General features: G+C 37.2%; 5 protein-coding genes across 13 annotated transcripts in view; 2 read left to right on the top strand and 3 right to left on the bottom strand.

Moving 5' to 3' along the window:
- Positions 1-4,596: 4,596 nt before the first annotated feature.
- On the bottom strand, positions 4,597-21,307 carry LOC140333650 (uncharacterized). The gene is made up of 13 exons (XM_072415467.1): positions 20,753-21,307; positions 18,101-18,257; positions 16,638-16,780; positions 15,385-15,517; positions 14,440-14,646; positions 12,313-12,422; positions 9,954-10,069; positions 9,259-9,337; positions 8,435-8,530; positions 7,563-7,679; positions 6,830-6,952; positions 5,800-5,885; positions 4,597-5,058 (listed from the first exon to the last, which is right to left on the bottom strand). The coding sequence occupies exons 1-13, from the start codon at positions 20,921-20,923 to the stop codon at positions 5,031-5,033; spliced, it is 1,566 nt and encodes a 521-aa protein (XP_072271568.1). The 5' UTR covers positions 20,924-21,307; the 3' UTR covers positions 4,597-5,030.
- A 3,919-nt stretch (positions 21,308-25,226) lies between these two features.
- Positions 25,227-30,507, bottom strand: HSCB (HscB mitochondrial iron-sulfur cluster cochaperone). Its single transcript, XM_072415466.1, has 6 exons — positions 30,145-30,507; positions 29,006-29,102; positions 27,927-28,016; positions 26,846-26,990; positions 26,324-26,371; positions 25,227-25,716 (listed from the first exon to the last, which is right to left on the bottom strand). Exons 1-6 carry the CDS (start codon positions 30,498-30,500, stop codon positions 25,628-25,630), a joined length of 825 nt encoding a protein of 274 aa, XP_072271567.1. The 5' UTR covers positions 30,501-30,507; the 3' UTR covers positions 25,227-25,627.
- CHEK2 (checkpoint kinase 2) lies at positions 29,428-49,435 on the top strand. Of its 6 annotated transcripts, none has more exons than XM_072415462.1 (15): positions 29,428-29,576; positions 32,528-32,778; positions 33,906-34,030; positions 34,193-34,340; positions 36,313-36,403; positions 38,267-38,372; positions 38,624-38,677; positions 39,016-39,080; positions 40,263-40,362; positions 45,351-45,437; positions 46,106-46,269; positions 46,903-47,018; positions 47,205-47,290; positions 47,491-47,562; positions 48,828-49,435. In XM_072415462.1, exons 2-15 carry the CDS (start codon positions 32,535-32,537, stop codon positions 48,927-48,929), a joined length of 1,560 nt encoding a protein of 519 aa, XP_072271563.1. In that variant the 5' UTR covers positions 29,428-29,576; positions 32,528-32,534; the 3' UTR covers positions 48,930-49,435. The 6 variants fall into 6 exon arrangements, 5 of the variants coding, with proteins under 5 accessions (XP_072271563.1, XP_072271566.1, XP_072271561.1 ...); XR_011921407.1 differs by lacking the exon at positions 29,428-29,576 and adding an exon at positions 30,607-30,746 and having other exon boundaries at positions 47,439-47,562; positions 48,828-48,929; XM_072415460.1 differs by lacking the exon at positions 29,428-29,576 and adding an exon at positions 30,610-30,746.
- Positions 49,436-50,820: 1,385 nt separating this feature from the next.
- Positions 50,821-87,115, bottom strand: LOC140333647 (solute carrier family 2, facilitated glucose transporter member 11-like). 3 transcript variants are annotated; one of them, XM_072415459.1, is made up of 13 exons: positions 86,720-86,843; positions 72,135-72,233; positions 70,968-71,128; positions 68,273-68,397; positions 66,353-66,482; positions 62,792-62,940; positions 62,339-62,526; positions 61,384-61,494; positions 60,505-60,606; positions 55,999-56,074; positions 55,722-55,849; positions 54,752-54,851; positions 54,301-54,415 (listed from the first exon to the last, which is right to left on the bottom strand). In XM_072415459.1, exons 1-12 carry the CDS (start codon positions 86,759-86,761, stop codon positions 54,756-54,758), a joined length of 1,407 nt encoding a protein of 468 aa, XP_072271560.1. In that variant the 5' UTR covers positions 86,762-86,843; the 3' UTR covers positions 54,301-54,415; positions 54,752-54,755. The 3 variants fall into 3 exon arrangements, with proteins under 3 accessions (XP_072271559.1, XP_072271558.1, XP_072271560.1); XM_072415458.1 differs by lacking the exons at positions 54,752-54,851; positions 86,720-86,843 and adding an exon at positions 87,038-87,115 and having other exon boundaries at positions 50,821-54,415; XM_072415457.1 differs by lacking the exon at positions 54,752-54,851 and having other exon boundaries at positions 50,821-54,415; positions 86,720-86,842.
- Positions 87,116-105,178: 18,063 nt separating this feature from the next.
- Positions 105,179-144,179, top strand: part of TTC28 (tetratricopeptide repeat domain 28) — a 333,992-nt gene continuing 294,991 nt past the window's right edge. For both annotated transcript variants that reach the window (XM_072415453.1, XM_072415452.1), the window contains exons 1-2: positions 105,179-105,360; positions 139,504-139,782. In XM_072415453.1, the coding sequence (XP_072271554.1) occupies positions 105,328-105,360; positions 139,504-139,782 (312 nt within the window). In that variant the 5' untranslated portion in view covers positions 105,179-105,327. The remainder of the gene's footprint in view (positions 105,361-139,503; positions 139,783-144,179) is intronic.

Below are 144,179 nucleotides of genomic sequence, written 5' to 3'. Positions count from 1 at the left end.
AATAAAGTAATTAAAACATAAAAGTAAATACTAAAGACAATGAAATAAAAAATATTTTCTTCAAATGTGGAAGTGATGTCTTTATTTTTGGGACAAAGGGGTTTGAATGAATAACAACGATAAAATCAAAAATACTTTTTTTAATACAAGTATGCGCCCCCACACATGCCACTATTTCTATGTACGCTAGTAAGATGTACATAGTCAGACAGACAAATTAGCATAGAGTAGGTCACACACACATATACACACAATAAAAAAAACATATACACACATAAACACACACAAACCTATTTACTAGATGAGGTCTAACACACATCCAACATTAAAGGAACGATGATTAGCATCAAGTAGTGTAGCGCAGTGTAGATTAGAGTAGGTCCTGCCCCAAAGAGTCTACCTTGTCGTGGTGGGCAGGCTTGTAATCATTTGGCTGAAAATGTGTCACAGAATGGGAGATACAATCATTTCCCTCCAGTGAGTTTCATTTTTGGCCAGATGATTAAACCAAAGGACTCTTAATCAGTGATAAACCACAGTGCAATATAGTTATATGTTAAACATCCAATAATAAATTCTCAATATAAAAGTAAATTAAAAAAACACAAAATTGTATTCCAGTTTGCCATCTTTTTACTTTGTTCTTTATTTTTTATTTGATAAACTGCAAGCAATTATTAAATTTAATAATACATCATAGAAGCACGTGTCAACCCAACTCTGCTTTTTAAAAACTATGCATCGCACATCATAATTTGGGGCCCATTTAGATTGTTGGCTTATGATAATCACATAACACACCGTAACACACATATGTTGTAGTGCACATGGTACACGGGCCCTAAATATTATGAGAGCATATATACTAAAATGATTGGCAATTTCTTTTCCACGAACAATTTCTGGACAATCATGTTAGTGCTACAAGTCCTCTGTTACTTATCACTAAGATTGGAACTCCTAGTACAATGACCTTTGGATAAAGCAGTGGTGCCCAGCCTTTTTTCATCTGGGGGCCGCTGTTGACATTGATATAAATCTTGCGGGCCACAATGCAATCAAATATTAGACATACTTAAAACTAGAAAAGTTTTAATTTAAAATTAAATTAAATTGAAATCTTTATAGGTACCGTATGTCCATGCACCAAATAAAAAAATGACAAAACAAGAATTTCTGCACTCACCATTTGATGCTCATTTTATTATTGCAACATTTTAATAATGAAAGATAGAAAACTAAAGCTATCATACAGGGCTGGCCGGTCATAAATTGGTCCCCGCTCACCATTCCTGTACCAAAGAGCAGAAACTAGCAGCTATGTGTAACAGGCACCCCAGCAGCCACTCAGTCTGTCACTCCACAGCGTCTGTAGATTTGACTCCAGGCAGCAGTACTAAGCGTCTCCCCCTAGCCAGGGTTCTATGGTATGAGGAAGAGCAAACCGCAGTACAACCTCACCAACAACCTGAATGCAGCTTTAAAATTTGTGGGCTCCAATGCACAGAGTGAACTGGCATTACCCTAATCTTCATTGCTATGGAAGTGGCTCCCGGAGGATTCTGACTTGTGAACTCAGTTTGTGGACCCCTTAACATGAAAATATCCCTGATTGTTATTAGGATTTTTATGCACCCCATATCTTGCTACTTGTTATGTTTAGGGGACTGAAATTTAATTTAGTAACAGCTCTCAGGATCCCCCGTGTAACCGGAAAATTCCACATTTCTATGACACTCAGTGTAGAAGACTGCATGGACACAGACACAGCTCTCATGCTGCTGCTGGGATTATCTCACAGTATAAGGTGGGCTGATTGCTGAGATCTATAGTACACCTCCACTCCCAGGGAGCTAACACACTTTACTAATTTTATTGCTGTATCCTTGGAGGAATAGTAAAACTGTGTAGAGATTAGGGCCCTCAAAAGCCATAGTTGGACAGCCCTAATCTACAATTAGCAAAAATTCCAGAAGGCAAAGTTAATAATATACCTGACAATAATAAAATAGTGTTAAAACAGCTAGTATGTGAATGGGAAGAGTAGGATTGTGGATGTACAATTATATATTTTCCACCCATTTAAAAAATTGTAATGTGGCACAAAAAAGACAAAAGGGTAGATTAATAGGCTTCCCCCCAAAACTGAACTTCAGCTATGATAATTACATATGGCTATGGTAAGGACTTTTGTCTTTGAGCCCATTTGACTAACAGAACCACTGCACTTCACCAAATCACAGGTGAAAGTGGTAATACACACTGCTTTGGTTATTTTGAAAATTGGAAAGTGATTTCTATTTAAAAGCTGATCTTTGTTTTTAGCTACATGCACAGTGTTGGTTGCCAGTTTACCTGGCACATCCCAGTTTCCCCTGCAGATGAAGGAATGAAATGAACTCCTGCACAGGGGCTATGTCACCCCAGCCAGACCAATCAGGATGGCCAGAAGGAAGAAGACGGAGCAATGGAATGAGGACTGGTGAGTTTCACTATTGAAAATTATTTTAGGAAAATTGCAGTATTTTTCCATTTCTTTAAGTTTAATTTGTTGTTACCTAGAAAGCTAACACTACAGAACAATTATCAGAATTAGTCAGGATACCCATGTTTCACAGATATATCAAGACACCAGCTCTGGATTCACCTTAGATTTAGGGATGGTCTCTAAAGAGTTTGACGGCATTGCCTGAGTTTTGAGGTTCTGAGTACAGGAACACCGACTGATTGTCAGCAACTAGAGCCGCAGTTATGCAAAACACAAACATTCATTCTTTCATATATCCCAGGGCTCCTGTATCCCAAATGTCATTGCTTTGTCTATCTGGAACAGCAGCAGCAAAGCTCCAGCAGAATGAAGAGAGCAGTGAAACTCCTGTCATAGCAGGACCCATAATTTACCAGCCAAGTGGGTAGAGTGAGTTATATGATACACTGAGATCCAATGTCACACTGCAAGCTGACAATAAAGCCTAAATGTATGATTCCCCCAAGCAAGTGAATGAACAGGCTGACAGAAGCTAGGGGTACCCTGGACCTGTTTCATCATTTGCTTATCTAATATCAGTTTCTAACTTTCTCCTGCAGACATGGCTGAATTGAGAGAAAGGGCAGAAGAGACATTTGAGCAGAATTAGGATGTAAAAATATATCCATGGTGTCTAAATTGTTCTATACTTGGGCATTGTAGATAAGTACATTGTTCTATACTTGGGCATTGTAGAGAGCTGTGTTTTTTGAGCCAGCATACAGAAGGCACGTCTCTTGACGTAACTAATAGATGGAGTTTTCCAAACTATACACTGCTAGGTGGATTTGGGGATATGTTACATGAGATGGAATTAAATGGAGATAACTGAGATTTGTGATTAGGCAAGGCAATCAAACAGTCCCTGGGTATGGGCTAACACAAATGTATCAAAATTAAAGGGAGTACTATAGTTCCAAAAAAGAGTAGGCCACCTTTCCTAGATTCCAGAGCTGGACAGTAACGAATTAAATTTTCTTAAATTTCTGTAATTGAATACATGTACGTTAAAGTCTATAGTTTTACTTTTACTTAGAAATATATTTATGAATGATTCCTCTGTCAATATGACCTACATTTGTCCCTAAATTCCCTTGAAGATAGTGTTTGATCATTTGATAATTGGCCACTAGGTGGCAAAATGAGTCTTGGTTTTAATATGTTTGAAATGAAGCACAATGCAAATGGATTCGATCATCTGTAGACAATTTGTGTATAATTTATTGACAAGGGAAAAATGTAAAAATACACCACCTAGTGGTGTATTTATAACTTATTCCCCCTCGATTCGATCTAGATTCGCCAAAGTTTTCCTATTGTGACTGCTGTGCACTTTTGACAATTGGCCACTAGGTGGCAAAACGAGTCTTTGTTTAACCTCCCCAGTAGTAACCTCAGCAGTGTGACTCGGGGTAAAAAAAACAAGCTGAAAGCGGTAACCATGAGTCACACTCGGAGTAGTTAAAAAAGTAAAAATAAAGGCTTACCTGGTCCCATCGATGTTCTCCGGCGTCCTCCAGGCTCCTGCCATCCTCTGGCGGCATCCTCCTCGTAAGATCTGTCCCCCGGCGAGTGCGCTGACGTTCCCCCAGGGGTTCCTGGTGACGACGGCACGTACAGCCGCCACTAGGGGCGCGGTGGGAAATTCAAATTATTTTGTATTTCATTCAAAACAAAATAACTATTGAATGCAATACACTGCATTCATATATCTAAAAGCATTGTCTTTCATTAAATTTTATTTTACAGTATAGTTTAATAGCATGAGTAATACAGTTTGAAACAAAACATGTCAAAGTTTATTGTTAAATTTATTATTAATTTTTATTTATTAAATTTATTATTTTGGCATGATTTTGTGTTTCAAACTTTATTATACTATTATATTATACTATAATAAATTTTCATAAAAACAATGAACCGCTTTTAGACAGAAATGAACCGCCCAGGAGATTAACAGAGGTTTTAATTTATTTCTGTTCTTACAAAATATACATTTATGATTATTATATCTTTGATGTTAAAAAATGCTTTGTATGTATTTGTTCTAATGAAGGTGAAGTAAAAGTATTATTAGTATGTATTTATATAGCAACAACATATTACACAGCGCTTTACAGAGTCCATAGTCACAGTCTGTACATTCAAAGCAGAGTTACATGTGGATAGCATAGAGATTTGTTGAGTCATATTGTGTTATTACTTTTCACAACTATAGCTCTTCTGCTTTTATTTCTTACTTATAGTGATATCCTATATGGATATATCGATGTATCATGTAATTTGCATTTCATAGGGAAGTCTAGAGGAAGATCCTTCCGACAACATAATTACCATTCAGTGTTTGTATTATTTAGTGTTTGGTTTTAGTTACTACATAAGCAACTGAATTAAAAAAATTCACAGAGGCAACATAATATATTTTAAAAAATACATATTGCAAGAAGAACAAAATGTTGTCAGGAAGAATATTTAGTGGATACAATTTCGCTGTCTTTTCAGATCAAGAAGAAAGAGCTTTCTGAAAAGCACTGCAAACAAAAAGAGACAATTAATTGCATTATAATATAATGGTAAAGTTAGGGCATGTTTTCTGTATGCTATGCTGAAGCTATAATACAAGAGTATTGAACAGACAGTCACATCACACTGTATATCATTGTAAAATTGTACATAAAAAAAGAGAATAGAAAATAATAAACTCAGGATTCATATTCTTTATTAAAATGTTGATTTACCTTCACAGTTCCACATACCTTTTACACCCTGACCCAGCTTACCTATTGGTCAAGGCAGTTGCCTTTCTAAGCTATGACCAGTAGAGGATCTTAGAAGGTAGGAATAGGTTAATGGTTGTACATATCTTCAGTTATTTATATCTCTTATGATCTAGTAACTAACTAGTTTTAATTGAAGTTGCTGTTGGCTACAGTGGTTATAACTAACCTTACGCCTTCAGAATTTTATTACATGCTAAAGCTGAAATAACCAGTTGCTTCTAGCTTTGTGACAGGTTAATTGTGGGATAAAAATGTTCAATTGAAAGTTGAAATAAGACACTAATATATTATTTTATTGCTCTCAGAGATCTTCCCTATTGCTTTGTTTGACATCTTCTACACCTGATTCTGTACAATAACAATGTGCTGAGCCTCCTAGGCCTAATTCAGTGCAAGCAAAAAAAAACCACTATAAACATTCTACCTAGCTACTATCTCTATATAATCTGTTTAGTCCATTTAGAAAATGACTGCTTGTGATTTTTAAGTTACCTGAAATCAACCATGCCGCTTTTGTCCTTGTCCAGAAAGACTACTAATTGCTGTATTTCTTCTTTTGGCATTATGATACCAGCAACCTCCATTTAAAGAAAAAATACATAAACATAATATCAAATGCGGTAACAAATGGTCATAAAATAAATAATTCAAAGGATTACTACAAAATGATGTATTTGAAAAATATAAATGTTTGCTGTCATCTTCTGGAATTTGACTGTTACACTTACCTCTTCCTTGCTTCCTTTCTCTGCGGATGCAGGCAGTTCTGACCCCGGACACGCCTGCTCTTCCAAGTTTCTCCCATCCCGCCGGCCAATCAAAAAATAGCCTCCTAATCAGTTCTGGATGTTCAGCTAGCTCAAACACAGGACTCTGCATCCATGCAACGGGTCTCCACTAGTGCCCAGCCCCCTAGCTCTGCTGAGCACTCCATATATACCTGTTGTTTAATTCAGTACTTTCTCTGTCCAGCTCCTTGTTGTCCTGTTTGGTGTTTCTCTGCCTGCTCCCTTGAGCTGTTCCAGTGTTTCTCTGTGTCTGCAGTGATCCCTGTGTCTCCTGTGCTTCCTGTTGCTTCCAGTGTTCCCTGTGTCTGCGGTGGCCCCCCTATGCATCGGTGTCTATTTCCTGGATTTCTGGTTCTTGACCCCTGACTTTTCCCTGACCTCTCTTGCTTCTCTTGCTGCCTGCCTCGACCCTGGCCTTCCTTGACAATTCTTTCACCTAGTAATTTGCCGTGCATCATCCTGCCCAACCTGGTGTGCCCAAGGACCGCAACCTGGCAATACCCAGCAGTGCAACATCCTCACCACTAGAGGCTCTGGAGAAGACCTGGTTACTGCTTAAATTCTGTGCCTTGGTCCTTTTCAGAGCTCACACCACTTTTGCGTAAGCAGCGCCCCTCTAGACGCACCATCTTCCCAAGCATGACATTGACAATATTTGTGATGAAACAAGAAAAAACTTTACAAAAAACTTTACCCAATAAATCAGTTATAGCTACACATACAGAAGAACTTACTGTTAATTTCTCTTTGAAGTCTTCATGAGTCATCTGAACCTGCTCATCAGTTATAGGAAATAATTCAGACAGCTGCAGGTTGTTCTCCTTTGCATATTGTTTAACTTTTTGAATTGGTTCTACCTAATGGAGAGGATGCAGATCATACATTACAGAGTAAAGTCATGTATCATACTGAGGAGCTGAGAACACAATTATATTTTCCTTGTTTCAGCATTCAGTTTTCAGATAGCCATATACATGAGATGAAGTTAAAGATCAGACCAACAAGTTTTTATGTATGAAAATGGTCAATACATCATGTTTTAGCACCTTGCAGATACTAAACACTGGCCTTACCTTTGGAGATGTAAAGCTGAGTGACTCACAGGGGGGTATATCAGGCCCCAGCAGAAGGGGGTGCTATTTACACACAGATTAGAGTAGTCTGTGTTGGAAAATAGAGGGCAGAGGGTTGCTTTACCATCTGAATGAACTGTAGGACCCTTATTATACAAGGATACTATTATTACAGTTTTATTCTAGGGTTCAGCTGGGCGCTCTTGTTTCTTTCTCCTAGCATTTTATGCTTACCTTTATAAGTTTTCCATTAAACTTTTTCTTCATATGATGATTAAAGTGGTAAAATTGGGAATCTTGTATGTTTTAAATCACAGTAAATAAAAGTGAACATTTCTCTGTAAACCAATATGTCAAATGTTTGTAAAGGATTGTCATATTATTAAATGCTCACCTTTGGGAAGGTTCTTTTAAACATGTCAGAATTTCCTCCAAGCTTGACTGTCAAATTTGGCAAAGTTGTTTTTACAACAGTGTGCAGGTCATCAAACTGTTTATTTACTACAATATCCTACAACGTAAAAAATAAAGAAAAAAACAAAATAAAGGCAGCACATACATACACTATGATTTATATTACATATAGGCACAGTGTGTTCATCTCAAACTCCTCAAACTGGACTGGTTTATACTCAAGTCCTGAATGCAGCCTCCTCAACTTGTTGGTCAAAGTCAATTGTTTCTTTTTGTTTCTGTCATACTGGTATTTCCATTTTGAAAACTAGATCAAACACCCTTTTTGGTGTGATCACCCTACAATGATTTCTTGAATATGAAAGGTGATCGGGGGCAAACCTGGGGAACAATTGTGCAGTATTGAGAACAATTGTTGAGTGCTGTGTTGAGAACAAATATTGGAAATGCAGTAAAATTAAATATAACTTAGTGTTCCAGGACCCCCTTTGTCCATGAATATGAAGTCTGTATTATCCATTAAGTGAGAAGCACATTAACATAGCTGAATTGATTGAACTGTGGAAAAGGAAATGATGCTAAGCAAAGTAGTTTTTCCATTTGTTGACCAAACGTTGGTTTCCATTTTTCATTAAAGATCTAAGGAAAATAATTATATGAATAGTAATTGATTGGTGAATGATGTAAATGTATGGTGTTATGGACCAGAATCAACTGCCTTGAGGAATCAAACATCCAAAGTATTGATTACAATAGATAATGATAATAAATGATAATGCTGATGAATAGATATTCACACAGGCATATGACCATATGAAATGGTGACTATAATAAAGTATTGTTGATACTTACAGAGAAATCCAATGATTCCATAGCTGACTCTGAATTTGCTTGGATAGACTTTAGAATGGCAAAACAACCTTCACTCTGCATTGGATTTCTGCCCATCTGTAAATATTAGTTATTATAAAAATTGTAGTATCATCTTCTAGTAATACAGAATATACCCTTAGATATCAGTCCAATCACTATCAAATATTCTTCTATCAGTGAATACTGTAAACATAAAAAAGCCTCCAGCCAAAAAAAAAAAACACAGGACAAAATGAAGATATCACTAAAAAATAAAATAACAAAACTGTCTTTGCTGAAACGTTTGTCATAAAATTTAAAGATTTCCCTTGCAGTACTTTATTTCAACTGCAGCCTTATGCCCAATATCATTCAAAAACATTTATTTAAGTCCCAGCTCCGCCTGTAAATTGTTAAGCCTGAGACTGGACAGTAAAGGGGAAGCAGCACAGAGATAATGTCTGTTATTTTGCTTCCTCCTCCTATCAGAATGCTTCTTGTCAGCACGTGGCTCCTTGTACCGCTCCTTTACATATCATCTTTGCTATACGGGGATTGAAAAATCATATACTGGAGCCTACACTGTTAGAATTTAAAAAAACATTATGGTATAATGATTACAGAGTTGCATTCATTTGTGATTTTTGTTTCATCTTGAACCATATTTAAATACTAAATTCAAAATCCTCTAAATGTGTCTTTTAGCACTTTGAAGAATAAAATGCTTTTGATAGATTTTTCAATGTTATTATTATTCAAATCTCAGATTTGTATTTGAAATTAACGTGCGATTTGTCACTATACATAGTACAAACTTTACTTACCTTTAATATTCTCAAAGTTTTATTTTCTTTAAGACACAAGGCAAAACGTACAGCTCCTTGTACAGAAATACGGTTGTTGCTACAAAGATACAGAGTCATGCAAAACTTGTGAATACAAACAGACCAAACCACATCAAACATTTGTGTCAATACAAGGAAATGTCCTGATAACTCTAAACTGAAAGAAATGTAAGTGTAAATGACAGCTTGTTTTTTGTTTTTTAATGGTAATCTGCCCCGCAGAGAAGAGTACTGAGAGCACATACTATTATAGATTAATACTAAAATCAGGCACATTTTTTACCTAGACAATGCACAAATCACTCGTTGGGTAGCACATGACATCCTCAAATTAGCATTATTGGGTAACATATTCTTAGAACTGCTTTCCCAGTCTTCAGAATGGTCTGCACACAGTTCTCATTTCCCATTCTATTGCATTCAGAGGGTATGTTTATTTGTCTATAGTGCACTTGTTTAGGTGAAAAACTGATCAAAAATGTATCAAACAGAGATGATTAAAAAATGTACACAAACTGGTTTCAATGGCAAGCTTTGCAAATTCATGGTCTCCCCATTTGGTGGGGTTTTGTTCTCATAAAATTTAATACAGAATACTTGCTTATGTTTAATTTGGCCTAATCAGGAAGCCTGTGACCCTAAATCTTGTACAGATATTTATGCATATTGATTACCTTATATTTAGCTCTTCTAATACATTATTAACCTTCAGAGCTTCTCCTAAAGCAGCCGCTCCATCATTGCCAAAACCATTATATGAAAGATCCAGCACTCTGAGAAAAATATTTGCCTGTAAGGAAAACATTGGAAGCAATGAATACTGTATGTATATAGAATGTAGGAAAGAAACTATAAAAAGAGGCAAACTACCTGGATGGAAAACATCCAATCTAGCTGGAATACAATTTCTTATGTATGTGGCCAATATGACACCTGCAGGTCATTGGTTCCTGGGAGAACTACAATCAGGCTGGAAAACGTTCATTCCAAAAGCTCTATGTACTAGATAGATGGTGTGGGCACTAGGTGACAATGGTGCCAGGTGTTATAAGATTGTTCCACACCAGTATATGGGTTCAGCAATATATACTTACCCTAACATCAGTATGTGTCATAGCTTGTACAAAGCTACGTTTTATATGTAGAAACCTTCAGCCCCCAACAGATATGAAACAGATGACCACTAGCAGACTGACATACACTGTGTGCTATTTTGGATAGGTTAGATGTTACATTTGATTAAAAGATCAAATCCAATGAAAATCTATTAGAAATGAGAGGATTCCTGATTGATGTTTAATCGATATACAACGAAAAATGTTAACTGGGAATGCCTGGCATTTGTTGATCATGCACTGTTCCACTAGGCATCCTTCCCCCAGGTTCCCTAACAATGGAATCCACAGGGACCACTTCCACTTCTCCACTGGGGGGAGAATGAAGAAACAAAGGAAGGCAAAATATTAGCAGCTTTAAATTTGGGACTAAGAAGATGTCTTCTGGAATGGACATCATTTACGGTGTATGACTTTATTATTGGTGCAATTATATACATGCTTCACATTATTTTGGAATTGCAGAGTACATTTGGCTCTTCAGCCAAAAAGCTTCAGGCAGAATATGAGGGTCATAAATTAAGTAGCTGCCACCTACAAGGAAAGTTATTAAGTATCCCTCTAAAGCAAATACTTACAAGCACAAATGATGATAAATACGTTTAATCTTCCTGGGTAAAAAAAAGGAACACAGCTAGTGGCTTTGTTGTTAGCATTAGATAAAATGTTATCAATGGGATAATGCAGCAAAGTCAAGGGGAGGTTTTGTTTTACTCTAAACCCTGCTAATACATCATTACAGTCAGCTATTTAGTCTGCTAATGAATAAAATAACTGTTACCCTGGCGTGAACATAAATCTCCATCGTAATTAATGTAATCAAGAAGGCCATATATTGTGGGTATTTATTTACTTTAGCTATTTATAGAACTAAAAGTTATACATTTAAATAAAAAGCTTATTCACTATGGTTAACCTACCCTTTCCTGAAGAATGTGCTGGATTCTAAAGCCTTGTACAGATATCAGATTTCTCTCATTGGAAATGATCTTTAATGATCGTTTCCAGTGACAGAAGAATAATTAAGTGTTGTTAACACAATGTTGTTCTGTGCTATGTAAAGGGAGAGAAGAGGATGAACAAGCAGCACCCCACTGTGCTCCATAGGAATGCACATTGGTTGTTCCCAGTCAGTCATTCATCAGTCCACCATGATGGATTGATAAATAACATCAGGGCCATCTGTAAACATGCTATCTTTTTAGGGGTGGAAGGTACACAGTGGCTGATAAATGTTAGGCTTGTATCAGCAGGCTAGGCAGCTAATAGGAAGGTATGTTGTTTAAAAGTACTCTTTAATAATACAGATATTGGAAATGGGGACAAAATGTGAATTTTAAAGGGCACCCACATTGCACTGGCACATCATTAAAGATCATTTTCAGTGACAGCAATATGATGTCTTTGATAGTGTGTAACAGGTTGCAATAAAGCATAGTATTTAACATATTTAAAGCAATTTTCCATTATTTAATAAGTGCAGAATTCTGTTAACTGACTAAAATGTATTCAGTAATATATATCTGGGTAAAAACTAGCTAGGGGTTACTGCACTGGGCAAATCTTAATTGCAGTCTTTGCATGGCCTCCCTGTATAGGTTAGTGCAGTGCTCATTAGATTCATTATAATGGTAATTTAGAATGAACGTTTCTGCAGATTAATCACATTCACCTTTAAAGGAATCAAGAGGCTGAAATGAGCTGAATAAATCTACAAGGAGCCACATTACGTCTACTGAGGTCTATGTTATTTCGGAAAAACAACACTTGGGTAATTAACATGCTGGACAGCAAATAACAGTAACTTATAAAATGTTATTACTTTAAAAAATATTTTATCAGATAATCAGTATTTATTAATATTACAAGTACGCTGCAGCAGCTGCTGATTGGACAGCCACATGATATGTACACTTACCCCTAAGCCTTTGGCAATGGCAACAGCTCCCTTCCCACGGAAGTGATTCCAACTAAGATTCATCTCCAGCATTCCTGTATTTTCAGCAATGGCACCCCCTAAAATTTCACCTGAATGTCAAGAAAAGGATCACTATTATCATCATTTAGACTGACAATGAGTTCAAATACAACTTTCCAGATAGAGAAATACAGGTTTGCTTTTACAGACTGAAAATACTAGTTTAATGGCTGTTATATTAACCTTCAGCAGATAAGCAAAGTCATCGAGAAATAAGAAGTTCTTTGCAGAAGTTCTATGACAGAAGAACAACCAAGGTTTCCAAAAAGAGAAGCCAGCAGTGGAGTTCCATGTCTGTTCCATGCCTGGTAACCTTCAAATAAAACCTCACACAAACCTAGGGAACCCAAACAAAGTGTACTATGGCTGCTGAGAATGAATGAACTCCCATGTACGTATATTCATTCAAGCCTGGCCAATGGGCAAAAATCCTGAACCTGGTGGAGGACAAGGTGAAGGTGCCAATGCTGATAAAAGCAAGAACAGGTAAATTTATATAAAAAATGTCAACCGGTTTGTTTATTGTATAGCGGAAGACACATTGCCTGTCCCTTCTGCAATAAAGAATGTTCTGGGGCTGCTGACATCACATTCAAGATGATGGAACCAAGCAACAGTCTCCAGACTTTTGTATGTCTACACAAGGGAGGTTACAGGTAAATAACATGCCTAAAAAAGAAAAACTCACATTTCTGAAATGACTGATCTGGTGACAGACTCCCTTTAATTATAAATTGAATTGGGATAAAAGAAGTAGAATTATGTTTGGCTTCTAATTGCAGAAATGTAAATGTGAAAATGTTCATCTCTGTCCTCCAGTATTCATAGAAGACATCTAGTGGTGAAAATATATATTATACACTGCTTAGATATGATGGGCTGATCTAAAATATTCTTTCGATGGGGAAAACAAGCTGCAATGAAGAAATTATGAACAAAAACACAACACAATGTATTTAAACACACACCAATGCATATTACCTGGCTACCACAATTTATGTTCATGTCAGCACTCGATAGGTCAATTAGCTTCCCCAGAACCAACATTGGTGTGTGTGAAGAACTAGAAGCATGCCAATTTTGCATGCTGTAACAGGATTACATGATGTTAATTTAAAAAAAATCAGAGTCTGTAATGTATTGTGCAAAACAGTACTTTACCATCCAAATTATTCTCTATGATTAAAGCTGATCTATAAATAAAAAAATGCAAGAAGGCAGGTTGTGTATTGCAGAAGGGACAGCCAATGTCTGTTTGCAATCTTTTATGAAATGGAATTGCAAAGCTCAGTGTACCATGCTGGGTATCCCAGCATACCCCAGGCTGCCAGGAATGAATAAACTTGCATGTGCAGGAGTTACATAATTACGGAAACTCACCTATATTAAACAACCTGCTTGCTTGCATATTTAATGTTTAGTTCAGCTGACACACAAGTTAGAGACTTTGTAATCTCTGAATTTTACTATAAATAATATTAAATTTAAAGGTTGGGTTTTCTGCCTATGGTACATGAAACCATGGTGTGGTACCTGTATTTTTCAGGACAGTAAAGCTAAGCATTGCACAGTTTTTTTGTAATGTTTATTATGAAACCAGTGACCATGTAGCCTACATAATTTAGGAAGTTTTGATCTTAATTGTTTAAAGGACACGCAGTCAGATATTTTCCATTTAAATTTCCTTAATGACTATGCTATGCTGAACCTACCTACTAAATGTCTCTCATTTTCATTTTGTTAGCTAAAAGAATCCATTCATACAAGTAAGCCTGATGTATATAAATAAATTAAAAGAAATAAATGATAATAAGTGTTGGTATAAAATTCATAGTACTACTACCTACTCATGGAAATTGCTGCATTCAGTTACTAAATAAAAGTATTCATCATGAATAAGTACAATGGTAAGGTATTTTTGAAAATCAGATACACATTTTAAAAGCCATTCAAGCTGAAACCCAGGTTATTCTAAATTGTTTTTAAATTTGCATTGGATATGCAGCTTACAAGTACAGATTTAAACAAACACAATGATTAAATCAGTAGCTACACGAATAGTATTACCTGAACTTTCTCCAAACATGTTTTGGCTGAGGTCCATACATTCCACCTTCTGATTGTTCATTAGAGCATCAGAAAAATAAGGTGCTGCTTGGTCATCAAAGTCATTCCCAGACAGGTACACCTTCTGTAGTGTAATGTTCTCTAGGAGCATTGCTGACAAGGCTTTGGCACCTTTCAACCCAAGTCTGTTATCACACAGGTGAAGCTCTGAAAAATAGTTAAAAAGGCATTACTGTAACTTTGTACACTGTTATAGTTTTTTACACGATTGTTATCACTGTAACTCGATATTCTAGCTCCTATTGATTTTGAGTCCCTCTTTTTAAACGTATTTTATATTGTATATATTTTTTCTTGTTGCTGTTTGTTGTCCCTATTTTTGGAAAAACGTAAAAACACTGAGTGCAGTCAGTGTATATAAACCCATACAATGAACTCCAAAGATACTTAAGACAGGAAATGAATTGTAATGACTGATAAGCTGCAGTATACATTACATTTTCATTCTTACAGTAGGTTAAGATTCACTTTTATTGCAACCTCATGATATGATATGTACCCAACATTTCACACAACCCCACATGATCTAAAATTTCAGGCTAACAATGGGAGGCCAGCACTTTCCTGAAGTTTTAAAGAAGGCATGTAACAGTGCGGCTTACACTGATTTAAGTCTATAGTGTCTTCTATTTGTAGCTAAATCTAGCTTCTGAAATCAAGTAGAGGACATGCTCAGGCAGCCACGCAGTTCATACACAGGTCGGAATGTTTTCAAGAAACTAATGTCAAGAGAAATAAATGCAGCTTCAGAAATAGAAATCAAAGACTTTTGTAAAACAGTCAAGAACTGAGAAGAAGAAGAGGGATACAATACTACAGCCACAGGTTATTTGGATACCTAGAAATATTTTTTAACTAGAGTGTCCTTTAAAGTTGACTACTTACCTGAAATGTAACAGTTTTCCTTTAGCATGTCTGCAATGGCAGCTGCACCATCTCCCTCCAGCCAGTTATCACTGAGGTTTAGATTGACAATTGACGTGTTGGTTACTAAAGAGAGGGCAATTGCTTTTGCAGCCTGAAACAAACCAGAAAGTAAGGGTTTTTTAATTTATAATTCATGTAGCACCAGAATACTTAAAGTACAACATAGAGGGAATAGGTTTGTCTACATCAATGTAGAAAATGACACCGACTCACTCTGTAGAGTTTATAGTGTCCATAGAAAACATTACATTCTGATACATGATAATTACAGTATATGTCCCTGGCTGGATTATAAATTTCCTTTTTTCTTACCTGTTCTGGTGACCACTGAGACAGTTTTCAGGTTATATCTCCCCAACAGTTATGTAGACAGCAATTGTAAAACCTATACAGTACTGAATTCTGTATTATATAGGTTATCAAATGTAGATTTCATTATGAGTGTCATGAATGTAACCAGGCTTAGATAAGACCTGTAACCGCCATTATGTGGGCACCATCACATTGAAGGACAACCACAGCTCAAGGAACCTTGGTTGAATATGGCTGTTCTATACAATGTATGCAATTCCCACAAATAGCACACACATATGTATCTAATGAACTTTTATTCTGAATTACAATATTTTTACAAACATCTCATGTCATTGTTCTATAGAAGGCACATCTGCATTGTGTTCATCCATGCACTTTAACATTTTTGTGACATTCCACAACTATGCAATGTTATAAATGGAATGGAATGGAATGTACAGGGCCACCTAAGCTGCATTGTACACAGTCATGCACTATACTGCTTTTTCCTATGCTGTATTTTCTGCTTGACTTATACTTTTGAAGCCAGACTATAATATTTGTGTCCAGACTTTTGACAAGTACAGGTTACTTAGCCATATTCAAGATGAAATGCAGTAAATGAATCAGATCTCAGCTGATTTACCAGTCCTTCCAGGGGGCATTAAGCCCACCAGGATTCATTAGTAACTAAAATGTTTTTTGTGTGAAGGCTGGTTCTGTAACAGTCATAAAGTAGTATAACACTTCCAGCAATGTATTCCCCCAGTGATGTCAGGGTGTAAACAGAATTCCTCTCCTTTTGTCCTCTTTGTTCTTCATATTCTCTGGTGGGTTTTTTATACGATGGAAATGTACAAACAATATCCATAGCAGCCCCTGTTTACCCCCATGGGTTGGAATAGTATTATCCTCACCTGTGCACCTAGCCCATGGTGCCTCATCACAAGTTTAGAATCACCCATGTGACGTAGGTAGTATGACACTGGCACAACACCAAATATTTTGCATGCAGATAGGTATCTGGCTTTACCAGATGGATCATAGGCTTCCTTGGCTTCTACAATGGAAATTGACAAGTTAATGCAAATATATGAGATTCCTAGAAAAGAAATGATGTCAACATTTGTATAGGATGTTCATTTATCAGGTGCAGATAGCTGATGATGTGAACAAATAATATTATTATACAGGATTTTTATAGAGCCAACATATTATGTACATTAAATAGGGGTTGCAAATGACAGAAGAATACAGACAGTGACACAGGAGGAGGCGAGGAACCTGCCCAGAAGAGCTTACAATCTAGGCGGTAGGGAAGTAGCAGCTCAGCTTTGTTCCAATGGGTCTTTTTATCAAAAAGCAAAGAACAGAATTTATTTTCCTGTTTAGAAACCTGTTCACTTTATTACCAATGTCAGGTTTATCACAGGGGACAGTATTCTTTCCCTAACAACTGGGGTCCTGAAAGTGTAGAACAGAGGAACCCTGATAACCTAAATTGTCATTTGCTAACTTTATTCACCTAAATGCTGATCAGCCCTTAGTAAATACAGTGATCAAGACTTCTAATAATAAAAGTGTTGATCACCTTAAAATGTGGCAATCACACTAAAAAAATGACTATCTTTTCAGGTTATCGTCTCTTTAAAAATAGGTTGTGCAGAAAAAGGACCAATATCATAATAACTTTTTTACTAAACTAATTTACTAAGGATCTGTAAGATTGTTTGCAGATTTTCTATGATTATCTAATTGTGAAGGTAAAACAAGTAAAAAATGGATTTTTATCTCACATAATCAGACCATACAAGTGAATCTTCACACATTTTAGTATGGACACCATAGTAAATCAGCCTCACTATGGGAGGTGATAAGGAATGTTGTGCAGGGAAGGGATAATACCTGTGTGTGGTGATTTTCCATGACAAACTGTTCTGTCACTGGGATGGAAACTGATGATCAATCGCGCCAGCAAGGATACTGATAACAATAAAGAATCTGCCATTGCTGCTTTCCCTCAAAACTAAATTCAGAATACGTATGGATTTGTAAGTTTATTGCTTTCGTACCTGTATATTGAGTCAGTGACTGCAAAATATTGCAACCAGGTCATCAAAACAGCCAGACAACAAGTATTTTCTGGTAGTCAGCACCTGCAGCCACCCTACTGACGCTATTTGCTGCATTGATAACCATAACCAGAGCAGGTAGGTTACTAATCAGTAGGTAAAACCAAGGAATACAGTAATTATAGAGAAAATCTGCAGATAATACAACAAGCTGCATACAGAATTCTTGTAATACCAGCTTTAGTTAAGGTTGTACAGAGTTTGCATTTTCAACAAAGAATAAGACATTAATAAATTCATCTACAGACCTTCTATTTCTAAATCTGTGTCACAGTCTTCCTCGCTTTCTTTTGATTTTGCAAAGTCTTCTAAATGTTGCTCTGGTTCCGCCTTTATGTCCTCTTCTTTCGATTCAGAGACCTCTTCTTCATTCACAGGTTTAACTGAAGTTGGCCTTTGTACAATCTATACAAACATACTGTGTATATTAAACCAGTAAAAATGTAACTTTTCGCCTTAAGGTTTCTAAGTATCTAACATTACATACCAATGAGTAAGTACAGTATTAAGTTCACACAGGCTTTGAAATTGAAGCGTAGTTATGGTTCCTTACATCTTAGAACAGTACTGCATGAACTTAGAACCGCAGCTACATGTAGCGTCTCACCAACGGCTGCCCATGGGAATTGAATAGGGGTAATAGTGAGCGGTAAGTACTGCCTGCTATCCAATGTTAAAATGCGGGTTCATTAAGAACAAGAATAGCACTCGGGGTCATTGGAAAATCAAAGACCAATTTTTTAGGGTTCATCTTTATGTAGCAATCAAGTAAACAATTTAAGGGAGTTTCAACTGTTCACTTAGCAAAATGAATTATGACTTTTCATTGGGTGTTTTTCTCTTTAAAGACACTGCAAGTAAAAAAGAAAATACCTGTTGACCTGACAGACAACAAGACTGGGTGCATACTCAGTCTTGTTAGCTGAGAACATGGATCAAGGATAACAATGTAAAAATAAAATGCTTCCACGGGTATATTATATTTTAATCTTTTTTATTAAATATTGTCAAAATATCATAAAACAAGGATAAGGACAAAAAAAGGGGGGTAACGAAATCCAGAAAAAAACATTTGTACAAAAAAAAAACAAATGATCCAACAGTATAGTAAATAGGTGATGATTATGAAAATTAAATAATTCTCCCATATGAACAGGATGTATATCTATTCCACGCGTATATAATAAAACAATCAAAAAGGAGCAAAAACAAAAGAAGTTGATTGTTAGGATTTACATACACTTTAGGGTCATTTGAGGTCAGGGGGAACCATGCTGTCTGGCCCTGCATCATTTAAAACCAATTTTTGGTTAAGCTAAGACCCTGTTTCTGCTCACAGCCCCACTCCTAATTCATTAAACTGTTAGAGACTGAAGATATAGAATTCCCAGTATTTGGAAGACACATGACTAATGAGTCTAATGAAAGGATTGGAGTTATTTCAGCTTGGCCAGAAGTCAAGGCACCATGTCTAGCTTGGATCAATCATCCAAGGAGGGCTCATCAGAGTACACATAGTTTAAAGGTCAATGCAAGTGTCTGCACAAGACATTTTAATGGCTAACAAAGGTAAATACAGTTCTTTTAGGACTACTACCTTCATCAGGATTACTGGAAAACAAATCTGTTTTTTTCCTTGTAGCAACATCATTCTTAGTGGGAAAGTCTACTGGGTTTACTTCATGTTCTTAGTATAGAAATTGTACATGGATAATTTTAAATGAAATACAAACAGGTTATCTGACCTGCTTGTAGGAAAGAAGAAGAGTTATGGTCAAAGAGAAATTATAAAGTCTCTAAAAAATTTCAGTTTTTTGTTAAACTTCAGGGATATGTTTATTGAAAAAAATTATCCTTTTAATAAAATATAAATCTAATTTATGTGCAGTATACAGGTTACAGGATCTATTTTTTTATGTTTCACTTATTATTTAGGATTCATTTTTCTGTTTGTGATATGGAAATGTGAGATTCTTGGGTAAAACCATGAATGAACAGTTCTTGTGTATTTATATGTTTTCATATACTATATGTATGACTGTATTTATATGTATGATTGGCTGTTATGGTCTAATAACTATATGAATTATTATTATATATGCATTATATATGCAAACATTGTACATACCGTGTTTCCCTGATGATAAGGCAGGGCCATCAAATAAGACAGCCCCCCCTTTTTAGAGAAAAATGTAAAATAAGGCTCCCCCCTGCAAATTAGCCACCCACCGATACCTGCGCTTACCCGAATCGGGTGGTACGGTGGGTGACTCCGTGTGGTTCCTCCGTCTGCCTCCATGGCTGCGTGCCGCGCCTCGTCATGAAGAGGAAGTGACAGGACTGCAGTGCGCGCACGTGACTCCGCCCAAGCAAACACAGGCAGCTTCCCTCATCCCTCCCTAACGGAGACTGCAGGAGTTTGTTCACGGCCAGAACATCCAAAAGTGAGACACAGACAGGTTTCTTTTGCAGTGAGCAATACCACTTACTGTATATAAGCTTTAGAATGGGCCATTAAATGGTACAGTATATGATGAATTACAATGGGACATTTAATGGTACGGTATATTATTGATTACAGTAGAAGGGGACAATGAATGGATCAGATTAATCAGAAGGGGCCAATGAATGGATCAGATTAATCAGAAGGGGACAATGATTGGCACAGATTGATCAGAAGTGGACATGAATGGCACATGAACAATAACTGTGTACTGTAGTCTTCTTCATGGGTAAATAAGGCATCCCCCTGAAAATAAGCCCTAGAGCATATTTTGGCCTTCCAAAAAAAATAAGACAGTGTCTTATCATCGGGGAAACAGGGTAATATTTATTTGAGGAGATTATGGTGTGACACTTTGACAGGCAGCCCCATGAAGTTACATAAACATGCACATTACCTTATTGTCTCCACTTTCTCTGCTCAGGGATTGGAGGGGTCTGCTGGGTGGTCTGCTAGAGATGCCCCCAATATTAGGAGGGCTGCCCTCCTCCTCCTCTGCATCCTTGGCTTCCTCTACTGAAGGCAGCATGGAGCCGATGTCCTTGGAAAACCTCTTGCTGAGCACCATAGTGAAGTGATCTTGGTTATATTGTACTGGCTAGAAAATCAGGACAGCACATGTAATCCCTGCGATCAGTGTGGAGATCAGTACTGGGGATATACCCCTTGTACCCAGGGTTCACTGTACTACAACCCGGGATCTGCGATTAGATGATTTGTTTCTCTTCTTTGCATGCACGTTGTAACTTAACTAATATGATTACTGAGCGACAAGCCAAGAGACCAATCAAAGGACTGGAAACACGAAGCCAGCCAATCCGAATTCACGGGCGGAACTTAACACCAAGGCTTCTTTGAAGATTGTTGTAGTGTTGTCATGGAGACCGTCACTGCTGTGCAGTGATTCACAAACAGTGAACGTTCAGAGCTAAATGGCAGGGTTGTAATTGTAATGTCATTATATATAAATATATATAGTATGCCGTCATTACTGACACTTTATTTATGTGGCTGTCATGTTGATCCTCTAGTTTAAGCATATAAAATTCATGTTGTAAAATATTATATTAAATAAAGACTTCTGGTTTTCTTCTGAAATCTCAGTTCTACATAACTGTTTATAATTGAATGTAAACATAGTGTAATAAACTGTTTGGTGCTCAGCAGTACTTTCCATGTATGATCGCCCACTATTTAGCCCTTAGATGTGCAGAGTCAGGGATTGTACAAACACCTTCCACACTGGCCCTGGTAAGCCCCCATGCCTCTCAGCCAAATTCAAGCTGTACAGTGCAAATTGAGGGTCTCATCACAGCCATGTGGTCTGATAGGGTGCAGATCTGCAAGATTTTTATCAATGCCACAATACACGGTCGTGCAATACTCTGCCTTGTGCTGAACAACTAAACTCAAGCACATTGTGAATGCCATTAAAATCCAGAATGCCATTAAAAATGAACGCCATCACAATGAACCACAGTAGTTCTATTACAGTAATACATATGTGTGAAGCCGGACTTATATTCACACCTGTGCAATGCAGAAATACATGCCTAAAATGCATTGCACTGCTGTTCATTGTCATTGGCACCCCAACACGTTAATCAGCTCAAATGGGTTCCAGGGCACCACAGCACATGGTAGAACACTGCAGAAATCTAAGTGTTACATCTGATTTTTTTGTTTGTTCTGGTGCATTGAATGGGCAACTTAAACCCAACACATAGTAATGCTTTAGTAGTTTTTCTCAATTAGGGTTCTGTGTAACCCTAGGGTTCTTCTAAAGGTTGCTAGGAGTTCTTTGAGCAATGAGCAGTTTGTGCCTCTCAGGATTTTAACTGACACCAATGATCTTTTGGCTATCTGTAAGGGTGACATTCTTCCCACTGACCAGCAGCAGGGGTTTGCTGAAGACCTAAAAGTTATTTGTGGGGTTCATTGCAATCATTTGGAAGAGAGAAAAAAAAGAGCAGGCTTTTTTTGGCAGGATACAGTTAAAATGTATGACTTTTATTTTTATCCAAGAAAACTGTTAAAACCTAAATATAACATAGACCTACTATGCTAGTTTTGTCTGTTTTCCAGACTCGTTTTGCCTAGGGGCTTCTACAGGGAATTTTTGAGACCAAAACTAGAGAGTGATATACAGAGTAGTCACGTTACAACCATCCACATTATACATTCAGTCCTTTATCGTGATTCAGAACAGGATGCAATGGGGAAACTCATAACACATACTAATTGTTGTTACTGGTCTTAGCATAAGTATATAATGCTCATTTTTAGCAAAAGGAGAATAAATATTATTACTTACTCAATTTCCAGTAAACAAATTGTTTAAAGGAAACGGATAGATTGAAGAGTCAATCAGTTAAGGAGAGACTCTGATCATAGGAAAACTATGTTTAGCATAGAAACTAGCATAGTAGGTCTATGTTATATTTAAGTTTTAACAATTTTCTTGGATAAAAAAAAATTGATTCATTTTAACTGTACTCTGCCAAAATAAAGCGTGCTCTTTTTTCTCACTTCCAAATTACTGCAATTATCCCCAGGCTTCGCTACCAGATTGGATGACAAGCCTTTAGGTAAATGCTCCACTTTCTATATTCATGGGGTTCATTAAAAAGGTTGGGAAACACTGCCTTAAACAATGCAAAACCTTTTACTCCATGCACCAATTGTGAATGAGCTCCGATAATACCCATGCCATAGATTTTGAAAGGGTTACCATAACACACAGATGTAACTGGGCCCTGAGTGAAATACTTTGTTGCCTTGTACCCCTCTTGACCTTTGCATCTAGTTTAAGGTGTCAGCTGTGGATGAGAGGATCCCAGATGGTTTAGCCAGTGTGAGCCCTCCTGGTGTATGCCCCAGCCACATGCCGCTATTGTCGAGTGACTATCAGTGTGAATGGAATTGTAGTTCTTTAACCTCAGCTAAGTGCTCTTTGTCGTGATTTATTCAACCCACATCTTTTATAGCTAGCTTGTGAGTGTGTGACTTTTACTTGCATTTTTTCCACATTTTCATGCAGACCATGCAGTTACTGTAGTTGGTATTTTTGATAATCAACTTCTATTCATTTGATGTAACTGTGCATCTGAAATTCACTAAAACATTCCCTGGTGGAGTATCAATAACTGAAACACAAAGACCTGGAAGATTCTCCACTAGGGAAAGTTTCAGTGAATATCAGATTTACTGCCTAATAAATAAACCTGTGTTTAAAAAGTTTGAACCACAGTTGGGCTTTATTGTGTGTGTGACCCTGCTCTGGTTCAAGACATATAGTGTATATGTGAGCTAAAAAAGATAAAGCGACATGGTCACTGCAAATTGTAAATTCACATTTACCTGTTTAAAACTTGCTGCATATATTGCACTTTTCATGGTGTGTTGAATTACTGCAGCTCCTTTACCACATCAGCTATAAAGGGGAACCAGTTTACTGACCATTTTTTCATTTCTGCTATGATTGATTGGATATTTTGGGGAAAGAGTAAACATTTGTGTTTTTTTTAATTATGAAAAAATTGTGTTACACTACTTGAACCTTACTTATTTGTAAGGAATGAAGGACATAATGCAACACTAGGCAAACCGGACAATATTACTGACCACAGGGGCACTTGGTACTGGCTTTACTTCTTTTTGCACTTTTTGGAACACTATCAATGGTAGATATATTAATATTAATAATTCATGCCGTGTTTATCTATGGTGGTTTGTGATATATTTTGTATATAAGACTTCTTTCACTGAACATTTCATTTATGTGTGAATACATTTGGGTTTGGACTTTTAAAATGAGGTGTGTTGGTTTTATTGGACGTGTATTTTTTAAAAAGATCTGCAGGACCAGAAATGGTCATTATTTGTTTTGCAAGATCAAAATTTGGGGGATTGTAAAACATCTTATGAATACGAGCAAACAGGTATTTTGGTGGAGGTTTACTGGTAGTCTGACATTACCTGAAAGTGTTGGGACTTTCCTTCAGAACATTTTATGTAGACTGTTAAAGACTGATGCACTTCATATAACAGTTTTCTTTTACCAGTGTTTGGTTTTGGAGGCAGAAGGCTAAATTTACAAAGCTAACACCTTAAGATAAAAAAAAAAGTGAAATTGTCACCCGAATCCACTAATCAGCGTTGTACAAGCAACCACAATCCATGTCATTCCATGAGCAAGTAAAGTTTTGATAGTTTTCCAAATAATTAGTTCATTTCAGTCCAAAAAGATTTAAGCATGACAGTTATATTGATGAAAAAAGAGAACCTTATTCTTGCATTGTGTTAAAACTTAGTGAATATACCCAACTATGTGCTGTTTTGCCATATACTGTGCTGCCGAGGAGTTATGTTTTAGTTTAGTTTTAGTTTTGCTCATAGTTTAGTTTATTAAACCAGTGGGGTGTAGACAAATCTAAGGTTACAGACAATATGGACACATACCGGTAGCACCTAACATCCTTCCATTTCCTTCATTATTGGTTCATCTATTTTAAATTGCCAAACAAAACTATTACACTCGTCATTCAGCTGATGGTACTATGTATTTCATCCATGTTTTCAGCGGTCATACCCAGATAGGGACTACTCTTTCTAGGTTTGGCATTGTGCTCCTACAAATTCCTATTTGTCAGCAATTGCAGCCATACCGGGGGTTAATTGCCATTTGCGAAAAGGCAACCAGAAGTAATAAACAACAAGTCTAAAATTAAATGATCAAGATCTGGATAGATGGGCCCAGGGTCCTACAATATATGCTGTGAGCTTAACCTAATAATAAAATTTGACAAAAGCAGACACAGGGACTTCAGGAAGTGACAAAGATAGTGAGAGATTTTTAGTGCAGCCACAAAACTTTTTAAAATATAATTTATTTGATATTATTGCACAACATAGGATTATTCAGACACAATAAAAAGGCAACTGTTGTGTAGTGGATATCATTTTCTATTATACCATTGCCCATGATATTGGGGTACCCTGTAATAAATAAAAACTTAAACATTTCTTAAAAGTAGTTACATAGGTTCATCTGCTCCCAAAACCACAATGGTTTCCATAAACCTTTAAAACTTGGCTAAACAATAGTACCAAAATCTGTCATGAACAGAGATCAAAGTACCCAAATATCAAAATATACGACACAGGCAGTGTTATGGGCTACAAAATAATCTCCATGAGATTTCAATGAGTGCACAATGAGGCACTTGTCAAACGTGTCAACTTTCTGAGCAGCTAGTGGTGGTGAAAAAAGTTACGGAAGTATTTTCTTTTTTACTTGTTCAAGAATATTTGTATAGTATTTCATTTTTGTCAAGAACGTTTTGGCACCTTCAAGATCATCTAAAACAGAAAAAAGACATTATCACAATGACTGCAAACGAACCATAAATATGTTTTATACAGTGGTCTGAAAGGAGAACTATTCTTTCCCTGGACATAGAAAGTGACAGGGTCCCATTTAAATGTATGGCAAGTAACCACTGTTCAGACATCAAAAAACAAATATTATAACGTAATCAGCATGGTTTGAGTATAGTTAGAATATAAAATCCTTGAGAAATATTCAAACTTTTTGAAAGGCTTATCCCATCAGCTCCATGTTAAGAAAACCCTTGCAGTGGGGCTACCACTACACTGCAGGGATTAGATACTCTATTAGGTCCATGGGGACCTTACTTTCCCCTCACACTCGTCTTTCATTTGACCATTCTAGACAAGACTTGGCATCCTCACTGTATTGTAGGTGATGACATCCAAGTCTGTGGCAGCAGCCTGGTCTGGTATACAGAGGAGACTGCAGATTTCACAGAGGAGGAGTTTTTGGGAGTGAGAAAAAAAAAAAGGTAAAAGTACTTCTTATTTTACCATTGAACCTACTTAACCCTTGCAGTGATGAGGTAACCCCAGTTAAACTTTAAAGATACACTTACAATTAAATCAACATTACCTTTTTGAAAGGCTTCTCTGACATTTTCAATCAACTCCTGACATTTTTCTAGAAATAAAAAGAAGATAATTCACTTAATTATGGCAGTGTTTAGGAAAAATAATAATTAGCATTGTTTGGCTTTTATGATTTTTTTACAAATCAACCAACATACTCTGAGCAGCTCTTTTGAAGAGTTTAATGTAAAGTTCAGCTGCCATGTGAGGAAGGTCGACATATGTTGTGTTTATGTGAAGATAGGTGGAAATCCCCTATAATAAGGTTGGGAGCCTTTGTGTTTTTTCTGTCTATATCACATTCTGGTCCCACTAGAAAGTCATCTTGATTCACCGTCTTTGTCAACTCAATGTGCTTTCAATAGCAGTGACTGATTCCCCACTGGAGAATGTTTCTGTAAATGTCAGATTCACTGCTTTATAAAAAGATCCCCAGGTCCACCATTAGAAAAATTTGGATGTAGCTAAAGTTTTTTTTATATTTATTTTTATTATTAGCAGCAATACATATGGATTAGATGATTACCTTGTATAACATTTCCAATTTCTTCAATTTCAACGTCACTATTCGCATCAATAAGTTGTTCATTGACTTCTAGGATTTCAGTCAGAAATGGTACATCCATATCTCCCTCTGTCCCTTCTGGTAAAGTAATGCCATGAATACCTAACTGTGCCAAGCAAAGGGGCAAAGAAAGATTGCACATAAAGTATTTTTTCTGCTATGACCGTTGAGCATTAAAGCATAATCAAACACCACAGACACGGGAAGATATTTGTCATGATCTGACCATCCTCCCAGCACTGCGACAAACAAGAATATCTGACTTGACTGAGATTTTGCTTCAAGCTGATACAAAAAAAAAAAAAAAAAAAAAAAAAACAGACTAATAAGAGTTTATTTATTCTTCCGAAAATAGCTAGATCTAGTGACAATTTCTTCATGTTTTTGGTCAAATATAGGTGCAGCACCCAGTTAGGTATTCTTTTAACAGCTGCGTGCTATTGGCTATTGCACTTTAAACTTCTAAAGGAGCTAGAAGGTGGTAAGAAAAAGCAAAACATAAAATAACTTTTTAGTAAAAAACTCTGCACCAAAGCTTTTTGTTATACAGTCTATAAAGAAGACGAAAAGATACCCTACCACTCTAATTCAGTTAATAGCTGGTTGTCTGGCAGTTATGATAAACCTCTGGAATTCCGTCACAGACATAAAAACAGCATGCAGACTAGAAACTGCTGCCACCTTAAATTGTCCCTTTATAATAGATGAGTTTTTTTTAGTATATATTATTTATTGTGAATGGACGTAACACCTATTGATGTGCACAAGCTTTCATAATAATGCAGTTAATATGTAATAGAATAATACGAAAAGAAAAAAAACCTTTGCTATATTCAGAGGGCACTCCCCATAGACAGTGAATCACAGGGCGCGGCATGTTTTGCCTAAGGAAATTATTTTATATGTCTACTAAAACTTAATGCAGATGCTTTATCTACTGTTCTTCTGCTAGGGGAGAACATTAGCTCAGACCTATTGTCAATGAGTTCTATACCTTTAGAATAAGAATTATTGCAACTGAGATCTACTGCAATAAACTTACCAAATATATTCCTCTGCTTAATGGAGACAGCAACGTATCATATGCTTTGTTAACTAATGAAGACTGTTGATCAGAAATATCCCGCTCCAACTAAAACAAGAAGCAGAAACAAACTTTATTTAATTAAATGTAAAATAAATAAACATTAGAAGTAGAAAAATGAAGGTCTAACATCTTTTCATAGACCACAGGGCACCTGGGATTGGGCTTAGTATTGCTATTGTACTAGGACAGTTTGTATGATTCTCAGATTACCATAACCATTAAACAGGCCAAGGCCTTAGGTTTTATTAACAGTCACTAGAAATAATTGATTGATAAAGTGAACATTTTGGTTGTTTTTGTAACAATTGCCACTGAATAGCCTGCTGTCTTCTATAGAAAGGAGAGGATAAAGTAGAAGCTCCCTGATTTGAGCACCAAGCTGTTCAGTAATACAGATATTGTGGGATACCTGTACTAAAGTTAGTTTATGTTCGGACAATGAAAATTAAATTAATGGAGGAACCAGCGGGAATAAATTGTCACTTTTAGGAACAACTAGTCTACTGGCTGTTGTGTGCCTCCAATATCTTACTGCTGTGACCTGTCAGACATGACTCTGGATCGAGGGATCCCACAATGGCTAGCACCTTACCAACTATTCGGTCACTCACTTTTTAAAGAACCAGCAACTGCACATGTGAGAGCAGTACCAGTACCACTTACAGCCACCCCCATTAATTCTCTACAGGGCTGCCGCAGGGAGAAGTTACCTGTGGGGTTTCCCCCAAGGCGGTGGGTCAATGACACGAGGAAGCGGTTAACACACTGAACTGAGCCTAAGGCTTTCTGAGTTAACAACCTCAATAATCCTTTAGTTCAGAAAATCAGTGTTTCAGATCTATTTCTTTCTAGTTTAGTTCCTCTGACTTTTTTAAGTTAGTGCAATTAGCATTAGGCTAGATAACCTAGAGTCTGCAAAGTCAGCCTCCATGATTGTCAGTTTCTTTTAAAAATCAACTGCAAACATTGGCATGTTAACTATGGTTTTTTCAAAAAGGATTGTAAAGTATTTATTGTCGAATACGGACACAAACCTGTGACTTTTGACTAAAGTAGTCTGGATGAAGTGATCTCTGTAAATTCCTGTATTTCCTTTGCAGCTCCTGGATATTAATCTCATACGATCTGTCACTGCAAGAATGAGAGGAAAAAAACAAAGTTAATGCATCAATAGAATTGTTACACAAGATAAAACCTCTGTTAAGTGACAATAACGTCATTAATAAGTCATAAGGCATTGAATGCCTTTGTAGTGACAGCTGCAATGAGAGACTGGTGAATATATCCTTGTGACGTATCTGGTATGATGACTTGTATGCAGATCACATGGTCAGAAAGAATTAGGACAAACAGAAGTGCTATACGCAGCAATTTATTATAACATTTACTGGACTGAGATTGCCATCTTCTTCCAGGTTTAAAGAATAAAATCATGGGATTTTATAAAGGGAACAAACGCACTTGCTGATTTTTTTTCTTTTCAGATAAAGCAAGGGTAACTTGGTCTTGATTTGTTTGGTATTGTAAAAGACTCAGAACTGACTAGAATGTGGGCACAATGTGGACTACAATGAGAGTGCACCATCAATTATTTCACTGATAAAGGTAAGGCTAAAGCTTGGGTCTTGGCCGGGGTACAGATGCCTGATAACCACTGCTAGAACCGCTTGGATGATTAATATCTAGGGGAAGAAGGAATGCTGAGCTCGGACGGTGGCTCAGTACCGGCTCACCTTAGCTGGCGGCAGTGACGCTGCCATAGAAGTACCGTTACTTCTCTCTGCAGGAACCCTGGATTAGAAATGCTGCTCCAGGGGTACATAGATCTGCCAAATGATGATGCCGGCATAGTCCTGGGGCCACCACCATGGATAATGCCATCTGCATGTCTCTAATGTTTGGTATCACTGTCCAGGAAAGGCGGTATTATAGGCACCACTATAAGAGGGCAGACTTGTTACCCTCTGACTCCCAATAATCTGGCTTTAGAAAGGCTGTTCTAAGGCATTTGTATTCTTCCTGGATCACTATACAGAGGAGTTATTTCTCATGAATACTGGCAGATATATATTTGTAATTACAGACACATGTATCAGGGGGTCAGGATTACAGGTGGTGAGATATTTAGTAAAATGCACCAGGCAGGGTACTGATCACACAATAACATTCTTACCAGTGCAGAATCTGGAAGTAATCCTGGCTGTGATCAGGTGGTTGCAGGGATCTGCAGGAGGGACAGAAGAGCTCGGATCTGCTGACCACATTGTGACAGCTCCAGCAGAGGCGGCTCTGGCCGGTCACACTCAGCTTCCTGCTCCCACCCAGCCATGCGCTGCCCACAGCCGGGGAGCACACCGTGCTGGATGACGGGCAATGCAGAGCTCGGACGGTGGCCGGGTGGCTCGGTACTGCCTGACATGTTACCCGGGTCACCTTAGCTGGAGGCGGTGACGCTGTCATGGAAGTCCCCGTACCCCTCCTCCAGTGACTGGCACAGCGCCTCCATATTGCCCGGCAGCCCAGCTCCATGGCTGGGGGAACGAAGTGTCAGAGCCGGAGGTGCGGGTCCTGTGCGGGGTCCCCTATCAGTCAGCTGTGCGGGGAGATTCTGCCCATAACATGCCAGCCATGCCGCACTGTTGAATGCTGAGGTGAAAGGTGAGGGTGAACCGCCCACTGCGTGACGTCAGACGCGGCGATTGGTCAGCTCGGCTTAACTGTGAATGGCGGCAAAGGAGGAGAGGCTCATCTTCCTGTTTATGTGGCTGCAGCGAGGTGAGACGGTGTCACTGTGCTGGCCGGGCGTTGTCATGGCGCTCCGTCCTTCCCCTCTTCCTTCCTCTATCCTTCCCTATCTTCCACTATCCTCCATGGGTGGCGTGTGTGTCACATTCCCCAGTCACTGCCTGAGGTGACAATATCCGGGGGATTCCCATAGACGGCATAATAGACCTGGAGGCCGGTTGTACAGATGTCAGGGGGCCACACACACTGCAATCACATCGTACAACCTGCTCCACATTGTATAATGCCAGACCTGCCTGTATATATATGTATATGGGTTGTAGGTATGGGAGACCTATAGCTGGCACTGTGTGTCACTATGTCCTCCTGTCAGTATAGTGTCAGTATGTGTCAGTATATTCTCCTTCAGTCAGTCTTTACATGATAGATGTATAGAGGGTTGTACAATCATATTGGGGGTCTGCATTGATGAGGTCAGTGTGAGATGATTTCCCATCCATTGCTGAGTATAGGGGATCTCCTTATTATCTTCCCTATAGAGGGGAATACCAAACCCCATCACTAAGACCCCACATTATGCCAATGCTGCCAGGAGAGACGCAGATTCCATGGAAAACGACCGCATTGTTTGGGAAGACCGATCACATGATTGGTAAAGATTTGGTGTAGACAGTCAGGTTAGTATTTGTTGTGTCTGCATTATATTCTGTAATGGGAGGGAAATGATTTGATGGATATTTAAAAGCACAAAGTTTAATTATCAGACGTGGCATCAGCCTCTCCCCTGTATGATAGTATTCAGAATGAGAGGGAGAAGCATCGGGAGCTATGATAAGCTCATCAGGCTGCTTCTTCTTTCACCTCCCACTCATCCTATAGATGTCAGGGGAATGTTGTGATCATTTCCAATGACAGATGAATAAAGCAGCGTTGTTGTGTTCTATGGAGAGAGAGGAGGAGTAAGCAGCACCCCACTCTCCTCTCCTCCATAGGAGGAGACAGCTGCTGTTCCCAATCAGTCTTTCATCAATCCAAATTGATAGATTGATGACCAGCATTGAGGCACCACTGTACACATGACAGATGAATGTTTGTGCTTGTCTCAGGTGACAATGGTGTGTTCATATTGGGTCTGATTTATTAAAGTTCTCCAAGGCTGGAGAGGATACACTTTCATCAGTGAAGCTGCGTGGTCCAGCAAACCTGGAATGGATTTCTTCAAAGTAATTGCTTTTTGCTAGCAAATGTTTTGAACCCCGGATCAAATTCATTCCAGGTTTGCTGGATCACACAGCTTCACTGATGAAAGTGTATCCTCTCCAGCCTTGGAGAGCTTTAATAAATCAGGTTCAATATGTATTGTCTTACTGCGGTAAGAAATGTCGGGTCACCAAGCTGTGGCTGTGTAAGTCTGCTGACCGGTTAATCGGATTCACAAATACTAACATGGCTGATATTTTTGGTATAAATTGGGTCGGTTGCTGTTGATCATCCAGCCAGAAATCAGTGAGCTGACATCTCTGCCTCAGCTGCTCTGTGATCAACAGCAATCACTTATCAGGCAGATTCCAGAGATTTCTAAACCAAGATCTATTCTTCTGGTACATAGGTTACAATCTGATGGGGATCAACATACTGTTCAATTTCTTTTTATATGTGGCACAAAATCTACAAACATTTGGGCAACAGTTGTGATAGCTCAGAGCAGTAACTAAAAGTACACATCCATCATCATCATCATCATCAATTCTATATACCACATCTAGAATCTCACATATATGGTTGTCAGCTTTTTCTTTATTTTCTTTTAGTTTCACTATGTCCCGTGATACAAAGGGTGAATCTCAACATTCACAGCAATCTCAAGGCACATCTAGTTCATCATCCAGTGCCGCTCAGTCCTATAGCCAGTCTTCCTCTTCGGGTTCTGGGACGTTAAGCTCTTTGGATACGGTTCCGGTACAAGATCTTGCTTCTATTCCTGAAGATGTGGAAATGGATGAGCAAGCTCCACAGCCCTGGGGTCGTCTCTGGGCCTTAGGAAAAGGGTTTGTAAACCACGGTATGTATTTTATGCTGCAGACACAAATAATTCTCTATCTCTCTGTATAATAGATGCAGGAACCTAATGGACAGCTTAGCAATGAAGTAAAGATGAAACCCAGCCGGACCTCCAGCCTTGCACATTTGTGTACTGACATTGCTTGCTCTGAATATACTCTGCAACAATTCATTAGAAGCTGCAGTAAGTCAGAGCCTCCATCATTTTCCTGGTTGGAGGTTGTTTAGCATTCCAGCCTTAGCCTACGTACACATGTTAGACTATTGTTGTTGGAAAGGTTCTTTCATGATCCTTGCCAACGACAAAAGACTACCGGTAAGAGATACATGATTGAGTGCTGTACATACAGCACCAATCTGCTCTATGAACAGGGGAGGGGGAGAAGGACGGAGCAGCACCCCGTTGCTCTCTCTCCCCTTGACTTGTATTGCAGTTGTTCGTCATTCATGGATCTGCCAGGATACGACGACGTCAGACAGCCAGTTTAAACACGTTGGATTCTCATCCGATATTGGCCCTGAAGCGATAATCGGACGAGAATCATCTGACGTATGTACGTGGCCTTACTGTTCCTGGCCTGCCACTTTCAGTTTTCAGTTCTAGTAATCCTAAAGGCTCACCATGTAGTAGTTGCTGAGGGTAGCCTGCATAGGAACACCCACTCCTCCAGACTAACATCCTCCTGCCAAGCCATTTTGATATTTGTGTAAATTCTCCTTAGATACAGCCTGCTGCTTGCTTTGGGGTTGAGGGCTCTTGACAGGAGTGCTGTGGTATTTTCAGGAAACTATGTACAGCACTTTGGTGGCCCTTCACACCAGCCATGCTCTACCTGCATAGAGAAGCACAGAAATCCAACAATGACATCACTGTGTCCAAACTAAAGCATGTAATGAAAATGTTTTATTTATTATTTAAAAATCCCAAATTTGACACGTCTGCTGGACAAGTGTATCTATTGGGATGATTCCTTCCATCGAGAGCTTTGTAACATCTCTGGACTTTGTGCTCATTTCTGGAGTATGGCTTTCAGTAAAATATGGAAAATACCAATGACCATGATCCATAAAAGCCTGACTGAAAATTTCCCTAACAAAGTCCTTTTTAAATATTTTGTTTTACAACAGACTGTATTAATGAACAATATGAATTTGGAAGGGACAAGCACTGTGATTACACTTTTGATAGACCAATAATAAATCAGATGGAGAGGTACAAGACATACAGCAAAAAGCACTTTCGGATTTTTAGAGTGAGTACTAGAATCATGTTCATTATATTGTACAAATGTATATTTTATAATTTGTCCAAATATATTGTATGGGGATTGGGCAAAATGTATTAGATATATGGGAGCTGGTAATCATCTGTAACAAAAATGTTTTACCTATTTCTTTTAATTTTTTTTAACTAGGAAGCTGTGTCTGGGTTGTCGATTGTTGCTTACATCGAGGATTTGAGTGGGAACGGAACTTTTCTTAACAAGCAGCTTATTGGTCGAGGGAACAAAATGCCATTGACGAATAATGCTGAAATTGCGCTTTCGTTACCAAGCAATAAAGGTATTTTATGTTTGTGTGTGTTTTTTTTTTTGGTTAAACTCTGTCTGCAAGGTTTAACACCACATTCCGTATGGAGACAGAAGTGTGTGTTTGTGTGTTGGGGGGTGGCATCTGCATATATATAAATATTTATACATCTTTTATAATATTTTTTTCCAGTATATATTTCTATTGCTTATTGTGTCAAAATAATTGTTTTCACATTTTATTGTTAGAGCAAATCTTTAGTGTTTCACAAATTACAGTGTACACACCTTTGCCCCACTCCATAGATCTTTACTATGTATTCTTGCTTGGTGCCTTACAGTGTCTGAATAACAAAGAAGAAAACAAAACTCCCAGCCAAGCTGAGTACCATAGCCTCATTCATTCCCATAGCTAAGTGTTACTCAAACATTTCTACATGGAGTAAGCCTTTAAATAACTTTCAGTTCTTAGGGAACCTACTATATTTGCTATATCCACAGCTTATAGTTTATTTTTCTGGTGATCATTAGGGGAAATAATCTTTTCCTTTGCTGGGCATTGGGAAGAATGCCACCCTTACAGATGGATAAAAAGATCATTGGTGTCACCTAAACTGACCTGAGATGAACAAACTGCTCATTGCTCATGGAACACCTAGCAACCTCTGGAGGAACAATGATTGAGAAACACTGCTATGGCTGGTTCATTCTTCTCTGGATGGTCAGGGCTACAGTCAGTACAAAGTAAAGGTGTTTGAAGTGGGACCGTAGGAAGGTGTTCTGCTATGTGTGTTATGGTGATGGGGAAAGTGGAAGCATTAAAGGACAACTCCACTTAAAGTGCTCTTTAACACAACTAATAGAAATGAAACAGGATTTGTTTTTTTTTTTCTATTTCAATATCTTTATTAAGTTTTTCATTTTCAAATTAACAAAAAAACAATACATCCCTTTGGGATGTCTTCCATTTCTTACAGTCTTATTCAGTTCTGTACATGATTATGCATGAATCCGAGTATACATACACACAAATCACAATATAAAAGGAGGGTCAGTTAGAATATGAATTTCATGAGAAAAAGTATAGTACAAAGAATAGTACTAATTACAGTTGTAGCAGCCTTTGATTAAGGTCAGTGGATGTCATGGTGGTTTAACCAAGGGGATCATATCTTATAAAACTTAGGTATAGTATCATTAACCATAGCTGTCATCTTTTCCAACACCATAGTATTTGACATACGAGATATAACTGCGGAAAAGGATAGAGTGGGTTTTCTCCAGGCTGCTGCTATAGTTTGACGGGTGGCTAAAAATATAAATGTAATAAGTTTACTCTGTTGCTTTGTCCAAGTTTTATTGGGCCTATGCAAAAGTGCTTCCCATGGGTTTTGTCTGATAGATAAATTCAGGACTGACCTGATGTGATTATAAACCCTAATCAATAGTTTCCAAACATTTGGTCAGTCTCACCAAATATGAAAATAAGTACCTGAGGGGTTGCAACTTCTAAAACATTGTGCCGCTTCATTAGGTGCATATTTAGCTATCCTATCTGGGGTCAAATACCATCTAAATAGTATCGTGTATGCGTTTTCCTAAACAGTAATATAAAGTGAACATTTTTTTTTTTTCTTAAAGATCCAATGACTGTGGTGTAATGGAAAATTCCCAAAATCTAGATTCCTATCATGCCACAAGATGGCAGTACAAGCCTGTCTCCATTTCCTACTGCCTTATTGATGTGTTTTCACCTTTGATTCATTTTTTCCGAATGTCAATCGTCCAATTAGTGATTTTATGACTGTGTCTAAATATCTAAGTGTAGGAATGGAAAGATTTTGTTCAGGATTATGTTATCCTTCTTTAAACAGATCACTTTAAAGAGAAATGTTTGTGTGTGTGTGTGTACGTTTTAGAAACATAATAACTTATTATTTATTAACAATTACACTGTAATTGCATCCATTCTAGATTTAACCTTTTTTGGTCTTTTTTTCTTCCAGTTTTTGTGTTCACTGATCTTCTGGTTGATGATCAGTCAGTTTACCCTAAAGAATTTAGAGACCAATACATCATGTCAAAAACAATCGGAAGGTATGTCCATTTGATTACAACTGTTTATTGGACATATGTTTGACTTTTGTATTTAAGTAGATTTTAAAGGGAACTGAAGCCAATGAGTGAGAAAATATTTCTCTTATATAAAAATTTCTCTTGTCTTTTTTCTTGGAGTTGGTGATATCTTTGGCTGTTATGTTGATACTTGAATGTCATTGCATTAAATCCCTAACCAGAAAGAGTCATATCATGAAACCCAAAAAGTTTGACCTTATTTACTACGTATTTGTTTCTGGTTAGTGATTCAAAGTATTTAAAATGAGATCAGAATTATTGACATCACTGGTATGGGAGGAAGCTTTAGGCGTGTGGTGGCTCCTGTATTGTGGTCCAATTCTTCAGTAACCACCCAAAAACAACAAGATGGTTAGTGAAAAGTGCAAGGAGGTACACCCAGCTAAAAGGGGCTGGGGAGAATACTGCATATTTATTACATGGCCTGAAAGTATTGTGTGTACTGTGTACTATATTAATATCAGAAATAAACTTTCTTTTAGTCTTAGGGTCTGTGATGGAAGTAAAACATGCACATTCTTCCTATTTTAAGAGAGCTTTATTGGTCTTTATGTTTTTAATACTGCTTAAGTAACAGACTGAGCTGTCCATTGAAATTTTGTTAATTTAGGATCCTAAAAAGAAAATACATATTTCTAAAATTCCCTGAAAAAACAAAACACTGGAAAATTGTTATTGTGGTCTTTCGCATTGTGTTGCCAGCTTAACATATTTTCCAATGATACATGTTAGAAAGGATGGAACACTTCAACCTGATGACAGATGATAGTGTATGAAAGAGCATTTTTTATTTTGGTTAATGGGGTTAAGCCTTCCAAAGTACTATTGCAGATCCCACTGGGGAGAATAACCCCCTGTATTTGTTTTGGTAAAGTTATCACTAAGACAGAAATGTAGGGAAAAAACAACATTTTACATTGTCATCAGAGCAATAGGTGTTGAAATATCTCCAATGGGGTCATCTATTTCATAGACAAGTCTATGGAAAGAAAATGTTTATTTTGGAGAAAAATTTCCTTTCATGTCCTATTGCATCTTTAGTACAGAAAATGAAGGGAAATCTCAGAAGAAAAGTTTTAACCCTTTTTGCTCTGTACAAAATATTAGGAATCTTTGGCTATTCGCTTTTTCACCTAAAGAACTGTTAACAGTACACATTTATATATCTTTCTCTTTATTTGTATATGTTCTTTAAGTCAAATATTCGGTTTCTTTAAGGGGAACACAGGGACTAAGGCATCCATAACTTTGGTGCAGCCCTATCTTGCTATTCATAGTCTTTTCATAATACCATTTGTGGAAGAAATGCTAAATCTTACATTTATATTTTACTGATACAGCGGAGGTCAGCTGGCATCGCACTATATAGGCTATAGCGAATGATAGGAAAGTTTTTAAAAATGAAATTGTTTGTAGAGTTCTGCTGGATGTTGTAGTACCACTGCAACTAAATGGTTACTTTTCTACTGCTCGTAGTGTGCACTGGAGGTGGATTCCTCCAAGAACATCAGCATTTCCCAACCTTTTCCTCCCTCAGTGACTCAATGGCTCCCTGTGTCACGTCTGTTGACTGCTTTACTGATTATCTTAACATCACGCATTAGTAGTACACATGTACTACAGGCACTTTGTGGATCCCCCTTCATAGGCTGCTTCCTTTGTAATGGGGAGCAGCACAATGTAACTACGCTCCTGGGCTTGAAAATAGTATTTTTAAACTATTTTTTTATAAGGGGGTTTCACTTATGAGAGCACAGATTTACTAAAATGTTTTTATTTTGGTGATCTGCCTTTTACTTGAAAGTTATTCTTCTGTTATTTTAGTGGGGCTTGTGGTGAAGTCAAGCTGGCGTTTGAAAAATTAACTTGCAAGAAGGTGGCTGTGAAAATTATAAGCAAGCGCTCATTTCGGATGAATTCTGCTTCCCTAGTAAGTAAGATTCTGGCAATCTTACTTCCGTTTTCCAGTGCATTTAGTATATTTAAAGGTTATCATTCTGTGTAAAAATGGTCTGTATGTGATTCAAGTGAAGAAGTTTTGTTTAAAACCAAGCCTATCTGCTTTTCTTTGTAACTAATCTGCTTTCTTTAATGCCAACTGTATTAATAAAATTATTATAGGCTGGCTTAGAAACCTGGTCTCTTAGGGCTTGTGCTAATAGAAGATCTTCTTTTCTGCAGAACAATTCATTCTCCGCAGATACAGAAATTGAAATTCTCAAAAAAATTAGTCATGTGAGTAAAAGATTTAAAGAACACATTTTGGCTATGGTTTGTGACTGTGATATTATGCAATTGAGTTTATATCCCTCACATCAATGTTTTCCAAAGCTGTACTCAAGTCCCGCCGGTCATACTATACATGTGTTGTTGGTAAACTCTCATATGCAGAGGGAGGACTCTATAGTGTCTTCGTAGCATTGTTTAGCTACTGATGTGGCTATCCGCAGAACGTGAAGTCCTGGTGGCACTATTTTTAACAGTTTGGAGGAAACATTGATAAAATACACAAGGTAAATAATATGGTAAAAGCTAATGCATTTTGCATGTTGCTAAATTATTTCTCTTTGCAGCCTTGTATTATTAAGATTGAGAACTTCTTTGACACAGATGATTGTTTCTACATCGTTTTGGAGTTGTGAGTAATGTACAATATACTTTTCCTAATATTTAGTTAAAGAGAGTTACCTAAAGGGTGTTATTGATAATGCCCCAGACCTGAAATAATAAAAAGAGACTTTTTGCAGTTATGCTTTTATTCCTAATAACTGTTGGAAAAAGAGCGCATACCAACCTCACACACAATGGCTCTGACATTACTCCGCCATTGTTGTTTTCACCGAATGGAGATGCCCTGTGTTAGTTCTAAATTGTTATTCAGCACTCATACAGAGATATTCCTACCTCATGTGGTAATGCTGCTGTATAAATGTGTTTATGGTTTAGTTTATATTTGCTCACCAAAAATTCACTGTAGTATATCTTTAAGCGAAGATCCAAGTATGATGTCAGTTAGTGTTATTTAAACAATACTCCCACTGTAGACCATTGGCACCGGAAAAAAAATGGGTTAATTTATGACACAGAGCCTACTGGGCAAAAAGTAAACACTGACTACAGATAATGCACTGACTACAGATAATGCTACTTTTTGACAGGCAACAATAGAAAGTCTCACATACAAGTGACCATGGTTTCATGAGATGTGTTTCAACCTTTTATTGATTTTGATTTTAAAGTCTGATTAGCTACATATGTTTACTTGGTCTCTGAGTCTTATTTCTCAGATATTCCTTCTTACTGCTTGTAGAGTGACATCGAGTTTGCAGGCAGGAAGTTGGAATTTCTGAGAAATGGGACTTTAGAAAGAGACACAGTAAAGGTTTGTAGTGCTTCAGTTACAAAGAGAAAAGTACCTTTTTTATTTAAAAATAAAGACATCTATAGTTCAGGTACACTTTAAATAATTATTGGGGCATTTTTGAACATCATCCGCATTTGTGAAGCCCATTCCAGGCAATAGCACACAGCTCATTAAAAGATGGTTAAGATCAAACTCTGTTCATGTGACTTGAGTAAAATCTGTTTCTGGAGCCCAAATTATATTGATCTTTTATTAAACATATATACATAACTAATGCGGCTCACCCTTTTGTAAATTACAAGACACATTCAGCAGTCAGTTTTACTTCTCTTTCACACAAGACAGAAAATCATGGTTGTGTCAGATGTTTTTTTCCTAAATATTACTTTTGTACTTCTTTAGTTGGGATGGCTAGTGCAGTAATCTGTAATCCTATTTTTTTTGTTTGTTTTGTAGGATGGAAGGTGGAGAATTATTTGACAGGGTTCTATCTAACTCCAGACTTAAAGAATCAACTGCAAAACTGTATTTTTATCAGATGCTGCTAGCTGTTCAGGTAACAAATTTCTTTAGATGTAATGGAGAAGTATTACAATAAACTTGTAAATCTGATATCAAATCAGTTATGAAGTGAAGCAGAGTAATCACAGACTGAAAATTCTCACTTGGGACTTATTGGTCTTAATATGAAAGTGTTAGCATTTAAAGTATGATTGTATGCCTGAATTTAATAATATTCAGGGGTAGGACACCCCTACTAGGATAGGATACTTCAGTAGCTGCAATCTTTGTTCTTTTAACTTTTGTGATGAGTGCAGTAATTACATAGTGTCAGATAATTCCTCAGATTGACTCTAATTACTTCTAAAGCTATGTCTACACATGCCAGCTATGGGGCTCCAGAAAGTACCAGTTGCTGGGCTGTCAGTGTGCACACATCAAAGGCAGGGTAGGGTATTGTGATTGTTCTAACCACAGGCTGTTCCATTACTGCCAAGGAGCCTGTTCTATTTTATAAAGAAAGGAGAGGTTTTATAAAAAGAGCCCCTATTGCCTGGGCATGTTCAAACCAAATATTCATGGTTATAGGCCTGTCAAGAAATCAAAATGCCCAGGAGTAGATGGATTGTGTATTATTTTTATGGGTACCCATAAGTAAGAATAGTCTTTTCTTGCAATAGATGAACTCAAATCCATAATCATATTTTGTGTTCATTACTGCAAAGGTTCATTAATAAAGGTCTATAAAGAGTATATATCTAAAATGTTCCATTACCATGTTTGGCTTTTTTTAGCTAGTCAAGGTGTGTTGAATCCCAGCGTTAATAGCAAACTATCTGAAGACAGGCAGACTGCCCATTATTCTCTGTGAGACGTTCACCCTTCTATAATGGGCTAAAAGATCAAAAATATATGGTTCCATGCCTATTGTTAGTTGAAAATCACACCTACTAGACAACCTGGTGATCATTTCAGCATATGTAACTTTTTTGCTTTTCTTGTGCTGCTATCTCATCTGTCAGATTTTTGTAGTAGATTAGTATGTCAGACTTCTCCTGACCATGATTTAGCTTCTCAATTTGTACAACTAGTTAGAAACATTTATCTTCTAATAGCATAACCAATATAAAGAAATAGTTTAAATGTGCAAATATTAAGATAATGTAAATATTCCAGAAAAGACCTCTTAAGAAGTTAAATTCCCCCCAAAAAATTCACAATGTAAAAACACCAACCCAGTGTAAGAATTGTACTAAAAAAGGCAAATGAATAATCCATTTCTTAAATAAAAAAAAGTGATTTATTTTAAAGCAATAGCCTTTTCTAAATCTTGAGCAAAGCATATTAATGTTTTTACTACAGGTCTCACTCAATGACATTACTTTTATGTATTATATACACAGTCATAAATCACATTTGACATTTCATAGCACTTAAAAACCACACTGAAGGCAGCTCCTATGCTGCTATTTTAATCATTCATTTATGCTGAAATCCCAAAGTAATGCTAAAAATAGAATTGCAGTACAGCATTTCTTTAGATAGTTAATCGTAACATGGAGAAGTTGCAGTGCTTACATATTTTGCTGCATTTATGTTCAGATCCTGTGATATGTTTGTCTGTGTTTAAAATGACAGTGAGCTGTTCAATGTTAGAACATGTTATATAAAGGGAACTACAGATTTTATTCGCTGGAACTTAATGATTCCAGTTTTTGTTTAAGTGGTTACCTAAAAAGAAAAAAATATTTTAAATTGACTTTTATATTTTTCAACTAACAGGTCATTTAAAGTAACTCAATATGGCTTCATAGATTCTTCATTTTGTGACGTGATATTGTACACTTCAGTCAGCATTTTTGCTAAATGATCGGATAAATTATACAAAAATGAATTAGCTTGATTGAAAATATACAATTTATGTTTACAAAAATGAAAACTGCGTTTTGGGGAGTATCAGGTAATTAAGGAGATCAATTCATAAAAACATAATTTATTCCAAACCAACTTTAAAACTACACAGCATTAACGTTTAGTACATTGTGATGCGATTATAATAATATTCAAACGCTCATTTGTTCTTGAAGCATTTTGTAGCTTTCTTCTTTGCTTCCTCATTTTCCCTGCTTGATCACAAATAGTACTTCACAAACTATCTTGTGCCAAAAAAGTGTTTTTGTTTTTTTACATCTAGCTAACCTTTCTGTTGGTGTACACAGGAGGTAGTTGGAAGGACAAACACATGAGTGGCATTTACACATACAGTATATAGAAGAAGCCCCATCCTGACACTCCTCGCTCACAGCGGAGCTCCATGTGTTACCCCTGGGGAAAACAAGGGAAACACATGGGGCTGCCATAATAGACATAGCAGGCTAAAGGCACAAGAAAGGATGTAGGCCTCTGTTGTAAATGAGGAGTGTCGAGATGGGCCCTTCTATATGTGTGTGAATGCCACTGACGTGTTCCTCTTTCTGACACTCCTCACAACAGAGATCTATATCCTTTTGTGTGCCTTTTATTCTCAAACACGTACACATATAAATATACTACTAAGAATGACAACCCTGCTCCTGCATGCTAACCATGGTGGGAAAGCCTTGTCTTTATCTGAAAGAATGTTGATGATGCTTTTATTCTTCAAAGCAAGCTTGAAGGTAAAAGTAAGGCAGAAACTTAAGATGTTTAGGGTTAAGTAATTGTATAGGACATAGTAATTTATATTATTTTCTTTATATCTAAAGTTAGGGTATACCTTTAAATTAATTTTGAAGTAATTTATTACATTTTAATTAAAGAAGTTAAAAAGCAATGGGTGCTGTTTTGACAGACCAAATGGCATGCGGTACTCACAAAAGTAAAACAATCAATTAAGTAATGCTACCTTATGACTGCAGTGATTTATGATGTTCTGTTTAAAAATACATTCTGCACAACACCGTATATTATGCTCCTATTTGTTAAAATGCTTGTTCATTTTATCCAAGATGGGATGCTTGGGTGGTTTGGGTCTATAATTTTCTCTGATTATACCATAGTCTGCTTCAACCAATATGCGGTGCATAAGAGTCATACTTTGACTGTGTGTGTTGCAGACCAGATGTCATCTTTTGTTTTTTTGTCATAAATAAATCAGATCATACAAACATACTGTAAAATCTCCCCAGGTAGAGGCACCATGTAAATAGTGTATTAAAAAAGTAATGTGGTTATGAGTAGATATAACAACACTTGTACTGCCAACAACTGACAACAGGAGCATAATACTTTCTCTGGATTTCAAATACTCAGCATTCCTGCCAGAAAGCTGTGACCGACAGTTACATCATTGGTACCTTTACGAGGTATTTTGTTATTCTGTAAAAAGTCTGCAACATATCCCCCATGTTTATATTTGTAGCTATTTATATTGCTGTCAAAAGGAAATACCCATTCCTGGCAGTGGTAAAATGTTTATTAAATTTCTCTTTAATTCTCTTTAGATTTGCATACTTCCAGCAACTTTGAGGTGTAAAATATTTTTGAGAAGTCCAGATTACAAAATGATTATTACTTTTATGGGAGAACCTGAGTGATCCAGCAAAGCAGGTTGAAAACATTTGCCAAATAATTGCAAATGAGGTTTTCTGCATCTCTCATGATAGATTGTCTTCTCCAGTCTTGGAGAGCTTTAATAAACACAAAACTTTTGTGTGAGAGGAAACAAAACTTTTTTTTATATAGAACTAGTATCAGTATTTTTGTGTAATTTTAAACAGGACAAATTCTAAAAAGTTTTATTTTTCTCCACAGTATTAACATTTTCCATAAAATTAACCCTGGTCAAAATAGAAAAAAAAAGTCCATTCTTGTTTTGGGAGTTTTCTTTGTAATGCAAAAAAAAAATCTTAAATTTTACATATTAGGACATGAAAAAAGAATCTGGCCCTTAAAATGTTCTATATAACTATAATTCATTAGCTTGTTAAACCACCTTGTTAACCTGAAGTAATTGTTTTCTGTATGACATTATCACTCTCTCACATCATTGTGGAGAAATTTTGGCCCACTTCCCCAACATTGCATTTATTTATTAACAACAACTTGAGACCCATTACAGCATTTGATTGGGTTGAGGTCTAGATTTATATTGGTCCATTTTTTTCCTAGTTTTGTTGTAGGTTTTCCAGATGGCCTCACATTTGATTCTGGAATACAATGTTATAATCAACTAAATGGGCTTGATTTATTAAAGCTCTCCAAGGCTGAAGAGGGTACACTTTCATTGGTGAAAACCTAGAATGGATTTCTTAGTCATTTGCTATTTGTTTGCTAATGTTTTCAGTCCTGGACCAGGTCCATTTCAGGTTTGCTGGATCTCCCAGCTTCACTGATAAAAGTGTATCCTCTCCAGCCTTGGAGAGCTTTAATAAATCAGGCCCTTTGATTCAGAAGTCCTGTTGCTTGTTTAGATGCAACTTTGCAAACCTAAGCGGTTCTGCCATGTTCTTTTTAGAGGGAAGAGGCCTCCTCTTTGCTACGCTTACCAATAAGCCATACTTCTTCAGTTCTTTTTCTAATTGTACTGTCATGAACTTTAACATTTATCATTATCACTGAGTTTGAGATGTAGCTCTTGGGTTTTTACTATTTCTCACTCCAGGGAAAATAGTGGACTTCAAATTGTTAGGAAATTACATTATAGTTAATTTTGTGATTGATGGGCATAAACAAATGCATCTTAACATCATTACTGGTGTCCTTTCTCCTTGGCATTGTGTTACATACATCTGAATTCTCCCAACCAGCAAACTAATGGAGGGGTTCACACACAATAAGTAACGACCTGGTATAACATGTCATATGTTGTTCATCTGAGGTTGTATTTTTTTTTTAATTATTATAATCCAGGATTAAAAGAGAGTGTACTCTTTTCACATTTCACTTTTTTTTAGCAGAAATGAAATACAGTACAGATATGATTTATAGACTGCAGTATCTAAAATGTATTATTGCATATACAAACATTTTTTACAGGTCATTGAACATGTCTTGTTTTTTCAGTACCTTCATGAAAATGGAGTCATACACAGAGATCTAAAGCTTGAAAATGTGCTGCTATCCTCCACTAATCACGAATGTTTAATAAAGGTGAGCATTAATAAATATATTATATATCTTGTGGCAACTAACCACACAGATACCATATTATATTGAATTTGTATCTCTCTGGTATACACCTCCAGTTTCTAGTAGTCAGTTTTGAGTATACAAAGAAAAGCAAAAGGCATTTTCACAACCACTATATGTTATATATGTTTACCTCACATGCATTGGTGCCTGCTCTTACCTATGGTCTGTAGAGCTATTCTCTAGAGCGTTCTCTTTGCAGTCACAGGCTACCCAGCCGTGCTATTCACCAAACTGCAATGAAACAAACTCTTTTTAAATACAGTCGATGAGAATTAGAACCATCATCAGGTTTTACTTCCATCTGGGGCTCCATTCAAGAGATTTTTTTTCAGTCATATTTTGTTCTACAGACAACTTTAATTTCACCGATAAAAAAAAACAAATCCGTATTTGTTAGCAAAAAAAGCCCACAGGTGTTCTAACATTCCCTACCTAATGTTAAAAAAAATACTACTTTCTTTGTCACTGTTGGATGATTTCCTTCACTTCCTGACTTGGGAAAAAGCTGTTCCCAGCACAGAAATGATCAGGTAAAAAATTTAGGGATAAGAATTGTGTTTTTAGTGGGATCATTAAAGGTCCTCTTCATAAATGATTCTTTACTTTTTTTTTACACATTCATGCAGATCACGGACTTTGGACAGTCCAAAATTCTTGGGGAAACCCTGTTAATGAAGACATTATGTGGAACCCCTACTTACTTGGCTCCCGAGGTTCTGAACACAGCCGGCACAGCAGGGTATAGTAGCGCTGTGGATTTGTGGAGTTTAGGAGTCATTCTTTTTGTGTGGTAAGTATGTTGTGACCTTCTTTGAAGAAACAGAAAAATGGGTGAGGGTTAAAAATATAGAATGTAGAGAAAATCCGGTGTAATATTTTATTTTTAAAGGCCTGTTTATAAAGGGATCAGAGGCTGTTCATCAGAAAGGGGCATTCTTTATTCATAAATAATGAAATGTTTCATTTGCAAAAGTGGATTAGCACTTTACAGCCTTCTATAATTAAAGCCGGTCCCAATTCTACGTATTAATAAAGTGGTGATCACACTGTTTTTGTTTGTAAAGCTTGCCATATAGTGTTCGCCACTTTGCAAATAAAGGACACCATAGGACCAGAACAGAGTTCAGTAGTGTTTTCTTTCAAATACCTTGTTTGACAGTAGAAGATAGGTATTCTTAAAATTGAATGGAACCTCTCATTTATATCTTATCTGTTTCTCACTGAGAAATATGGTGTTATAAAAGTAGCAATCAGGTTTCTAAAAAATGGACATTTGAAGGCCTTTTCTGTTCTCCACTCTTTTTAAAAGAGGCCCCTTTAATTACATTTTACAAAATACTTGTTCCTGTATTGCATAATTAGGACTATTAAAAGCTCACAGCTCTGATACATGTTCTTTGTTATTATTTCCATTGTTTTGTAGCCTAGGTGGATATCCACCATTTTCTGAGAGCAATAATAAAATGCCTCTTAAAGATCAGATCACTGGAGGACATTACACTTTTATCTCTGATGCCTGGAAGAATGTATCCCATACAGGTATGGAGCTGAAAAACTATGACAATATTGTGCTCAGTAAACTTTGTGTTCCTACATTTTATATATTGAATTTCAGCTGATCTGGAGTAAGTTATGTTTAAGGACCATTTACTGGCTTCTTAATTTATCTTTGATTTACCAATAGTATAAATCAAAAACACCTTACAGAACATACATGTTTTAAAGCTCTAGATCTTGTGAAGAAACTATTAGTTGTTGATCCAGAAAAGAGACTGACGATAAAGGAAGCCTTGGGACACCCTTGGGTACAGGTAAGAAGAAATCATTTTCAAATTTTAGTAAGCCAAAAAGCTGGCAAACATTCAATAAAACCATGGAAGCCAACTGTCCTGTATGAATGTTTGCTTTGAGCTTCTTTTTTGTTTTTAGCTATTATATTTCTTCCTTTACACTTGGCAGATTTTTAAATGTGTAATCATTATACAGCTCTGCAATCTTCATTTTGTCCTAGGATGATGACATGAAAAGGACTGCTGAGAAGTTAATGTATGATGTTACTCATCCAATGCCTCCTCCCTCACAGGTAATATTTTTCCTATCCATGGTATAAGCCATGTCAGATAATACATCTTGAATGTTTTTATTTAAAGTGAAACTTTGGTCTTTTTCATTTTTTTATAGTGTGTTTGTGTAAAAAAAAAAAAAAAAAATACAGCATTGGTGTCAGTGACCAGAAATAATTCCTAACTTTGGTCTCAGTGACTTTATTATAATAATCCCAGTAATTCCGTCAGTGGCCATAAAGCCTCTATCATTGTTCTTAGTTACAGTAAAAGGTAATTTTAACACACACACTGCTTTTTAAATCACCTTCCCCCCTAGCCTCTTGGTGTTATCAGTGTTTTGTTTCCTTAAGCAGTGCAGTGGTTTCTTTTTTTTAAAAAAAATCTCCTTCCTACTGGATGGCAGTCTACGGAGTGTGAAAGTGAAGTTTACTCCCCAGCATTGTTTCTTGGCTGATCATATACTACCAAGCTACTCCTTTTCTCATTCAATTCTTCATCTGGCCGAACCTTTAATATAAAATGTCAAACACAAAATAATCTATATGTATATAATGTGTGTATTTCAGTGCCCGGCACCCTACTGCTGCTCTGCAGAGGTCCACGTGTGTCCAACATGTGGTGGATACAGGCTTTTACACAGTGGAGTGTGTTGGGAACCAGGGCATTATACATACCTTTTCAAGTGTGCCTGTGTGTTTAAAGAGCACTGTTCTCTGGCAGCCACAATTCATTGGTTACTTTGATTCCTTCCCTGGCTTGTACCTCACTGGAGGTAGGACTACATCATATGGGGGGGGTGTAACAAGTGTTTCACCCATCCAACAGGTTTAGTACTTATACTTGTACATCTAGAGAGCATCATAATATTTGTGTTCCAAAATAAGAAGTTCCTTTATCTAAAGATTATGTGTAGAAACATGCAAATCATTTCTGTATGCCCATGGATTAACTATGTATTCAAAACCACTGGTTTACAGGACTGATACGTTGTATCCTGTCATTACAAAGTCATTCTTTCTTTTTATTAGGTTTCTGTAATTTACAGAAAACCTAGTTCCAGTGTGTAAGTTGTCAAATGTTATATGAAGAAAAACATTATTCCTGCCTGTCACCAGTAGCTTGCGAGGTACACTCCCCTTGTTACCTATGATAAATTGCAAGATAATGTTTTTAACAAAAATTTAGCTTCAGATCTCACTTTTTTCCAAGAAACAATAAACTGCAAAAGATCAGCTATAAAACATTTTACTAAAGACTAATTAAATTTGTCTTCATTCAATAGACTGTTGTTTGTCGGAAACGTTCACATGATGCAGACTCAGAAGCCAGTACCTCATCATCCTTTGAGACCACAACTCCGCATGAAAAGAGGGCAAAAAAATAAGATGTTTTTGTTGTAAACTGTTACCTGTGATTTTTTTTTTTTTTTTGTACAGTAATCAAGCCTTGTTTTTTTTTTTATTCATTACTTGGCCGACACTTAAAGATACAGCCATTATTTTGTCTGATAAAAGGGATTGTGTGATTTTAGAGCTTATCATGTGGTGTTTGGTAACTAGGATATATTATGCAACCATATAAAATGAGAACATGATTGTGTAGAAATGTCTTGTACAATAGTCTATACATTATATACATTCAGGAAGTTTAGTGACATATCCTAAAGTTTCAAGATCATTTTCAAACACATATTATTGTAAACCAGGGCTGAAAAAAATCTGTAAATATTTTTCTTTATTATTCCTATTTCCTTATCTATATCCTTAAGGTTGATATTTCAGTTTTTGGTAAATTATGAACTTAAGACTACTTAAGACCTCTGGACCCAGGTCTGTGCACAGGCTGCAGACAATGTGAGTTTTTTACTCCAGCTGTGTCCCAGCTGTACGCCAGCGGTTTTTTTTTTTTTAGGGGGGGGGGGGGATTTGTACACAAAGGGTGTCAGGAACACCCAAAACAGGAAAATGTTCCTGAATTATGGCAGGGATATCTTTCTGGGTTAGTTTAGGTTAGGGGACTAAGGAGATTGGCTAGTGAGTTTTAGATTAAATGTGAGCTTTTTGTGTATAACATTATTGCAGAATTTCAGGGATATCACATAGAAATGGTAATTTAACCCTCTGGAATTAAGACCTAGTGGTCGCTGATCTGTTCTGCATTCCAGGTGAAATTCTGACTTTCATACTAAGGTTGTCACACTTGGAATTTATTGTTTTCATTTGATAAAATATTGGCCCTAAGGTTTTTTACCTGGAACATGTTTGCAAAATTCTGCAATGTCTTTGTTTTCACAAATAAGAAATTATAACTTGTAGAGATGATTTCCTATATGTTCATTTTATATAGCTTCTAACTATATATCTCAACTATCAGGATGTAAAATGCTCTTCTAGGATTTACTGTCTCTATATTGAGAGGCCATGCTATGTACAGTGGTGCTGATGTACCAAAGGCTGTAATTCATAATTACTAATAAGAAATCTTTAATTCATAAGACCACATTGAAATCAGATTGTGTATTACCACTGTTTGCCCATAGTCCTTTCTCTTTGCATTACTTGACTAAATTGTTATGTTTACATAGGATGTGTACATTTAGAATTTCGAAGAATGTAAACTGTAATTGTTTGCCTAAAACTAGCCATATATGTAGCACTTGGGATACTAGGACTACTGTGTGGGTCCTACTGAGTAGCAGAGAACCCAATCTAAACATTTGGTCAAATATACCTATTGGTAATCCAGATCAAGTCATTTGGTTTCAGCCTCAAACCTCAGGTTCAGGGAACAAACAAATATTTGTATGAGTGCCTAAATGGAGGACGTGATGTAAAAAGTTACAAATTCACAAAAGGTGCTATAAATACATCATGATATATATTATACTTTCATTCCCCAGTGACCGGGCTGCACATTGCATTTGGCTTGCTGCAGGTAGAGTCATTTAGTAACCTCAACGCTGTTGTATTTTTATTAATTTCAACGTTCTGGCTGGTATAATACCTCTGCTGTGCTACACAATACCGTCTTTGGTCCTCACTGGATAATTAAAAAGCATTATACTTTCTTGTAGCTAGATCAGTATTCTCTGTCTGGTGCCTTTGTATGTGTTGGTTTAAAAACAAAACAAATAGAAAATTTGTACCTTTAAAGTACTCGCCTAAAAAAAAAAAAAAACAAAAAAAAAGACCTTCCAATTTTGTAGTGATAGCTGGCTGTCAGACCAGAAATAAAAGTTCTGTGGAAAATTTGTCTCTAAAATAGAACAGGGATTTCTTTAGAATTCGTGATTTATTTAGATTTCTTTAAATTGGAGCACAGATTCTTGCAAACAAAATGTAGATGATTCACATTAAATAAAATTATCCACTTATCCAATTATCCAACAATCACACATAGGCATTGTATAGGTGATGGCAGGCGTAGACTGTCTTTTTATTATGAATGTAGATGTTTCCTTGGCTGCCTCATTGAGGTGATAAGATGATTTCTAGACTTCAGATTCCAACACAAATTTTGAGATCCAAAGAGTTCTGTTGATGGATTATATCACTGAACAGTAAACTAAACCACTAATGGTCATGGTTTTGTGCAATGAAATAATTTGGGCCATACCATCTGTCATGTAACTTATCTATTTGGAGCTGAATTCTCACAGAGAGTTATCAGTTACATAAAAAGTCACCTGTGGTTATATAAAGAGAACAGAAGTGCACACATTGTTAGTGGTCCATGGGGAACAGATCGGGAAATGACATTTCTAAAGAAAAAAGTCAGGATTAATACATCAGTCTAACATCCTTTACAGTTCTTTGTCCAAACTAGATGTGTGTAGTTTACAAAATTCTTTTTATATAGCAGAACTTGCAAGATTTGTGGATAACTGTTCACATGAATGCAAGGTACTGTATCAGTGTTGCTAGCAAAATTGCTATGGGGAGGCATAACAAAGCTTTTATAATTTGTTAGAAATCTCAAAACATCAGAACACTTAGCCACCCCTGCAGCCGCTTTCTGTAATGTAAGCAAATAACTCCCTAGACATATATAATGTAATATGACATCTATCACTCTGTTTTCATTATATGACTTGTCTGTTTTAGACATCTTTTCAGCTGGGATTTGTGTACAGCATGTTGTCAGGAAGACACTGACAAAAATAGCTTTAATGATGTAAAATAATTCTTCCATTGCATCCAGTTATGCTTAGAATGTGTAGATTGTTCTTGTCACACCAGGACAACAATTTTAAGTGAATAGATCTGCCTTGCTGGAACATCTGTCTTCATGTCAGATAGCTCATGTTATTGGCTGATTTGCCAAGTATGCACTTTTATAGAGTAAAGGTTCTTTTATAGACAGATGTTTTATGTTGTTTTGTAAATGTTTAGTCACTTAAGGAATCTTGGTAAAGACTGAAAGTTATATGCAACTTTTAAAGAGCAACACTCATAACTTCACTTTGTGACTCCAGTTCTCTGGGGTAAAGTAAAGCTTTCAAATCCTTACATTCTATATGTGTAAGGAGAGTGCCTGTTCGAACACATGTTATATTACATGTTACATTCTGCATATTGCCACATACTCAAGGCACAAAAGTAAAGTATCCCTGTCATGAGAGAATTATCCAGGCTGTCATTTCTGACCCCCTTCTTTGAGAATATTTATTGCTTGATCATACAGATCTAAAAACTCGAGTACTTGAGTTACCGACCTGAAACTAGCAAAAAGAATTCCAACTCATTTCTGAAAATCCACAACATGCTTGTTCTAGGTCTAAGCAACTAGCAAATGTCAACAATGGCAGCTCCCATTTTTTTCTTAGGATTTGTTATTTTAAATGTCCAGCAAGGCACAGAATTTGACATTGGAGGAAGTGTAGCCAAAACACTTTTTTAATGGTTGATAGAATGGGGAAGGATTGGAACTCCTGTCAGGTTTTACTGCCGTCAGGTTCGAGAGATTTCCCCACTTCCTCTGTCCAACAGTAACACAGGCAAAGTATTTATTTATTTTTTGTACATAAGGGAAATTAGAACCTTTGCCAGATTTTATTGTCAGGGTCCCCGTTTAGTGGGGCTCTAAAAAGTAGTAAAACCTGTTTGGAGTTCTAACAAACCTTTCCCCATCTATCCAAAACAAAATCAGCAACATTTTATAATAGATAAACTTTAAATGAATAATTACTATGTACTTGTGTACAAACATTTTGGAGAAATAATACACAGGTATGTTTTTTGTGGCAGGTTCCTTTTGAAACATATTCATTTGTAATACTTTTCTGAAGCATTTGTATAATTCCATTAACTAATTAAGATTATTTTTTTGTGATTGCTTTTATTAAAACAAGACTCTTTTTTTCAAATGTTGCCAATAAAGTTGGAACTTGTACATATTTTTTGAGTGTTTTATGTCTACCCCTTTCCAGTTGGGATAATGGAGTATTGTTTTGGCAAAAAAGCCATGTAGAGTTGAATAGAACATAAGATGCTAAGCATTAAAAGCATTTTACACCTAAGAAGGGAAGAAATGTAGGCGTGGCCCGCTTGGTAGAGTTAGTGGGTGGTTTGCATGACTTGCAGAAAAAGTCTTTTGCTAAACACAGCTGAGGTTGTGGGTGATTTTTAAGAGCTGAGCTGTTCTGCAACATCTTGTAACTCTTTAATGGCCAAGACAACCTCCGCAGTTGTTTGTTTTTTCATATCTAAGCACAGCTTGTTCCAGAAGTTAATGAATGTCTAGGCTCCATAAAGTAGTTTTTTTTTTTTTTTACTTTGTGAATAACTCACCATGAGGATATTATACTGTATCTGACACCATGTTGCCTAATATTATGTTGAGACAAACATCTGTCCTAAAATAATGTACCTGTTCCAACTTACATACAAATTCAACTTAAGAACCTCCAGTCCCTATCTCATATGTAACTCGGGGACTACCTGTTTATGTAATTTTGTCTGCCAAATTACCTGTTGGTCACCTATATCTCCTTTCAACACTTTAGTTCTTCCCACTCGTTGAAGCCATACATATTGTGATCTGTTCATGTTTCATGTCATCACCTACTAGTTTCCACATACCATCGCCCAACTGCATCAATCATCTATCTCAAAAATGGCAGCCTTAGTTTCATCTCATTCTTAATTTTTTTAAAATCATAACTATCTGCTTTATTTCTGTTTATTTTTTTACCAAGACTGTATTTACAGAATTTATTCATTTAAAATGTATATAAAGTAAAATGTATATTTTTTTCCTGTTTGTGGGAAATGTTTAGACCAAAACCCGATATGTAAAATAAATTTTGAAATGTTTCATAGAGAAAAGAGCTCATCACCCTGTGCTTCCTCTCCAAGCAAAGAATCGCAGCCTTTCAGTCGTCTAATCTACAATGTAAGCAGAGGGCGAGCTAATCGTCTGAAAAATTACCTTGAATGACTTCAGTGCTCTCAAGTGCACTTCTGAGGTTTAATTTTTTTCCCTAGTACCTGCATCTACAGCGGTCAGTAAGGGTTTGTTTTAAAGCGCATGAAAATATTTGAATGTCCACAGCCTGGTCCCAGACTCTATTTAAACCTACACACGTACAGCTGTTTTCATGTCCCTGTATTTCTTCAGCACAGAGATCTGTACAGCAAATGTTTCTTATTCTTATTTAATGTATAAAGTAGCTAATAATAAATGTCACATCATAGCATCTGCTATCTCCTGGGAATTCCCATGCCACTGCCCAAAGTTCAGTTTCTTAAAGTCATCCTTGATGTCAATAAATGATTTGTTTTTTGTTTCTGGTACAATAAAGTATATAAAAGTAGCTATTAAGCTGCATATGGCAAAAAAAAACAGGAAGCAAAACTGATTCAACCCATTCTGAAAGAAAAAAAAAAAAGAAAACACATGTTAATTCAACCTGAGACTGGTAGGCTTATGTAATGCATCAAAGTGCAATCAGCATAGCCTAGCAAATATTCTACTGATCAGACTTCTGTCCACTTAGATCTGAATAGCGGTTACTATTCACTTCACTTTTCATCTATAGTTGCAAAACAAAAAAGACATATTTTGGGACCTGATAAAAAAAAAAAGGAAAGCAGAACTATAGTCAAAATGTTCTATCTATTATAGCTTTGCTACACCATTATTAATTCTAGAAACAGTTTTTTTTTATTAAGCTAATCTATTTAACCTTTTTTTTTTTTACTTAACTTTTTCACATAAGCTGAGTCAGCCAAAAGTGTGCCAGACTCAGATCTCCTATGCCATGAGGATATTTCTTTGATTTATGGAGAAGATAAGCTTCCAATTGCTGTGTAAACAACAATGAGAAATGATTAAGCAGAAAAATGTTTTTTATTTTTTCTGACATTTTTTTTTTATTCATAGAGATGACATTCCTTTGTGACACAGGCAGGAAGGATAACTAATAAATACTTGGGAGACAGCCTTTTTTTGTACGCAAGGCACGACTGTATTTTACCTTTAAACATCCAACACTGTGACTTCAGCTATAATTCTGTTTGTGGTGCTGCAATAATTGGGTTTAAATTTTATTCACGTTTATGTGGGTTTTTGTTTTTTTTTGCAGAAATTTGCTTACTATATCCCTTCTCTAACTGATTTACAAATAGGAAGATGTGAGATTATTTAAATTATTGGTGAATATAATGGCTTTAGAGTCTGCTACCTTTAGATAAAAATAAACCTTAGTTACAGGGGATGAATTATTTGACTTTATACTAGTGAGCCAATATTATGATAATATAAAGATTCTGAAACAGTCTGTAAGCACACCAAGCTCATAATTCCCTCATTACATTACACTTTCCTTTATCTCAACCAGGAGGAGGGTCAATCAAATGCAACTATGTTCCATTACAATGAAAACAATTTGTCTACATGAGGATGGAGAACTTGTAGACTTGTAAGAATTGTAAGACACCAATCTGTTAACAGGAAACTAAAAGACACTTGAGGTCCTATATTTGTGTGGATAGGTCTAGAGGCAGGTTTTTGCTTTTTAAAGTTTGTATCCAAATAGTGAAGAAATTTTTTAAATAGTTTTATAGGAAACCTCTCTTCTGTATAAGGGGTCTCCCCCCACCCACCAGATGCCATCTGAATAAAGAGCTATAAATGTATTGTCTGGAGAAGAACCATATATTCAAGCGATACTTACTACTATGAAAGGGAAGACCATTCCTATAGCAAAAAAGCTGACCCAGTTTATAGATCCTCCTATAATAAATGCTCCTGCTCGTGCTGACTGTGTAAATAATTCTGCAGTTAAGGTATTTGTAACTCCACCTGTCAAATTAAGGAGAAAAATATCTTTATTACCAGACCACTCTAATAAAACACAAAACCCAGTGTCCTCTGTTCTACATGGCATCACCTAAGATAATATGATACAATAATATATAACTATTATTGAGCAAAAACCTGGTCTATCTTACCTGGTCCTAGACCAAAGCTCAATATAAACGCAAGTATCGCAGACATACTGAAATATGGCACCCATGAATAAGCATCCTATGAAAATAAAAAGAATTGTTAGTTATGCCATTTATATAATAATAATAGGAAACATTTCTGCATCACTTTACAAGAACACTACTCAAAATATTGGGCTCCATGGACTTTTTTTCTATTGACCAGTTAGGTAAGGCTTTTTAGGGCTATAATTATAAAGCAGTGCAGGTGACATAGGCCAAATGTTCCCTATTCATGTGTTTTAAGTTCAGGGAATTTATGCATATGCCCCTCTAAGTGTAAGTACTGCAGTACACTAACCCCTTTCCCTTCCAGCCTAGGAGAGAAAAGTTCCTTCCAAAACACCTATTAGTTTGGGTAGAGTAGGTATGAGTTGTTATGATTCTATGTCAGGTATTTTCCCTCTATGTGTCCCTACTGGGGAGCTTTTCCTACCATTCTTGTAGCTGTGAATAAACAGGAAAAGGTGTTTCCTTAACGACCCCTAAACAATCCCTAAACCTGCAGTTAATTCAGCATTATAAAAAAGATCTTATAAAACATGGTCCAATCTCTTACAGTTGGGAATATTAAATCCTATTTCCCAAAAGCTAGGTCATTAACCTTTCTAAATAGTTCACACTTCACTATCAAAATTAAAGTGCTATTAATTTATTATTTAGCAGCAATAATTGCAACAGGTAAATATCAGTGAGTCATTGGGATTGATGTGGATTTGCATTGTTGGATGACATGCCTAATGTATGCTTACCTCTGCGAACATCAAGTATCTGATTGAAGTGGAACTAAAGATTTAAACATTTTTGCACAAAGGGACAGGCGATCTCCCTTAATGGAACAGGGACAGGTGCAATTAAAAAACTGGTATCAGACAGGTAAGGTTGATGTATTGGAAAAATGATATTGCCTGCCCCCCCCTTCTACAATGTTTTTTTTTTTTATTTTTTTTTTTTATTTCAGTGATTAGTTCCACTTTAATCCCGCAAATATGGATTGAATAATAGAATAGCAAATACCCACTACCCACTTTGTCAATAGCCTAAAAGAATGAAGTTTTACTTTAACACAGCAGGACAGCCATGACCTACTCAACTAGAGTGAAGATGCTCAAAAAATGGCTCTATACAAGTCTAAATGGATGTGGCCAGCCATGAAGAGGATTTTGGCTTTATAGAATCAAGCCATTCAGTGCACACTCAGTCTGTTGTAAAGAGGCAAGTTAGCAGTTTATGCGGGAGGTATTCAGTGTAGGCTAACTCAAAAGGGAAGTTAAAAATCTTAAGATGCCAAAATGCTTGCAATTATTAGCCAGAAAAACCTCCCCTGGGCTTCTTTTGGATTGTGTTCCATTTTGTCTGTGCTGTCTCTTATGGACTTGCTTTTTCCGTTTAAAAGTGTACATTTTAGTACAAGTTCATTTTTGGTTAGTATTATCTGATGTTCCTGTTTTAAAATCAAGTGATTTACAAGCATGTGAACTGGAACTTCCATTCACCCTGTTATCACAGAATACTATTGTCATGGGGGCACAATGAATGTTATCTCTTACTAGTACAATTATAACTAGGAAGTGATAGGAATACCAAAACACTACAATTATTGTATCTTATGGTATTTTGTGCATTCAGTCTTGTGACAAACTATTGAGGAAGACACAATCAACGTTCTCTTTACTTCACGTCACAAGGACAAAAAAAACTCCCGGGAAGGAAAAACTTTTTATCAGAAGGTGCTCATGAGGTGTAGATGTAATGGCATACAGCACATGATATATGCAATATAAACCAAAAACAACTAAAACAAATGTTTCTGTTCACTCAGAAAAATGGGATAGTTCATTTAAAGTTGAACTAAACCCTGTGGATACTCACCTTTCCCTGTTCTATTGTAGGCACTGCCATCGCCTTCCTTCCTCTTTGCCACGTTCATATCTTTGGGCCTTTTCATTGGCTGTGCCAGAATAATGTAACTCCCACTTAGGTGCACGGGAGTTCATTCAGTCCCAGAACCTGCAGAGGAAGCTGGGATGTGCTTTGGGGACGGGTGACAGATGGGACAGTGAGCAGGCAGGTAGCACATACCATGAGATACAATAATTTCCAGAAGGGATGTCACCTGTCCCTTCCTGCAAAAAACTCTTCCTGATATATCAATTGCTATTCGACTGTCTACTTGTTTACTTTCTTCCTTATAAAAAAAAGAGTAAATTTGTTTGACAACTTCGGTCTTTCTTAAAGCCATGCTGACGATCACTTATGATATTATTTTCTAGCAGAAACTCCTCTATATGCTTCTTTATCAAACTCTCTAGGACCTTTCCAACTATGGACATTAAACTAACCAGGTCACTATAGACAAGTTTGTTTAACGTCCATAGTTGGAAAGGTCCTAGGGATTTTGATAAAGAACCACATAGAGGAGTTTCTGTTGGAAAATAATAATATAAGTGATAGTCAGCATGTCTTCAAGAAAGAAACAAAGTTGTCAAACAAATGTACTCTCTTTTTATGAGGAAGTAAGTAAACAGGTAGACAGTGGAGTAGCAGTTGATATAGCAACTGCTAAAGCATTTGACACTGTACCCCACAGACGGTGAATATGCAAGTTAGGGTCGATAGGTTTAGAAAAGTCAATCTGTAAATGGATAGAGAAATGGCATAAAGATCGCATCCAGAGAGTTGTAATTAATGGTTCATACTCTGAATGGTCTAAGGTTATTAGTGGTGTACCCCAGGGTCCAGTGTTGGGACCTTTAATGTTTAACATCTTTTTTAAAAGATTTAGAGTTTGGGATTAAAAGTACAATTTCTGTGTTTGCAGATGACACCAAACTATGTAATAGAATTAGGTCTATAATATTATTGGATGTCTATAATCTACAAGCAGACCTGGATGTACTGTTTGATTGGGCAGCCAAATAGTAAAAGACATTAATATAGATAAATGTAAAGTTATGCACTTGGGAGCTAATAACATGCATGCTTCATTCTGTCTGGGGAGGGAATACGTTTGGGGGAGTCAGAAATGGAAAAGGATCTGGGGGTTCTGGTAGATCATAGACTTAATAACAGCATGCAATGCCAAGCTGCAATATCTAAAGCTAGCAAAGTACTTTCTTGTATTTAAATGGAATATACTGCAGAGATGGAGACATAATCCTGCCCCTGTACAAAGCATTGGTCAGACCACATCTGCAGTCCAGTTTTGGGCATCAGTTCACAAAAAGGAAATTGTTGAATTGGAGAGAGTGCAGAGAAGGGCAACTAAACTAATAAAAGGAATGGAGGAGCTCAGCTATGAGGAGAGATTAGCTGAACTGAATCTATTTTCCCTTGAGAAAAGACGTTTAAGGGGGATATGATCACCCTGTATAAATATATAAATGGTCCATATAGAGAACTCTCCTCCCAATTATTCACTTTGAGATCATTACAAAGAACAAGAGGGCACTCTATGCGTCTGGAGGAAAAGAAGTTTAAGCTCTGGATAAGGAAAGGATTCTTCATTGTAAGGTCTGTGAAAATGTGGAATCAGCTCCCTCAGGAAGTAGTTTCAGCAACTACTATAGATTGCTTTAAGAAAAAGCTGGATGTTTTTCCAGAAGCACAGAGTATAAATGGGTATTAAGGCTTTAAAGTAAAGATAACAGACACTGTTGATCCGGGGAACATCCGGTTTCCTCATGGAATCAGGAAGTAATTTTTTTTCCTTGTTGAAGCAAATTGTACCAGGGTTTTTCATCTGGGATATTTTTATTTCCATAGTGGTTGAACTTGATGGACTTGTCTTTTTGTCTTGTTAACCTAACCTACTATGTAAATATGATGCATACTCATTGGCAGCAGGTCCGATATAGCCTACCCTATTTCCTAAACTGGAGAATGTGCTGCATGTAATGGTAATTCATCTTCTACCCCTTGCCTGCCCATCCCATTCATTATTTGGAGTTCAATTGTTTCAATCATTAACATCACATGTTTATATTTATCATGGGTTTCTGTTTTGAGGAAGCCCTTGCTAGCTTCTTCTACAGGCTATGGTCTGCCTTCACTACATAAGACCACATAGACCTAGTGATGTCATTGTGTTTAAAGGAAAGTAATATTTTATTAGCATTCTGATTACTAGGAAAGGACTAACCAGGTAAGACCAAACTGACATTTACTTTTAAGTCTGTAAATAAGAAATATGCTAGTTCTAAATGTTACTATTCAAATACAATACACATAGCTCCAATTGTCACCTAACTGGGGAAACGGTCCATCTTTTAATACCAAATCCTGCTGTTTCCCACCTCTTTTTGGTCTCAGACCTCTGCACTAACCTTTGATCCCTCCTCTAATTTATTTCATTGGTTACTTTGTAAAGTAAAGTCAGAGGAGAAGTAGTAGGGGAAAAGAATTGCGTGTATTGAAATAGACAATACCGGCACTACAGATTACTCTTAATTTCTAATAGAACAGCCATACCTGGAATGTCAGTGTCACCGTCAGTATAATACACCAAAATGCCATCATACTGTATCCGCCAATGATAAGTAACCTTCTTCCAGCTCTGTCTATGAGGAGTCCCTAGGAGTTAAGAACACAAATACACATTATGCGTGCAGAACTCAAATTATTACATCTCCTGCTACTGCAACCTCCACTGGAAAATACATGTCATAAATACACTGTATGTGCCTCTAAGTGACATCGTATTTGTATAATGTTGACCTGTATTATTACACAGTATATATACAGCGCCAGCATATTACGCAGCGCTGTACATGTCGTGTCAGCCGATTAACCTATGTGCATGTTTTTGGAATGTACGAGGAAACCCACACAAACACAGGGACACAACCTTCAAACTCCATGCAGATAGGTCCCAGGTTCGATTCTCAGCCAGGACACTAATGCTGTAAAGGCCAGAGTGCTAACCACTGAGCAACCATGATATGTATCACCATGTGCCAGGGTTGCCAATGTTCCATGAGTCATTTTTGTTGAAGAAACAATCTTTATGTAAAACGCAGAGCTATTTGATGAAACCATATAAAACTACTTTAAATGCTAGGAAATGAGTAACTAATATTGTAGGCTTACGTTTATCTTCTTTGAAAAAAATGTGCCCTTTCTCAAACAGACTACTAACCAATATTCTTTAAGTACTGTGCCCCCTGAATTGTTATTTTTACTGTTCTATGCATCATCTATATTGGAGGATCAGAAAAGAACACATAAATGTTTAAAGTAAGCAGTACAGTATCCAGGAACTTTGGTGAGGGGAGTCCTTGTTCCCTTTTTAATAGGTTAAAAGACTATGCTATTCGGTATAAAAGTTCCTGATAAAATAACACAACTTACACATGTTAATGCAGTCATACATTCACACACGCCAGTTCCCAGTGTGACATATGGAATTTTTTCTTCAGGTATCCCAGATTTTTTAAAAACATATTCTGCATAAAAATATATCTGTAAAACAAAACAGTGAAATAAAAGTTGGGAAGTTGCCTGCATGTTTATTAAATGGAAAACATTTTTCTCCATGAGGTGTATGGTCCTTATTACTAAATTCACTAGAGAAAGTTTGCAAAAATAAGAATTAACCCTTGGGTTGATATGTTTTCTTGGGTGGATAAATACACCCCTATGAGTGAGATTGTCATAATCTTATGAATGTACCATAGAAAATGATGGTACCATAGAAAATGATAGTTAACAGCAAACACACCTAATGACATGGCCAAACATAACATTTCAATATAAAAACTGCAACATATTTCGGGGTTTTAAATTGCCCCCTTGTTCAGGTAAACATGTAGTTCTGCAGTAGTGCTATATGTCACATATAGCATGCTAGAATGTCTAACCAGCCAGCACTGTCCCTTTAGAATGTTTCTCTTGAAGCATTTGAGTAAATAAAAAGAAAAGAGAAACGTAACTGGCTGGTTAATCTTCTATCATACTCACATCTTCTTTACTTGTTGAGTCATGAATGATCAATCTCTTTGTGAGCAGTATAGATTGAAGAATTAGAACCTCACAATAGGGGGTGACAAGGAACATTGCCATTGACTGCAATTGTGATACATACTTTTTTTCCTAAATGGTTAGTGCTTGTGTCAATAGCATAAGTTTATTAGCCTGAGATGCTCCTGATCATTCAGAATTCACAAATGGTTGCATCTTCCAAACCTTCACATGACCTTCTTAAAGCAGGGTTTGCATTCTCATTGATGTGTCAACAAAGACACCTAATATGATTCCTATATGTTGGTGGTTAGATATTGACATAAATCCCTCTGTACAAACTTACTGCATTGATCCCACTTAGCTGCTGTCCCATGTTGGCGATGATAACAGATATAAGCTGCCATTTTATTGATCGATCGAAGAACAACTCAAGTATCTTTTTTGGCTTCTCGCCATTTAGGGCTTGTGATTCTTTTTGTATGTCATCCATCTCCATCTGATAATGGTTTGTACCATAAAATGTTTTCAGTGCTAGGAAATACAAAGATATGTGATAGATAGATAGATAGATAGATAGATAGATAGATAGATAGATAGATAGATAGGTAGATAGATAGATAGAGATAGATAGATAGATAGGTAGATAGATAGATAGATAGATAGATAGATAGATAGATAGATAGATAGATAGATAGATAGATAGACAGATAATCTGAATGTGTTCCAGATAGATAGATAGATAATCTGAATGTGTTCCAGATAGATAGATAGATAATCTGAATGTGTTCCAGTTTACCTTTTTGACATCTATAATAATCTTTTCTGTCTATGAAAAGGTATCTGGGGCTCTCTGGGAAGAATGGTAGGAAAATTAGCTGGAGAAGAGCAGGTATGGCACATGTAGCCAACAATAACGACCAGGTGTTCTCACCGCCCATTACTTCCCTAATAAATACAAATAAAAGATAAAAATTTAATCTCACAAATACAGGATTCTGTGCCGATTTGTTTATTAAGAAGTGCAAAGTGTTATATCTGTCCATATGCATATTATACAACCAAACACCAGGTACAAATACTCAGTGATAACCACAACAATGGGAGCTGACTGGCAGATATGACTTTCTGCAGTTTTCAGTCACTTTACTTTCTTCTACTTAAAGCAATTGAATTATGTTAATAATACACAGTACTTTGCATGAATGTGCTTAAGTTTAAACACCTACATGTATTAATTAAATGATCACAGTTCTCCCCATGAAGGCATTCATCTGCTTTTCTCTTGAAAAGGGCATTACCAACATTTTTAGGAATTAATAAGGATCCCTAACAACGCCCTGGACCAAGAACTGGCTCAGAGCTGGCTACATCAACTTCATCAACCTTAAAAAACAGCAACTTTTCTTTTGAATATTATTGCTGCATAATGTGAACAAAGAAGTAATTTAAATAATAGGTTAAAGTGGAACTAAAGTCCCACTTTTAAAATGGGGGATTCAGGCTGGTGGTTATCACCACCTAGCTGTACAATTTTGCTGAGCTGCACATGCCCATGACCAGCATTGTTTGCCAGGGAACCCCAACAACCCAGCTTGCATTGTCTGTGCCTAGCAATAATGTTACTTAATCCCAGCATGGCCAAATATCATCTTTAGGAAGCAAAGGAAGATGGCTGTGCCCTTTAATGAAATGGGTATAGGTGAGTAATTGCGGGTTTAGTTCTGCTTTAAATTGGCTCAACTGTTTCCAAATTATAGTGTAACTTGCTATACGCGCAAGAAATTGTGTTTTGCAAAAGTAAATTATCATAATTCTTTATGCAGCAATAGAAACAAGGAACATGTGAGTTACTCCGTAAAAATACGCTTGCATTGATTTGCATGAAACTGTCCTTTGAGGCCAATTCAACTTCTTCTGTGTAAAAATTATCCCTTTAAATTCCCATGTGTGAAATTTCTATTCATTATAATGTGCCTGCATACAACGTGTATGGGTGTTATATCTCTGGGCTACAAGGAAAAAACAGCTTGTATGTTTAGACTCTCTAAAACACCCAGAAAGGCTTTTAAAATGCTTATAAATGCCCATAAACACCCTGTTAAAAGTAATAGTAAATGTATTGGCATTTATAGGTGTTTGCGAGCATTGTGGGGACATTTACCGAAATACTAGGGTTATTCATTATGTCTAGATAAGTAAAAGTATTGCTCTGCCTTTTTTTATTTTTTTAAGTTGAAGGGTTGACCCAACAAAATTCTGTAGAGGGGCTGCACAAACAAGTTGTACTAATTACAATATTTCCCTCAAAAACTAAAAAAGCATCAGTAGTTATATACAGAAGAAGGAGGCCTGTTAAGATGAGTGCTGCTGCTTGGATTGGATTTACATTATATGAATAGAAGGAGATGTTTGGAATGGAGTGTAACACTTTTCTCCAAACCATAATCTTGTCTCATATTATACTGAGCTAGTTTAATTGCTGCAACCAAAAACTCAGTTGATAATATATAACATTCAGTAATCTGCTAAATTATACACATTCTTTGTAATATTAGGGCAAGGCAAAATAAGGTCTTTGGCAAGAGACTGTACTGCACCCGCCCCTTCCTATCTCTTAGGTTGACAACAGGCACAGAAGAAACAACTCTATTGGCATTGTCTATACTGGTGTAGCCCCAGAAGACATCTACCACCTACAAATCCATCCTCTCATATGAAGTTACTTGGCTAACATATTGCACTATTTCTTTGATTTATTCCAAAAGTATAAAGATTACGGCTGAGCTCATGGAATTCCACTGGACCATGGACCCCTGCCTGGTGATGCTTTGTGGATTTGGCTTTGTGTGCATGAGAATTATTCTAAACACATTTCATGGCCAAGTAAAAGTTTAGCAAAGCTGAATTAACAACACTTTCTTTTGCATTGTCTTGGGTCTCCTAACCTTTCATCTGGCTAAATAATTTAGCTTTTTAATACTCTTGTACAAACCCAGCACTAAACAAGCATATCTGATCTTACATATGTGAACCAGAGTGAATCCTGTTGCAATTGTTGTAGCATCTCTGTGTTCCAATGTGTTTACTGTATCCAGATAATATTATAAATATTATTATACAGGATATATATAACGCCAACATATTACGCAGAGCTGTACAATAAATAGGGGTAGCAAATGACAGACTAATACAGACAGTGACACAGAAGGAGAGGACCCTGCCCCGAAGAGCTATCAATTTTCTTTATTGCTTAGCCTGTTTTTTTATTAATGCTGTGGTAGTTGAGACTATTAGTAGTTTCATAATCTATTTATTATTAGGTCTTTATAGCTGCTATTGGTGGTTGTACAACTATGTATTCACATCTTAACATTTCAATACCATACTTTAAATATTACAGCTTGACTGCAGCTTCCATCATAACCCACTTTCCATAGGCATAAATGGTAACACATATAAAGGCAGAGGTGTGAATGAACTGTAGTGTAAATACCGTATTGGTTTTCTGCCAGGCCATGTTTGCTTAATTTGGACCTATCAATAAAATTCACACTTTACATGAATAATTAGGGCACAAGCGCAATTACCCAACTATATAACTATTATGAGTGAAAACAAGCTCTTTCTTGTTCCACATGTGGCCTAAAGTCTAAAAAGCCAGGATTACATTGTCTCTGGCTTCCTATAAATCAGTGGGAGTTATACACATAGGTGAGCGCAAGGTTACCATTTTATGCACTCAGTCAAACCTTGATTGGTAGATGTGAAGTATGACTAACAGTAGCAGTAACAATATTAGTAAAGTATAAATAGGAAGTAAAGTCTGTGTATATAAAAAAACAAATGTGTTCAATCCATCTACCTATTACATTTTATAGACTATTCATAGAAACAAGGTAAATAAAACAACCCACGGTGATTACATTATCGACAGTACATGTAATCTCTTATGTGTTCCCCCACAGTTCCTTTTTAATGTATATTTCTTCTCTGATTTATGTGGTGGCAAGAGGTAACCTAATAAATGTAAACGTTACACAATAGAACACATGTGCACTATTACTGTACTGGTTGCCGATTTGATGTGTTCTGCAGTAACTTTGTTATTCTTCATTTTTAAAATTTGATTTGTGTGGGTGTCTTTTTTTCTATAAATGTTCCTTAATTTGCATACAAAATATGCCAATATAGAGGTATACCTGGGTTAATTCTCCAGTAAAATGAGGCCCTCTTGACTGTATAGGAAAATTCACAAGTACAAGCGTCTTGCAGTAACATTAAGCAGAAGTTCAAAAAATGTTAACTTTTCAAAAGCAGTTACTTAAATGTAATACTTTAAATGTGAAACTTTACATACCGTAAACCAAGAATTTGTCCTGTGAGGATTCCAACAGTCAAGAAAATATTAATGCCCACTGTAGTGAGGCCTCTGATTTTTTTAGGAGCTATTTCTCCGAGATACAATGGCTGCACACAAATACCAACACCTGAAGTAGGTGAAAAAAAAATTAAATACTATTATTACTAATCATACTGGACAATTGACAAAGTTTCAATAAAAAAGATTTCAGAACACTCAGAATTTTAAACACTTATTTGTCAGTTTCACTAATACAATTAAAACCTCTCCCATCAATATCAACATTCTTAAGGCATTTAAGCACACTTTGAAATGTTTGCTGTCGGCACAGAAAGAGGTGACCTCCAGACAAGCCTGCCCTCATATAATAAATGATATATATGTCTTGTAGTCAGACTCTAATAAAATGTAAAATGCACACAAATATCCTGATGAGTCATGGAACTTCCATATTATTTTTTAAGTGTAGTAAACCAGATTAGAGTGCTTCTCTTTACTGAATATTACAACACTAATAAAATCCCTGATTACATGACAGGCAAAGAAAATTAATGCAGTGTTATCTTATTTACACAGAAAAGTCTGTCCATAGCTTCTGGGACCGAGCAGCAATTACCTGCGGGAATTATTTGAAAATGGACATCAGCCTGTGAAATGTTAAAGCTATCACACCGGTGACAGGTTTAATAAACTGCCTGTTTATTAATGGTAAACAAGGGACACTAAGCAGTACGTTTAAGAAGGGGAAAAGACCCTTGTTGTGAATCCAGCATATCATTTATTCATTTCTGTAAATCAGCAGCTGATATTTAGGAATATTAGAAAAGCCTAGCTCCAGTGTATCTGGATATTGAAATTCCCTATTAATAATATTTATATTTTATGTCAAATCCAACCAAGACACTTGCTTTAAGTAGATACCTGTGAGATGAATTACCTCCTAGTTCCTTTAAAAGTGTGTACCTTTTTTTTTTACATACTACTTCTGCATTTTGACTTTGTTTTTGCTGAATAAATGTAGTGCATTTTGGAATAGAGGTCTCTCTTTTGGAACAATGCTAGATTGTTCTAAACTCTATTCCACTTAGGGAATAATGGTTGGGTACAACCAGGGGAGGAATCAATAACTACTTTGGTGCATTTACCTGTTGGACCTATGGTGATGTTTAGAGTTAGGTGGACACTAAGGACAGGTCAGATACGTACAGAACTTGGCCTGGGGATATGCCCCCATAATGATTGTCCAAAAGAAGCAAAGGGAAACCGAGTATGGTGGCTCTTATACCCTAGTGGACCACTGGGGAGATGAGCCTGGTCGTGGTAGGAGACTTGGCTTCAGTGGGGGAACCCTGAGGAGAAGGGACCATTAAGGAAGGTACTTTCAGCACAGGAGCCCGTATGTACCTAATGTGGAGACTGTCACTTTAAAAGGGAGTTCTGCAAGGATGCTGGAGGATAGCTATTAGCAATGACTAGGATTTACTGCTATTGGATTTGAACTAACAGTATCTGACCCTCTGCTGCCCCAAACCCTCTCTCCTACACGTGGAGTTAAAATAAATTCCCCTAACCTAAAGATGTATGAGCCTCTCTGATTTCTATATTCCATATTTCCAGGCATGACCATGGAAAAGTTCAGCCAGTCCTGCGAGGGTGACTTCTACAATAGTATAAAATAATACTGTGTGATATGTCATGTGTTGTTCATCTTAGGTTGTATTTATCTAATTTTAAAGCCTGCTAAGGACCAGATTTTTTTTTATATGTCCTGACTACGCAGAACCTTAGAATTGAGCAAGGTGTGCTTTTTTCTCATGACTATACATCAAAATTTTCAGTCTTAAGCAAAACAAAATTAATTTTCTGTGAATGGAATATTTTCACTGCACATTCAGCATCTATTCATACCTAACCTACCTGCATTAAACCCTATTAGAAATCTTCCAATTATCAGAAGCTCAAATAATTTTGCTGGTTGTGCAATTCCCATGAAGAGCGCAGCTAGAATTGCCACAACATTATTTACCAGTAAAGATTGCTTTCTGTAATACACAAAAACACACGGTTAAGGATAACCAAGGAGTTTGGAAAACACACAGGAGTATAAAATCAAAAATCCTATTTCTGCCTCAACCACCCTGTTGTATGGGAAATTTGTGTTGATTTTCATTCATGTGCCTCCTTCCTCCTCCCCATCCCCCTCCTTTGAACCCCAATTCCTCTGGAATGGGGAGATGTACAAAACCAAAAATGTAGGTGCAAGTGGGGGACACCTGTGACTAACACCAAGAGGAGGCAAAATGGCTTTTTTGATAGTAAAGGTTGCTGACCCCTGCCTTGGATTATGCTGCCCCTATACGTTTCTTAATAAAGAAATAATATGATTCTTAATAAAGAAATAATAATTCCTAATAAAGAAATAAATATGACTATTTTATGTTGTTAGTAAAAAGTGAAATTCAGTAGTATGGACCTTCTCTCCTACATTTGTAGTGGTCAAAAATGCAAATTCAAATCCAAGTCTAAATATTTTGCCAATTTTAGACCTCATACAAATTTACAATACATTTAAGAATTATACTAAACCTCCATTAACTGAATTCTGATTTTATATAGTATTACATATTGTTTTTTTTTGTGGACTCTGTGGACTCATACGAGGGGGTGCTGAGAAGTTCCTGGCTTTGCCCCCTTTCAGATAAAATAGAAAAATGAGTGTGGGGGCATATGATAGCCTAATATCTTATGTAACTGTGCAAATATCAGGTCTTTGCGATTCTTAAAACTGTTTTTTCTTTTAGTGAGAATCTGTGATGGCAGAGGCACAAGCAAGTTTCACGTCGTTGGAGTTACGGGTCGTCATGAAGTTTTTATTTCTCCAGGGAAAGTCAGCAAAGAACATTCACACTGAGATGTCACAAACACTGGAGGAGAAGTGTTCTTCCTACAGCACTGTCAAAACCTAAATATCTCGTTTCAAGACTGGGCATTTCACCATTGAAGATGAGTCCCGCAGTGGGCGCCCCCCAACCTCAACTGACCCAGCAACCAGCAATGCTGTCCATGAGCTGATAATTGAGGACTGGCAAATATCCACAAAAAAAAATAGCCCAGATACTTGGCATCTCACGGGAGCGTGTTGGGTTTGTTATCACCACTATCCTAGACATGCGCAAGCTTTCAGCGAAATGGGTGCCGAAATGTTTGAACAGTGATCAGAAGAAGGAACGAGTTGAAGCATCCAAAGCTGTTTTGGCCCATTTTGAAGCTGCACAGGACTTTTTGGCTAGGTTAGTGACTGAGGATGAAACCTGGCTCCACATCTATGATCCTGAAACCAAGGACAGTCAAAGGAATGGCCCCACAGCGGGTCCCAAAGACGGTATTCTGTTTGTGGACTACCTACCTCAGGGCTCTAGTATCACGGTACAGTATTTTGCCAACCTCCTGGACCAGCTGAAGGAGGCAATCAAGATGAAACGCCGCACAAAGTTGACCAAAGGGATCCTTTATTTTGCAGGACAATGCACCTGCGCACACGTCCAATGATGGGGCTGCCAAATTGAACACCCTGGGTTTTCAATTGGTCCACCATCTCCCCTACTCACCTGACCTGGCCCCTTCAGAGTATTATCTGTTCCACAATTTGAAGAAACACCTGAAGGGGCAACATTTTGAGGACATTTCTGATGTCAAAGATGCTGCTGAGAGCTGGTTTGCGGCCAAACCAAAGGACTTTTATTTGAACGGTCTAGAAAAGCTGCAACTATTCTGTACCCAGTGCATCAGTCTCAGGGGGGAATATGTTGAATAAATGTGTTATTTCATAACTCTGGCTCTCTTCTTTCTGGGCAAAGCCAGGTACTTCTCAGCACTCCCTCATATGGCCCCTGTGTTGTGGGAAACTGTGGGTGGGGAGCTTATTTAAAATCTGGAAGCCGCCTTTATGGATCCACAGATATTTTCCTGTGTCATTGTTCATAGGAATAATTTAACCCCTTTCTGAGCATGGCTAAAGGTACCCTCTACCCCAGTACTCATTCTTCAGTGTGGAGGGGTCAGGAGATATCTTGTTTTTTGCCAAAAGGGAAAGAGGATTTCAGAGGACCTTATATGGACAGGGGAGAGGTACACACACACGTGTTGCCTAATTTCCTATCCAGGAACATCCTAAGCCTAATAAAGTGTTCAGTTTGAATATTAGAGGGGGCCCCCACACTGTTTTTTTTGTCTACAAAAATATATAAATAGACCCCATATACATACACATAACATATTGACTACGCTACCACTGTAGGTACATATGCCTGCTTCACAGTCTAATAGATGTGATGTTAGGGTGACTTTAAAGCTGGTAATCAGATACATTATATTGTCTTTCTAGAACACTGTACAGAACAGTGTTCCTTTCATTCTGGTGTCATATTTTCTACTGCAAGCTATTTTATTTAGTGGGTTCAACAGCTCCCATTTTATCTAAATTTTTCTGTTTTGACTTGGAGTTCTTTTATACCAGGTTCTTTCTTTTTGTCAAACTTCTTCCATTGGCCACATGTATATATTGTATGTAATAAAACTATACACTGACCTGTTACATAAAATATATACTTACCTGCCAATCTTTGCTGCTGCATGTCCACCTACAAATGTCCCAATAAGGCCCCCAAGTGTGAATACGGAAACAATCACAGACCAAATGAGTGTCAAAAGATTTTCATCCAGTTTGGAATGGTATCGATCATACCAAGTCTCATTGATGAACTTGTGTACATGCTGTAAAAAGATTAAACAACTTTATTGAACCGGTATATTCTATAATCTGAAGCCATTGATAGAAAATTGTCATCTTGGCAGCTATGCAATAAATATGCTATTTAGCCTTATAAAAGCCCACCCAGTTACATTGAATGAAGTACACAGCAAGATTAGTGGGTTTTACATGCAATTTTTAGCAAAATTAAATCTCAGGTCAATGTTGAAACCGCAACCCATTTTGTGAATATAAGCGTTTGCTTCTTTAGGAGTTCGATCTGAGATATAGTTGTTCCAAAGTATACTCAGCTTACAAAATGGAGGGCTAGATAGAAGCAACAAGGTCAACAACCTTGATTAAGGTCAACGAGATTTATTTGGAGGGGGGTTTCAGATGAATATATCTAGTAAACATCCAACCATTAGCCCAAACAGAATTGCTTCTTCAAAGGGAGCCTTAGAATATTCCTAGGCTAGGATTATCCACCTCCCACAATTCAACCAAACACCGTGGGATCTGATCCAACAGAGGCTGTCTAGCCCTGATTTCCTCTATTTTTTAAGCCAAGAGTAAAGATATATAACTAGTAAGATGAACATTTTTATATACTTTGGAACAACTATATCTCAGTTCTAACATTGATCTGAGCATTAATTTTTGATAAAAATTGCATGTAAGTCCCACTTTGGGTTTTGTGGTTTAACAATATTTGTGTGTTTTTATGTACATTTTGGTATGGTTATTGAATAAAGTTTGCTGGCATTTTTTATGGATTTATGAATAATCCCTGTTCATCTTGGGTCCATTCTTTAGGATGGGGTGAGTTGATCCAAAATAAATGGACACAGATGGAGCTTCTATTCCTACGCACATCGATAATTTAGAACACAAATGCATTACAGCAATGAAACTTACTGACATCCCAGTACAGCTGGTTTACAGATCTCAAAACTCTGCTACCCATCCACAAGGCAACAATAAAAAAAATTTCCATAATGTAAAAACCAATGTATTTGTTTCACTTACTGTTGTTGGTGCGTTAATAATTGATAGATTATATCCATACTGAAAAGATCCTCCTATTCCCACTGCACAAATAGCACCAAAAAGTTTTCTATTTGGAAGCTATGGAGACATGAAATAAACATAAATTACAAATCCAAAACTGGTATTACTGTCAGAATGGTTAGTAGAGAGGTGAGGCGTGTGTGTAGAAGCTGGGACAGCACAGACTTGTTACTTAGACATTCCCAAAAGAGAGAGAGTTATGACATGGAAGCAAGAAGGCGGCTTTCCTAGGAACTGATGCTTCTGAGGATTTGCTAGAATATCCAAAGTGAATGAAAATGTGTTTATGGAAAGGAAAAACGCTAAAGTGGTCGTGTCAAATATTTAGTTCTTTTTAGGTCGATGACAGGGTTTCCTTTAAAAAAGGTCTGCACAAGGACATGGCATAAATGTTAACAATTTGCACAAATGTGCAGCATAGCATTTACAGTAATGACATACCTGACATTATAAATTATACATAGGACATACATGTACACAGATCTTTTCCTAATAAAATTTAGTGATTCCTTACACAACTGAAAGAACAACTACAGACTGAAAAACTGAAGCCCATGGAGAATGTGCTCATTATGCCTGTATGTAGCCAATATGTCATCTGTCAAGAAAAGATGACTGTAGGATTGAAAGCATCAATAATACTCAGATAGCAGAGAAACAAGTATTCTCTTTACAATGTTGTGCGGCCCCTAAACAGATTTCAGACGAATGCTTACAGACACAATGTCATTCTTTAAGTTTCCCTGAAAACTCGGTTTTAACTTATCTCAGTGCTAACCAAGAAAATATAACTAATAGAATAATATTTACAGAACGTTCCTGTACTTTTTAGGATTTGTCTTTTATTTCTTTTGGCACAAGCCAATTAATCTTTCACTTTGTCCTTTGGACAAAAACTCACATTACGAAGGAAAAGGTAAAAATTCCATGCAGATATTGGGTAGAAAAGCATCAAAAAAAAAAAAGCAGTGTTAGAAAAATAATATGATTGAGGATCTTATCCAATATGATATGAATATTATTTATTAATATGTAAGTTGTGAAGTCAACAGCAAAGAAGTTTACACACAAAAATTGCATATAAAATGATATTGTGTAAGCCCTTCAAACCTGCTCAGTGTCTGTTCTCATATGTATTTCTATCAGCTAGATCCAATCTGGCGAAAGCCTGGCAAATAACGACTTTACCTATGATGGACTAACGTACACAGTTAAAAATAACCTAGTACTGTTTGATAATATTTGGGAACCTTGGGTTTATTACACTACTGCTCCTATACAGAAGTCCAGGACCCGAACAACCCCCCCAATGCCCAACCCTTAACCCTTCCCCCAACCTAATTCTCTGCACCTTATATTTTGTTTATGTTTCAAGTATCCTTAATGTTGAATTTTTATTTTATGGTTTAGTTGTATTGCACCTATTTAAAAACTCTTCTGTTAATATGTTTGTTTTCTATGATGTAATATTGTTTATCGACAAGAAAATTAATTAAAAAAAAATGAAATTGTGTACAGAGACAAACATACAGTAAAAAACCACAAATACACTGCCTTGAACAATGCCGAAACATGGTCAGTTACACATCTCACTATCCTCTGAAGAAGCTGAATAGTGAAACGTGTCTGGATTAGAGATTTTTGTCTCAGGATGTTGAATGTAATTATTATACATGAGTGTTTTCTGGATTATGACAAATTGACCTTGTAAAGAACTATTAAAAATTTGCCAAAAAAACCCACTTCCTTAAACATATTCTCAAGTATGAGTTGAAAATACCTTCTATTTCTAGTTTGTACTGTACATTTCACTACCAGTACACTGGATGTTTCTCCAGAAGAGGGGGAGTTATAGAGGATCTTTTACTGGGAGATGATATAAGCTGTATTTTTTGACCTGGTTCTAAAAAAATCCAGCTAGTCTGGTTGGTGTTCTCCCCTCTGCTTTTAATATCTTCTGACGATTGATCTAGAATGATCTTTCATGATCCTTTCCAATGTCAAAAAACTGAACGATGCATGAACGAGTTCTGTTTATACAGCGCCATTCTGCTCTATGTAGAGGGGAGGGGAGAATGATGGAGCGGCACCCCGCTACGCTCTCTCCGATCGTTCCTTATTCATGGATCCACCAGGACAGATCCATGAACAAGGAGAGCTGTACACACGTCAGATTCTTGTCCAATATCAGCTCGCGATTATCGGACGAGAATCATCTGACCTGTGTACGTAGCCTAAAAGTCTAAAAGACTTCCTGAGACTCCTAAGGGTAGGTTCAGACCTGCTGCAAGAAGAAGCCATCCATGCAGTTCTCAGCGGCTGGCACCTTGCAGGCCACTTACGCTGCAGCTTGCAGATTTGTCAGCCCCCATTCATTATCTATTGGGCTGCTGTGGGTGGAACCTACATGTAGAGATGTGAGGATGCCGTAACCGCACTGCAACCTCAGCCAGCCTGAATATAGCCTGTGAGAGCAGCAAAAAAATTAAAAATCAGGGAAGATTAAGGAATTCAAGATCTTTTTCCTCTAAAATCCCTGACTGAAAAGCAGCTTTCATCAGAGGAATTGAACATTGGAAGAAACAAAAGCTTTGCACATCATAGTTCACTCACTATAAACTCTCTGCATTGATAGGTTAAAGAAAATGGGGTGAAAATGTTCATTTTCTATTATCAGAGGGCAGATTTAATTTCATGTACTGTACTGTCACAAATACCATCTCTCACATTGTATTTGCTATAAAATGTTACCACAGGGTGGTGCTGCTAGACAGTGCAAGTGCTCACCAAGACTCACAGTGATGGGGCCTCTCTCACGGGGCCAGTGTGATTAATGGCCTTGGAAGCAGGATCAATATCAAACCGTCACAAAAAAAAGGGAATGTCTAAAGCTACATACACACTTCCAATTATTATCGTCGGAAAACGAACGACGAACGTTCCTGCACGATATATATGAACGATCGTATAGCACCGATCCTGCACATAGAGTTAACGACACGATCGTTCGTAGATATTGTACACACAATAGATACGATTGTTTAAGCGATAGAGGAACTATGTGCACGACAGGAAAGTGAACGGACGTTCGTTCATCACGCATGCTCTGAACATGGACGATCAACGAACGACCGTACACACGAACGATGTTCAACGATCGTCGTCCAATCCGATCCGCCGGTCCGGTCGTTCGTTTCCAACGACTTTCCTCATTCGTCGGCGTCGTTGGTTACTTTTTTACGAACTATTTTTTGCCCAATCGATCGTTCGTCGTTCGATTGGAACGATAAAAATTGGAAGTGTGTACGCACCTTTAAAGTCTTAATTTTTATATATACACACACATATGTAGGTGAGATAAGACTATTTACATTATTTATTGAATAAGTAGTTATAATTTGTGGTAGCTATATTTTTTTTTTGTTATATATGTTTTGCAGAGCTGTGGACTTAAGCTACTCAAACATCAGATAATAAGACACCTGTGAAGGCAAAAATCTGACATGTAAAGTGGTCCCCTGACTAATCAGGAAGGATTGCCATTTACTCCTATGAAGGAGAGCACAGCAGAGTGCCACTTGCTCAACTTACTCTCTCCATAGAATAGAACAGGGATGTGTGTACAATGCTCATTCATCTGTCACTGGAAAAGATCATGAAGGATAATTTTTAGCTACTGTTCCTGACATCCTTTAGATGTCTGTACAAAGCTTTAGGCTGCTTATTTTCACTGTGGACTTTATATGTTGAGTTAGCCTATTCTGCTCATTGGGTACAGAGCCATTATAAACAATCAAACACAGAATGGACATTGTTCTATCAATATATATATTGTTCAAATATTGATCAGGAACCCATCATTTCTAACAGGTTCATGTTAGATTTAGTTTTTTTATTAAATCCAATGTCTAATCTAATAATTACTAAATGTCTTGTAGTGTAAGGGCATGGCCAATATATTTCAATCATTAAGGACTAAGGTAAATAAAGCCCAATCAAGTAAATCAAGTACTTTGGTCCATGGTGACATGACTGGATAGATGATCAATATCCCCCTGATATCAGTCATTTACCTGGATTACTGTTGTGCACCTATAGATCAGTACATACAACATTCCAATGTAATTCAGTATAGAAGAAAGTCTAACAACCTGCAGAAAATCCCCTGACACAGTGAGCCCAAAGTCAACTGACAGAGTCTTGTTGTTACTTTGAACAGCCGGAAGTGCTCCCATTGGCTGCATGTTGTTAGGGATCACTACCTGCTGAGATACATTAGAACTGAAACCTATGGGGGCATAGAGAGCAGCCTTGATCAAAGAATGGATGTTCCTGATCAATGTTCAATAGATATTATTAATCAAATATAATAAGGTTGTCCTGTTTTAACAGATTTTAATTAAATTACTTATTGCAATTTCAAAAAAATTTTTTTGTATTTTAAAAGAACAAGCTATGCTAAATTTTAATAATCTATGATAATAAAAGATCAACTATTAGATGACAACTATCTCCATTGTGCTCTTCTTCCCTTGTCACCTTGTCACTGATGGTCACATAGGCCCTGATTTATTGAAGCTCTCCAAGGCTGGAGAGGATACACTTTCATCAGTAAAGCTGGGTGATCCAGCAAACCTGGAATGGATTTCTTAAAAAGTATTTGCTGGCAAATGTTCTTTATCCTGGAACAGATTCATTCCAGGTTTGCTGGATTCCAGTTTCACTGATGAGAGTGTATCCTCTCCAGCTTTGGAGAGCTTTAATAAATCAGGCTCATTAAGCGGTGTGCTAACACACATAGGCCATGCACATTGGCCATTTGATTTACTACCAGTTGTATGTTTCTGGGAAATAATGATGCTGGTAAACTATAGAGGTTACAAAAAGCAACAGATAAGGTAAAAATAGTATTTTTCACCCCAGAATATAGGGTGAAACAGAGCAGGAGAATTTAAAATAAAATTAAGCACATTTTGCCAGGGAAGGGTGAATTACAACAAACCTGTTGCTTTGCCCTGTACTGAAAGCTTATTTTAAATGGAATTCCTATGAATACTTCTCATTGCAACAAACCATGCATACATAAAAATCATTGTGCACAACTGGCTCCATTCTGAATTTTTCTGCAGCTGGGGCATTTTACATTTTGTAGCAGCCTGGCCTTACATGGACAGTTCCGGCTGTATTCTACCATCAAGCTGCTTCCCACTGTCTGCTGTTACAGTTTGTTTCTTTCCAATTTTCTGGACGATGAACAGAAAAATCAAAGTCAGGATTCCCAGGGTTAGTGAACGTCAAACGACTAAATGTTCCAATTAAATGCCTCTGTTTTCAAATTGCCATGCAGAGATGACAGACACTGTTCATTTATCTTATGATTGTCACATGCTGGAGAGAAGTCTAAAACTTTACACGGAAAAATAGCAAAAAGTATCATTAATATAATAATGTATTCCTAAAAAAATAATAGTAATTAATAGTAGTAAGGAAATTAGTAATAGTAAGGAAATAGTAGTTTATCTACCAGTGAATGCAGATTATGAGATTTCCTTTTCTTACAAGTCATTATTTATGCAATTTTACATCTTTCCTGTATATTGTTCCAATTGTACTTTATATAACTTTATTGTACTTTATATAAAAATACGGATATAAAGAGGTGCAGTAGATTATATGGATGACATCAGGAAGATAGGAGTTATGTGATTACTATTTACTGGCTCAGTAGAGTGAAAATGCAAGCTTTGGGAGCACGCTACATTCTTCTGCCAGTATTGGATGTGAGAATTACATAGTAATACATAGAGATAGAATTGTTATCTCCAGGACACACATGAGTGGTATTAGCTGTTGTAACAGCCAAGGATTTACAGATAGTGATCAGGACCCAGGAGGGTTGTAGAGAAATTCACACTTGATTTACAGATAAGAAGTCCTGACACACTTCAGTGTAAAATGCTGACAGTGAAAACATTTTACAATGTGTATATAACTTTGATCACAGCCCTGGAAAGTATCAAACCTCTCTGGCAGAGATAACAGTTGATTTGAATGGGAATATAGAGGCATTTCTATTTACGTTTAGGTGGCAACCCAAAATTCTAAATTTCTGTATGAATTTCCAACTCCATTTCCTTTTTCTGATCTGTCCATGAGAAATGTGTATATACATTATGCTCTCTGCTGGAACTTGAGAGATGTATATGCTCCAATATATATATTGGAGCATATACATATATATATATATATATATATATATATATAGCATATATATATATATATGGCGTGACTATGTTTTCAGGTTTGCTGGATCGCCCAGCTTCACTGATGAAAGTGTATCATCTTCATCCTTGGAGAGCTTTAATAAATCAGGCCAATATGTCCAAAAACATATCCTATAAGCAAAAAAAGTATTTAGCATTTTGCTCATTTGATTAGGGACTGGCCAGAGTCCCTGTTTGTATACGTTTGCTAGAAATATGTAAGGGTGCAGAGCAGTGAGCGGAGGGTTCATTCAGTGTTTTTAGTTTTTACTCTTCCATGCAATGCTGCCACCTCCTACTGATTGTCAAATAAAGGATAATTATTGGGCTCATGAAGGCCAATCTTAGTTGTGAGTGGTAAAAATACTCAAAATCAGCTGCAAAAACCTCTAGTCCGACCACATCCAGCTAACATGGAGGAGTAAGGGATGAGGTGACAATGATGCATCAAATTGAGAAACACATTTAGAGAACTGTCATCCTATGAAGGGTATCTTCCAAGTGGTATAGATATGAGTGCAGACATCAGAACTTTGCTGTTTGCAGGGGAAGTTCTGTCTTGCACCAAATTGATTAACAGAAACTTACAATGAGCTCCTTTAGGTAGGGCAGCTGTTGGTATTCTAGGGAAGGGAGTTCAGGGAATAGATTTTTTAATCTGTCATCCTTATGTAGAAGTCACTGAAGTCCTTCATGCTTTTTTATGACTGCGTGGGCTGTAAGTTACAACCAGTGGGATGCACTTCTCTTTTTCAGTCTGTGTATTATGAAAAAGAATAGTCCTGCGGATGCTGGCTGCTTTTCTGTCTAAGGCAGCATAAGTGATTTTTTCATCTGCCATGGCAGAATATATCCAACTGTTTCTGATGGATTGACTGTAAATAGTTAATTACTTTGTGTGCCTGGGAGTTACAGATACTCCCTCTAGTGGCTATCTACATAACATGACATGTGATTTGAAAGCCCCTGGAAGGTTTATTGAATTGGCTACTGTTCTTATTTAGTCTGAGAAGACTTTTACATTTGTGTAATCAACAAGCATGTCTGTCTGTACATCAATAAATATTTATACATGATGCTAAAAATTAGGGTTAACAATTAAAAATTTATATAAATGATTAATGCTTGTCAAAAATCTTTTGAGTATAGGATACAGACATATACTGCGCCCTGTGTTGTTTCCTGCAATGCCATGGCGATCATTTACTAAGTGCTATATATGTAGTGCTATATGCACACACAGACTTTTAAAAAGTCACTATTTGCAAAGATATTTCAGGGAAGTTCCAGCAGATCTTAGTAGTGTTGAAGCAGTGCTGAAGCAGAAATCTTATCATGTCTGCCATTAAACTTAAATGATGTAATATATATATATATATATATATATATATATATATATATAACAAACAATAGAGCAAATATAAACTTAAACTTCAAGTTTAAATCAGAGCTTATTTTGGCCAATAGTTGTTTTTGCTACTTAAAACTTAGACCCATGTAAATGGAACCTAGATACAGATACACTATTGTCATTTTGTCATTTTTTATATTAAAGGTTACACACAAGCAAACTTTAATAAAAGAAAAGAATACTATACTCAAAGGGTGTTACAAAACCTTTTTAAAGCAGTAGATTTGACTCTGAAAATTTGGAACTCGTTCAGTGCTTTATCAATGTGCCACAAAGTGTTAAAATCTCAGAACCAACCTCTAAAGTCATATCACAAAATATATGTTTTGTATTTTTTACAAGGTATGAAATATAGCTGCAAATGCTACCTTTTTAGTCCTGTAAGGATTTTCATTCAAAATAAATGAGATTATTGATTGCAAATGACATACCCGAAATAGAGTTCACTAAATATTACTAAACAGCTTTTTCTGTGTTTAATTAATGGCAACGACCTCACAGCACATGTAAGAGCCTAAAGCAGTATAAACAGTCCTAGAAATACAACATATCATATTTATGGAAGGGTTAATAGAAGGATTATTATCATTTTATACATTATTATCGAACTCTTCTCCATTACCTAAAAGTTCCAAGTAACCTACAACTACATGATGCTGATAAGAATTATAGGAGTTGTGTTGTAAGAGGCTTAATTCTTTTCCATTACAGACTTTACATGCCTTGTGCCAATAGTGTCCATGATAAATTACCAAAGGAACCTTCAGGCTCCAGATCAAAACGTACTCTGTAGTATACTTTCCAAGGTATTTCATTTACTTGCTGTAAATAGCCCCACTGACATGCACCATTATAAACCAATCTTGCCTGCTACCATTCCTAGGAGAATCGGGTCTATACCTTACTTGAATGCTAACATTTATAGACTAGAACCAAACTTTAGAAAGACTCCTTAACATACCGCACACTTTCTGGTTGTGCTGCCTTGGTATTGAGGGATACAAAACTTTTTGTTTGTTGCTCTACCTTTAATGAGCATGGGTCCACCCCCACTATACTACTGATTAGTCACTGTAACATATAGGTCTTAGATTTGGTGCTTGAATAAACTACAGTAAAGATACATGACAAAAGCACCCAAATGTAGCATTGTTTTTGCAAATTTATTAAACTGAGAATGTTGTAGACAAAATGTAACTAAACGAATGCCTAGCTATGCTGCAGCTGAATAATCAAATTAAAACTAAAGTCAGGTTTTAAAAAAAATGGTAGCAGGTAGAAGTTCATGGTAAAATATATTAATATTTGTATCTTTATTCTGCCGAAAAAACTTTTTTGCTTCCTGTTTCCTTCATTCTGCTGCAGGCTCAATCGTGGTCCCAACCTTTCCTAATTAAGTGAACAGGCACATGGCTGCAGCAGATCAGTGCGAGTCCCAAAAGTGACAAGATACATTTGTTGTTTGAAAACTTGCCGCACAGCCACAGCAAATCTAGTTACCCGTGGTGCATTTTGCCGTTCCCGGGTGCTCGGCAGCTGCCAGCCAACCGGTTTCATAACCGAGTGTGAATGGGGCCTAAGTGTATAAAGATGTATTTTGTATTACATGACTATGGACTATGTACAGCTCTGCGTAATATGTCGGCGCTATATAAATACTGTGTAATAATGGTAATAATTTTTCTTGTTTTGTCACATCAACAATTCAGTCATACCATTACTTTCTAGTAAAATGTACACATTGTGTGTTTCTTACATTAGCTTTTCTTTAATTATATAACTTATCACATAGCAACAACATTCTGTTTTACCAACGTGGTAAAATTAAATTATTCAATTTTCACTAGACTTTCTTTCATAAAGCCAAGTAGAACAGCTGATTTTGAACATAAAATACTTAGTAATGAATGGGATTTCATGTCTATAAGGGTGGGGATAAAAACACAAGGGCTTAATGAAGAGAAGAAGGACATATCAGTGGAGAGATGCGTAGGGATGGCATAAAACTTTCAAACTTTCCAAAGTTCCATAAAATTATCAGAGGTATGGACTTATATAAATGTCAAAAATAATCTAATATATTGGCTAAAAAACTGCTGTTAAAATAGAGTATGCAGGGGAACTTTTTTTGTTTAAAGAGACAGCATAATAATGAAAACCACTTCAATCTATCTATCAATGCAAAGGTTTATGATAGCTGCCCTAGTCACCAAACTCAGATATGTCCTAAGATTAGTTAAATTAGACATTTTCTTACAAAGTGCATGTCTCTTTCTTAAGCTAGGTACACATGTGCAATAATTGTCGTTAGAAAACGAATGACTAACGATTATTTTAAATGATCGTATTGTGCACAATTCTATACATGCTGTAACGAAACGATCGTTCAAAAATAATCCACCAATGTACACACACTAGATAGGATCGTTTGAACGATGCAGAAAGTGACATGTAAAGGAGAAAGTGTACTGCAGAACCAACCATGATCATTGAACGACCGTACACACATAAGATTGCAAACAATCGTCGCCCAATCAGATCCGCCGGGACGGACGTTCATTTCCAGTGACAATCCTTGTTCATCAGCTTCATTGTGCAATTTTTTGTTAAGGATTATCGGACGGCGTTAGTCGTTCATTTCCAACGATAATTATTGCATGTGTGTACGCAGCCTTATAGTACAAATGCTGATCAACAACATGAATGAGCCAATGCAATAGATACAATGATGAATAATATGTATTCTGCTTTCTCATGAATCCGAGATGCAGGCAAAGTTTGGTAAATCAGAGTAGATGCACAATTTCCACATGTCCTGGAGGTCATATATAAAAACTCAGACAGTTTATGACAAAGTGCGGTGTTCCATCAGCACATACACTTTGTAGAACAGACTCTATGTGATAATGGTGCACCTGAGGTCCCATTTTCAGCTGGTAAAACAGTGGGAGTTGTTCCTCTCAGTAACCCGTTAATCAATTATATGCATCTGTGAAATCACTTCTAAGGCTACTTGAGTGCTTAAGGCTATTGAGTCACTGAGCCTTCCAAATACTCTGAGCAGGTTCTTCAATATCTGCTATCATTTAGTAGAGGAGGAAGTAGAGGAGATTTTGACATTATTAATACTGATAATAGTTATTAAAGAGGAAAGCATAATAAAAGGGTAAGTAAACCCACAATAGTACTGTAGCTATGGCATGGTAGGTCGTGTTACCAACTTGGTTGACATGTCTCTACAGGACAATAGTAGTGAGCTCCCCACTGCCATGGTTCCCAGCCCTTTTTCTTTGCACCTAGATGTTTTGAGTGTTTTAATGCCTCCTAGGGCATTCTCCTTGATATAAAATAAAAAAAAAAAATAGCAATGCTCCAGGCTTGCTAATTATTTTTATAATTAGTGGGCTAATTATAATGGCAGGCTTTTTATAATAGTTGTGGTAGGTGTGCAAGCTTGAAAATGTTATTAGTTTAATATTTAAACAACTTACTAACTCCTAAAAAATAATAACATTTATAAGTGGAATAACCCTTTACCAAGATTAAAAAGTTAGTCCACTTGGGATTTTGTTTTTTTTAACAATGAAACTCTCTGCACTTGATGTAATACTGTGCCTCTTTGCAACCGTTTCTGTTTAACTTGACTGTCTGTAAGACACCACTCGTAGATGTTGTATGTAGCATTGTTTTATGAAAGATGGCTACATATGCAAAGAACACATGGGCACACAGTGTTCTACAGTAGTGGTTTAAGATGCAGCAATAGGTGATATTTCTGAATTTGTTGTTACAAATACTCAATAGTAGTAGTAATTTGTAGGTGTTAGGTGAGTAACTGCCCGCAATGACAGTAGAATCCTATATCAGCTGGATGCAGAAACGGGGTATTAAAAAATTCCTCTATTATCTGAATGAAGGTCAGGATCCATGCTTTTGCAGGACTGAACAGCAAACATTGGCATGCATTAATCCAGACAGGTCCCTTATTAATGAGCCCTTTCTATATTTCAGAAAAGGGGTTATCTAAGAACCTTATTTCCTAAAGCATAGAAATAGAAAGCGGTACTTCTGTGTCAATTCCTTTTCCATCTGGCTAGCCGTTTGTGTGATAGTTTCAAGCAATTAATCCTAGAATCTTGGTCTAATTTCAGAAATGAAAAGTAACGTCTACATTCCTCATAGATTACTCACAGCAGTTATATTAACCAGCAAGTAGAGGTACAGAAAGTTCTTACACCATCTAACAATCTATCACTGGTGAAATATTAGTAGTGTAATTATTTGTATTTCCAAGGAAATTACTGGCTGTGTTATGGCAGATTAGCTAAACCACCTCCGGAAAACTTTATTTGTTAGAGAACATTAGGTAAATTGCTGTGAAAATGAAACATTTACCTTGCATGTACAGAAGAGAAAAGGGCAAAATGAATATAAAACATTTCATTTTCCTTTTCCTAGGATGATTTATAAAACAAAATTGATGCATGATGTGTTACAATGGAAATGCACTGTATATTTAAAATGTACTTTGAATGCCACAGCTTGATGAGTGCTGCAACACCCCTTTCCCCCAGATTCCCGTATGGTTCCTCATTGCAAGAGTTTTTTAGGTGCACAGACCTATTGTATGTAAATAAGTGCACAGATCCTGTGCAGATCCTTTATTCTAAGATTAAAGTAGGGAAGAGTTATACCCTCTGTCAAGTTTTACCTGTGGCCATACTAGGCAAATGCAGCTCCTTTATTCATCCTGGGGGCTAATATGAGAAAGAAATGGAGTGGGGGGGGATCCAATATCTGAAGTTGTCATCAGAACAATACTTCAATGGGGACACCTCTGTTTACAGCTGTCTGGGATGAAAATAAAGTTCACTCTGTTGAGATTTTCTCTACAATATCTACTGTATCTTTATAAAATGAGGTGCACACAGCCCATAACCTATAAGACATGGAAGCCTGGGAAATTGGTTTGGCTTGGAAATAGATGTTAACCAGGGTGCGCAGGGTATCTGGGAATCAGAAGACAACTGACAAACAAATAGGAGCCCAAAGACCAGAGCAGCAAATGGAAAACCAACCACCCACCAAGCCACCACCTGTAGTTGTGGGCCAAATATTGACTTGCTCCAAGATCCATCTTACACACACACACCCGAATGCTAGTACATATAGTAAATAAAGATTCCTTATTATTGACGAATTCATGCACTGGTAAATAACCTGAGTAACTAACCCACTGCAGTGATAACATGTGCAGTTGAAACTACTATACACAAAAGTTATTACCTTATACTAGCTGTTTAAATGATTATTGTCTAGAAGATATTGCTCATTTACACTAGCCATGCACCAATCTACTAGGATATAGCCACTTATAGTTCAAAGTTCCATCCTAAACTTAGCATACACGCTAGATTATTGTAGCCCAATATAAACAGCCATGATTGTCTTGGGTAAAAATCTAGCATGCGTACAATGGTCCCTCAATGTTTTTGATCGATCGATCTGTCCTGGAGGTTCAAATGAATGACCAAGCAGGGATGACCAACTATACTCTCCTATTGAGAATAGCGCAGTGCCAAAGAACAGAACTGCACTGTGTGTACGGTATTTGTTCATTCTCCTCTCACTGGAAATGATCAAGAAAGATTGTTTCCAGCAACCAAAACTCCAACTTCTGTACAGGGCTTTAGCCTAAGGACAATTAAGGGGAGAAAACAAGGCAAGAGTTTTAGCAGTTGAGCCACACAATGTGCACTTGTAAACATAATTAATAGAGTTAGTATAGGGAATGAAAAAACACCACTGAATATATTCCAATAGAAGTACTTAATATATAATATAATAATATAATGTGATAGATATGTACACCATGATACAAAATATTTATGCAAAGCAAAGAATGGATTTTTCTATAAATGTTGATATATATATATATATATATATATATATATATACACACACATACATATACATACATACACACACACACATATACACACACACACACACACCAGACTCTTTCCAAATGTATCTTTTTTTTTTCTTCATAAGATGACAAAATGTATAAAATGGTCTATACTACCTATAGACATTTATAGAGATCTAACATCTGATATGAATTTCTGCATTGGAAAATGACAACCAGATTCTAATTTCTATGGGCAGCACACACATTTTTCCAAAGGTGATTGAGTGAAGCGCACAGCACGATTGAATCCTGTTTTCTTTGTCCTTATGGTTAAATTTTCAGGACTAGGAATGGAGGTTGGCCGAATTTTCCGTGTTTAAAAGACTACTAAAATAATGTTTAGTCCTCAACTGTGTTGACCAAGTTTCATAAAACAAGTTTGTGTTCTAGAGATGCATGTCAGACACAAAATAGGAACAAGACATCTATGGTGAAATGAACAAGAATGCACAAAACTTGACTACCAGCCATGTCTATAAATGATTCCATGTGATCTATAAATAATTATTAGTTCCTAGCTCCTATACAGCATATACCACCACTTACTTGGCTTTCATTCCTCTTATGTATCAAAGACTAGCAATTCAGCAATCCATGTGCATACATAAACAAGTGTCTAGAATTCACATAACTTCACTTCCAGCTATAGCTGTGAATAGTTCCTTGTGATCAACCATACTTCTTTCATTTACATCTTCCATGCAATAAATATCTAGCACTTACCAGGCTTTCACTCCCCTATGTATCAAAGGCTAGCCATTCAGCAATCCATCTTGGTGGATCAACAAGTTCTTCATATAATATAACTTGACTTCAAGCTATAGCTGTAAATAGTTTCTTGTGATCAACCATTGCTCATTCATTTACACCTCCCATGCAGTATATATCCTCCACTTACCCGGCTTCCGCTCCTCTTGTGTATCAAAGTCTGAAATTCCATTGCAGTAGCCAGCGTTTCTTCAGTATTACTGCTTTATCTAACTGAAGAAATGTCTTTGCCCCTCTCTCGTTCTCTTTCAGACAGTTTTCACCCAGTGAAAACAATATCCAGCATTATACTAGTGAAACAAACCATGCATGGTAAAATGGATCATGCAAACATAATTTAATACAAGATGCTTTGACAACAACAACCGAAGCATGTTAGCTTTTTTAAGTCATTTGAGTTTGTAAGGATACATGGTTAATTAGTTCCAAAAAAATAAATATTCTATACCTTGATTTTCTTCATCTTTTTTGGACTTGATCTTAAAAAGCTGACCTTATCGGCACATGTGAAATTTTCATGTGATAGTCACTGCAGAGGGGTTTTTAAATAGGGCTCTTTTTATACTTTACAGGTTTCAAAGTTCATATGCAGAGAGGAAAGTAAGCCAACCTTTTTTTTTTTTTAGATCTGTGCTCATAAATTTAGATGTCAGTAGACGATCAGAAGATGCACAGCACCTCCCAATTTTGAATACCTTCCAAAGCTAAATAACACATGATTCAAAGTGAATATTGAAAATGTAAGAAAAGTAAATTAGCTAAAAAATCTAATAAAAATCAACCATTCACCTTTCATGGTATAAAAAGAAAAAAAAGTCATGCTAGTTAACCAAGACCAATTACTCCACTTTTTTATGTTCCTTCTTTTTTTTGGCTCCAGTATTAAAAATCCTCACAAAATATACATGGACAGATCATGCCCTTTATCAATAAGAACAAGATCTTTGGATGTAGGTAATCATTTTGACGTTTTTAATTGCTAACGTCACATACAAATTGAGTCCTAATGTAAAGCCATGTGTACTGAACATCAAAGATTGAGGACGAGTTGGACATTAAGCTAAATACTGGAATTGCTGTGGATTTACATAAAGCCAAGATCCAACATCTTACCTAGGTTCTAGGTAGTAAGGGAGATTGAGTAACCATTTGGTTTATATTGATGGCTATGCACCCATTTGGGTAGTTTGCTCCAGAAAACCTTAAAGGAACAGTGGTTTTGTTGTGACGTCTTTAGAGAAATGTCATTGACAGTTGATAACAGGAAAGCAAGGAGTGCTGCTGATTTGTGGATATCATTATTCACCTGATCAAACTGAAATCTCAGAATCCAGGTTAAATTAAATACTAGCCAATTTGAAGGATTTACTTAGATTTTACATACCAGATTCTTCCCACAAGTTAAGAAATAATAGCATGGAAGAACAATACCTAGGACGGAATTTGGAGAGTCACTTCTATGGCTTATTAGTTTGTGTTTGAATATACAAGCTTGAGCTATTTGTATTTAAAATGTTTTTCTTTTAATAAAGGGCTTAGGAAAGCTTAAAAACCACATAAAAAAGATCTGATATTAAATAAGGCAAATGTTACGGAGCCTTAAAAAATCCAGATGTGGAGAATAGCGGTGAAGGTGACCTAACCCTCTGGGAAGCAACTGGGCCTTATACTTATGATTGAAATGTTTGGCAAAGGGCCTTAAATGCATTCACAAGAGACTTTTAAGGATATGCAAATATCTCCTCCAGCTTCAATGCAACCACTTCCTGTCTATATGCCTTCACTCCAGCATTGTGTGCGCAATATTACTCTGGACGAGCTTTCTGGTAGTCACCTGTGCATTGTGTGTTAGTTTGGCCATCTCTAAACTGCACTTCTATTATGCCAGGTCCCTATAAAGTGGGAACATTTAAATAATTACTTAGAGCAGGATTGCCAAGTACTTTTTAAGGAGAGCTATGGATTTTAAGAGAAAACTTACATTTAACATTAAGATTTACATGAAATTTAATTTAGTGGGTCTACATCTGCTTTAAGTTTTACTATGTTAATCAGAATTCCCAAAGTGGTATTTTCAGGGTTTATGGTACACACTGGTTTTCTAAACCAAAATGTTATTCATTTTTTAAAATGTGAAAAAAGAAAAAGCTAACAAACGTATAGGATTTAAATGAATTTTTCCAAATTTTAGTAATCAACTATTGGATAAGTTAAAGCCTACTTTAAATACCAGAATTCCACAGCATGTTGTTTGGGTTAGTTGGTAAAGATTTAAAATTAATCTCACTAATAAATGTTTAAAAACCTATTAAAATCTTGGAACTATCATGCAGCATGGAGTGTAGTGAACTCTTTTTATTGTGTGGTACACACATGTGGCAATCAGTCCTAAACACACATGGGAGGGGGATCGCCTCTGGTACCTCCTGCCTGCTGTATCCTTCTGACAAATGCAGCTCAATCACTTTGGAGTGACATGGCTTTTGCTGACCTCATTACAATTTAAAGCAACACATAAACTGATAAGATTTGTCTCAATGCAAGAAAAAAACACTCATACCCATTGTATGGTGTGTTCACATGAGTTTTATTGTTGTAAAACAAATAAATGCACATTTTTGTACAATATCATCTATAGATGCATGAAGAAAGTTGGAAGTTTGCGATACCCTTAATATAAATTGTATGTGTGGGCATTTTTTTTAGTTTGGAAGGGTTAAGCTCTTAAAAATTTTATTGCTGCCTGTGTCAGCTAGTGACATTCCCCCTTATTAGATCTGGTGACCATTGTAACCAAAGGTAATGTACCGGCAATTAAATGTCTCAGGTGAACATTTAGTGTTTTACAGTGGTCCCCTGATGTCTCTGCCACGCAGATGGCTGGCCGACTACACCCACCGTAATTTCCTATGGGAAGCGGGGGTACCCTTCCCATAGCTCTGAACAAGACTGTGTTGTGTGCACAGCAATTGCTCATTCCAGTGGTGCCCCAGAGTGTTTCCAGCAACAGAAATTTTAGGTGTGTATGGGCCTTCAAGGCAGACCCTGGGGAAATTTCCTCCCATTTCTTCTTGTGTCATTAGGAGAGGAAGGAAAAGGAAGCAATCTTCCCACCAGCCACTTCTCTTTCTGCACTTTCAGAATATGTTAGATATCTTTCTCAGGCTTTATACAATGGTATCATGAAACATATATTTCTATAAAGCTTAGCTGGGAATCTACTGTAAATGTCAAACTCATATTGGTTGTTTGTATTTGTTTTGCTTAATTTTGTATGCTCTGTATTCTGTGTTGTTTAAAATGTTTCTGTATATACAGTAGACATTAAAAAATCAGACAACCTCCGGACCTGAGGTAAGCCGGATTTTCAAAAATTCAGATTTTTGAACGTGATACTTACCTCCATACACAGGCCAGCCTTGCTCTCGCAGCACCCGCGGACATCTGGCACAGTTCCGGGGAGTAGGCAGCAGGGACGTCTCAACATGTATTTAGTTTAGCAAGCAAGACCTAACAGCTGTTTCTGCAGAACCGCGCCATGAAAACATTAGCGGCCAAACAGTGTACTCCAGTCCCTGTATTGAAAATGCGATGCGAAATTCATTCCGGAAAACTGAAGGAACCGGATTATCGATGGACAGATTTTCAATTGTCAACTGTATTTTTTTATACATAATGAAACACAGGAAAAAAGTAATATTATTTTTCCAAATATATTTATTGTTTTGTTACATGTTTGTTTTGTTACACAATTTAAAAAATGGCAACTGATTCACTCCACTTGGTGCCACATTGCAGCAGGGATCTTTTACTTTTAGTATTATTATTATTATTATTATTATTATTAATAATATACATTCTAGATTGTAAGCTCTTCAGGGCAGGGTCCTCTCCTCCTCCTGTGTCATTGTCTGTATCTGTCTGTCATTTCCAACCCCTATTTAATGTACTGTGCTGTGCAATATGTTGGCGCTATATAAATCCTGTTTATTATTCTTTTTATTATTATTAATATTAATAATAATAATAATAATAATAGTATTAATATACAACCACAGTTGTGCATGACTGGCCTGGGGCTTTGTTATAAAAAATTTTTTATTATTGGTAGGGAATGTAAGGACCTCCAATAGAAGGTACCTTCCTAGTGGCAACATCTGTTTCCTACAAAGCCATAAAACTACAGCACATATGGCTTTTATAATTGGCAGTCACACTATTTGTTTGACTCTTGCTGTCATGGACAGCAAATCAATAATTTGCCTTTTCAAGGTACCTAGTCTCCATTGTTTTCATTGTAAAAATCTGAGACCCCAGACAAGGGATGCTGTCAGATAAGTATGCCTCTTGCTGTTTTCTACATTTGTTTACCTACTATGCATATGCTGTGTTTGCTACATTCTTGTAATTACATATTGTTTACCTAAAGTGCATTCATTTGAAAACTATACAACTAATGGATTGTTTATACTAGTATTGTAAATGACAAAATAAATCAGATGATTTCTTGGACCAAGTGATAATTGTTATACCAGTTTATTAATGGGACCCATTTATTGTTAGAGCAGGTAATGTTTGCGTGTTTGTAGGCACCTCTAGAACCTTTGATCATATTCCATGGACAAACCTGAAAGTTAATAAGCTCAGATAGATTTTCTCGGTCAATGGCCACCCACAGTGGTTCCCCTTCCACACATACCAGCATATAAGTGGCCTTATCAGTCTTAAATTTGTAGTTTTATAATTCAGATAGATCATATGCCAGTTTGGTATCATTTTCTCTACCACAATGGTTCTTCAAAAAGTTTTATTACCAAACATTACTGTGTTGTATTTTATATCTATTGTTGTTTCTTTTATTACTTAGGACTGTGTGTGAGCATTGTGCCAGTGCCGGTGTTCTTCCTTTCTTTAACATCAAGCTATATGCCATGGCTCCCTCTTACCAGCATACCCTCTCTCAGCATAATAGAACAGAACATTCAGGTAAATATACTAGCAGTATATGAAATGCATTTAGCAATTTTTGAGTAAATACATAATCGTACTAAAAGGTTTTTCATTAACAGCACAGCATTTTACATGTTATAAATAAAATCTGAATAACCTTGATGCATTAATAAATCAACACATTTTCCTTAAGTTCAGCTGTTTGACTGTGTGAGTGATGTTAACCCCCACTCCCCGCTTCCCCCTCTTTCAGACTATAGTTTTAAATATAAGTGATTGTAGCAAGATTACAGGCCATTGGTAAACTGTCTTGGGGTCTGAATGCACTTTGTAAGTGCAAGAAGTGCAAACATATCCGACAATCTTCACACCTACCTAAAAATGACATTGAGTATAATTACATAAACCTATTTACCTGTTCTTAGAATGCTAAGAACTTCTAAATGCATTTATGGGATATTAGTTGTATAGAGCATAGGCTCAGCCTACGTATAGGCCCAGCTATGTTGCTAAGTACATACCTGCAAATGTTTATTGCAATAAAATTAAAGACTACTTTTTTCTAGTGAATTATGGCAAATTTTGCATTACTGGAAAAAGTAATTATTTTGACCCTAAAAGACAGTCACATTCTTACCTGAAACTAAATATATTACCATATTGTGATAATCCTTTTTTAATGAATCTGTATTTAAACCTTCCTTGCTGAATGATGATCTAGGCCCTATTTAATGTACAGCGCTACGTAATATGTTGGCGCTATATAAATCCTGTTTAATAATAATATAATAATATTAATAATAAGCTATGGCCCCCCAAAAAAACAACAGAGCGTTGCTGGTACTGCAAGTTTACTCTGCCACTGGTTCTAATCTTCTCTGATATCAAGAATTAGAAACTGACCCGGGCAACACTTTGAAGTCTATTTATAAAGCGACAAATCAGACATTCACACACTGACATTCTCCACCATAGAATGTTTACTGAGTGTCTCATTCACTGTTATATAAATGGACCCCAATCCTACTGTTTATCTGCAGATAGAAGCAAGATATTGCAGGCAATGACAAACTGAAATAAAAAATCATTATGGACTTTTTAGATAAAAATATAGCTTTGGTGTATGCATGAAATCAAAAGGTAGGCACTAAATGTAACTGATGTGTGACTTCTGTGCATTGCCATGAGGATGTGTGTGGGCTGGGGAGGATGTGTTGGGGTTCTTTCAAAATACAAGGGGGTGTGTTGGGGTTCTGTTTCAATGCATGCAATATGTAAATCCCCAAGTCCCATAGGGAAAACAACACCTTCCTAACTCATATATAGTTACAGTTTCCCTTTAAGATTTTAGCTACATTACAGTTGAGATCTTAAAATCAAGTTTCATGAAAATAACCCAATTGTTTCCCCATCTCATGCTTCTAAAAGGATCATCTTCTGTTAGACAATTCATATCAACAGGGCAGTTTAATACACACTTGGGCAAATATGTGTATGATGTATTTCATCTCCTGTATCTGCTGCCAATCTGTGAGCTGGGGACACAAGAAGGGTGAGGACCACAAGCTATTGCCCAGTTTTTCCCCATACCATAATGTAGGCCCTGATGGTCAGCAACTCATAATCACCTCTTAGCACAATACATTTGGCTTGCATCTAAATTAGATTATTTCTGTGTCTGTCATTACATAAGAATGGGGCATACTCCATCGGGCAAACTTTTTACAAAGCATACTTGTTGTTACAGAACGTGTGACAACGCTCTTCATGTGTGGAGTCTTCGGAGACCAGTGTTGAAGATGTGCCAAATCCTTGTTATGGAAGAAATGAGCAGAAACCAATGTAAAGCTCTTCTTGGCACACTGTGACACAATGCTGGCTTTTCTACTTTACATAAAGTTGTCAAGTGATGGCAATGCAATTGAGGATCATACAGCAAGAGAAATTAGAGAATTATGTCAATAACAGACTTTCACCCAGTTTTCTCAAACTAACATTTGCATTCTGTAAAGTTAGATAAATCTGTGAAAACAACATTTGTCCCTTGTGATTTCTGTTATCATGCACATTCTCTACAGTGGCTTCAGACTCACAGGCATTTATATAAAATGCTGGATAATCCATTATTGGGTACACACCCTGTTCCTTGGTATCATGAATTGGGTCCTAACTTTTTCCAGTTCTGTTTCTTTCATTTAGTACTCTCTGGTTTTTTACCTAGCAATTTTTTACATATTAAAACACCGCTAGTACTGTTGCTGTTAGTAGTAACTAACATATTCACATTTGGTAACACACGATTGTTTAATGTGTATTTGTGCATATCTTGTTTGTATGGTGCAAAAAATGCTATTAGCATTTAAAATGTCACTGTGTTTTGGTATTACCAGAACAAGGGCCCCTTGTGAACACCCTTGTTGACTGCTTTACATTAGGCCTGTTGGGAACAGTTGGTGTGTTGTTTAAGATTCATGGCAAATTTTCTATTAACTACTTTATAGTTTTATTTGTGTGTTGGTATCACATGTAAGGGTTGTTGTATAATATGTATGGCTGTCAAACTATAAACTGATTTTTTACGATTTGTGTGGATACAAAAAAAAGTATTTTGTGATTTGTAATCACAAGATCATAATGGTGCAGACATGTTAGAGATTATTTGAAAGATTTAAAAACGACAAAAAGCTCCAAACTGTTCCAATACTATAAAACTAAAAATAAATAGCTTTGTCTGGAGCTGGGCTTTGAAGTAAATCTGCAGACAGACTATGGGGAGTAAACCGACTTTAAAACAAGAATTCAATGACCTCTGTAGCTGCAGACACCATGACGCAATTAATTCTCAAATTTCACAGTAGCAAGAAGAGAAAATGGAGGTAAATAATAAAGAATCAAGAAACCCCTAAAACGTAAAACTGTACTGTTAATTACAATTACATCAATGACATTTTGCTTTTTTTCTCACTAAGATTTATGATTTCTGCTTCTTTGATAAAATCATACCTTATGATTCATTTCCTTCCACTATTTGATTGTCAGAGCTCAGGGCCCTTCAGCTCTACCTTCCAGCTACAGAAACATTCACGCAAGTACGCTTAATATTGAGGTGAGTTTCAGTCATTTAAAGGTTATCCTGCATAATCTTAGTAACTTATTAAAATATTTTGAGATGCAAAAAGTGACTTTAAGTTTGAATTGCCAATTCTGGGTAAGAATAGATGGTTCAAACCAGTGGCCGAGAAACAAGAGTTGCAGAGGTCTCGATCAGGGCTTCTTGTTTAAAAAGACCCATACGGACCCTCAGCATGACCACTGCCTGGCTGTACGCGGAACTAGAGATACATCTTCTACCACTGGATTCCTTTTACTGGTTGCCCTTTTTCAGAATCAAACAAAGGAAAACAGTAGCCAAAGATCCACCCTGTTGGCACCATTTACAATGTATCCTCATGGGTAAACTGATGAGGGTCTGCATAAACAGATGTCTGGGGTCCCCTGATGTGAATGTAGGATTCTCATGTAAAGCAGAGCTCCTGATGTAAAGGTGGGACTCTGCTGTAAAAAAAGCAGTGTTCATGTAAAGTATGGAGTCTGATGTAAAGGTGGAGAATAAAGGGCGCCCAGATAATATTGGGCATAATAATGGCTCTGATGTAAAGGGGGGCGGGTATAAAGGGGGGATCTTAATGTGAAGGAGAAAATTCTGATGTAAAGAGCTGTGTCTGATGTGACGGAGCTTGTGCTAAATGGTAGGAGTCTATAGGTCTGTAGCTAGAAGACCATCAATGGCAGTGCAGAGTTGGTTAGAAAAGGGGGTGCTAGGTCCAAATTCCACATCAGAGCCCAAGATCTGTAGCTACTAGTTCTAAGCTTGAACAGTGTTGTTTTGAAGAATCTGGGTTCACTTTGTGTTAGCCAGATTGGTTTCCCTATTCATTGCTTTGTTGTAATATTGGAGATGAGGTCAATATAAGATTCAATAGGCTTTTTACAAAAAAAAAAAGATACATTTTGAGGTGCACTATGTACAGCACAATGATTAACCAACAATCAATGACAGATAGCACCACTACATTTTACTGAGCTTGTGCTGTCTTTGCACTCTAACATTCTGTTTTATTTAGTGAAAAACCTTAAACCTGTGTTCTTTATTTGCATTGATAGACTCTGTTCAATAATTACATACACATGAACCACAATCATAATCACAAACAGTACACATGCATTACAGAAATGTTATTACAGTATATTAGGATTGTCTTTTGTGTGATACTGTGTATTGGAAAAGGTTGCTTGTTATATTGTCATTTTACCAGGAGGTGGCAGCCTTGGACAGATTACTTCCAACCAATCCATGTCTGTTCTGCAGTTCAGATACATTTGCTAAGCAGAGGAAGAATAACATATAATTATTTTGCATAGAATGAAATGTAATAGTAATAATTGTTATGTTAGTCTTGGTAAACTGTAGTAATCAAATTGGTAGCTGACATTTCAATTCACCAATTCTATTGGGAACATAGCTCCATGGCTTTTTTATCCTGTAATCAATTTTGAGCATTTAAATGATCTTATTTTAGCATCAAAGTGATGAGAGAGTCATAATAATACATGGGAATATATTTGGATGAAAAACATAATATAATACTATTGTCACTTTTTTGTTACAACATAATACATGCTTATGTAGAGAGTGAGAAGCTGAGTTTAAACCCCCCATTAGCTGATGTTACTAAAAACTAGAACCACACCTTCTGACCACATGATGATATGCAGTTATTTGTGATAATGTGGGAGCTTTTATTTCACCATGATATTGCCTTGCAAAGTGACAGACTTACTATGTAGAGTTTGTAAATTATGCAATAAAGAAAAATAAAGTAACATAAACCATAATAAGTACACATAACACAATGGGCAGATACCCAACAAAAAGCAAAATGTGGACCATTTCCATCAATATTAGAGCCACTGGATGATTAGAATTGTAACCTATCAAACAAAGAGAAATCTTTCCTAGTGTAACCACACTGAGAAATGACTTTGCTTTACCCACACCCTTCAGTTCTGTGTGGCTTATATCAATGTTACAAGGTTTACTTGCCCCTATATGATCAAATGAGGTGGGGGCCTGAAGATCCTTGAAAATTGCAGAAAAACTCGAGAGAGCATAGATGAACATTTCAGCTTAAGGCTGTTGAAGCAGGAGCCATATTGTGCTGGTCTGCATCTGATGGTTACAGGTCTATTGGGAACACATGCCGCTGAATGCCTTGTACCCCATTCCCTGCCATTGTATACTGGCTTGTAGACTAGGCATGGCAATTAAATGCACAGCAGACCGCTGTTGAGATTTCAGCAAATAGCTCAGATGGAACATATGCTACACTGCCATGTCCCCAAGTCACCCATGTGACCTAAGTGATGTTTAATTCCCTCCTTCTGACACCAGCAAGCATGACTTTTTCATAGACTGTTAGATCATTTTTTTAAATTAACCTGTCGCCAGTATTACAACTATTACACAGTGGTTTGGTGCCCAGGGTAAACTGCAATGCTTTAAGAAAACTTCAGTGCTTTCTAACCTTTGCGGCTAAATTGTTCCACAGTGCTGGTAGCTAGAGAGGTCAAGGAGAGCTTATGTAAAAACTCATTTACTGTTTATGAAAATATTTAAATGTCCATAGCCTTGTCATAATTCACTTGAAGCCCTTTCCTGGTAATCTGTTATATGGTATGTAAATAGTAGATAGGTTATATTGGACAAATTCAGTTGCAGGTTAACTGTATAATTTAATCATCAAGAAATGTGTTTATTTTGTCAGCCAAAAGATTTGTATTATTTCAGTGCAACAGAAAGTCCTCATCTCTGTGCCACAAACACTGTAAACATTTTGATTAAAAACGGTTACATTACCATCCTCAGAGAACATGTTATAGATTTAATATTCTCTGTGGATCCCAGCCCTGCTCAATGTGTCTGGGTAAGTACTTATGGAAAATAAATTAATCTGGTCTGTTTACCTGCTGTATTACTAAATAAAGGGACTGAGGCAAGAAAGGTGCAGCACCTAATGTTTCTGATTTAGATTTGAAAAAAATCTTTTGGGAGTGAATGATAAAACAGATATATCTTGGGAGTTAGAAGGAAATGCTACAATATATTGGATAGTATATAATGGATGGGATACCCAACTAGCTAGGTATATGCATACATTATTAAAGTGATACTTTTTCTTCCTTGGGGTAATACAATGGGCTCTATCGATAAAACAGGGAATTAAACATTCCCTGGAGGGAATCAATTACTGCCACTGAATCACATGGACATGGAATATTCCCACAAGGGAATGTTTGAGGGAATGTCGGATTCCTTGTTTTATAAATAGAGCCCAATGTGTATTACAGAAGGCATGGTTAGTCATATATAAGTTCATAAAACAGTATATATATGTGTCCCAGCGTAGAAAGAAATTTATTGGGCACCTATTTTCCAGTATTTAAAACAGAGGGGGAAAGGAGAGGGTGAATACATTGAATATTGAGCTACTAAGCTTTGATCATTGGCTTTTTTATCTGGCCTAGTGTACTCTAAGGTGGGGAGCAGCTCATGGCACTGCTATTCATTGATGTAAGGACTCAAATGTGGAGATAAAGGAACATGTCTAAATTTATTTCAATATCCAATATTCTTTTAACACAAAATCTAACTTTGGTTTCTTTCCCTAAGTTTCCAATGATTTAATGAGAACTTCAGGTAAACAGCTAAACTTGTGATCAAGGTGTTCCTGGCAGTAAGTATAGCCCAGGTCATGAAATTGCAGCTATAGCCTTATCCAGGATCTACTCAGTCTTTAATTTGTTAATTAAAGAACAACAGCATACAGATGAGGCTCCTGATCTCCTGATAGAATGTTCATGATGTCAGATTGACAGCACTGTACTAATTTGTTGGACTGTACTGGCTCATAACTAGGGGGGGGGGGGACATATGGAGATGCAGATGCATGAGAGCCCTAGGCCTTCCTCAGCCAATTGCTCCCCCCCCCCCAACTTTCTGACGCCCCCAACAAACACGCTAACAGAAGAACCAGGCAATGTACTGTAGCATGCAGGACATCTGGATGGGTAAGATGAATTGACAGTTGTGTTAATTCATCCTACCTGTCTAAATTTCCTACTTGCAATTCAGCTTTTGTGTCATTGCAGAGAAGCATGTGGATTGGGCAGTTCCTGGAGGTGGTCAGGACAAGGGTAGAGAAGGGTGGACAATGGGACAGGTTGTGGGAGAAGACAGATGTTGGGGCCATGGTCGGCAGGGGGTCTCCACATCAGTTCTGCAGTTTAAAAGAACTGTGTCAAGTAATGAAGGAGTTATGTCTTCTTTTGCATTAGAATAAGGCAGACTATATTATTGAGGCAGATTCAGATATTAGTGATACGTCAGATATATTTGCTAGCCATATAAAGAATTCTTGACTAGGTTGTGTATGTGTATACCAGAAAAAAGTTTATACCTGTACTTAAATTTTCCAGACCTCCATTGTGCCCTAATTTGCTGCTTCCCTTAAACTAACTAATAAAAAAATCACACTTACCTTTAATACTGCAGATCCATCAGGAGGTTTTTTTTTTGAACGGGTCCTGGTATCTTTCTTCCGCCACTCTGGGCACCGGCATTTTCTTCAGTCTTTTCAGGGTTCTTCTTTGTATGTCAACGATTTCACACTGCAAAGGAGTATTTGGGGAAAAAAAGAGTGCCGATCTCACTGTGCATGCGTGAGATCGACACTTAATTCTCCCATTAAAAAAGGTTCTTTCTGCCCATGTCTGGAACCGGGTATTTGCAGCAGGAACATCCATAGCCTCCCGGGATGCATGATGTATGCACGGCGATCAAGATAGAAAGGGGAGGTGCTGAAAGGATGTTGCACTTAAAAAATAAAAACACTTTTTATAAAAGGGTTGTCTACCTTTTTATGTAAAGTAAAAAGTTTGAGTTTAGGTCCACTTTAAACATTCTTGTATAAATATTTTTTTACATTTACTTAAAGTGTATCTAAACCTTAAAAGCTAGCTTCTCTTATTTGCTCCCTTTGGTTTGTTATATTTTTAAAATGTTTTGTTGTATCTAATAAAAAGTGTATAAAATATCTGTTGATCATGCCAGAAATGTAGTATAGTGGACTGCTTTCTATATGTGTTGCATCTGATTCCTATATTGTTCCCAGTTATTTTGGTGGAAGACATAACATCTCCACACATGTTATGGAAATAGAGAGAGGGTTGGTAATTTGTAGTCTAAACACACCAGCTAACTTTTACAGCAATACCCCTATTTGCCCATGCCTGGTGGCATATAATCATGTACAATGTTAAAGTCTGAATTCCTAATCAATCCCACCAGAACAGGACCAGTCCCACTAGAACAGGGGTGTCAAACTCAAATACACAGAGGGACAAAATTAAAAACTTGAACAAAGTCGCGGGCCAACCTTGAAATATATATTGAAAAAATTGAGGGAATTTTTTCTTCTCATTAGATATAAACCCTTTTCATATGGGAACAAAGAGGTTTTGCTTCACATTCAATCTGGAACAAGCTGATAATAGAGAAAGAGGCATATTTTTTTTTTTATTTATTATTATTTAGGAAAAAATCTTACGCCTTTTTCTCTATTTGTAGCATTTTGAGTTAAATTTCAATGATAACCTTTTTGCACAGGCTAACAATAATAATATTCTTATATGAAAATCCAACCATTCATGTCCATGCCTTGGAGTATCAAGGAAAAGTACAGCTGGAAATGCCAGACGCAACCAATATTGAGCTAAACCTTATGAGTGGCCCGCCACTGAAACTCCCTCTTCATTGAAATAGCACGGCTACTAAAATTCCTGGCATTATTTGCGTCTATAAAACAGTCTAATGTGGGGCCACGCATAGGCAGAGAGCCCGCTGGTCTTTAGACGCAAGTGATGCTGGGAATTGTAGTAGCGGCGCTATTTCAATGCAGCAGCAGGCCAGCTGCAGTTTATATTTGGGATTCCTTTGGGAGCCAAAAAAAAGGACGTTGGGGGCCAGAAATGGCCCACGGGCCATATTTTGACACCCCTGTACTAGAACATCTAGAGTCTACATCTAGATTACTAGAGTCATCCAGTAAGACAGAATTTGAGACCATTGACAGACATGATCTGAGAGCACAGTAATAAGGATTCTCAACCACATGTGCTTGTCTAATCTCTAGCCTATACTTAGATAAAAATAAATCAATAAAAGCTAAAGCACCACTACTACTATTAACATATATAAGACAAGTCATCCAGGGGTGACCCACTATAGGAAGAAATGGATGGATTTTCTGGGAGGCCCTTCACAGAAAGCTGTTTCAAGAAGATTTGACTAAGATTAACTCCAAGACGCTGACCCCTCCATTATTGGTTAGACCTTTTGTCACTTGCTGTGACCCTTTCACATCTCTGTTGTCACAATCTGTCCTCTATTTGTCTCCTCTCTTTGTTACTTACCCTGTTATTTCTGTACATCTCTTTCACGGTGACCAGTGGATTGTCATCATTTGCACTTTCTTGTCGTCCTGCGTACGCAGAGCACACATATTATGAAAACTGGATAGCAACGTTTAAAATCAATGAACCCTTCTTTAATCTACCATCTACCATCTAAGTAGGAAAGGACATTTTCATCTAAAATACTACAATTTTCTCAGCAAGTTAAATATCAGGCTTATTGCCATTTGTTACATTGGGTGACCCATATATGAACATAGACCACCTCATATAACAAATGGTAATAGGCCTGATTCATAAACGCTGCAATATTACTTTAAGTGCCAAATGGGGCAAAGGCATGCATTAAAAAAAAACTATGATACCATTGGTAAAAAGCTGTGATGATGCAGCTTATTTAATTATTCTATATAATAGGCACAGACCTGTTTAAGACATCTGCCCTTCCTATTAAGTGGATTCAATAATAACCATGGGGTAATTACCATTGTCTCGTTGTGGATAAGTTCATTGTTTGTGTAGGATCTGTATAAATTTACTGGTAGCGCAGGGACCCCCAAAAGGGATTTGCCTTATGCCCCCATATTGATTTTTATTTTAATTCAGTAATCTTTGTATTTAGATGTGTTAGGTGTATCTGTTGGCTTCATGTGAGGTTCCATATTTTATTTTGTCTGCGATTGGCCTGCCCATTAGGCCCCTTACATGCAGGTTTAAAGCCTAATTTACTGAACCGTTGACCCAGCCAGTATCGTCCACTTAATGCAGATTTCTGTAATGAGGTGGCAACAATACTGTCACTGCATGTTTATTTATAGTTGTCACTCTTGCATGGGCTGTGACTACTTACATTATAGTGGGGTAATTTTTCTTTATTTTTTGAGACTCCAGCATTTCATAATACCTGGATTTGGGACTAGTTAAAATTAACATATAGGATCTTTAAATTTTCTTTTAATTTTAGTTTTTTTTGTTATTAGATTTATAACATTCGAGTTAAAACATTATATTTACACATCAAAATAAATACACATTTAAAATAAAAAGAAGAAAGAAGAGCATTTGGGGTAAGGAAGAGGGGAGAGACCACCGTTTCTCTGCCTGTTTTATGTTTGCCAGTGATAGGATCTGAAGTATTTAATTCCCAAGACACCAAGGTAATACTTTCTATCTTTAAAGATAAACATACTTTTACTTTTTATTATCTTTTAGTAAGCCTTTTTACCTGCAAGGTTTACTCAAAGCTACATATGTCCTTTATATTCCCTAGGCATTTAAACCCTGTATGCATTTGCCATGGCATCATTCTCAATGTTGAGGAGAGGTTTACCAGTTTAGAATTATTTATGGTGTGTATGATATGGTAAATCCCATAACATGGAGTGTGCCATGCTATGCATACCATATACTACAATTAATATTGATTACACACTTGCAATGTAACTAACACCTATTTTTATTGACCTGGATATTAAAACTACAAATGCCAAAACACATGTTGAAAAGCTAATACCCCTGAGGAAGCCTAACTAGGCGAAACGCGTTGGGTGGAATTATCAACATGATCATATTATTCTGAATTTATGGCACCAATATTGTACTTATGTTGTGTTGAGTTGGAATATGTCTAGGGTACTTTATGTATATTTATGTATGATTAATCTGTTTTGTATGACAAATGTAATGTAATTTGTCTCTGATATCTGTAAACTGATGTACAATCAATTGATATATTTAATATAAGTTTTCTTTTGTGCAAAAAACCCCGCTCTCTTCTCTTTCACTTTCATTGAATTATTCTGTATTATTTAGGGTTAGCACATAGTCTGGTAAAGAATCTATATATTTTGAGGTCTCCACCAAAAATCTTTTGAGTAACTTTGTAAGGAAGGGGGGACATAAAGGGATAGATTGCATAAAGGTAACAATACTGGGTAGAAAGAAAATATTAAGTATCTATGATAAAACTGTTGGGGAAAGAAACATCATACAACTGTGAATTAGGAATTGCCTTACCAGGAGGCACAATCTCACATAAAGCAATGTCATTTTTGTTGTGTTGCTGCAAACATATACAGGAGCCTTTATTTTTATTTTAAATCCTGCAATGATGCTACATACATGAACATGGGTATTGGGATAACTAAAAGAGCAAAAAAATGTGATATTAGCAGCAATATAGACACTTTTAAAATCTTGAATATATTCAATTGCTGCTTTTTTTTATAATTGATTTAAGAGAGTGAATGTTGTGTGTTGACAGACTGCATAGCAATTGTGTTGTAAAATAATTGGACCACTGCTTATGAAACTACCAGTGTACTAGCTGCAATGCTTACTTTCTGGCTTCAGAAAGTTGATGATCTGATCCAGGGGCATTTAACAATAGGATGCTGACTTTTCTATGGCACTTATTTAATATATACCTTCATGGCCAAAAATATTGGCACCGTTACATTTATGTCAGAAAATTCACCACCTATCCCAGATAATTGTTGCAATTACAAAAGCTTCGGTATTGTCATGTTTATTTATCTTGTTGGCACTGGAAGAATACAAAAACAGGGAAAAAAATCTGAGACATTCCACACAAAACGTCAAAAATGGCCTGGACAAAATGATTGGCACCCTTAACTTAATGTTTGGTAGCACATCCTTTGAAAGAAATAACTGATGGTAATGCTTTCTGTAACAATCAATGAGTCTTTTTAAGATTTATGGAGATGGACTTGTAGCCTTGGTATTGTCCATGCTTTTTTTGGTTCTTAAATCCTCAGACAATTCTTAGCTCTTTTTTCTTTTCTCCATGCTCGGTGTGTTACGCACCTTCAAATCTGGAGCAGCTGGCAAAGGAGGAGTTCTCCAAAATTCCAGAAGAGAGATGTAAAAGATCATTGATTGTTACAGAAAGTGATTAACATCAGGTATTTCTTTCAAAGGGTGCACTACCAAGTTGAGGGGGGTAATAATGTTGTCCATTTTTGATGTTTTGTGTTTTTATTTCTCTACTTTTCTGCGTTCTTCCAATGCCAACAAAAGAAATAAACATAATAATATCAAGGCATTTTTAATTGCAACAATTTTCTGGGGGAAGTGGTACATTTTCTGATAAATGCAAGGGTGCCATTGTTTTTGGCCATGACTGTACATAACCTTTTCTTGGACAGTGACAGTAGGTCAACATACCAGCCAGGCAAGTAGCTTTTTCTAGAGGAAGCAAGGAGTTTAGTGTTTCATTTGGATATACTGCAGTGCCGAAATGAATCAAGTTCTGTGCATATTTCAGCCTGGACTGGGTGAGGATGTTGGTGATATAGTGAGAGAGAGTGAGGTGAATTTAGTTCCACTTTTAAAAAGAACTAGATGTTTTTCCAAAAGCACAAAATACTGGATTTTAATATTAATTAGAAGTCAAATTAAAAAATTGCGATAACTGGTGAAGGAAATACCTTTTTGTTTACTTTCTTCTGCATCAATTGGGGTTAGGTTTTATTGCTTTTGTATTGTAGATGTTTTTAATTTTTTTAAACAATCTTTTTATTTCCTGACAGTTTTCCTTGCACCTCACGTTTCATTGGTATCATGGTGGCTCAGAGATTAACACTCTTGCCTTTACAGTGCTAGGTCCCAGGATTGAATCTCGGCCAGGACAATTTCTGCATGGAGTTTGCAGGTTCTCCCCGTGTTTGTGTGGGTTTCCTCTGAGTTTTCTCTCACATCCCAAAAACATGCAGTTAGGGTAATTGGCTTCTGCCCAAATTGACCTTAGACTGTATTAAAGACATATGACTGAGGTAGGGACATTGTGAGCTCTGAGGGAGTGTCATGACTGAGCTAGTGTCATGACTTTGTACATCGTTGTGTAATATGTTGGCGCTATATAAACACTGTAATAATAGTATTTGCAGGCCTGGGTCTCAGCACACTTTGCATTGCCTCTGTTGCCTGGGTTTCCTCAATGCAGAAAGTAACTGAACTCCAGCAGGGCTGAGCTCATTGTTTGACTTTGCAGGGAAAATTGAAACCTCTTTCCGCCCTCCCCTCCTCCTCCACCTCCTCCTTGGAAAGGGGGTGAGACTTGGCTAGCAGAAAAGGATGTGAAAATATGGCGAACTTTTCCTGGGAAATGCTCAGTACGAATCCGTTACTTGTAAGAGTGTGCTAGAGGGCTGCGCCTGTGGAGCCTGTGTGACCTGTAGGAGTTTTGTCATTGCCATGGCCTGTATTGTCATCACAGCCATTACTGCCTGAGGAACAATGGAGCAACAGGCTGTAAAGAGGAGAGAAAGGGTAGGATGCAGTAAACTTCTTTGTTGACTTTTTAATTAACCCCTGTAGTGCTATCATGCTAACTAGATTATGGCTGCTGTGGTCAGGCAGATGCTGAAATGGCTTGGATACCCTGACCAGGAGAGGTGACTAGTTCTTTTATGTAGAATGCTGTACACCCACATTATATTTCTAACAAAGAAGTAGAGGTGTACAGTACATTCAGTGATCTTTGATCCTAAGTGAAGGATTCCTGAGGTTAAACTTGTGGCCTGCTTGATATGAAGTGAGAGGGAAAGCAGAGGGAAGGGGGGTCCATTTTGGTGGCTTGCAGAAGAAGTTCTATTCTTAGGGATGCTGATGCATCTAAACCCATGTGAGAGATAACCGAACAACTTCTGCCTGTCTGTGGACCTGTAGGATCTACCTGTAGGATCTGTGGACCGTAGGATCTACCTGTAGGATCTGTGGACCTGTCTGTAGGATCTACCTGTAGGATCTGTGGACCTGTAGGATCTACCTACCTGTCTGTAGGATCTAAGCATGCTAATCATAGTGAGCGTATGGTCTAATGGGGTGAGACAAGATGAGAAATGTAGTAAAGTGATAGAGAAAGGCTGCCATAATATTAGCTGAAGGATCAGAGAATTCCAGTGAACTACAAATTCCAGCAAGCCGTGTCACCTTCTGGTAGCCATTGTATGCTGGAATTTACAAGTGGAGGACTAAGAGTATCATTGGACTAACACCAAGCATGACAATATTAGAGAGAGAATATTGGCAGGGTTAGGACCACACTGAGTAACATAATGAGGTAATATGATGCTTACTTGCTTGTATCAAGATTTAAATAACTGTCATGGAGAGTTCACTGCTAAAAAGGCATTCTTGCTGAATATTCATTTACATTGTAATAAACGTGTTAGTCCTATAACTGATCCAGAATAAACAATACACCTTAGGCCTTGCATAGCTTCTACATTTTACTTCTACGTAGAGTGTAAGCTCTTTAGGGCAGTAAAGAGGGGCACGTTTATATTTGCATGTTTATGCATGTTGCATGTTTATATTTGAAATACATTTACTTTTGTTTTATTGAACTTGCTGAATTAAAATAACATGAGTTTAGGGTTCATATTGTTTGAAGGTTGGGGACTATGTTGGGTGAGGGTTAGGGTTTAGGTAAGGGTTATGTGTTAGGGTTCAGGTAAGAGTTGATTGTTAAGGTTCAGGTAGGGGGTAAAGTGTTAGGGTTCATGTAGGGGTAGGGTTGATTGTTACGGCTCAGGTAAGGAAGGTTCAGGTAGGGGGTAAAGTGTTAGGGTTCATGTAGGGGTAGGGTTGATTGTTACGGCTCAGGTAAGGGTTAAGTGTTTGGGTTCAGGTAAGGATTAAGTGTTAGGGTTCAGGTAAGGATTAAGTGTTAGAGTTCATGTAGGGGAAGGGTTGATTGTTACGGTTCAGGTAAAGGTTAAGTGTTAGGGTTCAGGTAAGGATTAACTTTTAGGTTTCAGGTAAAGTTGTGTTAGGGTTCATGTAGGGGAAGGGTTGATTGTTATGGTTCAGGTAAGGGTTACGTGTTAGGGTTCAGGTAAGGATTAAATGTTAGGTTTCAGGTAAGGGTTAAGTGTTAGGGTTCAGGTAAGGAATAAATGTTAGGGTTCAGGTAAGGGTTAAGTGTTAGGGTTCATGTAGGGGAAGGGTTGATTGTTATGGTTCAGGTAAGGGTTAAGTGTTAGGGTTCAGGTAAGGATTAAATGTTAGGGTTCAGGTAAGGGTTAAGTGTTAGGGTTCAGGTACAGGGACAGTTAAATATTAATGCAGAACTAAATCCTATTTAGAGTCCCCTGTACCTGTTCTGTTGTGGTTGCCGCCACTTCCTTCCTTCTTTTCATCATCGTTCTGATCCTCAGTCTTTGGACATGCGGGAGTTCATTCAGTCCCGGCAATCCTGGATGTATCGGGTTTCCTGACAACCAATGCTGAGCTGCACATCGTCAGATGAAGAGCGTGATCAGGCAGGTAAAAATTTGTACTGCAGAAGGGACTTTGCCTGCCTCTTTCTGCAATAAAACCCTGCCTGGGTGCAAAACTTTCATTCCACTTTACTTTTCATGTGAGGTAGGGGTTGTACGAGGCTTGAGTGGTTAAAGTGGAACTAAATTTCCACTTTAAAATTTTGACATCGGTCAGGGCTTTGCTGCCGAAAGGAACAGGTGATGTCCATTCTGCAGTAAATATTATTACCTGCCTAATCATGCTCCGGGACTGAATGAACTAGGAGTTACACCATCCTGGCAATTAGGATAGCTGAAGATCAAAATGAGAACGAGAAGAAGGTGGCGGCACTCGTGATGGAATAAGTACAGGTCAGTATTCAGATTTAGGGATCAGGTAGAGGAAGAGTTAGGTGTTAATGTTCATATAGGGGTGGATCAGAAGTTAGGATTACTTGGGAGAACTTTTCTGTGTGTTTTTATTTTTCATCAGTATTTCAGTTTGCTCACTGATGCTGAAAAGAACTATGCTGCTGTTTTCTTTGTCTTTGCAAATTATATTTACATTGTTTTCTGTTTATTTTTAAAACAATAATAAATGTTGAAAGAAAGCAATTAAAATCAATCATCTGTATCTGATCACTTCCAAACCAGGAAAAGGTGAAGGCCCAATTACTATTATCTTACTAATCTTATTAATTTGTATTTTTTGTGTACAGCTGCACACAAAGACAAGTCTTCATCAGTAATAGCCATAGTCTATATACCCATACAAGTAACACCATCATTTTCTCCTCAGCTATGCAGAATGCTGTGTTACCTGACTGCTCACTGAATAAATAATATCACTGCTGATTCATCATCTCATGAAAATGCTGCTGACAATGCACAATGCATAGCTAACACAATAGTGTCACCTGTCTATGTAGTGTGGCAGGGGTGCGTAAATCCAACATAAGCTAAACACAATGATAATGCTTCAGAAGGAAAAAGTTCCTAAAATATATAGATGTCCATTTTTTTTTGCTTTTTCAACAATTATAAACTCTTCTACATCCTATGGGTGCCATGTTTTCATAAAAGGAAGAATTTGATTGCTTTCCACAGGCAAGAATCATCTATTAGTTTTATGCACAGGGCCCAATTGTGGACGTCGAGTCCCATTCATTAGTGAAAAGCCAAACTTTTTAGTATGGGAAGAATGAACCGCATGTTAAATAGGAAGCCTGGGGAGCAAGGAGGTCTCTGAGAAGGGTCTTAGACAGATCCTAGGAAACAAGGAATACAGAGACAGACCATATTCAAACAAGATAAATGTGATGGAAAGAACAGAGGGACCAAATGCATAGCTAATACCGGGCCTCACTTATCAAAGGTGTCTGAAAGAAGCCTATGGAGAGGACTTAGACTTTTTATAGGAAATTTCCTATATTGCTATGGGAAACCAAAATATTATTCTTTGGCAGCAATATTTTAAAATGCTTAATAAAGGCATAATATTGTGATATGAAACATAGTATACTCAGCATGTATGGGGAGAGCATGGGGAGAAGTGGTGCAGAAAGTTTCGGGCAGCAATTAAAAGCAATTTAAAGTTCTTACCCATGGATATCCGACTACAAATATTAGACATTTCTGCTGCTGTCTCCTTATAGGGATTTGAAGTCATCTCCTATTCTTGTAGCAAGGGGTGATCTTCCCAAAATACCTTCCCTGCTTTATTCAAAATATTAAAAATAAAACTTCAGGTTGGAGTTGTACTTTAATATAAGACGAGTATTTTCAAATGCCACTATCCAGGTAATTTCACATAGAGAGTATCAATAGATAACAAGTTGTAGGCAATATTTTATACTTTTTCTTTTCCAAGAGGAAATCTTCAAAACCTAAGTTTGGTATCTTTGGGCTCTATTTATAAAGCAGTAAACCTGACACTAAAATATTCCGTGGTGGAATATCAATCACTGGCATTGAAACACATGAACCTGGAAGATACTGCACCAGGGAACATTTCAGTGAATGTCAGATTCACTAATTTATAAAAATGTATAAGAGTTACCTCTTCCGGACATTCTGATGTGTTTCAGGAAATCTTTGATATTTGCCTGTGCACCTGTACTCTTTATTTGGTAATTGACTTCTGTATTTGGGCTGGCTTTACATTGTACCTTTTTGCCAACCCTTGCCTTTTTCTTGCCTTTATACAATGTAATGATGCAAATACATCAATTCTCAGCAGACAAGCTGATAATTAGAGTAGCTGATTTACTGCCTGCCAGTATGAATATTATATCTATCACCTACAACCTGGCACACATCTACTTATGACTGATGTTCAGGCCATCCTCAGATTTGTGTTGTGTTTCTGTGCACAGTATTGTGTATTTTACTGCAGTACACATCTCACTTCATCATCATGTGATGTCTGCATTAGTTTCCACGTTTTTAGACTTTATCCATACTCAATTTCACATGGTGATCCTGCACATAACAGACTTCTGTTCTCAAATCTCAGCCATGGTTGTCACACACTGGCTTTGTTCGTCTCAATTACACAATGAATTATTGAGAGTAGTATTAATGAGCTCTCAGGAAGTGACAATCACAGTATACTTATGGCAGAGTCTACAGGAATGTTCTGTACTTGCTGAAAACAGTCTTAGCCTGAAAAATAATAACAAATGCAGCCATTACTAAGGACCAATGTGCTGCAATATATTATTTTTTTAGATTTGGATGTTTTAATATGCCCCTGGGATGCCTCCATTTTATGTCTACCAGTCAAAAATGCTTGGGCTGGAGTTCATACCGTATAATATTTTTTAGATGTTCAAAATATAATTGATTTGCAGAAATTACCATGTCACCAGATTACCACGTCAGGGCCATGTCACACAAGCAATTTTGCAACAATGATTTGTACCAAATATACATTTTCACTGTTAGGGCTTGTGTAAATGGCATCACCTAACATCGCTGTGAAACTCTTCTGAGATCATTCAGAATTCATTTGTACATTTGACTTGCAACTGACCTCTTTTGATCTGTATCAAGAATACAGAATACAGAATATGGTAAAAGAATACAAGAATACAGAATATTGTAAAAGTGAACAGCTCATTGATAGTGTGATATGGTTACTAGTGTTACTAGTGTGATATGGTTACTAGTATTACTAGTGTGATGTTACTAGTGTTACTAGTGTGATAAGGTTACTAGTGTTACTAGTGTGATAAGGTTACTAGTCTGATATAGTTGTTAATGTTACTAGTGTGATATGATTCTGCTGGATCACTAAATGACCATTAGAAATGGTCAACAGACCACTCCTGCTCATCCTCCTCTCTTTATAAATCAGAACAGCCATTCCAGCAACAATTATTGTACATCTGTACAAGGCCTTAATTTCCACTGCTTCTTATCAGCACAGCATGGCGATTCAAACAGTGCAATAAAAATGCTGTAATCAACATAAATGTGCACATCTCTAAAGTGGAGAGCGCAGGATCAGGAAAACATTGGTCTGAAAGTAATTATAAGCATGGTAAAGATAGACGGGTGTGAGAAACACAAATCAGCAGATTCCTATTTACTACTTATGGTGCACTGGAGGACAGTTCTGAGGCTGTATTCATTCTTATTTTAAGCTCTTATGAGCAGGGTCCTCTTCTCCTCCTTTGTCACCCTCTGTATCTTTCTGTCATTTGCAACCCCTATTTAATGTACAGCCCTGCGTAATGTGTTGGCGCTATATAAATCCTGTTTGTTAATTAATAATAATAATTATTTGCAATGTGTTTGAAGAGATTTTTTTAAGATGTGCTTGCACTGCAGCCTTTGTTATGAACAAACAAGCAGGAAAAAGTGCTGCAATCTGCTGCAGCCACATGAAAAGAATGGTCCCCTTTGCTCCCATTCATTTGAAAGACTGGGACCATGGATAAGCCTGTAGTAGAACATTGCAGCTCAGCATGTGTCTGAAGTGGCCCTCAAGCTGCGTACACACTTCCAATTTTTATCGTTGGAAATGAACGACGAACGAACGACGAACGATCGATTGGTCAAAAATCGTTCGTAAAAAAAGTAACCAACGACGCCGACGAACGAGAATAGTCGCTGGAAATGAACGACCGGACCGCCGGATCGGATTGGACGACGATCGTTTACCATCTATCGTGTGTACGGTCGTTCATTGATCGTCCATGGTCTGAGCATGCGTGATGAACGAACGTTCGTTCACTTCCTGTCGTGCACGTCACTTCCTGTATCGCTCAAACGATCGCATCTATTGTGTGTACAATATCTGCGAACGATCGTGTCGTTATCTGTACGTACAGGATCGGTGCTATACGATCGTTCGCCGATATCGTGCAGGATCGTTCGTCGTTCGTTTACCAACGATAATTATTGGAAGTGTGTACGTAGCTTCAGTTTCCTAACCTGTGCTTGCCATGGTTGAAGAAGGTACTTTTGAGGGTTCAGTAACTGATCAAGTTGATGACAAAATGTTATCTGGCAGTACACCCTTTTTTATTGTACACTATATATATTTACAGTATATTATCATTATAGGAATTAAATAATAATTTCTAAAGTGTTTACATTGCTATACCCTTTTTTGTTTTTTGTAAATGTTTACATAAAGACATTGTATTTGCTTTACTGTGCACGTAAAAGTTCAGATGTTGTCATTGTAGCTTTCCTCACCTTGTCATGGCGCTTCATTATTTACCATAGAAAAAGTGGCTTCTGTCCAGTCAGTTGTCTTGCTCTTTGGCTGTGCTACTTTTTTGTACAATATAGGCTGGGTCTACACGGACGTTTTTAAAAACGCATGTAAACATTTCTACTGCATTTATATGCGTTTTTATACACTTTTATTAGCATTTAAAACTTGTCTCTAAAACGCTGGAAAATGTCTATGTTGTGTTTTCCTGCGTTTGTACCACATTTTCCAGCCTTTTTAACGCGTTTGCGCGGGAAAATGCAGAAAACGTTGTAAAACCCCTCTTTATAACCAATGGAAGCGTTTACCCGCCTTTTCCCGCCTTTTCGGGTATTTCCAGTGTTAACTGCGCCAGTAGTTTGTTCTGGCCTAACGCCCCCAGGCCAATCCGGCCTAATGCCGGGCTGGCAACGTGCAGCTCTGGAGCCGCGGGTTGGCGGCCGGGATTAGGCTGGAACAAACTACAGGAGGCGGAGCCGGCAGAGCTCTGAAGCCACATGTGGCTCTTGAGCCTTCTCTTGCTGTGCCTCCCTTCCCTATTTACAGCGGCATGCGTTAACACTTCCGCCACCGTGGTAAATAGGGAACCCCCCCTGAAGTGAAATCCATCTCCTCCGCAATGCATAGGGGTGAGAGGGATTTCCCTTCAGAGGGCGTTCCTAGCGGGGGGCGGAGACATTAGGACGGGACTCTATCCTAGTGTGCTCCTGCCCACCCCATAAATGGCCTAGTGGCCAAAAAAGCTTGCGGACCTCTGGGGTAGACTAAGGCTACATACACACGTGCAATAATTGTCGTTGGAAAGGATCTTTCACGATCCTTTCCAATGTTCAACAACTGCACGATGCATGAAGGAGTGCTGTACATCCATTACGATCGTTCATCATCCATCGTCCGTGGATCCGTCAGGACGGTCGTTCAGCCGATGGACGACGAGCGCTGTAAACAGGCCAGATTCTCGTACGATATTGGCCCTGAGCCGATTATCAGACAAGAACCATTGCACGTGTGTACGTAGCCTAAGCCTAGAAAAGATACTGCAGTTTTTTTACCCTGATCTTGTCTGTGGAGTGTACCAGCTGTACATTGTTATGACACAATTCAAACAAATGTAACAGAATGCAGATACTAAGAGCAGAAATTGGATTAGTATTACAGGAAACTGCTTTTTACAGTTCTGAATTTAATCCTAGGAATTCAATAATATGGTGCTATCTTCTACATTTCTTTAGAAAAAAAATGAAATAATTCATAATTGATAATTGTCTATAGACTTATTACCAGCAAACACATTACTATGCCTTGAACAGATAATTGCATGAAATGACTTTGCATTTTGGAGTTTCAGCATCTGGAATTAGCAGTAAAAGTGAGCTGGTTGATATATGTATATTATATAATATATTCTGGGCTCTATTTATAAAAAAAATGTTTTATTTATAAAAGCATATGACAGAAGCCACTTTCTGTTCCTATACTACATATAGACTTGAGCACTGGTTGTACAGTGGTTGTACAGATTTGGTCACTAAATAATCTCTCCAGAACATTGAATGCTTGCAATGCCTATTTACATGGTTGATCTAATGAAGGGTTATTATTATTAATAATATTAAACAGTATTTATATAATACCCAACATAATGAGCAGTTCTGTACATTAAATAGGGGTATAAAATGACAGACAAATACAAACAATGACAACGGAGGAGGAGAGGACCCTGGACAGATGAGCCTACAGATGAGGGGTGTGCTCTGGAGATATCGCTGTCATCTCTCAGCAAATAACAATAACCAATTTTGATACAGACCCCAGAACTTTTAAAGCATAACTATAATCATTAATTCCTTTTCTGTTTGGTAGATTTACCACACCTTTATTACTTCTATAGGGACAAAATATCCTCATAAAAATAAGTACATAAGTTGCAGTAGTTAAACTAATATTTATCATGGAGGCTGAACCAGACCAGACATAGATCTTTTGATGTACAAAGAGAAGAAGAAAAGCTTCTAATTGCAGTGCAAACAAAAAAAAAAAACTAAAAGATAGCCACAAAATTTCTTATTTCTCTTATGTACAATTTTCCCTTCAGAAATGACCTAACCATGCAATAAGGCTACTCCCAGTACAATTGTACATTTTGTTATTTACACAGATGACATTACTTCAGCACAATGACATGCAGAGTAATCAAATGGCCAGTAAGGGGTCTGGAGACTTTATGAGCTTTTTATTGTATAATATACCAGACTGTAATTCCAATTTAACATAGTCTTATGTGAAATGTCATCTGAGTATGGTTCCCATTAGTGTGCAAGAGAACCTATAAAATTCCCCACTACAGTCAGCACGCACCTTCAAAACTTAACCAAAATTCTAACTCATACCAAACAAATGTTGACTATAGACTGACTGAGATCATTTTATAGTGGGGTTTTGTAAGTCCAGTTTTTCTGTTTTTGTTTGGTTTGATCAACAACTTTGTAATGTCTGAGTAATGTCTTATTAATATCTCATGAAGGTAACAATATTTCTTACTTAAAAAAGTGTTTGTTGCAATAACTGTGTCACGACACCATAAAATGTCAGGCTCTTATGACTTTTGCCAGGTGACCTTTGCTGTCTAGACAATAACGACAGTGCAGAGGGAGTCCTGGTGTGATAGAACAGAGCATTTTAGGTTCATATATCAAAGTTTACATGTCTGGTCTCTTTGACCCTTCCATAGAAAAAGAGAATTGTGCATTACTTGTACTCCCCTGTGGATGCTGCCTGCATTTTGTCATTGTTTCTATATTGTTTTCAAATGTCTTCAAGTTCCTGTTGTTCTTCTAGAACCATTAGCATTGGCTTTGATTGCTTGAAGTCCCTTTAGCTTTCATGTCTCTGTGTGCATGCAAATCCTCTTATCATTGACTCCTTATCTCCAGTGACAAAGCTGTTTTTCTGTATGCCTGTAAAGTGAATTTCAGGCACAACCACAATGCACACAGACTGAAACTAACAGGAGGTGACACAGACTAACATTAGAAGACCTTCTTTTCAGTAATCTTCTTTTTTATTTCTATCATGGTGCTTCTTGCTTAAGATATTTTTGTGAACTCAGCAGTCTTTGTTATAAGTGCCGGCACAGAGCTCCGACAGAGCTATTCTGACCTCTCCGAGCATTTACTATGAAGTCTCACGCTCTTCTTTTAATGAAGAATACTGTTTAACAAGCTGTTACAAGTACTGCGGAGCCTAATGCACTGGGAAATAATTTAATGGTATTTGCTCTTTCAGAAAAAAAGTGGAAAACCTGTGTTACTCTATAGTGATGGCTGGCGGGATAGGTGGTGAATGTAGGATTGTGATATTTTACTAATTGGCGGCTAATACAATGGCTTTCTATTACATTTGCAGTTTTCAGAAGACCAGAAGTGTGGCATGATCCTCACCACTGAAGCAGTGCTCTCTTAAATGGCTGGGATCCTGTGTTTTCAGTAGACATAGTTTTCAGCGGGGTCTGTTTATACGCCACTAGAACATTCCCTGGTGCAGAATCTTCCAGGTCCATGTGTTTCAATGGCAGTAAATGATTCCCTTCCAGGGAATGCTTCAGTGAAGGTCTGATTCACTGCTTTTTTAAATAGACCCATATATGGCACTCTAGACCAGCGTTTCTCATTTCAACATGGGAGAACCCTTGAAATAACTTTCAGATCTTCAGAGAACCCCTTCTCTAGTTACTATATCCACAGCTCCACAATATATTAGTGTGGAGATCAGTGGGAAGAATGTCTCCTACATTTCTTGTCAGTAGGAAGAATGTCATCCTTACAGATAGCTGAAAATATCATTGGTGTCACTTAAACTGACCTGAGAGGCATACATTGCGCATTGGTCACGGAACCTCTAGGGTACTGCAGAACCTTGGTTGAGAAACACTGATCTAGACCACTAAGAAGACCTGTTGAAAACTCTATGAACTATCATCAGTGCTTTTTACTTTTCTTATGTTGTATTTTTATAACAGTAAAAGGTAATAAAGAATTTCTTTTTTAATTTATAAGCATGTAGAAGATGCAGCTGCCTTAGGTTCACTGACGTCTCATCATCTCAAAGATTGCTGTAACTCCTATTATATACCTGAAGAGTAGAATGAAGTAGCATAGACTCATTTTACTAGCCCATAATGTTTGAGCTGAGAAATTGTCCTAACAACCTTAATTTTCAGGCATACCACTGTCAGATTCTGATTTCAATTTTGGCTGAAAATAAAGATCATTATGACTGTTACAAGTTTGTAAATTGAGTCCCATCACTATTTCTTGCAAATCTATTGTAGCTTACAAATCTTTTAACAAGTATTACTGTTCATATTTGTATTTCAGCTGTGTATTACTGTGGAATTACAGTCTGGAAAAAAGTGCAATATGTCTGCCAACTCTGCATTGCCCATATAGTTATCTTACCTGTCATCCTAATGCATACATGTTGTGGGAAAAACACAGTTCCCTCATATATTCTAGTTCAGTCAGTGCTGGTAGAAACCAATTATACATGGTCAAACCCTTTTTAGAGGGAGGTAAAAAAGAAAAAACATTTAGTTTTTTTTATGATCAGCTCAGAATCTTTCTCCTTTGCTTACTTACAAATAGAAGTTTATGTTCTCTTTTTGCAAGAAAAAATAAGTGATAAGGCTTCAAGCAAAACTGAAAGGATGTATTTTAACCATTTTCAAAAAGTGTTATGTTCCTATCATTTATATTATTATTATTATCATTACTGTTATTAATCAACACTGTTTATATAGCACCAACATATTATGCAGCACTATACATTGAATAGGGGTTGCAAATGACAGACAAATACAGACAGGGACACAGGAAGGGAAGAGGAACCTGCCCAGAAAAGCTTACAATTGGTGAGGCAAATCTATTGGAGAAGAGAAGTACTTTCAACTGTAAATTGGCTTTAAGCGGTTTTCCAAAAACCTTTAATATTAGGAACATCTCTACCCTTGCTTATCCAATAAAGCATGTTCCAGTTCCCTAAGTGTAGCCCACCTGGTGAAATACTTACCTGTTTTCCCATTCCAAAAAGCTTTACTATGTAGCCCTGTCTGGATCTGCATGGCCTTAATTCCTAAAAAGTGTCCCTACTGGGCCATCCTTATCCTATGCATGTGCAGTGTGTCCTTCCGTTATGTGGTTCTGGCTTTTCCCATTTAATTACAAGAGGTTACAGTGCACATCCACAGCATGAAGGTGAAGAAGCAAAAAAAAGTTTCGAGGAGTGTACAGCTCTGGGTAGTGCAGCAGCGAACTAAAGATCGCTAGAATAGGCTCAGAATAAGTATTTGCACTTCAGGGTTTGTGCCTTAAAGCACAAAGTAAATTTGAGGTCTTGTTTAGCTTAGCTATGTCTGTGCATGCTTTATCTTCTAAATATGCATGTATTCCCAATAACCATGTGCTCTGTTATGCAAATATCAACTATCATGATTGGTATTTGACTTTATCCCCTCTACCATCCTGTTGCCCAATGGGTACATGGCAAATGCATAAGACACCTTATTTATTTATTGACATATCATGACATGTTCAATTTTTTGATGTGCTGATTTCATTCCTATATTTATTTTTTTGTCACCTTTTGGCTCCTTATTGTAACCATGCCATGTGAAAATAGATGGAAGATTCTTACATCAATTTAGTATTAAACAAGTAGACCACAGAGGGTGTGTAGTCATTTTACTGTTGTTTCCCCTGATAAAAAAGACAATGGAAGTGGCTAACACTGACTCTGTCACATAAATCTGTATTCACAGCTGAAAGAAGTGTATGAAGCTGCCACCAGATAAGGAGGCCTGAGGGCAATCATGAAATGCTGCATGTCCATCTGCTCTGTGATTTGGCCGATCTGAGTGCCCAGTATGGCAAAGATAGGTTGCTGATGTCTCATACACATCTCTTTCACTTGACATTTAAATTCTTAAATTTTTTTTACTTACGTCTATACGACTATTAAAAAAATGCACTGCTTTTTCCAAGAATTAGCACTTCCACCAACATGTGTGAAAAATGGGCTGTTGTGTGATGAGTAACACAGTAACATTCAGCATTGTTTGTATGTGCTTTAACAGTTTCATTAGTGTAAAGCCTAGCTCATTGATCTGAAAGGATCAGCAATGTGATGGACGTGCAATAAGGGACTGTCCTGCATTGGAATTATGTCTCCATTTGCTCCTAGGTAGGGCTGCTGCTTTATTTCCCAGGAGTGCCAGTAATCTGGGAAAAGTAAAGTTTTCCTATGTAGATTGGATAGAAGAAAGGTGTCTATGCACTTGGATGGGTGTCCTTTAATATTCCTATAATAGTCAGGTTATTTCCTTCATTTTTTATATCCAAATGTTTTTATATTACAATCTTTCAGTAGACTGTAAAGCCAGTGTTTTGTTGCTGTTAGACAGGGACAAGCATAGAATTAAAAATTTTAGCAGTATATTTTGAAAACACTTGTTGCCTTTTTATTATAACATTATAACAAACTGCTTATTTGTTGGATATCTACAATTCCGAAATAGAAAGTATTTTGTGAAATCCACATTTACATTGTACAAACCTACATGCCTACACATTGCTTTCACTAACAAAAATAGTCTGCACTTCACATGAGTAAAAGGTAATAAATGCAGATGTGCAATGGAAATTTCAACAACAAATAGAGGAACATGTCCTCTAGCACAGGCATGGGCAAACTACAGCCCGCGGGCCGTATACAACCTTTTACAGTTGTTTCTCTGACCCTTTGGGTGTTCTGCAGCTCTGGCCGGTGCCACCCAGAGCAGGGTCCGGGGAAAGATCCCGCTGGGGGGGAGGGGCGCACCAGCCAGAGCCGCGGAACACGTCCCCTGTTTGTATCCCGGCTCATGGACATGGGTGGGCTGTGTCCCTGCACACAACCCGCCCACTCTCTCATCACAGGCTCAGATCTGTGATAGGAGAGTGTGCGAGGTTATGCTATCATTACTTCACGTTCAGTGGCGTCATGATGGCATAATCCCACCCACTCTCCCATCGGCCCGGCCCCTCTTTCAAATTTTATATTGTGGCCCCTGACTGAAAAAGTTTGCCCACCCCTGCTCTAGAATGAACTTTAAAATCCTCAGAAGCTGCCTCTTCCCCACATCTCCTCTAGCTCCAATGGAGATTCTCTTTGTACAGTGGATGGGACTGGTGATGTAACTCCTTCCCATATGTAGGAGTTGCATCGCCCCTGGTGGTTCTGTATTAGGGACTATTTCATTCGAACCTGAGTTCTGCGCTACACTGCACATGCACCATGCTCTCTAGAGATAAAGAAAAAAGCCACCAGGAACCATTTTTTTTAACAAAAGGGATATTGCATGTCTCTTTTGTCAATTAGCTCTACCTCCTGGTGACTTTTGCCTTCTTAGTTTAGGTCCGCTGTAAAAGATCTAAACATGCAGACAGTGCTCTGTAGACTGGAAAGTAGGCAGGTTCGAGTCTGGTAGAAGCTGAGGTTCAAAGCCTTCTCCTGAAAATCATATTTTGTTTAATTTGGAGCACTGTACAGCACCTCTGTAAATACTTCCAATATATACCCTGCTGTTTTAAGCTCTCTGTGCCCTAAAAGTCTGCTCAACGCAGGGAACCTGGCAAACACTCTCCATCCCATGTCTACATTAAGTTATATTTACTGCAGCTGCATGAAGGTCTTTACTATATGGCCTGCCCAGTGCCATACAGCCTTTCCACAAACTCTACAGCTCCTAACATTTCAAACCTAATAGACTTCAATGTGAGACATATCAGCAAATTGATGGGTTGCAAAAGGTATGCCTTTGATGCCTAGGGCTAGGAATGCACAGAGAGAGCTCTGCAAACTGGGGAGAGGTAAAACAAGGCTGTGTGACACTAGATAGAGCAAAAAAAAAAAAGATGCATTAGGAAAGTATGACCTATTACAAACATACCCAACACAGGGATGGGGGTCAGGCAACAAGAAATAATGCACTTACCCCTTAAGATACCAAATAATAAATGCAAAGACATACAAAATAAGAAGTATACATTTAATTAGTATACAGTATCTATAGACACATATTTTTTAGTTTTATTTTTCAGTTTTGTAGCAGAAGAAAGGAGTAGAACTTCCTTCTGTGTTCATTTTTTTCTGTGTACCCTGCAGTCAAATTCACCTCACTATTTGTCCTGATGAATATTAACACCAAGCCAGAAAGTGAGAAAGGGAAATCAAAAATTGTACAATTGTCATCAGAACAATAATTGGAGGGGAACATAATTTTTTTAGATGACAACTATCCAACAAGGGACTACCCTTCATTTTCTATCACATTTATCATATTTCAGTGCTCAACCCAGGAATTTTTTTGAGCCAAGGGGGAAGAAATTGTAGGTGGGTGGCATCCCCTGTATTGTGACCCTAACTCTTCAGTAGCCACATAAAAACAGCCGGGTGGTTACTGAAAAGTGGCGGGTGGTGCGCCCAGCTAAAAGGGGCTGGGGAGAACACTGATATTTTCAGAAGTGAAAGGGAAATCTGCTCAATGAGACAAACAGCATTCCTTCTCTCTAAAAAGAAAAAAAAAATCTGGAAATCCTGATATTCCCATTATTATTATTATTATTATTAATAATAATAATAATACTAATAATAATAATAAACAGGATTTATATAGTGCCAACATATTACGCAGCGCTGTACAATAAATAGGGGTTGCAAATGACAAAAGAATACAGACAGTGATACAGGAGGAGAGGACCCTGCCCCGAAGAGCTTGCAATCTAGTAGGTGGGGGAATTTACACACATCAGGATGGGAGATATGTAGTGGTGGGAAGTAGTGATGGTTTCAAAAGGCAGAGGAAGATGGGTAGGCAAGTTTGAAAAAATAGGTTTTGAGTGCTCTTTTAAATGGGCAGAAAGTAGGAGCAAGCGGAATAGGACGAGGAAGACCATTCCAGAGAGTCGGGGCAGCTCTAGAGAAGTCTTGTATCCGTGCGTGTGATGAGGTTATGAGTGAGGCAGTCATTAGTAGGTCATTGGAGGAGCGGAGAGAGCGGCTGGGGGAGTATTTTTTTACCAGGTCAGAAAGGTAAGTGGGACAATAACTGTGGAGGACAGGCAAGCACAGGAGCTTGAATTTGATTCTAAGGTGAAATAGAAGCCAATGGACAAAACTACAAAGAGATGCAGCAGAAGAGGAGCGGAGGGAAGGATGGATGAGTCTGGCTGCAGCGTTCATAATAGATTGTAGAGGAGAGAGTCGGGTTAGTGGAATACCAGAGAGGAGGAGGTTACAGTAGTCCAGACGGGAGATAAGAGCGTGTACAAGGAGTTTGGTGGTCTCTGCGGACAGGTAGACAGATTTTGGAGATGTTGTGCAGGTGAAAGTGACAGGACCTGGAAATGTTCGGAATATGGGGGGTAAATGAGAGGGCAGATCAAAGGTGATGCCAAGACAACATACCTGAGGGGAGGGACAAATAGCAGTGTTGTTAACAGTTAGAAATATGTCAGGGGGAGATTTGGAATTTGAGGGGGGGATGATGATGAGTTCTGTTTTATCCAGTTTGAGCTTCAAATATCGGTCAGACATCCATGATGAGATCCCATTCCCCATATTCCATGATTCACTGTAACTATGTCATTCAACTAATCTCTGTTTACTACCTATAATCTGTGATTGTTTACTCAGTTTTGTTCTTTGGAAATCTATCATCAAAGTTTATTAAAAATGACTATGGATAGGTTTCAGCTATAGCTAAAATGTTGGATTTGGCAAGTAACACTTTACATGGCATCTTTACGTTGAAAGCCTCAAGCTCTGCGTCTTCTGTGAATAGAACAACTATATTATCTCATTTTTTTTGATCACCTAAAAAATCTCCTATGAGAACAGCAGTGCTCTCATCATTATTAGAGTCCCATATTAGGCCAGGTTTTTGCAATATTTTTAAAACATAGTTTATACTGTGTTGGCCATATAAAGATAACTGCTATGCACTTGCAGATGTATTGATAAATAGGAATTTGGTAAAATATAATTTATTATTAATAAAAAATGTGTAAATCTTTATATTTTAGTTGTTGTATCCCTTTAAGAGTGTAAACTGAATATACTTCACCCTATACAGAACACATCTCCCTGTCTAATAAATTCCACATTACCTCCTATTCGATATGGCGCAGGGAAACATTTTCCTGAGTAATTGCCTGACATGGCTGCCACGAGCAACACAGATGATAGGTTGCACGAAAATCCCATATACAAAGATAATGCTATGGTTAAGCTTCTAGTCATTTTTGATGGAGGAGGTGGAAAAAAATGTTAATGGTCCCTAATATGTCACAGCCTTGGCTTGGCTTGAGTCTGCCAGTAGCACAACGGTTTGCATGTAGCATGACTAACGCAGGAAAAAAAAATGCAGAACACACAGAAAGCAAATGCCTGGGAACCAGTCTGAAGTGATAATATATTTCATTTTATGAGAGTCTTCTTTTTACTGTGTATCTGAAATGAGGATCAGCCTGAGGGGAGGAAAAAGTAATATACAAATAGCTTAGATTCAATGGAAAGCGTTGTAATTATGGCAAATATTGTTTGGTGCTTTATTTGCAATGGCTTATTGCTGTTCTGCAGATCTTGAAGATACAATGTGGGTAATTCTGAGCTCTAGGCATATATGAAAGATGCAAATAAACACAGCTCATTATTTATGAATGCATTATTAATTGTAGGTGTAAAGGTAAATTTAGCCTGTTTTTAGCCTCTTGCAGTCTCAGTACAGCAGAGATTAGACTGGTAGACAGAGAAACAACACAGGCAGCCAATCAAGTCTGTTGCCTGGTGGAACTATGTGAATCTCAGGACTGGTTGGACAGTAATACCAACCTTTTGGCAAATAAAACTACTTTGTATGTATGTATATATATATATATATATATATATATATATATATATATATATATATATATAGCAGTTTACAGCTATAGCAGCTTTATAGCTAGTATGTTACAAATAGGATTGTGTGTCTGAACCTTCATTTATTTTGTTTTGCCTGTATGGAGCTTATAGGCACCCTTGGTCAAGGTGCACCCCCTCACCTAAGTAGTCTATCCCAGGCAGAGAACCTATTTTTTGTAATCTTGTATTATTGAAATGCCACGATATATCGATTTAATCATCTCTGCCTAAATTCTGTAGACATTCTTGCAATATTTAAAAATATTTGAAGGCTTTTTTTAATCCTGATCTTTTCATTCCTTAATGGTTGAGGAAAAAGAAAATATTTCACCTAAAGCAAAACGAGAAAAAAAAACAAACAAACAAAAGAAAGAATCTATGACACTTTTTGGTCAATTGTATGTCATTTTGTGTTTTATATTCATACTTTTATTGCTTATTTTTTTTTAATTGCTTTCTTGAAAACATAGTTGGTGGATTTGTGCAGGAGGAAAGGGAATGGGAGGGATGTCACTGCTCCGATCCGTTTGATTTTGTGTGTACATTTCTGTTGAACTTATTGAGCTCTGGAAACAAAGGCTCTAAAGAGATTCTGGAATGTGAAAAGGAGCTTAAAGCTTTACAAGCTACCTAAGAGTGAAATACTTTACAAAAATTATATCAGGTATATACCTATTTAGGAATATAATCAAATTTGTATATACTGTATATGTACAATACATACTATATGTTCCTTGGGTTGGGTAGCCGGTCACTTTAAAACTATAGATTGAGCCATAGAGAATAAGCTATGAAGACACATTTGATAACTGTTGCCCAGAATGCCCGATCATCTCAAGTGAAAATCTAGCATGTGTACATGGGATCCCCATGTCATTAGTAATATACTTCAGCGACCAACCGGGCGAGACCGTTGAAATTTCCTATGAGGGAGAGCACAGCAGGGAGACTCCAACTCATCCTCCTCTCTCCATTGAACTGAACAGTGCTGTGTGTACAGCCCTCTGTGTTCTAGTGTTGCTGAAAATTTTATTTCCATTTTATTTTCCAGCAACAAAAAGTTTTGTGTACAAAGCATAAAATAACCAGGTATAAGGAAACACTCCCTTCAATAATATTATTTGGAGTTCACTGAAGCTGGATGAATTAAAGAATAAATAGGTTGTTCTCAGTCAGTTGCATGCTGTTGGTTCAGCTCATTTTTGTATGGTCTTGTAGCACATAATTGTTTGAAAACTCATTATTTGTATTTGTAAACTCACAATACAAAGATTTGCTGGATTTCTTTACCAAAAAGTTTTTTTTTTGTGTCTGCATTAGTGTAACACTAGGACCCAGTGCTGCAGGTATTGCGTATGAATTGTTTATGAAACTGTATTCATCTAGTAGAATCAAACTGGATGCAATAAATCTGGAAAGACAGAGCCATGAGTACAGCATAGGACATCACAAATCAGGAAAGCAATACTGCCGTAAGACAGCCTAGACAGTGGTCATTCAGCTCACTAAAATTATATGTTATTTTCATGAGCATTTCGAAGGCAGGCTTTCATTGTTGAAGATCTGATTAGGGCGAGCAGTGAAAGCATGCAAGGATTTCCATGTGTTTGGCAAAGCTACAATTCTTCTGCTCTGACACTAGAAACACAAACTCATTATAAGGGAATGGTTAGAAAATACACTTGCTTCCCCTTTATAGAATCACATCAAAATCCAGCTCATACTGGCTAAATAACATTACTATATACAAAATAAAATGTACTACAAAAAATGTGACAGAATGCAATCTTTTTTAAATTCATAATTAAATAGTTACATAATGGGGTGGGAAAAAATGCCCATAAAGGTTACCCAAAAGACGCTCACATTTCAAAAATTCCTGCATCCTTGGAACCCTAAATGAATTATTTTTTTATTAGGAAAACAATATTTTTTAGGGACAAACCCTAGGTACAAACCAACTAAAGTAACCTTTCACCCACCCTACAAGTTAAGTTTATATATAATTGCTCCATGGTTAGAGACACTTTCAAGGTGTTCACAGCACTCAATGACTCCCCAAGACCTGCAGCCATACAGACCCAGGTATCAGTAAAGGCTACGTTCACACTGGCAGTGAGGTCGCAGTACACCTCACCAGTGATTTACTACCTTGGGGCATGCAGCAGCCCCATGGAAAATGAATAAGGGATGGCAGTGAGTGGTTCAGTACCGCTCACTGCTACCTGCTGTCAAATCTGCTGAAACCAGTGTTGTGGTGCGTGCGGAGGAGCTGCACAGGAACACTTGCTCCAACCACAATTCTGTACCTGTATCAGTAAATGTAAGAAAAAAAAAATTACAGCTATTCAAATAATGTTATATATAATAAGGGAAAGGTGCCTTTATTATTTTAAATATACCACTAAAAGGGTTTTTTTTAATTCAAAGTGCAAAAATTGAATCAGATTGTCTTGGACTATAGAACAAGTACTCTCTATGTTGTAAGGATGAGGACAGTAGTTTAGGCTGGCGGTCGCCAACTGGTGGTTTGTGGCTTTTGTTCCAGGAGAAGGACCCCTCTGGGGGCGTGCACCAGCCAGACCCGTGGACCATGCCCTCCATACGGATCGCAGGCTCAGGGTGGTGGACAGGTTGTGTCTCTGGACTGGGACCTGCCATGGGCAAGTGGGCCAGGTTCTGACACCATGATGTCACTCTAGGGATGTTTCATCCGCTTTGAGTGACACACGGCTCCCCTTGCATGCGCAGTCCAGAGCCGGTAAATTTTGTGGTACGTGGGTCTGGAAAAGGTTGGAGACCACTGGTTTAGGCTGTGCAACTGCATTTTTTTTTAATTCCTAATGTCAACTTTAATCCTTGAATTACAGGAGCTGTGAAGCTTTTGCCTTTTTTTGTGCTAACTTTATATCATATGGTCTCAAATTATTGCATAAATACATTTAGTTTTAGGTAAAGCAGAGTAGAGTGTATATATACATACATACTGGCTGGTGGTGCCAGACATGATGGTTGCAGTATCTTTAAAACTGCTGAGCTGACTTTCTAGGATTCTGGGTTTTACACTGCACTGCAGTCTCTAGAGGGAAGAAAGCATAGTGTTAAAAAGCATTTAGTGAGTATTAGCTTGCTTAGTGAAAAACATCTTGTTAATAGGAGGACACAGGAGAATGGGCATGCTTCCTCAAGCTGTTCAAATAATTTCACAATACGCAACACATCCAACACAACCTTGGGAAGTATATGTTACAGCAGCTTGACCTTACATTGATGGTATTAATTCTGTTAGAATCCCTTAATACACACTGATAATGGCAAGACTGCTGCATCATCCTTATTGAGAAACATGTATACCCCTTCATGAGTTTCCTGCTGGTGAACCCAATACCATGGCACCAAACGTCCATACCGATTTTTTCTTTTGTCCATGATTTCTCATGTGTTGTTGGTTACTATGTAATTACTTTAGCTAATTACCTTGGTAATTTCAATCTTCAACTTAAACACAATTCATATGTTACTACCAAGAGGTTAAATCTCTCAGAATTTACTGTCCCCTGTAGTTTTACCTTTTGTGGTGTGGGATATATATGCTGGCTGTAGACTGGCATCAAGTCTGCAAACAGGAAATATGTCAGACAGGGATATCTCAGACAAAATATACAAATACATTTTTAATTAAAAAAGACATCCATATTTCAGTACACTTTAAATATCAGCTTGCCATAGTTTGGACATTTTAAGGAGAACCTTCCATTTTAATTCTATTTCAGTTCAATCTTTCAATGAGTTATATTAAAAAATACAATTTATTAGCCAGTTTTGACCTTGACAAATGACCATTTTCTGGTGGTTGATTGAACTCTGTGGGTGGTAGATTACTTAGTGTCTGGTAACTTCTTGTGATTGCATTTCATGGTGGCTTAAAAGTACTTAAAATTGACTGAAATTTTCCATATGTATGGGCAGCTTAAAGATTAAATACATAAACCACTAGCAATGGGTGAATGCATTGGGTTTAATTTGTCACAGGCTAAACAAATATTATTTGAAATTTGCTTAAGGCATGTGCTGTAAACCCATTTGGCAATCTTTAAAATAGGATTCAGTAGTAGTCAGTTGCTAAGGTAATAGCTGACACCAAAATGGGGGTTAATATTGTGTCTACTGGCACCAATGCAGGGGGTTACTTTGTGTCTACAGACACCAATGCTTGAGCTTTAATATTGCAGCTACTGACACAGGTGTTGGAGGTTAATATTGCCACCTCAAATACCAATGCTGGGAGTTATTATTGTCTCCACCAACACCATTGCATTAGGGTTTTAATGAAGACACCAGTGGTAGGGCTTTTCATTCTATGCATTATTACTTATTCTTTGGGCTGTTAATGTTTCTACTGAGACAAATGCTTGAGGTTATTATTGAAGCCAGTAACACCATAGCTGGCTCCAATGATGCTGCTTGAATAAGGTCCTTTATAATTTTCAAGTTGACCACAACTGGTGTAACCTTTCTGAAAAAGAAAATCTCAGATGAATATAGTAGTGAAATTTCACTAAAGCCAAAAGTAGGCTGACTATATAAAGGCAGATAAAAAAGATGTGAACAATTGGCCATTCCTACAGTAGCAAGTTCAGATCTCATCTAAAATGATTCTCCTTATATGAAAAGTAGTCCTAAATAGATCATACAAAGAAAAAAGTCTGCAACTCTCCCTGACACTTTTATGACACAAAAGGGTATTTGTCCTGTGTTTGTTTCATATATCCTACAGATATAACAAGATGTAACACTATATATATATATGTATATATATATATATACACTATATATTCATATATGGAGGCATTACAAAAATCTGTTTTTATGCTAAGCTGAGATAGTATTAGATAAAATTCTTTTGTTGAAAAGAATAGGAGGAACGGTCGGCTGAATACACATTTTTATCTGACATTCAATGTCAGTATTGTGGCAGATGTGAGAAAGAAGTCTTCATAAACCCTAGTAGAAAAAGAAAATCATGTTTCACCTATTACTATTTCACCTACTTTTCTAACACCATTAGCTTGTCTCTCTCTGAAGATATCTGACATGAAGATAACTCCTTAACATTAGGAGAGATATAACAGCAGGCATGTGACCTAGTGTGGTCTAAAGTTTGCAGAACTATGTATAGTAATCCTACAAAAGTACTAGAATAGGATTAATATGCATTTCTCCCTATCATACTTAATAAACATTTTTTCATTTTTTTTTTATTAGTTTAGTTATTTTTTTATGTTGGTGCTTCAGTATTCATTAGTGTATAATATTCTACCAAGCAAGAAGGGACAATGGAAATGTGAAATAAAGACAACTCCCTTCCTGCCTTTGAAGGTAGAATGAACTAAAATGGAGAACACTAAAACTATTGCTATGGCTTTAGGATAATGCTCTGATCTGACCATAATCCACCAGTTCAGGGAACAACCCTCATGTTGTCATAAAATTTGCAGAATGAATATTTTGGTTTGGTCTACCTTGAGGAAGGTTTTTTGAGAGAAGAGACAAGGTACAGGGGGTTGTTAGAGGCAGATTAGAGGCGCAGGGGAGCTAAAGGCAGTCAAAAAGGCTAATACAGGAGTTCTAGAAATTATTAATTACAAGTAGTATAGCAGATCCTGGAGGTGATCAAGAGGAGCAGCATGGAGAACAGTAGAGATAAGCTGTAGGTTTGCAACCCCATATGCCCTGGAAAAAGTTTGCAAGTGTATGTATAAATATACTGTTATAGTGACCCTTTCTCCCCCAGTCAGGATACCTTACATCTGGGCATTTGTTCTCCATTCTTCTGTACTGTCAATGCTTTACTTCCTTACTCTGACAGGAACTGCCAAAGTACTCATTACCAATTACAGAAAAGTATAGCAGCGTGATGTTTGGGTGACTCGTACACTGATACTCATGATACCAATGCTTTGCTGCCACCATGCTTAAAGGCTGAGTGACATACTGGTAAGCCAAACTATTGTCATATGGGCGGAAGAGGCATTCTAATTTAGAGCTCATCTTTGATAAGTTAAAATTGTCAGGGCAGCTCTTGCAGTGCTTTGGGCATGGTCAAAAAGGTATGATGTGGTACCCCATGGCTTTTAATATTATCCATAGTTTATATTGTACATAAGCATGTAGGCACTAGAGGTTTAGAAATGGTATGCTAGCGGTAAATCGATTTAGAATATAGCGTTGCATTTTCAATATAAATATACTACATATGCTAAATATACCTTATTATCAAATTTGTAGCTCTTGGTTCACTCATGCATTTCCAGTTTTTATGGCAGCAAAGTATTCTTAATGTGACTTAGTTGGACACAATTTTTGCCTCTGCAAAGAGTGCCAATAAATTTTCAAATGAGCTAACATTTGGCAATATATGTAAAAAAGGATATATTCTGGCATATTAGCAGATGTAGCTGCACAGAATTTATTTTGTGCACTTAACATTTAAGTGGGACTAAGCCCAAAAATTGAAAACCACATGGGAAAAGATGCTACAGATAACTATTCATACCTAAGGGAGTGATAAACTGGCATTTTACAGAAAAAAAGGCTCACAAACATACAAACATGTATTGCATTCATGGCTTTAATTAATGTTGGTATTCCTGTGTCCAAATAGACATATCTTCATAGAAATAATATTCTTTCAGTTCTTTATATTTCCCTTGACATACACTTCCCAAGTGCCCATAGTTAGTTGGAGGAGAGTTTATTTTTGCACCTTTTAAAATGAAATTCTGGAAAATAATGCAAAGTCAGCAGCTGGGTCCGGAATTATAGATTTTACTCCCTTAGGCCAGCTACCCTCACCCCCCCTCCCCCCCCTCACAACTGCTCTGGACACATGCCATGTGGGTTGAGCTTCTGTCATTGAGCCTGATGTAATAAATCTCTCCAAGGCTACACTTTCATCAGTAAACCTGGGTGATCTAGCAAACCTGAAATAGATTTCTTAAAAGTAATTTGCTATTTGGTAGCAAATCCTTATTTTCAATCCTGGGCCAGATCCATTCCATGTTTTGCTGGATCACCCAGCTTTGACTGATGAAAGTGTATCCTCTCCAGCCTTGCAGAGCTTTAATAAATAGGCTCATTGTGTTTACTGTTCAGTCAATCCAGCAGGGGAAGAGCTCTGTTGTCTCCAGCTTCCCCCTTCCTAGACTGGCTGAACAGTAGGCACATTGACAGGGGCTCTGTCTAGCTGGGAGAGTGTTCCTGTTATTGCTCAGCCAATCTAGCAAGGGAGTTGCCAGGGACAGGTGTCCCCAACTGTCTTTTTGCTAGATTGGATAAAAACTACTGTCAAAAGCCAATACCATTACCTGAACTGTCAATGATAGGTAAAGTAATGTCAAACCTGAACTCAGACTGGTAAAATTTGGAGTTACAGTGTGAGCACCTCTAGCACTAGTAGAGGGATCTCCTGCTCAACAAATAAATCTAAGCTCCACCAGAGCATCACCCTCTCTTCTGCACTGCCAAAACTTTGATTTAGTTGTTAGGAAAGCGATTAGTTCACCTGATATGTACGTCTGATTCCCGCTGATGGCTTTGAAAAAAAAACCACTCCCTGCATTGGATCACATTGCATTTACAGTGCTGATGGGACTTTTTTTTTGCATAGCCCGTTGCTGGGAGCTAGGTGCTGCTCCTAACAGCCCTGGTACTCAAGGCAACGGTTTAGGTAGGCTGGTCCGAAATCCAGCTCTGTAGGGCTGGTCCGAAATCCAGCTCTGTGTGCTATGTATGTGTCTATGTATTGTATTTTATTGTATGTACACCACTAAAAGAGCTTATATTCCTTTATTAAATCAACACCCATGGCAATAAAACAGCCCACTGATTTTATGTGCGTCCCTGCTAGGAGTTATCAATTTCAGTTGCATAGATATTATGACCATTGCAAAACTGCCAACATTAGGTAATGATCATGTAGCACTGAAGGGTAGCATAAAATACAATAAATTAAATAACAATGCAGAATAAGCAGTAAAGGAACAACTGCTTATGTTCACAGATAAGTTTATATATTGTTCCAGTGACCAGTAACCACACTGTTATTCACTTTGTACCTATATAATGACTGATAACACAGAATAATGGCTTCTCATAAAGTCATTCTTGTCTGCCCGTATCTTATCTCTAAACAATGATATTGTCTGTCTACAGATGACATTTTATAACCATAGAAAAAGGCAATCAGCAGTGTGTATTACAGGCTACCATCAGTCGCTTTGTAAGAATTTTAGCTACACATATCTAATCGATTTAGGAGATAAGACATTGTAATCCTCATATCTATTTTATGTCTCCATCCCTTGTGTGTATAGTTATTATACTGAGATTAGCTGATAAATGTAAGTATCTATTTAGCAAGAATCTCAGTGGAATCAAATGCATATAATCTGTTTTAACAGTTCATTTTAAAGCTGATGATATCGTTGTGTAAACTACTTACGTAGATAAGACTGTTTTCTCTGAAAAGATGTTATTAGGAAATGTTGTTTGCAGACCAGATCCCATAGAGGATTGTATGCTATTATGGTGACCACCTCTAGAAACATACCAAATCTAATAGAAAAGAAATGGCTTCTAAGCCCTGTACAAACATCAGATAGATGTCAAAGAAATGTCACTGGAAATTATTTTTTCGTGATAATTTTCAGTAACAGATAAACTAATAGGCAATATATACACAACGCCATTTTGTTCAATGGAGAGAGGAGGTGGAGAACGAGTGAGCAGCACCCTACTGTATTACCGCTATAGGAGTGCACAGTGGTCATTTGCAAATGGTTGTTTATCAATCCCCAATGTTGGGGAATCACTGTACATATTTCAGATTTCTCCCGTGACGAGCACAATAGTTTGTTTTGAGTGAGAATCATCTGACCTATGTACGTAGCTATAGTCTTCTTTCCTAGAGTTTTTTTTACAGTGTGTCTTGTGATCAATATGTTGTACAATCTATGTTGAAAAGCCCCATTTTTTATTCTAAAAGTACAAGGGGGCAGCAACAGTAATTTCTTTCCCCCCCTGTTGTCCAAAATGCCTAAAGTAAACACTGTCTTTTGCAGCTGCATTATTTTGCCATGCTTGGTACTTCCAGGTACTATGGGGTGGGGGGTTTAGGATAGTATGTGCTTGGAAAATGTTTGTTTGGTCACATAGAAAAAGGGGAGAGGGTCTTCAGCTCTCTGGAAGTTCTAACATTACCTGGAACTACCAGGCAGACTTTTCTTCTCACTTTTGTCAACATACAGAGCATCAGAGAACAAAGAGAAGGAAAATTGTTGTGGGAACTAGCCTGTATGGGCAAAGGACAAGTTCACTTAAACTTAAACTCGAATTTTAACTAACTGCAAGTAGAATTATGTATGTGAATTTGCCATGTTATACGCCTTCTGTTTTCTGAGTCCTGTAATCCTCTGCACACTGGAATGGGAAAGAAAGGGTCACACTTATCTCCTCCTCGTTAAAGCGCAATGTGGGCAGTTCTGACTCTGGGCCTGTCTGCGCTCCCAAGTTTTATCAGTTTCCCCCATCCCACTGGCCAATCAGGAACTAGCCTTGTAATCATCCCTGGCATTTTAGCTATCTCAGACACAGCACTCAGCATTCATGCAACCTGTCTCCAGCCCCCTAGCTCTGCTGAGCAAGTTCCTGTACACCTGTTGGTTAATTCAGTGTTTCCCCTGTTCGGCTCCTGTGTTAACTCTTTGTTGCCCAATCTGTTGTTTCCCAGCCAATGCCCTTGTGCTGTTCCAGTGTTCCTCTCTGTCTGTGGTTATTCCTGTGTCACCTCCAGTGTCTCCTGTGTTCCCTGTGTCCGCAGTGGCCCCTGTGTCACCGGTCTCTGTTTCCTGGATCCCTGGTTTTGGCCCCAGGCTTGTGACCTGACCTCTCTTGCTTGCTGTCTGCCTCGACCCTGGCTTTCCTTGACAATTCTTCTGCTTGGTGATTTGGTACCGTGTATCTTCTTGCCCTCCCTGGTGTGCCGAAGGACCGCAACCTGGCAGTAATCAGCAGCACAACATCCTCACCACTGGAGGCTCTGGAGAAAACCTTAGACTCTACGCCTTAGCCCTTCTCAGGGCTCACACCACTGCTGTGCAAGCTGTAGTGCCCACTAGTGGTTCTGTCTTCCCAAGCCTGACGGGCTTCCAATAGACAGGTTTCCCTGCACTGCACATATCCTGACACTGACCCAGTGGAAACAGCAGTGTCCACGGAGGGATGAACTTTTCAGTGTCCCATCATTGTCCAGTACTGAACCAGGTTGGTTGTGGTTTGGCACAAGACTGACAAATCTTGTTGGTAGCAAATCATTTGAACATATTCATTAACTAATGTAATAATTCCTGCCAACCACTGAATATAAACTATTAGCTAGCTGGAGACTTTCTGAAACTTTATATATATAAAAAAACATATAAATTAATGTAAAAAACTGTTAGGTATATGCATTGAAGAATTGTTTTTTGTATGGGAAATGTAATGCTCTTTCACTTTTTAATAAGAAACTATTATTTCCTATTAGTGTGCACACATTTTGAATTATTGTAAAGCATATAGATACGTTTGTATTCAAAGAATTTTGAATTTGTAAAATAAAAGTTTTTAGTTTCTCAATTGCATCTCTGCTAAATGCTGTAAGAAAATCAATGATAGGATTTACTGCCAGGGGAACATATTGTTTGAGGTTACCATTTATGAAGGGTAATTTGCCTATAAGGTTATAAAGAGATACAGTAAGGGTAGTAATAAAGCCCAATACATGTCCTGCCAAACTAATGAACAAAGCAAGCATACCAAGCATATACAACATGCCAATATGTCTGCCATCATATACTGTACAGATTCAGTGCAAGTCTGTTTTCTAAATCACCAAACACTGAGATAGATGTTTGATTCCACATTCATCATTACTGAAATAATTAGCAAGATGCATCCCAGCCAATTTCCTACAGAGTAAAATGTAAAATCCTCCTTGCAAAATAAAAATGATAGCATTAGTCTCTGTTGAAGCAGGAAATGAGCAAGAGGTACAGCTGGAAGATAATACTGTAAATGCAATCTGTGCCAGAACAGTTGTATTGAGTCAGGAGCACAATATACATACATTATATTTCCCGAAGGATCACTTGCTAGGCTTTTTTTAACATTCTTATATTTTCAACAATTTAGTCACTTGAGCACAGAGAAAATGCAGAAAATATATCACACATATAGGTAAAGGTTTCATTTAAATTACATACCTTTCATGGAAATATAGGCTAGAATGGTGTTCTTCCTTTCAACAAAGGCATGCTAATCCATTAGAAAATTTCAGTTTCACTAATAGAAATTGCTATTGTCATTTAAAAATAATTGTATGCTGGGGTATACACATACATTACATTATAAATGGACCGTAAATGGGACCTAGTACATTAAAATGACCCCAGATGTAGCTATGATATTCTGCTTGAGCTGACTTCATACGATGTTTGTATGAGTACAGGGTATTATCAATGTTATGACTATTTCTATCCAAATACAAATCTGCATATTATACTCTTTTTTTAAATATATTTTTATTGAGGTATTTTATTGAGTTTTTCAGAAATAACAAAACAGATACATTAACAACGAAATGGCAAAGGTGTTACGGGGCTGAGCAAACATTAGGGTACATTATACTGGATAGTTGAGGTATGGCCCCAGACTAATAATGCCAGCTAATATTCAAAGCATTTAACTATTTTGAACCCTGTTGGTTGCTCCTCTCGTTTTTTTCCTGATACTGGTAATAAATAAAAATAAAGACAAGTGATGGGATCTGTTTAATTAGGTTATATGTGTTCCATCTGCCTTGGGTTGTGCTCATGCAGCTGTAACAACTGCTGCTCGTGGGATTAATCAAACAGGTCCTATTCGGATACTTTGTGCTGCAATAAACTGAGCCAAACCACAAAGAACAATACTCCTAAAAGGCCATCTACACTAAACTCATGTACAAGCTTCATACAGTTCAAAAATTAAACCAATAATTTCAGACGAGCATCAATATGTATATGATAGTATCCGCTGGCAATGTTTAGTTCTTCTTTGTGCAGAAACAACAAAGTTGCCTTCACTTTATGCATTAATGTGTAAAATGTACCCTGTTAAGAGAGCTTATTTATTTTTAATGGGCTTGCAGAACATCATAACTCACTAATATGTACTGGCTTCATAGTAGTAGTGTGATGTAGTGCAATTGTGATGACAGCTACAGTGTATTGGAATATCTCACCGCAGCACAGTTCATGCATTGCTGTGCTTACTATAACACCAAAGTAGAGGGGGCTTGCTTATGCTTACACAGTAGAAAAAATGTTATCTCTTAACATCTTGTCTAGTGCATACAGAAAAAGGATTTTATGGTTGTACTTCATAAAAGTGAAAATGAAACAATATTATAGACATTCATAGAGTATAAATGGGGGTGTCAGTGAGTGGTTCAGTGCCAAAGACTGCTGGTTGCCAAATGTGCAGACCTAGTTCATTAAATATCAGTGCTGTGGTGCAAGTGACTGAACGAGGAGCAGCACAGGATCACTCTGCAGGTCTAAATTTACCCTAACTGTATCTTAAAAATAAATTGTAAAAGCAGGATACAATGACATTTAGAAAACACACATACCTCTTTGTGTTCTGGCAGATAGAGCAGCTTCCAGGTGATGCAGAGATAGAACAGTCTGTACCTGTCAAAACAGCACAGTTGGAAGGCCTGAGTGCGCACTCTAGTGGCCAGGTCACAGCCTGGGTGGCCTATTCTAAAATCTGGCCCTAATTGCTGCGTGTTGCGGCAATGCAGTTTCTTATAGTGAGAAAGAAGTCTAGTCAGACGTGCCTTGGGATTGAGTGATCTTGCACGACTCCTGGCACTGGCACCTTGCTCAGCATTGACAGTCTCATTCTCTGGGGCTGCCACAGGCATAAGTTACTTTTGGTGTCTCCTCCGAGGCAGTGGCTCACTGGCATAAGAAAGCATTAACTGCACCGCAACCTTATTGCTGAGCTGAACATAGCCTTAGGCCACGTACACACATTGGATTTTTGTTGTTGGGAAGGATCTTTCACGATCATTTCCAATGACAAAAGACTGAAAGATGCATGAACGAGAGCTGTACAAACCCCATTCTGCTCTATAGAGAGGGGGAAGAATGAGTGAGTGGCACCTCTCTGCTTCACCTGTATTAAGATCGTTCATTGTTCGTGGATCTGCCGGGATGAACGCTGTACACATGTCCAATTTTCGTCTAATACTAGCCCCGAGGGGATATTCAGAGGAAAATCAGGTGTGTACCTAGCCTTGGTCTCATCTCTACAGTGTTTAGACTGCAACATTGTAACTTTGTAGCAAGGTACAAAGTAAAAGGTCTGCCTTGAGACATTTGTAAACACAACCTAGAACTGCAGAGGCAAAAGGATTGTGATACACATCATTTTAGAGCCAGCATTATATTCAAGAAAGCAGATAGTGACCCTGGATAATGCCTAAACAAAGGTAGCTGCACTCTGCTGGAAAGGGAAACAGATGAAGTCTTTGTCAAGGGAATACTGTGATCTATCATATCAGCAAGTGTTACTTATTACTAAGTGCGTGCAAGCGCTTAATATGCATCTGACGCGAGTTCCACTTTAAGATACAGAAAGCATCCACTTTGGCCTCATTTTTTTAATTTAATAATAATTTCCAGTAATGCAGTTAACACAAGTATTTAGAAGTCGTCATTTCTGGAATACAGTACATGAAAATAATTAGTGGCAAAGGTTCCTAAATGCTGGGATTTGTTTGCAGCTTTAACTTCAGGTGTATAACCAAAAACAAATCCTTTTATGGAGTGTGGAGGATTATCTCTACAGCTGTACAATCAGTTCTGTGCGTATATAATCTCAGTTAATTCATTAAAATTTCCACTGAGATTACAAAACATGATTAATGTTGCCCAGTCTTTCCAAGCATAATGATTTTGTGATACTTTCAGATGTTTCCTTGTCTATCATGGAGGATGACAAGCATTTCTTTGTCTTGTAATAAAACTTCTGTGCCATACTTCAAATGTCAAGGATTTACAACTTTTAAAATGTGTTTGCACATTCAGCTGTTTGTGTTCATTTGAATATGAGTATGTATGTATGTATGCGCTAATTATAAAAACATCAGATGGGATGTAAAATGGTAAAATCTTCTCAATATATTGGTGCTTTCATCTACAACCCTAGCTGAATATCTTTGTGGTTGCAGGGGTTGCATTGCACAATTCTGTTATCATGCATGGAGTAATTCATCAGCATAGTAAAGCTAGTCATAGAAACAACATGACTCAAAGTTACAAAAAGCTCGGGAGTTCTAATGTCTCTGTTTAGGACCAAATTATACCACTGGATAGCAATAGTAATGTATTTCATTTTTATCAGGCAATCTTTTTGTGTTTGTATATTAAGCTGCACATTATTTTGGAATGGGCAACCAATTTACTGCTTATAAAACCAATATGCAACAATGTATGAATGGTCCACAAGCATGTTGCAGAGTGCTGCCTGGGTGCTTTGAGATGCCATACAAAATAAATGGAACTTCAACATACCACCTGCAAAATGACGTGCATACTACGTGCAAAATGTGTGCCTTAATGAGCCACAAGCAGCGTGGTGTTACCATATTTACCTGGAATGCACCACTGTGAACAGACCTTTGGCAACAGAGGGGCAAAGGGGCAATGGCAGCAAACTCAGTATTGAGTTTTAAACCTATTTACCTATTTTCTCAGCAATATTAGTCTATGGGATTGTTTATAGATCTATAGAAATAAGATTATTTTTCAATTTGGCCTAATCATGAGACTTCCATCACCTTTCTATAAGCACCTTAACAGACAACCTTCTTCTGGCATGTTGCCATTGATGTATAACCTGGAAGTGCCATTGGAAATTTCTGAAACATTCAGGGCCCTAATTCTAATGTCTAAAAAAGTTTTTTTTATCGAGGTCCAGTACAGAAGTGTTCCTTGTACACAACCCCCCCCATGCTGGCCCTATGCATTACCATCCAAAGGAGCAGATAAAAAAAAATAAAAAGCTGAAACAAGGAAAATCTAGAAAAATGTGCAACTGTTGCTTTTATCCACCATTCAGGTCTCTGCTTTTATTCACTGGGAAAAGTAAACAGGGGACGTGTTTGCTGATGTTTGCAAATTTTCTTCAATGTCTTTAATTTTTATACATCAGCTAACAAGTATATTCATTTCCATTCAACAAAATTACCATTGGAACTGTTAATGTTTGGACATTTTAGGAACAAAGATGACAAAATATCTATTCATGGAAAAATAATGAAAGCCTTTATTTTTCAAGAGTTCAGTTTGCTTTGCCGGCTTGGCTTGTTTTGCTCGCGCTCAGAAAAATATGCTATTATGAGGTTATATTTAAAGTTAAGTAGTAGTTATGTCAAACCAAAGATGACATACACCTTTGGTGTGCTGCCTGTTTCCTAATGAAGGGCGCTGGTTTTAATTTAGCGTTAGTAAAAGAGCCTGGAAAGTTGAATATTAACTGTTAGCTATTAGGGCTGACATAAATTATTTTTTTCTTTTTGACTGCCTGGGGTGGTAGAAAATATGTTATAGCAGCTGCAGGACAAATGGATTGCAAAATGATTAAGAGGATGGCAAAAATCACCTTTGCTACCATTGCTGAGTGGAAAATGATTACCATTATTGTATATAATAATACACAATACTCATTCACATGTTTTCAGGGTGTTAACAGTGTTAGAGTAATACTATCTGTTACCGCATTTTATTGAAAGTGAAAAAATATTCTTCTATCACACTGTATTTTACATGTATTTTCTTTTAGTCTTTTAGGTTTTTACCTTTACATATGAATATCTCATATCTTATACTTGTTATCAGATATTTCCAATCCTTATAGACTGTTTATGTAGCTAAAATTAGGCTCTATGTATTCATTTGTCCTGTATTGAATTGCATTGCTTCTCACCACAGGAACAAAGATGGAAAACCCAGAATAACCTCCTAGTCTAGTGGAAGCTTAGGTAGGGTTGAAGACTCTCTACCTGCCATTATGTGTTAGTACTAAGTACCTGAGCAAACTGAGTGCCATGTTACCATATTACTGGAGGAAGACTTTTTTTTTCCTCTTGGTGGTCAAATGAAGTAGCAGAAAACAGAGACAAGGTGCATTAAGTTTTCTGGTCATGCTACTAATAAAATGAACCCATTATTTTGCCCCGCATAGGTATTTCTATTTATTTCAAATTAAATACAATAAGACAGCAAACCCCATTATCAAGTCTTACTACAATAAATAAATAATAATCTGAATTGTATTTTTAATTTTCTACAGCCTTTAGGCATCTCAGTCAAATCCTTTGGAGGGAAGGTGGTTGAAAACTCAATTCTTGGTAAAGAAGATTTCATAGAGAAAGTACGCCAAAGCAATGAGGCTTGTAAAAATGGAGACTTCAAACTGGCTATTGAGCTGTACAGCGAGACTTTGCAAGTTGATCCCCAGAACTGTATATTGTACAGCAACAGATCTGCAGCTTTTCTGAAAACTCAGAAATATGAAAAAGCTTTGGATGATGCCATCAAAGCACGACTTCTGAATCCAAAATGGCCAAAGGTACGTCATCTTTTCAGATTTTTTACTAATTTTGTGGTTTTACTTTGTATTGGTAAATATTTATTGTAATGTATTTTATTGCAATTTAATAGTTCATTGTTTTAGTATTAACTGATAAAATAATAAATCAGCTTTCGTAGGATGTATTTGGTTTTACTAAAGGTTTGTTGAACTGTTCAGCTACAAAACCAATACAAACGGACAGTACAATGAAAGTGGCCGGACTAACATAACTGATAAGCTAGCCTAAATGTAATTTAAAGCACCATGCAGGGGATTTAAACCAACTAGGAAACTACTTTTATCTAAAAAGACATGTCTATGGGCCTAAAAGTAGGGTTAAATTTATCCTAATGCACCAGAAGAGCTTTAAAGGGTAGACCCAAGGGTCTTCAAAACAATGTTGCCTTTTTCCTTCCTCCTCCCTTCACTTATTCCATATTACTGATAAGCAAGGCTAAAATAATGAATTATTATTAAAATAATAAATTATATTTATCAAAAAGGACAGGACCAAGTGACAACTTTATAAATACATTTGCACAATAGGGTACCCCTTCTCCTGGATTTTGAGGGCTCTTTTTGAGGGTGTCCCAGGACAAGGACAACCCTGCTTGCAACCACCTTGTTACCAAGCCAATTAGCTGCGTAGAATACTTAAACTATTACATGTACATTTTAAATTAGTAATAGAAAAAATTACAAGTGCACCGTTTAAAAAAAAACAAAAATTAAATATAATTCTTTATTGAAGATTATTCAATTATTTTACAAAATACAAATGTAAAACATAGAAGATAAGGAAAAGAGAAACATAATTAACAATAGACATCCACCCCTCATTATGCAAACCAATTAGAAACACGTCTGTAAACGTTCTGAGGTCCACCAAATATTCGAGTGATTGTTGGGATGTTGTATATTATATCACCTACATCACATAGTTTTTAGCATTTAGACCCTAAGTCTAGCAGGTTACCCATTGGCACTGGTCCAATGAACCCCTATATCATATATAATATATATTAATGTACCATAAGATGCAGTATGTAAACTCCTATGCTAGGATAAACAGCCAAACCCATATTCAAAGAACTTTTTTAGATTCAAACATCAGTAATGTAAGTGCTCCTAAAATTATTCCAGCCCCACCAACTTTTAGAGGAGATATACTGTATGGATTCAAGGCCTTTAAGTAGAAGGTCCAAGTATCTTAACAACAGAAGTATAAAAAAGATATACAGAAGACCTAAAATGAGAAAGAAAAGAAGCCTGGTAGTGAAGTGGTGAAGGGTTGCATAGAAACATAACATAGAGGTAAAGAATGTATGATGTGTTGAAAAAAACAGTCTAACCTCTATTCTCTATTTTATAACGGATGATGTTGGTTATGAACCAGATGAACCAAATCTCCTGGTGTTTTTCCAGCCAGTTATATATTCGGGACATCAGGAAATCCATCTGCCTAATATCTTGTATTTTATTCTGTAAATCAGATTCCAAAGGGGGTGTCGCTGACTTCCATTTTGTTCTTAATGACTGTTTTGATTTTTTACCAAATATCATCTCTTTTCGTGTCAGTAGTCATGTGTTTACGGTATTAAAAAGAATCATTTTTGAACTTCAGTGCAAAAATTTTATTATTAACTTTAAGAGTTTATTGATTGACGCAGGGTCAGAGGTAGTCTTACAAACAGCAGATATACCCCCTGTTTATCATTACATATCCTATGGGACTAGTTGGCAGTTTAGTCTTCTCAAAATTCAACAAGGAAAGTTCCTAAAGCAGTCATATTGATTAGTGTAAATTTTCAGTATTACCCATGTAACCTAACTTTATGATTTAAAAATCCCGGGGAGTCTTGGATTTGGTAAATAAAGTATGTGGTGTATGGTGGTGTATTAAACCTAATTTCTTGCAAATTCTGCACCCCCCCAGCGGGGTCAGGAGAAGGAGGGGAGCAAGGGCCAGACCCGCGGACCATGTCCCCCATACAGATCACAGGCTCTGGGCTGTGGGGGTTGTGTCTTTGGACACAACATGCCCACTCTCCTATTGTAGGCTCAGACCTGCGATGGGAGAGTTGGCGGGTTCTGGCATCATGACGTCAAGCTAGGAGAATTTTCTTTCCCTTTGAGTGACATACCGCCCCCCACACATGCGTGGTCCGGAGTTTGTGAGGTCAATGGTCCTTGAGCTCCAAAAGGTTAGGGACCACTGCTATAAATGAACAGAACTTACAAATTCTCATAAATTGTATGCCCCCTTTTTGTCTCTCCAGTAAAGATCATATGGTGCCAATTTAGGCGAAAAATAGGAATGTCACTTCTTACTCTGTGACTGGTGATCCTTATGCAAAGGATGTATGATAGGGAGCTCTGTATAGATTTCTGACATTACCATTATATGGAGGCCCCTGCAAATATGTGGAAAATGTGACCTCATTTGGCTGATATATCAAAGGATTGGATGGTAAAAATAGGAGTAGTGTAATAGACAACTTCATAAAGGTGATATTTCTTCCAAGAAAAGGTGTCCTTACATGGATTTCTATATAACAATATTGTTTAACCACTTAGGTACCAACTGCAAGTAAGTGATATTGTATGGACAAGGCAAAGAGTTCCTGCTTTTGTGACTAGTCCCAATGCCAAAGAAGTCGTGTACTAAAGAAATGATTATAATTTAAAAGCTGATACACATGTATCAGCCATAATTAGGAAACAACTTAAAAGTTTCTATTTTAGTCATGAATATTTACTTACTCTTTAAATAAGAATAGATCTTAAAGGGCTCTAGATATGCCTGCAGTTACACAGGCACTATATAGGTTATAATATAGGTATAGGTGTATAGGTATAGGTACACTATATAGGTTCATCATTCCTTTACAATGAAACAAAAGAACATAGCCATTACTTTATACTTTTTTCATGCAGCAAAAAAAAAAAAAAAAAAGATTCGGTAAATTAGATTTTTTTTTTATTGTGCATTTTACTTGTGTCTTGCTTTATACATTTTTGCAAAGCGTGTACAAGATTTTCCATCCATTCTTCCACTTGAAATTTGACACAGAAGAAAAATGCTGTGGAAAGCAGCAGGGAGTCGAAGTCAAACTGTAACTGAGTTTATTAGGAAATAAGAAATGGAGAATTAGACATATCATTGCCAGGAGAGGAATTGTACATTAACATGGCACATTTGTGGTCTGCCCTAGTACAGTGAAGAGTTCATACAAAGGTGATTCCATTTTATTATACAAAGCTGAGATATAGATTAGGTGTCAACAGCTCCTGCTGTTCCATTGAAAGTAACCTTTCTTAGCTGAGCCTAGATTTTCCTATTCTTTTTGAAGAGGTCTTAGCAAATTTTATGTAAAAAGGACAGTGGATGTATCAATATAAATATAACAGTGGGTGGAGCATCCCCGCCATCTTTGGGATTGTTTAGGGGTTACAAAGCAGAAACAGGATTTACAAAGCAGAAACAAGAACTCCCTGTGAAAGACAGAGAAAACCTTTTTAAGTCTTCAGTTCCTAATTATCTTCTTTTTCTCTTTAGCTTTTGTTTTCTTTTCTATTTTTGTAACTAATAATATTTATTCTTTTAACACATATATTTATTCTTCTTTTTCACTAACTGTGGTTCATTGAAACTAAATTAGAAAGCCTGTAAATTGCTAAGAACGGTTTATGTGGCTGTTTGGAGCCCTGAAGCATCAATATAGTAAGTCTTCATGGGTAAAGTGCATATGCCGATTGCAATCAGACATCTAGATATCCAAAATAAAACCTGAAGCCTGTACGCCTGCATGCATGTACAAATTAAACACCCAAACAAAGTTGTTTGCTTTTAAACATCAACATGTTACTTCCATCAGGCCAACCTATTAATTAAAGTAGAAAATCTTACGTAAACTACACAGAATACAGTATTTTATGATTCAATAACACAACACTTTTACCCTGATATTTAGATATAAATAGTGTGTTTTAACGAAATTAATTAGCAAAATAAGAGAAGGTTTTGTACGTATTTACTACATAATGATTTATTCTATTATTATTAACCTCGCTGGTGGTAATTATTTTGTATTTTTAAATGTCAAATCGCTACATTTGACAAATTATAAATACTTTTAATTTTACATTTCTTATTGCTCCCGCCCCCTGATGTACGCACAGCACCTGCACACACGTCGCATGCCCGGCTAGCATCTGCATCCCCTAGCCTCACGTCTCCAATGTTCACACGCCGGGATGTGAGGCCAGGGGACACAAATGCTGGGCATCACCAATGAGACGTCAATGCCGGCCGGGCATCACCAAGTGGAGACAGATGCCGGGCCAGCTTCGCTGGAGGATGCCGGGGGCTCATGAGCACCAGGTAAGCCCTC

This window comes from Pyxicephalus adspersus, chromosome 6 (genome assembly GCF_032062135.1).
Source record: "Pyxicephalus adspersus chromosome 6, UCB_Pads_2.0, whole genome shotgun sequence".
Lineage (NCBI taxonomy): Eukaryota > Metazoa > Chordata > Amphibia > Anura > Pyxicephalidae > Pyxicephalus > Pyxicephalus adspersus.
The sequence above is the reverse complement of the archived record's forward strand: the minus strand, read 5'-3'. Positions and strand labels throughout refer to the sequence as shown.

What these genes read in the sequence shown, in the direction of transcription:
- HSCB (XM_072415466.1), bottom strand. Translation starts at nt 30,500, where the DNA reads ATGGAGCTGGGCTGCCGGGCAATATGGAGGCGCTGTGCCAGTCACTGG. An exon ending in AATTGGAAATGTTATACAAG is followed by an intron (nt 26,372 to 26,845) that starts GTAATCATCTAA and finishes TTTTATTTCTAG; the next exon opens with AAAAATGTCAGGAGTTGATT. An exon ending in CAGAGAAGCCTTTCAAAAAG is followed by an intron (nt 25,717 to 26,323) that starts GTAATGTTGATT and finishes TTTCTGTTTTAG; the next exon opens with ATGATCTTGAAGGTGCCAAA.
- CHEK2 (XM_072415462.1), top strand. Translation starts at nt 32,535, where the DNA reads ATGTCCCGTGATACAAAGGGTGAATCTCAACATTCACAGCAATCTCAA. An exon ending in TTCGTTACCAAGCAATAAAG is followed by an intron (nt 34,341 to 36,312) that starts GTATTTTATGTT and finishes TTTTTCTTCCAG; the next exon opens with TTTTTGTGTTCACTGATCTT. An exon ending in GGATGAATTCTGCTTCCCTA is followed by an intron (nt 38,373 to 38,623) that starts GTAAGTAAGATT and finishes TCTTTTCTGCAG; the next exon opens with AACAATTCATTCTCCGCAGA.
- LOC140333647 (XM_072415457.1), bottom strand. Translation starts at nt 86,761, where the DNA reads ATGGAATTTCAGACTTTGATACACAAGAGGAGCGGAAGCCGG. An exon ending in TCTAATAGGGTTTAATGCAG is followed by an intron (nt 66,483 to 68,272) that starts GTAGGTTAGGTA and finishes CACCTACTTCAG; the next exon opens with GTGTTGGTATTTGTGTGCAG. An exon ending in CGGTGACACTGACATTCCAG is followed by an intron (nt 56,075 to 60,504) that starts GTATGGCTGTTC and finishes TTATTTTCATAG; the next exon opens with GATGCTTATTCATGGGTGCC.
- LOC140333650 (XM_072415467.1), bottom strand. Translation starts at nt 20,923, where the DNA reads ATGGTGCTCAGCAAGAGGTTTTCCAAGGACATCGGCTCCATGCTGCCT. An exon ending in TTAGAAGAGCTAAATATAAG is followed by an intron (nt 9,338 to 9,953) that starts GTAATCAATATG and finishes GTATCTTTGTAG; the next exon opens with CAACAACCGTATTTCTGTAC. An exon ending in TGGAATCATTGGATTTCTCT is followed by an intron (nt 7,680 to 8,434) that starts GTAAGTATCAAC and finishes TTTACGTTGTAG; the next exon opens with GATATTGTAGTAAATAAACA.